The following is a 111,773-nucleotide window of genomic DNA, read 5'->3' on the forward strand; positions in this document are numbered from 1 at the left end:
ATTTTGACACATGTAAAATTAGGGGTTTGAAGTAGATAATTTCTAAACTTTTGAACTCTGAAATTTGAATTCCATCAGCTGGGTAAGTCATCATGACTACAGATAGTTTTATTTTTTAATCTGATTATTTTAACGTCATATACATACAAAAGAATATATGTAACCTACATCTAAGTCATGATGCCACATGATATAGAATCATACGAATCTATTAGCCAGTGGGAAAATTAAAGCATCACCAATAACTTCCCTTGACCTTTGTACTCCTTCCTTATCCCATTAAGCTGCTTTACTCCCCAGGGGAAACTGCTATGGGAATTTTGTGTTTATCATTCCTCTGCTTTAAAAAATATTTTTATCTCACACACATGCATGACTCCACAAGCTTTGCTTATTACTGAGCTTTATAAAAAAGGGTATCGTACCGCATGTGGTCTTTTCCAACATGTCTCTTTTCTACCTAATGTGTTTCTCAGTTCATTCATGTTGTCACAAGTAGCTGTGGTTCATTCATTTTCACTGCCGTATAATTACATAGTATGTGAAATGTGCCACACTTTGGTTATTCACATTCCTGCCAGTGGACATTTGCCTCATTCCCAGTCGTCTTCAGATGTCAAATAGTGCTGCTATGAACGTTTTTATATGTTTCCTGGGCATTGCTCCTAGATAAAATAAAAAAAATTATGTATTTGTGCATCTGTGTATCTCTCTGTGTATGTGTGTGTGTGCGCATGACTGAAAAGTTCCTATTCAACTCTTCTACCTATTTGTCCATGGCTCCTTCAGTGGGCCCACTTGTGGACACTGTTGGACCGCCTGGTGATCCACACGCTGCTGGCTGTTTAATGGAGTCCATCTCTCTAGCAGGAACACAGAGCATTTTTAAAAGGGGAATTTAAATTGAAAGCTGAAGCCTTCTTTCCTCAGGCTCACATGGTACGGCCTTTGAGTACAGCTCTGACGGTAACCAGAGAGGATCTGCTAAGTCTTTGACCTCTTCTTTAACCAACAATGCGCTAGGCCCAGCAACTCCACCCAGCAGCAGCAGGCTGTTTGCTATGATGCAAAGAGTAGTTTGACGGAAGAAGTTACAGGAAGTCACAAGAAATCTCTCCACCTACCCCAAGAACCACTAGTAGCCCCATTGGCTACACTCCCTTCCCCCCGCAGTGGAAGATTATAGAAACGTAAAGGGTAGTGTCTCTGCAAAGGAAGAGCTCTGTGGCTGCCACCTAAGGCATGAAACCTTCTGGCACCTCTACTTCCAGGCATAGTGACATAAACAGGAAGCCAGGACTCTGTACTTCAAAAAACCACAGGTGACAGAAGGTTCAGGCACCTCCAAGGAAGCTTTCATGAGGTGCTCTCCCCGCTCGTTACCTCTCAGCCCAGACAGGAAGGCATGGGTGGAGATGCCCACACAGCTGACGTGGGCCCTGCCAGAATAGAGGACTGTGGAGTCCCTGGAAAATAATACTTTCCTTCCTGGTAATTTTTTAAGTTTCGTTTATTCATCGTTCTACTGAGGCGGTGAGAGGCCATCTTTAATTCTCTTGTCATTATAAGAAAAACTGAGCCACAGAGGCTGAAATTCAGGAGTGTTAGTTGGGTCCACACTGCTTGTCCAAAAAAAGTATAAGGAGAATAAAGCCATCCAATATAAATACTGTTTTTACTCTCAAACATTTAAAAGCAATGACTTTAAATTCTTCTGAATTCCAGAGAGCAGACAAATGAAACGTTATTGCATTCCTCTAATGCACTTGATTGGGTCAGAATGAATATGAAAAACCCCAAGATCTATTTTTGTCTGTGATTTGAGGTAATCAGATTTTAGTCTTCCAAATATTGTCTGGAAAAATCTAGAGGCCTAGACTTTCCAGTGAAGGGAAAAAAAGGCAAATATATAGAGCTGCTGTTGTCTGAGGTATACTCGTTTTGTTGCATGACCTGGCTCTCCTGGAAGTCTCCAACGCCTTCTGTCACTTCTCAGATGTTTTCCAGGCCTGGATAACATACTGCTCACAGAGGGAGGGGCCATGGAATTTCCAAATTGTCTTCATCTGAGTGAAAAGTTCAGCTGGAATGCAGTATCCCCTTTCTCGTTGCTTACCCTCCTGATCCCAGACTTTCCTCTCATCTCGGTGAGGAGGATAGAGATCATTCTAGACTGTAAGACCGGAAAGGACCTCAGAGGGCAAATATTTGAAGTTTAGCCGTGCCTTTTTGCAGATGAGAAAATTGGTACCATAATTTAAAATGAATTAGAGGCAAACCAAGGTTAAATCCTGGTTCTGTATCTTTCCTAGCTATAGACCATTGGCGTGTTTACGTAGCCTCACTTTCCTCATCTGTGAAATGGGGCTAATCATGCCTATGCTATAGGGGCTTTAATAGAGAACATCCATAAAGTAGCTAGCACAGTACTTGGCACACAGTAAGTGTTCAATCAGTGATAGCTATCGTCATCATCACTACCATCGTCCTTAGCGTCATCAGTCCCAATTTCTTAGTGACTAAGCTGGAGGAAGCCTGGCTTCCTCTTTCTCAATTTGGGCTCTTTTACAGCCATATCACATGGACTCTAGTCTATAACCCAGGGCTCAGCTGGCCTTCCAAAAATCTGAGCTTTGTTGCTGGACCATGACCTCTCCTGAACCGGCCTGGGATAATCTTTTCTTTACTCCTAGAGAAGATTCATGAACGTTATAAGCCTGTACGGCTGGGTGTTCCAGGTGCCCCTCTACTCTTTCTTCTGTTACTTGCCAAAGCTCTGATCCGTGGCAGTGACGGAAGGCACTGGATTTCTTCGGGGACAGGAAGCGAATCTCAGCCTGGCCAAACTGGCCTCTCTCACTGGGATGGGAGCCTGAGCTGGCTCTTCCAACGGGAAAAGAAACAGGACATCCAGAAATGAAGCAATCCTTTTCTTCACTGGAGAAGTCCCTCGAGGAGTCCTTAGCTCAGAGTGTTGCAAGTACTAGTAGAGAGAAATGTCATGAGAAAGGCTGCTTCTATGGAATGTGGCCAACCCAACAGGGCCCTCCAGAACTCTCTTGGCTGAGTCTATTCCCAGCAGCTTCCCTTCCCATCATCGTTTTCTCCTTTGCCCTGTCTTCTCTCCTGAATGACATTCCTGTTCTCTCTCAACAGTTTCAAGAACAGAACTTGGTAGAAACGTTTTGCAGCCTTTTGGTTTGGGGAACTCATCCATTGCTATGCTAGCATCATCTCAAAATGATACAGCTTTCAGCAGCTCCAGGGCACGGCCACAATCTTAAGAGCCTGATAATTATGATTAATAGTAGCTACTGTCACAGGTAGCATCCCTAGAAGCAGAATCTTGGACAAGATTCAAGTTCACATGACTTTTTTGAGGGAGTACTCCTCAGGAAATGCAGTAAGGGCGTGAGGGTAGCAGGAGACGGAAGGGAAAGAACTGAGCAAGGAGATAGCTTCAGGGTAAGTCTAACTTTAAGTTGTCTCCCCTTGAGGAAAGGAGACTTGTCTTTGGCACCCATATCAGTCAGTCATTGACTGTGGGCCACTTAGGGGTTGCAGGCAGAACCTCCAGGGTAAGGCACATCCCATTTGCAGAGAGTCATTCTCTAGAGAAGGGGGCAGCTGTGAGCTGTTAGCTTTGACACAGCAGTTACGGAGTGGGTGCACCAACCTCAGAAGGAGAGCTGGGCAGAGTACCAATGGCATCTACTACAGCTTTCCTCCCACACGTACCTACCACGCGGCAGGCTCTTGTATACCTTAGGTCTTTTAGTTCTCACAACAATTCTGTGAGGCAGGTGCTATCACCCTCCCTATTTTACAGGTACTGAGATTCAGAAACGACCTCAGAAGAATTTGGCCTGGAGGTCTTTCCAGTTTCAATGCCTCCCACTATACTGGCTCCATTTCCTCAGACAACCCAGCAGAGTATATTGCCACAGTGTCCATTTTTAAATGGCATGTGGACCTCTGTGCAATACTCCTCAATGTCTAATCTGGAAGCCTAATTATGCATAAGACTTTCAGCCGTTCAGAGAGGATTGGTCATGCTTGTCACCCCAGGAGGTCCTGCATCACCCACTTAACAGTTCCCTGGAGTAATGAAACACATGTTTGGTAAAGAGAAGATCTCAAAGGATACCTGGAGCCCTAAGGTACACCTGTAATAGCTGGCCCAGCTCATCAGAACATATTCTCTTCCCTAAATCATTTGCTAAGTCAACAGGCCAATGAGTGTCATCTTGAGTGTCAACTCTGATCAACTCTGAGAGTGACGGGGATTCCCAGGCACTATCTGTGCTCACTAGGAAAGAATCCCATTTGATTTTCAATGACTGCAAAAGAAGAGAGAAGAGGCTGTGATTTATGTCTGTCTTATATCTGCCATCCTTAATTGTAGCAGCCAGGATTAGTTGAACTGCAGTGACAAACAACACCCAAGTCTCGGTGGCCTCAGCAAGATGAGTTTATCACTAGCTCAAACGTAGGTCTCCCACAAGTCTGCATAGGTCACCCTGCTCATTGCACCCTACTCAGGATCCCTCGATGATAAACCAGCTACTATCTTGAACAGCTGTGTTGACACGACGGGAGAAAAGAGCTCTAGGAAGGTCCTCACGTGAACAGTTAAATGTCACCTCAGCTCCCAACTCATTGGCCAGAACTAACACACAGCCCCACCCAGCTCCAAGGGAGAATGCAATGCAGTCCCCCCGTTCTCAGAATGGAGATGATCCAGAAACATTTGTTGAACAGCACTAACAAATTATTATGGTCCACTTCTCTCGTCACCTAATATTTGGTGCACTCTGTTTTCCAAACGCAAAATGTGCTCACCACTTCACCAAGGGAGACCACATCAAAGTCTCATCCAATTATGGCATCAAGCTCAAAACCCAGGATCTTGGGGTGATGCATGGAAATTCCTACATATGGTTCGGATGTGGCTCCTGTTGGCCTAGAAATCAATAAACAAAAAAATCCAAGTTTTCCGCAGCTTCTAATCTCTCCTCCACACGGCCCCCACCCCCAATATAGTCCCATAGTGAGATTGGGACAGTTTAGTCACCTTAAATACTCCCCTCTGGAAAGGGGACAAATGGAAGAATTACAAGTCACTGAGCCACAGCATTTCAGAAACCCAGGTGGGCAGACATTAGAGGGCCCGCTCAACGACGGATAAGGGAAATTTCTTGATTAGGTCTTGATCTGGCTCCCTGGGAGCCAGTCCATTCCCCTCCAACAATGACCCTGAATCCCACCTCCTAGTAAGCCCTTCTTTTTCCATTATACTTCATTGATGCACATGAAGAGAACATTCAGGAATAACCTCTCCTGTAGCAACATCTTCTGCTTTCTGTTAATAGAAAGTTAGGGTCCAGGGCTCCTTTTAAGTCTTGATCAATTACAGAGTTTTCTAGTTGAGGCCCATGGTCTCTGTGGCATCACGACTCTTAAAAGTTTTGCTGGCTTTCATCTGTTTGACTCTAACCAGCCTCATATACCAATAGCCACACCTACAGTCCTTCTAGAAACACATCCCTTTCTCTTTATTGTGGGTACCTTGAGCCAATCAGTCTTAAGGCAGAAAGCCATGTCCTTAGATTTATTTTTCCCAGAGCCTTTTTTTTTTTTTTAAATGAAAGACTATGCTGGATGCTGCCTTAGGTCCTGCAGAGGTTTTAACAATAGACATGATAACCATGTACTTGAATTGATTTTGCTTTTGAGGCTGAGCTGGCTTTTAGGGCATAAAACATCTCTCTATTTTATCTTCAATTATTTGGGGTTGAGAAGCAGTGATTTCTTCCAGCTGTACAGGTGTTCACATTTCTAGAATCTGTCCTTCCCTCTGGCAGGTAATGAAAGTATTTGAGTTAGTGACTGTGCCATCCGTCAGGGTCTCCAGGTGTCTCTGACGGCAGAGCCTGTCTGAGGCCTGTGATGAATGTATGGCATGAGTGGGCAATAAACTTTGTTATTAGGGGCCATGGAGAATTTGTATTTGTTTGTATTGCAAATGGCTGCTTGATATATCAGGCAAATTTATCTCCCACTCTGGGTTTCAGCTTAGATGTTTCCTTTCTGTTGCAGCCTCATTTGGAAACAAAATCAAACACTTAAGTTTCGGTAACTATCTGAGGATGATACATGTTTAACTGGTCTGAAGAGAAGGGAACTCAATTGTCAAAGGTTTCCAAAGGCAAGGTGAAGGAAAGGCAGTCTCGGCTGCTATAATGTAAAAGTTGTTTTTCTAAGATTGAGGCTAGAGAGTCTCAGAATCACAAAAAAATTTTTCTGCACCAATTTCAAATTAGAAATATATATATATGTATATTAAAAATAGTTATGTTATTGGAAACTAAAATGATGAATTGGTTGATTAAAAATGACCCCACACTAATGTTATACCTTTATTTCTGCCCCGATGGAATGGGTGTCTAGATATCCTCTGAATTGATGGAAGTCAGGAGGAAAGTCTTTCCTCTTTCTCCAGCTGGATTCTTGCTGTGGGGAATGCTCATGTTGCTTAGTGGAGCACACAGGCAGTTTCTTGTTTAACATGTATCAAATCTGTATTAAGTGCCAGACACTGGTCTATGGATATCTTTATTTATATCCTCACAACAACTCTATGACATACGTGCCTTCGTTAACCCCATTTAACAGATGAACAAACTGAGGCCCAAAAATGTTAAGTAAGATGCCCTCAGGCATACTGTCCTCTCAGTAAGTAATAATCAGGGAGGAGGAAAAGATACCCCTTTTCTATTCTTCTCTTGGATAGTTGGAGACTGGAAGGCAGATTAATTTTGCAAGGGTGCTGCCACCATAACTTCCATCACCAGCTCTGCCACTGGACATGTCTACCACGTTCCTACAGCTGTGGATCTCTCTTTACTTCTCGCTTGTCTGTGTGTCATTTGCTCAAGATTCAAAGTCCTGGGCAGGAGGGTCCTTTTGGCCAAGCTTGTCTAGCTCAAGCTTAAGTCATGCTTTTCTGTTTCTCACCCACTCTCTGTCCACAAGGTACCTCAAGACATAGACATCTCCTGGGCTCTGCTGGATCTCTTCTCCGAGATACTTTCTCCGCACACACTTTGGGTTAGAGCTTCCTACACCAGCTGAACCAGGAACCCCTCTACCATTTGCTTTCTGTCTTCTAAAATCTGTTGAAATCTCTTTTTCTGAAGTGACTTCTTCCATTCTTTTTTGTACAGGTTGGTCTATACTTTTGATACATTTGTTATAATTGGAGTAATTCTTAAGAAGAAAAATACATAAATGATTATATTCAAGCTGTTGACTTTAACTGACAGTCCGAGGGGGGATATCCATTCTCAAATGTGAGCAACAGTGCATGTTGCATCCTTTCCCAACCAGCAGTGCCAGGCCCATATGTCCCTCGTTTATACACACCATTGTATAAGAAGCTCTTCTATACAGTAAGTCCCCTACATATGAACCTTCAAGTTGCGAACTTTCAAAGATGCAAACATGCCCCGTATGCCAGCTGTTGTACTGCACTACTGCACTTTTCAAGATGCTGTGCTGCAAGATTAAAAATGTTTTATTTTTTGTTTGTTTGTTTTTTATGTATTATTTGTGAGAAAATTATTATAAAGCTATTACAGTACAGTACTATATAGCCGATTGTGTTAGTTGGGTACCTAGGCTAACTTTGCTGGACTTACGAACAAATTGGACTTACGGACGTGCTCTTGGAACAGAACCCGTTCGTATGTAGGAGATGAACTGTACACCATCACTCCTCCAGCTAGCTAGGTCCACTCTGACATCTTGGTGACATTCTGCTAACTCTTAAGCAGCTGTCCTGGGGAATATATTCACAGCTTAATTCTGTTATGACCTGATTGAAAATAACCAGACACCCTATCCCCATTCAAATACCCTGGGAAAAAAAATCTCCAAAATGCAACCAGTGAATTAGGTTCCTCCTTTTCTGCCACGTAAGATGTGTCTCTTGCTATGCTTCACCTGTGCATTTGTTCAGCACTTATCACTGAGCACCTGCTATGTGCCAGGCATTCTTCTAGGTGTAGAGGACACTGCAGGGAACGTGAAGCTTATTGTGAAGGCTACACCACTCCAGCTACTGGCGATTTGAAATCCTTCCTCAATTGTAAGAATGCAATGGGGAGAGGACATCCAGGCACTGTGGACCTGATTTAACTTCCTTATCCCCAGGCTATGCAAGCTGGTGTGTGTGAGTGTGATGTGTGTGTGTATCTGTGTGTGCGTGATGTTTCTTCCTGGAGTGGGCAACGTGAGATATGCCTTTCCAAGGCTTGCTCTTCATCTGCTTTTACTTCCTGTCCTTCATCATCTCTCCTCCATTAACCCCATCTATCTCTGGTGTCCCCTCCCTTTCTCCTAGTATCCACTACCCCTTCCCACAGAAATCATGACGTCTCTTCCCTTTTCAGCTCTCTCTGCTTCCCTCACTTTCCCAGCCTTTCATGTTGGATGTCAATTATTTTTCTCCTCCTCCAAGTTGCAGCTGTTCCACAGAGAATGGTGGGCTCCATCTCTGTGTCCTCTGGATTCCCCAGGGGTGAGCCCTGGTCTCTGGGAACTGGAGAGGTTGGAAGAAAAACTTGGTGAGAGATTGCCACCCTGGGTGGTGGCTGGGTTTCCCCTGGATTACCTAAAATTAAACATATCTCATCACCTCCAGGATTAATCTCTTTCAGAAACCGCCTGTCCTGACCTAAATAACAAATACCATTTTCTTCCATTCATCTTGACACTCCTTCCAGCAGAATTAGTACCTGGACTAAATATGCTACTAGAGCAATTCACACCCACCTGGCCTCTGAGGTAATTTATCAGACACCTTACTCTTATTGGACAGTAAAGAATATCTTATCCAAATCATGTTTCCCTAAACTCTGAAGGCAGGAAGAACTCTCAGTTCATACAGTCCCAGTGATATTATTTGAAATTTAACTCATTTTTGTAAGTTGTTAAACTTAGAGGATACTTTTGGGAACAGAAAACAATTCCAGCAAAAAAAAAAAACTTCTGGGAATAAAGAATTTTCCAGAAAAGATGTTTGGTTGTCTATTTACCTTTCTATAGTAATGGAGCAGACCATTAATTTTGTATTTTTAATGTTAAATTCTTTTTAAAGAATGAGACAAGCCATCAAATAAGCCAATCCCTTCTTTGAGAAGCCTAGATGCTTTTAGCAAATTCATATAGCCAAAAGAATAATTCCAAACCAAAGTTAAGAGCCACGATTTGGTATGGAATTGAACTTTTCCCCAAACACCAAACAGACAAGTAATATGTGCTACATTCAGAGCTGACTAGTAGGCATAAACTGTTTGAATCCCAGATGATGTCGAAACTCATTTACTAGCTGGTCAGTGCTGATGTCAGCACCTTAGGGGCTGTAATGAAAATCATTCCTGTTAAAAAGATGGGTAGGTGAGGGCAGAAGCAGTGTATGCAGGGGTTAGGAGAACAGGCTCTGGCTCCAGGCTGCTCACATTGACATCCTGTTTCTGCCACTTACTAGCCGAATGACTATGCTCCCCGTGGCTTAGTCTCCCCATCTGTAAAATGAGGATAATAAAGTACTTGATCTCACATGGGTGTTCTGAGTTTTGTTTCAGTTTTCTGATTTTAGCACACATTCATGTGATGCACTGTGCCAAATACTGTTCCAAGACCTTCAAGATGTTAATTTGTTTAGTTCCGATAACTCTATAAGCTATGTTCTATCACCTGCTTAACCACGAAGAGGTTGAATAACTTAATTGAATTAATACATAACCACATTTAAATTTTCTAAATTAAATCAAAATTTTAAATTGAAATATAGTTGATTTACAGTGTTATATTAGTTTCAGGTGTACAACACAGAGATTTGATATTTTTATAGGTTATACTCCATTTAAAGTTATTATAAAATATTGGCTATGTTCCTTGTGCTGTACATTATATCCTTGTATCTTATTTGTTTTATACTTAGTAGTTTGCACTTCTTAATCCCCTTCCCGTCTTGCCCCTCCTCCAACCCGTCCTCCCACTGGTAAACATTAGCTTGTTCTCTGTACCTGTGAGTCTGTTTCTGTTTTGTTATATTCATGCATTTATTTTGTTTTTTTAGAGTCCACATAAAAATGAAAGTATACAGTATTTCCCTCTGTCTGACTTACTTCACCAAGCATAATACCCTCCATGTTGTTGCTAATGGCAAAATTTCATTCTTTTTTATGGCTGAGTAATATTCACACACACACACACACACACACACACACACACACACACACCCAACATCTTCTTTATCCATTCATCTGTTGATGGATACTTAGGTTGCTTCCATCATACCACATGCTTTAAACAGTGTCTGGTGGATGGTAAACACCCAGTCAATGCCAGCCATCATAGATAGGTTCCCTCCTATATATCCCTCTGTCATGGCAGGTCCTCTGCTGAGATTGTCTGTATCCCACAGACTAGGATGTGTAGCCCAGCACACAGCACAGGCACAGCACACAGGAGGTATTCAGTATTATGATTAAATGGTAACTAATTATTTCCTTCTCCTTTAATGATCATTGAATCCTTTTCAAAACACAAGATAGTGATTTAAAAGAAAATGTGGACAATCAGTTGTACCCTGACCCTTGGTCCCATCATCCAGGCAACTCAGTTCCATTCCTACTCCTTTCAAGGACTGAAGTCAGGTGGCAGGATTCAATTTCCACGTGGACCAGAGGGATGTTCTGAAGCGTCCACTAGGAGGCGTGTTATCAACAGGCCAGAAAAGGCCAACAAGATGGTTGGACTAACAAGGAAAACAATGTATCTGAAAGGACTGAAACTAGATGGGAGAATTCCATTGGTCTCAACTTTTTTTTTTTTTTTTTTTTGCCAGATGAACACAAGACTTTTCTTATTTCGCTTTTACACAAATCTCTAAATTTTGCCAAAGGGGAGAGTGATTTAAAACAGGGGTCAGGAAGTTGGCTTGCTGAGAGAGGTCCCAGCCTTGTGCTGCCCTAAGACAGAGCACCGGGTTGCCAATGACTCTGTAGGCCCATCCAGACCTTGTGCTTCCGAAGGTGCCGGGCTCCAGATCCCAGAGAAAGTGGCTTCAGAGGGTGGAAGAGAAGAGAGGGCAAGTGTGGCCAGTCCAACCTGCCCTGGGAGTGAAGCCAGCAAACCTCACTGAGAATGAGAGGAGAGATGCTGTCCTTCTTGAGACTTTTTTGGGATCACTTACACCTATTCTGATTTCTATATCTGCTATATGTCGAAGGTCCTTAATAAATAAGTACTAACTTTTTCCTTTCACAGCAACTGTTCAAGTCTTGCTCTTCTTTGCCTTCTTCTAGCTCTATTTTTATCCTTCGGACAGCTTTTCCCAGCATTTCTTTCTTCATTTCTTAATGAGATTTAAAGAATCTTGGGAGGAGTAGAAAATGAAAAGCACAGCTCTTCCTGAACTCCAGTAACCTTGCCTGAAGTTTGAATTGCCCTTAAGCCTTTAGTGCTAAAAACCTGTCTCTCCACTTTTGCATGGAAGAGTTCCCAAGGTGTGAGCCTGGGATCTCTGGAGCTCGGTCCTTGGAATTTCAACCTGTCTCCTCTCTCTCCCCATCTAGGTAGGAGCCTGCCTGAAGCTTGGCTGTAGCAGGGCCTCTGTGTAGTAAGATTGTGTTAATAATAAGCCTAGATAATTCCACCCTTCCCTAGAAGGCAGAAGGGGAACCTCTTTTCCTTTCTGATGGCTATTTGGGCATCTCAGGGTGGGAGGTTCTTAGGACCCCAATTCTCAGACGGGTTTGGGAGGGGCTCAAAAATTCTTGGAATACCTCTGACTTCCCCTGCATCATGGTTCATATTCTATCTAGGTCCCTACTATGGATTCACACAAGAAAAACATTGAAGATGTCAGGAAGGAGGGAGGAAACCAGTGCACATCTACAATATTCCATGCATTTTATACACTTTACCTTATTTAATCCACCAGCAGTCTTTCTGGTAGTAATTACTATTCCCATTTTACAGATGAGGAAACTGAGGCACAGAGCCATTCAATAACTTGTGAAGGTCATAAAGGGAGTAAGTGGCAGGGGTTGGATTTGAACTCGGAGTCTCATTTTATTTTATTTAATTTATTTTTGGCTGTGCCACGTGTTTTGCGGGATCTTAGTTCCCCGACCAGGGATCGAACCCACATCCTCCGTAGTGAAAGCCCAGAGTCCTAACCACTGGATCATCAGGGAATTCCCAGTCTCATTTTAAAGACCACCGTTTTCTCACCAAACTTTAGCTTCCTTTCTTGAGGTTTTTGCCATTCCTCTCTAAGGAGTGAGGAAGGAGGAAGTGGTTTGGACTAGATTCCTGGAAAACAGTAGCCGTCACATGATGAAGCAAGCAGTCTGGAAACCTGAGGGGGTGGGACTGAAGAGGCGGGTGATGGGGAGTCGTGATGCGCAAACCACTGGTGATGAAGACCAGATGTCAACACAGTCAAGGGAGGGGGCTGGAGGCTGGGGTGCTAGTTATTGGGAAAGAAGGATAGCTCAGCCAGACTGGCTGCTCCCCTGACCTTTTCTCCGGGGCATGATAGCAAAACTCACATTCACACACGACTTGCTCCTTCCCTTTCCACTAAAGACAGCGATCCATGAGGTCGTTTATGGTTTCCTAAATTAATTCTATCACCACTATGGCCTAAATGGTGAGTGTATCTTCACTCACTCATCCCTAAACCCTTCCTGTGGTTTCTGAATGCCTCCTTTTGCCCCACCAGGCACAGAGACTGAGAGCGTGCTGACCTGGTTTGCATCATTTGGAGACCATCTCTTAACTTTGACGAATTCAGTTTACCAAACTGCTGCCAACAGTCAATAAAGCACGTTAAGTCAGAGACTTTGGATGGAGCTGAGCTCCATTTCACGTCCCACCACCTTCTCCTTGTGTAGCTGGGGACCATAATTAACTTCTTGGTACCCACCAGTGCCTCACCTGTTCAAATGGGATAAAAATTCCCCTTCACTGGTTGTAGGGAAGACTCACAGATGTATAAACCCAGGTATCCATAAATGCTCAGCAGATGGTAGCTTTTGAGGCTGTTACAAAGCTGGGCCCTCTGTTGTGTGTTGGAGATACAAAGCCAAAGCCTGCACTCAAGAGACTCACTGTCTCATGAAAGAGACAGGCCCACAGGCAAATTAATGAAATGGCAGAGTAAGGCCTGCTTCAGTGACACCTGGACAAGGTGAAGAGGTGTACTAAGGGGAAGAAAGAGCTCTACCTGGGTCGGGGTGGGGTGAGACTACCTCCTGGAGGTCATGATCAAAGCCGTGGGTGGGGCTCCAACTCTGGTTAATCTGCAGCCACAGCTTGAATAGCCAAGATTTCATCAAGGGACACCAGCTAACCTGCTTCCTGGACTGCTTGCTCTTCAGCCTTGCTTTAAAAGCAAAAGGCATCTCTGTTAAAATCTCTTGGGAGATTTCATTTAATCTTATCACTCTTGAGAGCCTTGGATCCTGAAATAGTCTGGCTCCAGGTACCCTAAGTTAATAGCCACACACATTTAAAAGCTGGTTAGATTTCGGAAAACTGGAGAGGGTGATGAAAAGAGAAATCAAGTACCTAGAGTGTGCATGTGGGAGATGAATTAACATTCAGATAGGAACTAAGATTTTTGAGGACCTGATATATGCCATGCATTGCCATGTATCAATAATTATTACCTCCTGTAATCCTCACAGTGACCCTGTGAAGGTTTTATTGTCCCTTATTTACAGACGAGAAAGCTAAGACTCAAGGTATTTAAGCCGTGTGAGCAGGGCTGCACAGCTAAGTGGTAGAGTCAGTATTAAAACTCAAATCTGTCTAATTCCAGAGCTCTCTCTACTGTCCCAGGCGATCTCGCAAACTATATTTACACAGCATCCTGCTTCCTTTTCCAATAAATGGCATTTATGAAGTTGTTTATGTCTTTCTAAATGAATGCTGTTGCCAACACAGCCAAAATGGTGTGTGTATCTTAAGCATAAACATGAGAGGTGCCCTTGAAAGCAAGAATCTTTCAACACATCTGTCCTAGGTTGATCGTACTAATGGCCCTGGTCATTGGCCTTCTTGTAGCTACAATTTTTGCAATAGGACTTTGCAGCAACTCCCATGAAGAGGTAGAAGCTATTTCTCAGCCTTTAAATCTGGGCTGCTCTTGTGCCTTGCTTTGGCCAATAGTAAATGGTGTTAGGATAGAGTGCCAGTTCTGGACCTCAAGAAGTGTTATGGGCATTTGCTCTCACCTGGAACCCTGCCAGGCCTATACTAGGTGGTTGGGGGCATGTGAGGGACACATAGAAAGAGACTCCAGTGGTCCCAGCCATCCCAGACGAAGCCATGGTAGACCAGCCAGTTTCTAGTTGACCTGTTCATCAACCACAGCCACGTGCAGTCCAGTCATGAACTGAGCCCCAGTCAGATCCCAGCTGAGTTCCGGTCAGATCCCAGAAGCACCCTGTCAATGGGTGGACTGGTGAGAAATAACCAATGTTTGTTATTTTAAGCTATTATGTTTTGGAGTGGTTTTAAATACATCAGTAGTTAACTGATATAACCAAAAAGTAATCTTCTTTTTAACTAGAGGTCAATGAAGCTGAGACATTTATTGTTTCCTTTATTAATCAGTACTCCAGTTTGGACTAATTGTTCCCTAGATATGCTGTACAGCTGTCATCTCAGGGTCTCCCCTTATTATCACTTTAAGAATTCCTTGTACTTTGCTTTCAGAATTTCACGTTTTCCCCTTTCTTGGTAACTCCCTTGTTTTGCTGGAGTACATCCTTCAGGAGTTGCCTGGGAATGGGTGAATAGGATTGGAGACAATGCATGTCTGAAATGTCTTCACTCTACCTTTACAGTTAATTTGTGGTTTAGCTACATTAGAATTCTAGCTTGGAAACCTTTCTCTCAGAATTTTGAAGGCACTTTTTTCACTGTCCTCGCTCTTCCAATGTGGCTGTTGAGAAGTTTAATTCTATTCTGATCCTTGATCCTCTTTATGATGTAAGCTTTCCTCCTCAGAAGCTTATAGGATAATCTCTTGACCTTGACTGTTATGAATTTTTATGATGATGTGCCTTAGTGTGGGTCTGTTTTTGTCCATTGTGCTAAGCGTTCAGTCATTTTAGTCTAAATAGTCATGTTCTTCAATTCTGGGGAATTTTCTTGATGTATTTCTTGGATGATTTCTTCTTCTTCATGTTCTCTGTTTTCTCTTTTTGTAATTGCTATTATTTGTATGTTAGAGTTCCTAGAATTTTCTCTACTTTTATCTTTTCTCCTCTGTTTCCATTGCTTTGTCTTTGCTCTGTTTTCTGGGATTTTTCTTCAACTTTATTTTGCAAAGTTTCTGCTGTGTTTATTTTTTTAGTTTGTGCTTTCATGCTTAAATTTTAAAAAGTTTTTTTTTTGAGTGTTCACTGAATGTTCCTTTTTACACTAGCATTATGTTCTTCTTTCATAGATAGATATTATCTCTTCTCTTATTGAGATTAATGATATATTTTTAAGTTTTCTTCTCCATGAATTGTCTCTGCTCATCATGTGTAAGAGGGAGTCACAGAAAGCTAAGAACCCCATGTACCTGGTAGGGTTTGAGATCTTCACTGTAGATTGCTTTGCTGGGCTATTTCCTTGGGAAACTATCTTGTTAGTATCTTTCAGGTTTGCTCTGAAGTTTATCAGATTCCCCAGAAAGACTGAGCTTTTGCTTGGAGCATATATGCTTGGCTGCCTGCATTCTGGGAGCCAAGTTGGGGAAAAAATGTCTAGGGAGACTCAACATTCCTTACGTATGGTTTCTCTTTTTGGTATGATACTTTTAATGTCAAATGTGTATGCTTTGTTGCCCCTCAGTCAGAGACTCTCTCATTTGTCCTCGTTAGAGAATCATCTTCCAGTCTTTTTCTGGGATTGGGAAAGAACCGTCATTTGGCTACTTAGAGTGGGAAAGAAGATCTGGGGTTCTGACTGCATCTTAAATAGATGCATTTAAACCCATTCCCCTAATTTGAGCCCTGCCTTCTCCACCACAGAAGACTTTGGGGGTTCTGCTACACAAATCTGGTTGCTTCTCAACTTTCCCCACTGCTGGCTTAGGGTTCAGCTTTTCCAAATTTGCTCAGTTATCAATGAACCGTCACTTTCCAGCTTCATATTTTTGTCGATATTGTCTCTTCCTCCACCCTCTTTCATCCCATTGGTTTATGCCTTTTTGCAATATTGCTTTATTGTCTTTTTAGAGGCTTGCATGAGGGAATGAAGGCAAGTATATTCTCTCTCCTTTCTTTAACTAGAAGGCCAGGGGTAGTTCTTGGCTTTTGAAGAACTAACACTTCACAGTGTCTCTTTTAATTTGAAACATGTAGGCCATACACTTTCTCCGAAAGAAGAGTCTCAAGTGATAGAAATTCATGTAATTTTTCTTCTTAGAAAAAAATAAAATGAGTATGAAGCTTCAGCCACCTCATAAACCTTTAAGCCTTTCGTGTCTAAATTACCCAGACAACCAGATAATCACAGCTCTGCAAATCCACCCCTGACCTCCCACCCCTTTAAATCAGAGACTCCTGAGTCCATTTCCTTTATCCTTTTAGTAGTAGCCTTTTAGTATGTTCCAATAAGTGCTTTCAACTGGGCAATATACATATCATGCTTTCCTCATTATTACTGGTCCATTAAAAATATATATAAAAATCAGAGGAAGGGTGTGCTGTGAAAAATCAAACAATGGTCATTGTACATGCATGAGCAATGGGTTATTCTTGGGATATTCAATACAAGTGATTTACAAAAGGCATACCTATGACACAAAGGTGAACATTATTCTTAAGTACATTTTCCTCTTCTGGAGAAATCGGAGATTCCTTTCTCCTATTCCTCTGCAGTACCAGCACTGAATAAATGTAGGCTATGAAATTTATTCTAGGTGTCAATGGTCTCAATGTAAAACTTTTGGGGAGGTTCTGCTAGAGAAATCTACTCTGTCAGGCTAGAATCTGCAAAATATGGATATGAAGTTGTCTTTTGCCTCATCTTATTTTTCACCCGGTGCTAATTTAAAGGAAGCCTTCAGGAGACACAAAAGATTTACAGTTCTAGGAAAAATTACACCTTAAGCCCTCAGGTTTGCAAAGCTCTCAGCTTCGCTCTCTTAAGCTTTGCAAAATAATAGAATGCTGGCCCCTTTCTTTTACAAACAAGGCTCAGTTTAATGACCTAGCCCAGGCCACCTGGCAAGTCACTGGTAGGAATGACGTGTAGTGAACTTGTGCTTCTGGAGTTACGCCCTTATTTCAAGTGGCATAGAATATATCCTATTCCAGGAGCACAGGCAATATTGCAGGGGTATTGCATCCAAGGATGAATGCTTTAGACCTCCCCTTTTCCTACCTTAAGAACACAGGGGTACATCCAAGTGAGAGATGACAACAATAATAAAAGGAAAGATCATATTTAATTCCAAAATTAAGTAGAAAACAATCTCCTATTTGATGGGAATGTCAAGAAGGGGTGGAAAACCATCCCTAGCTGTGAGACTTCTATGACTATCCAGGACCCCAGAGAGAATCTGGGGGACAGGTAGAGCCTGGTCTGGCCTGCCTGAACCTGACCCTGTTGTGATTTGTTGCATTTAGGTTAAAGAGCCTGCATGAGCCTGTTCGGGTCTGCAGCAGACCCAGGACAGCTCTTGGAAAGCGGGGGTACTTGGACACTAGTGGCAGTAACAACAGCATGGCTTGAGGTCCATTTTCTTTTCATTCAACTTGAAAATAAAAAGAACACCGGACAGCTGAATATGGAGCTGATTGAGGACGTCCACAAAAGAGAAAGGAAATTTTCAAAGACCATGATGCGGAGGGTGTTATGAGCAGGGTGAGCGGGGGGTATGAGGGTGAGGAGGGGAGAGCAGAGGTTGAGAATGAGCAGAAGGCCGGCATCTCTCCTTTAAGTGTATCTTTCAGAATCAATTCTTGGTGTAAGCCCAGCCCTGATCTACGTGGGACCTTTTACTTCTCTTCCTTCTTTTTCATATTTGGGCGGAGAAACACTGCCAGTTAAGCATATCAATTTAGGAAACAGATTACTTTTTATGGGTCCCATTTTATAGGAACGCTTACTTTACAGATTCAATTTCTTCTATTACAAGTAGCCTTTGGAAGTTCCAGGGCCAACGGAGCTTCCTCAATTTACAAATAAAGACCACAGAGGACTTGCCAAGCAAGGGATAAAGCCATTATTCTCTTATTTGGCCATAAAGCTGCCCATCTGGTGATAAGATTCCAATGGTGGGAAGCCCTGTAACCTTTTGAGGGATTCTCCAGGCACTTAACTTAACCCTGAGTAGCAACTGCGTTGGCGACAGACTTGGCTTGGGAGAATATAAGCAAATAGAGCCATAAAAATCCTCCAACAGGATCTGCACTGTTCCCTACCCCACTTTCCCAACCTGCGTCGATCAGTTGGGTACCCTCTAGGCTTGTTGATTTCCACTGGTTTCTCCTTTTATTGCAAAAGGTCAGAAGGCACTTCCATATTGTTTGTGGACATCATGAACAGGGTCAGCGTCTAGGACATGGGACATCACAAATGGTCGGTCATGCAAATTTGATGTGACTTTTTACAGCCTTTCAGGGGAGAGACCAGGGAGCCATTAATACATAAGAGCAGCTGAAGCTCCTCCTCTCACAATTCTGGTTCTAAGACAGGACAGAATGCTTTCAGAGCCTCAGAAATAAAACAATGCTACCTCCCTTGATCCTCTGTGAGATTTGGGTGAGTGAGCCTGACTGGGGGCTTAGCTCTGAGATGAAGAGCCGCAAGGAGGACCTTCTCATGTCTCCCTGATGAGCTGTCAGGACCCAGACTTTGCTGGTTAAGAAACTGAAGGATCACAGCACAAAGGGTTAAAGTGGAAGAAGTATAGATGTTTATTATGAATTAGCGTAAACCTTTTTATGCCTCTGACAAAGTAACAACAACAAAATAATCATTCTGATCAAAGGACCTCCAGGGTTTCATATTTCAAAAACACAGATAAATAGCTTACCACAGATAAATAGCTTCACTGTATGGGTATTTTCCAGAAGCATCTGAAAATTTTCCAGGGGGTCTGTAGAAGGGGATGTGTGACTAGTGCATCCCCTTCCCCTACCCCACTGGAAAGAAATGTCCAGGGATTGGGCTGCTGGAAGGGCAATATGGACCCATTCAAATTTCCTCCCAGGGACCAATCCCTCTTAGCCCTGGGGGATGTCCTTAGCAGGTGGCTGTTCCCTGGTTGGTGGGGTGGAGGGAAAGCTGAAGACCAGGAAGATGGATGTGTGGCTTTTGCTAGAAGCCGTCCATAGCACACCCCGGGGGGGTGAAAGGCTTCTAGGTGGGAACTGGGACAGTCAAATTCTTGCCGATTATTAACTGGGCCCTCATTTCAGAAAGCAATGCTGTTTTTATAAATTGGAACTGACTTTAAGAAACAAAACACACACACAAAAAAACCCAAAAAGGAATAGAAAATTTTATGCTGAAAAAAGATCCCCAATGAAACAATCAGTAGCACATCGCATCTGTGAAGTGTCCCAGCTCCCTGTAAAGACTGTGTCTCTGACAATGGTTTCTTTCCAAGGTCATGGAGTAGGTGTTACACCCCAATCTTCATGTCCACATTCTGCAGGTTCCGCCTCTCATCTGCGGTCATAAACTGGTCTGGGGTCTCTGACGACTCCTTGTTCACCAAATGCACCATCTCCTGAGACTTGCTAGCTTCTCCGTTGAGTCCGCTGGGCTTTCTCTCCTCCATCGTGCCATTGCCATTGTTGATCACCAGCTTTTTCTTCTGCCCACACCTAATAATTTTAAAAATCACGTGAGAAATGGGTGCAATGACCCAATTATCATCGTCACTGTCACTGCCACCATCACTACAGTTGATGACAATCTGAGTATGTTTCATCCTACTGACTCTTAACAAGTGGCACTTCTCAAAGTGAGGTCCTTGAACCAGAAGCAAAATTTAACAAATGTAAGTTTGTTAAAAATGCAAATTCTCAGCCCCACCCCAGGCATACTGAATCAGAAAACTCGAGGAGAGGGGCCCAGGGTCTGTGGTTTAGCAAACCCTCAAGGGCTTTCTGATGTGCACTTGAGTTCGAGAATCAGTGGTCACAGCTCTGGGAAGCCAGTGCTATTATTATCCCGTTATCACAGCCAAAGAAATCTTGGGGCTCAGAAAATTCCATAACTTGCCCCAGGTTACTCAACAAATACTAAAAGAATTGGGATTCAAACCCCGGTGTGTCTGACTCCCGAGTTCTAACTCTCCTTCCACCATACTAAAGAAGGGAAATGTTTGCCTCTTTCAAACTCCAGCCGTTTCTGCAGGCTCAGCTAAACCATCAACGGAATGACTGTAAGTCATTCTGATTTGCGTATTCAAGGAAGTCCCATTACTTCCTTTCCCGGTCAACACGTTGTGGGCCTTGTCAGGGTTATTACTGCAAGTACCGAGAAGAATGAGACAACTCTTTTCTAGAAGTATAAGGCCATATTGATTTTTCTCTTAACATTGGTTAACTGTCGTATAACCCTGGATATAGGAGGTTTAACTACCTCCTGGGCAAGTTGTTCACTGTTACTTTAAGATTTCTCAGTAACATTACTTAAGATCCAAATGCAGAAGGTCTTCTATGGAAGGGCATGACCTTGGCCTTGTTGCTGGGTCAGAGCATTGCCTTATCATACCCAGCCTGACGCAATGCTTCCTCTTTCCTGTAACATAATCACTGCCATACATCTAGAAGTCAGATGCTGCTTAAACAAAAGCAAAGGTGCAGACCCTCACAACTACACATGGAGTGGGGATGGGGGGAATGGGCTAGCATTTATTGGACACCTCCCGAATGCCAGGCACTTTGCATGTAATTCCATGTAATCCTTACAATAATCTCACAAAGCAGCTGTTATTCCCATCATACAGCAGTGGAAACTGAGGTTCAGGAAGGTTTAGAAACTAGCTTGAGGGATCGAGTCAATATTCAAATCTAGGCTTTTATGACCGAAAGCCTGGGCTCTGCCGCACTCAATTCAGGCTACTAACCGTCTGGAGATTTGGCAACAGTATGAAGTCGGAATTGTTCACTTTGCCACTGGATATGTGGAGTTGTACAGACAAAGCTTCTATTATTCATGATCATGGGCCGTTCCCTCTGGGACTGCCAAGGCCATAAACTTTAATCCCTTGTTTGGGGAAGTTAGACATTATACATCCTGAATAGGAGGTTGATCCTGTCTCCTCTGGCATGACGCTTGATGAGGGCTCGGGGGAAGAAGGATGCTTGACTTGTGATGGTCTGTGGGGCTGGGCATATGGATGCAGTCCATATAGACAAGAGCAGGGGCTTGGAAGGCCTGGTTTGGGGACCTGAACGCTGTGTGACCTGGGGCAACTCACTTCACTTCTCCGAACCTCAGCTTTCTTATCTGTAACACCAGGCTGTTGAGAGTACCGGTGTCAAAGGATTGTGAAAATCCCTTGAAACGGAGGTTGGCACTGGATACATAAGTCTACCACTGTTTTATTTGTTGCTCTTCTGAACAACGTGGGGTGAGGAAACCGAGGCCTTGGATAAGCACTTAGAACAGTATCTGGAACACAGTAAATGTTCAAGAAGCACTTGTTGTAATTGTTAACGTAACCAGAGCCATATGAAATGTGTTTGGTTTGTTTCTTCTGGCTACCCCCACCCACCTTGTTATATTTGCTCTGAAGATGATGGAAAAGGCCAAAGGTGGACGCTGCTTACGTCTTTTCAGATTGCCAGGGGGTATCTCATATGTTCTTTGTTTTTGATAGTTTTTTGTTTAAATTCAATTTTATTGAGTGTAGTTGATTTATACAATGTTGTGTTCATTTCTGCTGTACAGCAAAGTGATTCAGTTATACATACATATATACATATACATTCTTTTTCATATTCTTGTCCATTGTGGTTTATCACAGTATATTAAATACAATTTCCTGTGCTATGGAGTAGGACCTTGTTGTTTATCCATTCCATATATAATAGTTTGCATCAGATGTTTTTTGGAGAAAAGGTGTCTTATTAAAGTAAATCCCGTTCACCTACCTAATGTGTACTTGAGAAGTTGGATGAAATATTGTGGGGAAGTGATTTATACTCATAAAAAATGTTTGTGCAAGGGGGTGAAGTGGGGAGTAATGTTATTACCCTAAACGAAGCTGATTTTGAAAGTGGGTAACATTCAACGTGCAGGCTTAGGAATATTGGGCTTGGGTTTGGTCCTGACCCCATTTCCCTTTGGATTCATGGTCTCTGTTTTTTGTCTGAGTTCTTTCAGGAGGGCAGGGTGATGCTCATAAATAACTCAGCCCAATATTTGGTGCTCCGGGCATTTCATAAGCACTTTTAAAAAGCAAGTTCTAATTCTTTCATTCTTATTAGTTATAGGAATGTTAAAAGAAACATTAGAACTGAGGGTACTTCAGAGGTGATCCAGCTAACCTCTTTTCTGAGTCCAAGAAGTCGAGCATATCACGCGAAGCTACCCCGCTAGGTATGGCCAGGAACTACACCGGATCTGCAACTTTACGACTTTATGACTCTAAAGGTCAGAGATTTTTACTGAACTGCCTCTGGCCTGTATCTCCTTTCCCCTTCAATCTCAGGCATTAGCTGAGGATGCACTGACGACACGATGTAGAAGATGCCAGACCGAAGCCTGGCCAGGAGCGGGTGGGGTTTAGAACCCAGGTAACATATATTTAGGGAATGGGGGAGTTTATCCTGAAAGACTTGGGTGGGTGAGGAGTAACTTAACAACTGACCTTCTGTCTCTTCTACCTGACAGTCCTTAAAGATATTTAGAGGTTTATTTTGCATTGTGTTGGAGCTTTGCAATTCCACCCAGTAGCCACCAGCCAGATGTGTCTATTTAAACTTAAGCTAATTCAAATGAAATAAAATTGAAAATTCACTTCTTAAGTCGAACTAGCCACATTATGAGGGCTCAGTAGCCACAAGTGATTAGTGGTTGTGTATTAGCACAAACGTGGAACACTTCTGTCATCACAGAAAGTTATACTGGACAGCTCTGTAGAGGGCAGGAGATTGGGTTAGCAGAGATTACAGTGGGCTACACTGCTACAGCTTTATGATGGAACTCACGGATCACTTCCTCGTGGAAGCCCATGTTTAACTCTCCCACCCCCACTTCAGCAATTAATGCTTTTCCACTTTTATCTTTTAACTGTAAGTAACATAACAGGGACTGGCCCAGAGAATGTTCTCAATAGACATTAGCTGACTCAAATTCAACAGGCCAATAGTGTCACGAAAGCTCAAGATTCTTGCAGAGAAGGGATGGTACCCTTTTCGTTGTAATGTCTTCCTCTTCTCTGCAGTGTTGACTGTCGTAGCCACCCCTCAAAAGAGGTTTGCTGAATAAATGAATGGCTGCTGTAGGCTTCTTATCTTCAACCAAACTTTCTTTGATGAAAATAGGATTCTGTATCCCTCTATAATGCAACGCGCGAAGCAGAAAGGCCTCAGCCTTTTAAGAGGATTAGAAATGGGCTGGCGGCTTTAGAAACACACTGCACACTCGGGGCCTGTGCAGCTGTTAACCACCCTTTAGCTACGTGGCAAATCTGTTTTTGATTATCAAATCAGGACACAGTAATTTACAGCATCCAAGCAGCTACTTTCCCTGTGAGACACTTGCTGTGCCAGCTCCTGTGTGTCCCTGTTTGCCTGTTGCCAGGGTGACCACTGGTCTTGGCAGGAGGGGGAGGAAAGCAAGGGGGCCCGTTTTTGCTGCAGACATGATGAGAAGCGACACAGGAGCTAACCAGCTACACTGCAGGGACTCCAGCTGCTCTGGGGACAACTGAGATGCTTCTCCAAGTTCTCCCCCACGCTGCGAGCATCTGAGGCCAACGTTTCTATGGTGACGTGCACAAAGCTTATGGACTGTATATGTGAGCAGAAGTGGTGCATTCTAGGGCCTGGAACAAAAGGATTGATTTCTGACAATAAGAAATTCATATTTAATTGAGCAAAAGTCATCTAGGAGAAAACACAGAGGCCGAGGGAAAGTATAAAGACTCTTTGTAAGGGCTCCCTCAAATCGCATTATTTAAATTCAGCTAAAAATAAAAAAATCTCTTTCCATTTAGTCATGGGAGACTTCTAGGAGGTCTTTCAGATTTATTTTCCTAGTTTTTGTTCCTTATACAATTGGCTATCATGACTAATTTTTTTTTATTTTGCCCTCAAAGGTACAGATAGCAACACAGCTATTCGACTTTAAAAGCACTTTCTTTAACTTGTACCAGTGTAAAACGACATTATTTGATTTCCTCCGATAAGTATGGGCTGTAACACGGCAATGAAATGAGCTGTTTCTTGCTTTCCAAAAGCCAACAAGAAAGATTCTAGAATTTTCTCCAGGTCTTTCCCCAAATGGAGGGGCATTTTCTGGCCTGTTAGATGATCTAGTGATACAATCAATGTGGTCCCACTTGGATGTAAGATTCTTTTGCCTTATAAGAAGGAACCTCAAGGCATGTTTACCAAAGGTTAAATGTTCCCCTGCATTTGCTTGGAGAAAAATCGTGGCTCTTTAGAACATGTTGAACAAGAAATTTAGAATTACACTTCTGGAATACCCCTGTGAAAGCTCATTTCCTCTGATGCTAGAATTGCTGTTCTCCTTCACTTCATTTTAGGTAGCATTATTTCTAGAGCCTGGTCACAGCTACATCAGGTATGTGCATTGTGTACGTTCCAAAACAATAGGCCTTGGTTGAGGTCGGAGAGAGGGGACGTTTGACAGTATGAAAACAGCCCACATGCCAGTTCTAGGGAGCTGTCGTTTTTCAGACTTCCCTCAGGAAAGTTTTTTATTGTCTCATACACCTCAGTCTCAGGGAACTCTACCTAGGCCGTAACCTGAATCCTTTCAATGACAGCTTCCAGAAAGCAGAAAATACTGTCATTCCAAAAAAAAAAAACCCAGCAAATAAAAACACAAACCCGATACCTGCTTTAGGTAAGGGTTCTAGAACTTTCTAGGGGCCTCAGACAGGCTAAAGGGCCAACCCCTGAAACTCTATATAGCGTTTTTGTGCACTATGAATTCACAATAAATATGTGTTTCATGAATCAATGAATGAGTATATCTTTTATGTCTTCCTGGTGAGATATTGTACAACTTTCAGCACATAAGAGTCTCCATGGGCTCAACCCCCCCCAGAATTAAGAACCACAAAAAAGTCAACCACTATTTAAAAGCAGATGTCCAAATAATCACAGTCTCCTTTCTCTAAGGAGTATATGCCAGAGCAGAGCTTCTTCAACTGTACTGTCCACATGAATCCCTTAGCTCTTATCAAAACACAGACTCTGATACGGGAGGTCTGGGGTAGGGCATCTCATGCTGCCTTCCTAACAAGCTTCCAGGGCGTGGAGGCTGCTGGTTCCAGGGGCTACACTCTGAGTAGCAAGGACATATCACCTAAGGCTTTTCAGTTTTAGATTAAAGTATGGTTGACTTACAATATTCTATTAGTCCCAGGTATACAACCTAGTAATTCGATATTTTTATAGATTGTACTCCATATAAAGTTAATATAAAACATTGGCTATATTCCAAGTGTTGTACAATATATCCTTGTAGCTTATCTATTTTATACTTAGTAGTTATACAGCCCAAGTTTAAATGATGCCCTTTCAAAGTTGAAGGCCCTGAAGAGCATCCCCTTACCTTCTCCTACTGTTGACAGCGATGCAAACTGCAAGAATCAAAGCCAGGGCCAGGAGAGATGCCAAGATGATCAGCCATTCTGGTGGGAAGCAAAAGATATCCATGAACTTGGGAAATAAGCTTGTGAAAACAGAAATGCACTTTACAAATTGACCTGGTCCAAAAAAGAATTACAGTCAGCTCTATACATGGGCTCAAGCAAAGGTCCAGTCAACAGCCAGACAGTACTGGAAGAATTATTTTGCTGTAGGTCTTTGCCCAACAGGACTCTTGTTTTCATCCCTTATCATCAGTCAAGATTTCCAAGTCCCCCGAAGAAAAACACGTTTCCAAAAATGTGTACAATGACCTGTGGAAACCTGTAGATGCCTTTGGTGCAATGTTATTAAATAAATTAAAGGAACATTCCTTTCCTATATGAGAGCATTCACCTTACATTTTATTAAGGAACAAAAATGGAGGCCACTAGTGGGTGGGCAAAAGGACATTCCTGTGTGTATAGGGCAGGGTCATTTGGCAAAACTTGTCAAAATCCTTCAAGATATACAGCCTTTGATCCATCATTAACACTTCTAGGAATATATAGGACCTCAGACTTAGCTATAAAGATGTTTATTACTGTGCTATTTGTGATAGTAAAGTTGGAAACAACCTACTATCCAACAATTAGGGACTGGTTAAACGAATTAGGGTACATCCATTGTATTGTGTACTAGGATACAGGGGAAGAGTATTTAATGACATTGGAAAGCTGTAGCCAACTAGTTGGGAATGTAGTTTACTAAACAGTGTGTATAATTACATGTTTGTATAGAAATTAGATCGAAAAATAACAGAAAGGACATACATGAAAATGGTAACCATGGTATTCCTGGATGGTGAGGTAGATAATAAGGGATTTATATTTTTACCCTTTTGTTTAGCTGTATTTTCAAAAATGTCTCCAAAAAGTAATGTATCACTTGTAGACCAATAAAATGTTATTTATATGTTTTAAAACCAAGCTTTAGTGGGATTAAAATATGACTTGACAATTTGCAAGTCAATTGCAAAGTGGGCCGTATATCCACGCAATGAACTAAAGCTTAAGGAACAAGAAAAATGGGAAGCCATTCACTGGCCATTCTTCTTTGGGAAGCTTGATTCTCCTCTGATTTCCTGCTCAGTACTGCCTCTGTCTGACCTCTCCCTGGTTAGGTGAGTTTGGGGAGGGAGGTAGAGTTAGGAGGTGGGGAGGCTGACAGGAAGTAACCATTTCTGTTCTTTTCCCAGGGTTCTAGCCCTGAGATGCTCCATATTCACTCTCACTAGAGCTGGGGAAAATCTTGCTGCCTGATTATAGCAAACTGCATCCCACCCCCCACCCCCCAGCCCACTCCCCCTCTCCACGTGCTCTGCTCAGATAAGCCCAGGTAAGGGGACGCGGCCCACACCACGTTCTTCCCTCTCCCCAAGGGAGGCTCAGTCTAGAGACCTCTGAAGAGCAGAGTTAAAAGAGTCATTTACAACCCTAGGAAAAACCTTCCTTTATTGTAATCCCCCTTTACAAATGCCCAGTTCTGAGCCCAAGTGGAATAAAGAATTTGCCTCAAATGCCTTAAATCCTTATGCTCAAGGGAGCCAAGTGGCCCAGCCTTCTCACTGCACATCACACATTCTGAAACTTTCTTCCGTCTGGATCAGTAAAGACTGTCCCTCGAGAAAAAGTAGTTTTTCTTTTAGTTTTTATGCCAGAAGAATATTCTCACTCCTCCTAACATGACCCTTGTATCTCCCCATTGTCTGCAATGCAAGGGGAAATTCACACGCTTCACCCAAAACCCGGAAGTAAAGCGGTAACTGGACTGGGATAGGAAAAGGATCAGGGGATGACAAGGAGCCCCTGGGGTGATCACTCATTTGGGAAGGAAGCTGTAGTAACTAACATGGCGCTTCTATGGGACAGACCAGGGACAGGTCTAAATATGAGCTCAATCTATGGGACCGAGATAAAAAGGAATGTCCCATCCTTTCCCACCAAGAGGCTGTGGTGCTCTCATTCACCCTTTAGCTTGAAAAGAGGAGCCATCAGCTTCAAGGTTAGACAGGCAGGAGAATACGCTTTCTAGCTGATCTCTGCTTCCTTTCTGGGACATTCAGAGAGACCCACTTTTAGCATTATTTTTCCTTCACAGCTCAAAACTCACCTGGAATTTGAGGTTTCCGCATAGGACCTGAGGTTGTGTTTGCCCCACGTTCCTGACTCCCACTTGAGTGCCCTAAAGAGAAAAACAACATCTCTCAACCAAAGTTTGGCACGCATAACCACGAGTTCCTTACAGAGCAGCACATAGGGCCAAGCTCTATGCGCTGCATCACCGTAAAGCTATTTATAGATTCCAGCCACAGACATTTATAATGTGTTGCATGGAAAAACACCTCCCCAGAAAAACTCGGTTTGATTAAGGCTAAGGTTTGGAAATGTTATTTTTCTACAAGAGCATGAGAATTCTCAGCGGCAGTACTATGCAGTGTTTAAGAGGCTGTTAAGCAGGACAGCCCTGGGTTCAAGCCCTACTTCTGTCTCTTGCCAGCAACATCTGCTGGGTCAAGTCATCCCTCTCTAGGTCTCAGTTTTCCCACTCATAAAATGGGGTAATAATAGAATCCACTTCATCATCATTTTACAGAGGTTTAAAGAAGTGCACAAGAATGGTAATTGTGTGCAGTTCCTGTAATAGGGAACAACCTCTGTTTCTATTACAAGTCAATCACTAAAGAGATGCTACCTATAAGCTTAAATTATACATAATGGCCCATCTTTGGGAACCCTGCCTCCCAGGGAATGAGCATTATGGTAAAATATCTTTGTTTCACTCATAGGAAACATTCTGATCAGCCTCACCTGTGAATGACTGCAGGAAGGAAGAAATTAACACATCCCCTCCGGAGGCTGACGGGAAACCAGGAAAAGTTTGACTTTATTCCCTCCTCTTTTAGGATAAAAGAAGCCTGAATTCTAACGCAGGCAAGGTCATTCTTTGCGATACCAGTCCATCTTCTCGGTCTGCTGGCTTTCTGAATAAAGTCACTATTCCCTGCCCCGACACCTCATCTCTTGATTTATTGGCCTGTCACGCAGCGAGCAGTACGAGCTTGCACACAGTCACATTACAATTTTCTGTTCTTAACTTAGGACTTTGCTACCCTGGACCAGCAACCTCACACGGGAGCTTGCTGGGAATACAGAGTCTTAGGCCTCATCCCTAACCTCAGAATCCTCATGTTTAACAAGATCCCTAGGGGATTCAAATGCTCCAGGTAGTTGAAAACAAATCTAGAAACCACGTCCAATATCTTCAATAGATATAAATATAGGTATTAAAAAATAAGGATTTGGGGTGGGAGGGGCAATGGCCCCTTCTGTCTGTGAAAAATCACCTGAAGGAGTGAGTGTGCCTGTTAATGTATTCCTGAAGCATGCATTGCTTAGAAGACAACATTTTCTACTGCTACAAAACCAAATAAGAGACAAATAAAGGATCTCAAACTGGAAGGAACAGGAAGTATCACAAGATAAAGAATCCAAAAGTCAGAACGGGAGGTTCATCAAAATGATGGAGGAGGGGCTTCCCTGGTGGCGCAGTGGTTGAGAGTCCGCCTGCCAATGCAGGGGACACGGGTTCGAGCCCTGGTCTGGGAAGATCCCACATGCCGCGGAGCAACTGGGCCCGTCAGCCACAATTACTGAGCCTGCGCGTCTGGAGCCTGTGCTCCGCAGCAAGAGAGGCCACGATAGTGAGAGGGCCGCGCACTGCGATGAAGAGTGGCCCCCACTTGCCACAACTAGAAAAAGCCCTCGCACAGAAACGAAGACCCAACACAGCCAAAAATAAGTAAATAAACAAAATGACGAAGGAATTATGTTTTAAAAGAAACTTCTAAGACATCTTGTGAAGGACACTCACCCAAATGAAAGTTTTGGTTTGTGTGTGTGTGTGTGTGTGTGTTTTGTGCTTCCTCCACTGCTTCAAAGTGAAATGTGAAAAATTCCCACTAAAATCAACTCTTTTTCCCTACCCAATAGGACCCCACTGCAGAATCCTGAAGGCTTCCAAGAAAAAAACCAAGGAAGTCTGTTTGGCTAATCAATGAATGAAGACAGCCAGGCCTTAAATGGTCTTTTCTCAGAGGGTCAAACTGCAGACTGTGCATAGGGGACTCTGCAATTTTGATGGCTGTGGTTATTTTGGGTAGAATGGCTCCTGTTTATGCAATTTGATGTTCTTGTTAAACTCAAAATGGAGCAAAACAAAGTCTACCAGACATCTGGCTGTTTCAGCAGGCCATTTTGACAGTGGCCTTTTACTTTACAAATCTCAGAAGGAGTCCAAGGGGCATCCTCTAGCTGCCTCCCAGACGCCTTGGTCATTATTGGCAGGTGTTTGCCTGTACAGGTCATGGGATACTGGCCATCTAAACTAGAGATCCTTGCCTTGAAAACCACCTAAGAGATACAGCCACTCTCACTGGTCTTTCTCTGACTCGTAGCAGTCTTTGATATTTGAATGGGACGCCACTAATGGATCACAATCCCTATTTTGATTTTCAAAAAAGTGCTCCCAGCAAGGAAAGATCTGGGTGTGTGTACAACCAGATGAAACCTCCCGTTTGAACAATACACACCTGCACAGGAGGCAAACAAAAGAGACTGCTCCCGCCCACCTGATTCTCACTTCAAGCAAGAGCTGAAGAAGCTGGAGGAAGATGGACAAGACACAGCAGGCCGCCTCGCCTTGCGCCCTAGAGGCCTGCAAATCTAGCCCGGGTAGGGCTGGATGGCGAAGTTCTGCAAAGAGGGATGCTTGACAGTGCAGTTGGGAGGTGAGATCCTATCTAAGACATATGCACAGAGATCATTCAACTGGCTCTGACTGTGAGGAAAAAGTCTAAGACAGTGCTAATCAAACTTCAATATACATACAAACCACCTAGTGGGGGAGGGGTGGGGGAGGCCTAGTTAAAATGCAGCTCTTGATTCAGTTGGTCTGGGATGACCGGGGAGTCTGCATCTCCTGCCGGCTCTTAGGTGATGTCCCTGCTGCTGGTCCAGGGACCACACTTGGAGTGGCTGGGGTCTCTTGACTTTAAAGAGCACTTCCTTTTAGTCAGAGATCCATATATCATTTCCAAAGCACTTTCAAATTCCTGATACCACACGCTCTTCACAAGAACTCTAGGAGGTAACGGAGGCCAGTGTTCTGATCTCCTTTTTACCAATAAATTGAAGCTAGGAAAGGCTAACTGCCCCACCCAAGGCCCCCAGAGAGCTTGGGACTTCTGTCTTTATTTTAGGAGCACTTCTACTAGGCCCTTACATCCCTGTGCTCTTACAGTATAGGTTATTACTGAAGCCACCATGCAAATATCCATCTTCATATTTGCTGTAAGTGTGTGAATCTTCAAGCCTGGAAGTAACCCTACTCCCACTTGGGCATGAAGGGGAGGACAATAGTTCATATGGCTTACCTGGTTTGCATGGGGTCACCTGGACTGGTGACTGTCAGGGAGACCACAGTGAGACTGCACTTGCTGCCTGGAGTAATGTTTCTAGGGGTGTGATCATTACAGTAATTACGGCAGTAATGATGGTCATTACAGGGTACTCTCTCCAGATCCAGCTTCTAGAGGCAATACGAGACCTCTGGGCTTGAAACCTGGCTCCACCACTCAGCTCACTAGTCATGTTAACTCAGCCAGGTTGCTTAGCCTCTCTGAGCCTTAGTTTCCTCATCTGTAATATTGGGCTAATAATAGTACTGACATCATTAAATGAGTTAATAATAGATGAAACATATGAAATCACTGATATTTGACTGTTGACCTACAGAAATGGCAGTTTCATATGGTCCAACCTGATACATGTAAAGTGTTTAGAACAACGCCACCAGCACACAGTAAATTCTCAATAAAGGCTAGCTATTATGCCACGTTCGGGGAGGGGAGGTTATGCTAAATGCTTTACAAGGATACATCATTTAGTCTTTAAAAGAACGTCCTGTGACAATTATTATTATCCCAATTTTATTGGTTAGGAAATCGAGTCTCAGATCCTTTAAACAAGGTCTCTCGTTAGCATGTGGAGGAGTTGGAATCAAACCCAGGCCGTTCTTTCTCCAAAACCCATGTTCTTCATCGCTCTGGTGTAATGCAATGTTAAACTGAGCGCCTGCCTGAATTCTTCCTGATCCTTTCAGATGGAAGTTTTCTTGAAAGCAGTAGTTTTCAAAGTGAAGTCCCTGTCCCAGCAGAATCAGCATCACCAGAGAACTTATTAGAAATACAAATGCTTGGGCTCCACCCCAGACCTACCGAATCAGAAGCTTTAAGGATAAGACCCAGCAATGTAGTTTAATAAGCCCTCCCCGTGACTGTGATGCATGCAGGGAACGTATGAGAACCGCTCTTCAGGAGACACTGACTCATACTTCATCAATAGTCAGCAGGTTCAATGACAATGACAGTAAGTGACTAATGCAGCTCACACTCACCAGCTGATTCGGATCCATGAGTTGTATAGGACCTCTCGCTGGGGTCATGGGGTGAGTCTTGGTCTTCTGTAAGGAGCAATAAAGGGAGGTTGAGTACTGTGTGCTCAGTTACACTGCCACCTGCTTTTCCTCACGTGTGCATTTTCACACAGCCCATCACAAAGTTTAGCCTTTTAAAGGTAGCCAAAAACAATGACAAAGCAGCTTCGAATGGGTTCCACGATATGATATTCATTGCTCCATCTAATGATGAGTGGTCTAGAGCTTTAATCAAAATTTTAAAAACTGGGACAGCACAGACCTGCGAGGATGACCATAGGAAGTGTGGCTTTAGTAAAAATCCCCAAACTGTAACACTCTACCAAAAATATTATGAGGTCTTAGCAAGTGTGAGGTGAGGATTTGATGCTGTGTCTTTGAAATAAGGACTATATGCTTTGGATCATGACAAATGTGATCACTGGGAATGCGTGTACTCTGTGGCTTAGGGCATGAGACATTTAAAGAGATTTCTCTGAGGCAGGAAATAGAAAAAGGTTTTGGTGTGCAATAAAGGATCTTGGCGTTGAATCATGTAAGGATTCAAAGAGAAAAGTTAACTGTTTATCTAGAGGAAAAGTCTGAAAATAAGTGAGAAAGAAATGGACAGATGGTAACTGACACGTGGCTAAGGTGCGCCTGGTTATTAGACTATGTTCCAAATAATATTTCCCAAAAACTAAATCTGTATTTTTAACACCAAGGGTTACTATAATCCCATCTTCTCAAACATCCATCACCAAAAGGCTTTAGATGAGGCAAGTTTATGAATTGCTAAAATCTGGATCCACAGGTCAAATCTTGGGTTCGGCATATGGCAACTCTCGATCTTCTCCCTCCTCCCCACACATTTTCCAAAACTCTAATGGAATCTTAAAGCAACAAAACACAGGACGATAGTTCATAAAATGGCAATGGTCACCCATTATGAAAGGTTCTTATAAGGAATACACAGTAATCTGATCTTCACCATGTCCTTGTTTAGACAAGGCAGGCACAGGTGACCTGTAATCGATTATGTAATTGTACGGGGGAGATAGACTGCTTTGTTCCTCGGCTGATGGTTAGAAAAACTGAAAACAGCATTTGCTGAAATGCTGAACACCAATACCCCCAATACCACCACCACCATCACCATTATCACCACCACCATCACCACCACCACAATTCCAGATGTTTTCATTTTTAACATCAAGCAAAATGATGGAGAAAAAAAATGTATGGGAGGAAATGAGCCTTATCTGAGTGCTCTGGAAGAAAACAAAGGGTGATAGATCATTTAATACATGGAGAACCATGGAAAATCTGTCTATACCACCACAGAATGTAGAAGGAATCAGGGTATGTAAATATCAATTTTGTAGAAAGTATTTTATTTACTAACAAATAGACTATGTAATCCTTCAAGGCTACTGTAACTATTAAAATTGCCATTTAAAATTTAAATTCATTTGGGTGCATAAAGGGCTCTATTTTGCCAAAAGAAACCAGGCAGTGCTCTAAGATTCATTTCTCCAGAAGAACACTGACACTGCTGCTAGGAATTTTTAATAACTGAGGGCAGACCTATGCTGAATAAAGAACCAACGAATGTAAGGGCTTTTGTCTTGCCAATACTGTCGAGGTTAGTATATTTTTTTAATTTATTGTTTTGGCTGCATTGGGTCTTCATTGCTGTGCATGGGCTTTCTCTAGTTGTTGCAAGTGGGGACTACTCTTCATTTCGGTACGCGGGCTTCTCATTGTTGTGGCTTCTCTTGCTACGGAGCACGGGCTCTATGCATGTAGACTTCAGTAGCTGTGGCTCACCAGCTCTAGAGTGCAGGCTCAGTAGTTGTGGCGCACGGGCTTAGTTGCTCTGTGGCATGTGGGATCTTCCCGGACCAGGGCTCAAACCCGTGTCCCCTGCATTGGCAGGCAGATTCTTAACCACTGCGCCACCAGGGAAGCCCGAGGTTAGTATTTTTTAAACCTGTTTTCCTTGAAGCCCTGGGATGGGCAGCCCAAGCATGTGGGCTCTAGGATAGAGGCCAAGCACGTGGCATTCTCATTCTGGGTTTTCTGTCCCACATCAAGTAACAGTATCACAGCTGTTATCTGTTTTACATGTTGGGTTCTCGTAAGATTTATTATTCTTTTGAGAGGGAGGGGGATGGGAAAACACATAGGCTACTATATATATATACACACACATGCTACCATATATATATAGATATATATTTTTTTAAAATCATGAATATCTAATATCCCTTAATGGTTGAACGGTAAGAACATCTGAACAGTTGGCACCAGGAAGAGAGAGTTCAATTTTAGTTTCTTAGCCAGGGTATTTTGCAGTTTCCTTTTCTTCAATGTTAGTTTCTTAATGAAAACAGAGAAACAAAAGTGGAAGCAGGGAGGATTGCTAGTTCCATTCCATGTGTAACTTAATTGAATAAGTCACCTTCAGTCATCTCTTTGCCATCACAACAAGAGAAAGGGTGCCTAGTCATTAACAGTAGATTGAATCATATAGTTTTAAGTGTACAACGTAGTTAGAAGAGGTTATCCATAAGCCCTTCACCAAAAGTAAAGTTCACCAATCCATCACCAATAAAAGAGAATCTCAGAGCAAAGATATTAGTATATGGAAATTATTCACAAGTTGGGTAAAACCTTACTACATAGGCAGCATATATTAGTTGAATCAAATGAAATTGATACTTGACTACTTTTACTTACAAAAATATCCACTTCATATGGTTCAACTAAATATATCCCAAGATCAGGAAGAAGACAAAGAAAGAAATTCTGCCATAACAACCAAGTCACAAAAAATAGATGGAAATTTCACAGGCAAATGAAAACATGATCTAAAATAAATCTATGGCACTAGAATGATGATCTGTGTGAAAGCCATTCCCATGTTACAAATCAGTCTAATCACAGCCTACACAGAAGACATCCCCTATAATATGAAAGGATGTGTTGTTTCTCCCTGTAGAGAAAGCAAACCAGATAACAAATGGCCAAATTACCTGATAAAGAAAGATCAACGTTAGAAGTAGAATCTCCAACAATAGTAACTTCAGGGGACCCAGTCTTAGCAGGGGTCACTGGGATGAGGGTTCTGTATTCATTTGTGTCTGGAGAATAAGGAGTATAACCTTCCACTGAAGTAGTTGAGTCTTCAGGAAGATTTTCACCTCTTCTGCCACCTGTGCCATCATTCCTATCTGTGTGGAGGTGGAATCAATGGTAAACCCACATTTGTAAGACCACCACCAATTGTGCGCTTGTCTTCTGAACGTGAAATTGCTGCAAAGCTTTCCACTTGTTATTTGTGAACATGGAGCAAAAGACAGTGTGGTTTGTTACACTATTGAACAGGATCAATATTTTGCAATCAGTACCACCTGGACATCATTCAACGGAAGAGATTTTGGTGATCCTAATATCTAGAAGAGACATTTGTTGCATCATCTACCTGGCTTATTAAAATAAGGTTTATGCCGCTAGAACTGTTACCTTGAAGTCAACTCAGGTACTAGATAATCTTGAGCTCTTGCTCAATTGGACCCACCTTTGATGAAGTGGAAGAAACAAGCTATTGAGCTGACAGGTAAAATTATGCTCCCTGCGACTGGAAGAGCAAATGCAAAGTTTCAAAGACGTTGAGGCTTTGATTATTCTTTCCTTTGCCAGAGGGCACTGCTTCTTGGTCACCAGTGCCATGGATTTATGGTCCAGAGGATAAATGGCAAAATAATATTATTAATGCAAGGAAAATAGAGATTGATATAATTCAGATCTTTCCACCAAATCATACATAAGTGATCTGTTATTTTTAAACAAAGCCACTAACTCTGGAGTTTAAGAAACCCAAACTTTAAGATTAAAAACATATAGTTTGCATTTAATATACAATGGCTTCTAAGAGATCTACAAAGCAGAAAACTCCAAGAACCATCGCCAGCCACAGCTTCTGACCAGGAGCAAGAGCACAACAGCCAACTGAGGCACCTCCACCAAAGACACTGCAAAAGCACCCATAGTTCATTGACTTGTTTGTCAATAGCCGAAGCCACCTGGGCTTTACAGTCCTTACTGCTAGATGTTGGAGTAGCAGTCACGGGATGGTCTTTGTCTTCTTCCAAGCCTCCACGTGATGTAGAGAAGCTCTGAGTATCACTCTGCTCTGTTTCAATAAGGGATGAATCCAGTATTAATTTGTAGTCATGAAACAAACCCTCTGTTATCTGCTGACAGGGAGGATCTAATAACAGTGGAGTCAGATGGATAGATGCATAGGAATACCAAGGTTTGTGCACACCATTCTCCTGTGATTGATAGAAATGCGCAACAGAATTCTGCTTTGCCGCTAGTTGGCTTTGTTTTTCAGTACAATAAACAAGGTAAAATGCCAAGGTGAAATCTGGGCTAAAACTTTGCCCACCCTGGATCATCCTGGCCCAATTATGGCATTGCTTCCTGTCACTCAGGAAAATCAGAGAACCCAGAGACAAAGAAAAAGGAATGTTTGAATCCCGGTGTTCCTATCAACCATCAAGAGCACCTTGGCTGTGTGTCAAGAAGTGTGACTATAGGGAAAATAAACACGATCATAACAGGTAGTATACATGTAACCACAAAAGAGGAAGAAGCTCATCTAGAAGAACTTGCTCAGGTAACTCAGATCAAATTTATACAAGGAAACACTTAAGTCTCTTCTAAAGAACATTAAATTAAGTTACCATTGTACTCACTTATTAGGTTTTTGATCTCATCTGTGGATGGGAATTCTCATCACTGCACTGAAATGCCGGGAAACGCTTGTCTGGGCAAACACAGGGTCCTCACTGATATACATCCATTTCAGGTTGAACCATTGCCCATATCTGAAATGGCTTTCATTGTTTTGAGTTAATTTCTTTTGTGTTCTTCTAAGAAAGGGACTGACCTCTGAGTTACAGGTGCAAGCACTCCATAAAGCACACCACTAAGCCATGTCCACCACCAAGTAAATATTACAACCAGGAGAGAGACGGTCACCAAATCGCAAACCCAACATCAGAACAAAAGTCAACAGGGACATAAAGTAGGAATATGAGACCCTCCATGGTCAAGGAGCATTTTCAGGCTTATCTGCATCTGCTGTGACGCTTAACACTGGGTTACTTACATTCTTGACAATTAACACGTCCTTGCTGATTTTTCCCTTTGCCTAAAAGGGCTCACATGAAAAGACTCTGCCCATTATGTGTAGCCAACAGTGAAATGAGGCCCTCTTAATTCTGGATTTCTTTCATATTCAGTCAAGAAATTATGAATGACTTTATGGTGATATCTAGGATAGCCCTATATCTGTGGTGGACATTAAGGCTACTAGAAGTTTAGCATTGTTTCTACCAGATGTTTAGCGATAGGAAGAGATATAGCAACTGTTCCTCTTTTGTTCCCGGGCCCTGCAACCCATGTCAATTGTCAACAACATATTTGCTCCTCCTCTGTGGGCTGATGTGACTTCCCTACTCTCTGTGATTATCTGGCCCCAAAACATGTTTTTACAACCACTGAAAAAAGGCTACCCCTCTTCTGCCCTGATTGAAAGATGGGAATCTAAAGGAGCTGGTCAGTTAAAGCATAGAGACACCACTGTCCTAGCTGTGGTCTTAAATTTCACTGACATAACTACTCAGAAAAGGAAAATCAAGTGGAATGGAGCCCCACATCCTTTTTTTTATGTTTCAACATAAAGTCATTGAATCTGGAAAGCACCACAAATGAAGGTATAATCAGATTTAAAGAACCATCAAGAAAATATAGAAAATGAAGACAGCTTTTATGTTCTGAGCTGAGCTGAGCCACGCAGCACTGAATGTGCTGTACCATCACCAAGCCCTGAATGTGCTGTCCCATCACCAAGCCCAAGCCCTGCATCGGGTCCGAGGAGAGCAAGAGCTGAAGCAGGAACACAGATCAACAGAGACCGAGTGTCATTATCCTTACGAGTTGTCACTGAAAGAGGTCCTGTCCTGTCCAAGTCTTCCACCAAACCTGTGTTTGGATCTGCAGAAGGCTGAAGCGTTGTACTATGGCTGGTGTCCACATCTGAAGGAATTAAATCAGCGTTATTGCTTGATTTCCTAACTACTATCTGAGGGTTGTTTATGGTCTAGAGACAAATTATTCTTATATTCAAACCTGTATAAGAGGAAAGAAAGCACTTACTGATTCATGTCTCCAGAACTGAAACGGATTATCATCTCTCCAAAAGAGCATCCCAAGAAGTAACTGGTTTTCATTTAAAGGCTGAGGTGTATGAAAGCTACAATTTTTGTGGTTTTTTTTGCTGAATCTGGAAGAATGCTAGATGAGCACATGACGGGTCTCCCAAGCCTTGCAGGCAGATGGAAATATAACCCACGTGTGGCTTGTCCCATTCTACACAAGTGATCTGACACATGCAGAAAAGACAAAGTGCACTGGTTCAGGCACCATTTTGTCATATCCCCTTGACGTGGCACAAAAGCTTTTGTTACAGCCCTTTCCCTCATCTGCTCCTCTTTCGCTTCACAAAGTGAATGTACAACTAAAACACAAAATCATCGTCCCATACTATCTAGTTGGCGGCTACAGGAACATTTTAGGGCAAGGAATAAGAAGCAATGGATGTCAGTGAATCATTCTTCCTATAAGCGCAAGTAGGAAATGTCTTTGGAATGTAACATGTACAATGCTGAGTGGTACAGAAATTTCACTGAAATATTTATAGAAGCTGTTTCTAATAACTATCACAAATCGATTTTGCTGAAATAAGTCCTGAGTGAAATAGAGGTCACACAAACCACAAACACCATCACTATTGCTGGCTCTTGGATTCAAAGACCACCCACACTGCTGCCTCTGGGGAGATTTAATGTGCTCCAGATGACTCCGGAGGGAAACAGTGGAATATTAGACACCCACGTCTACATTGCAGCCTTTACATATAAAAAGAAAAGAGTATCAAGATCTTTGTAGGACAAAACGTGGCTGACTCTATTATTTAATAATAATAATAGTAGTAGTAGTAGTAATAGTAACAGTAATTATTCAAAAGAGAGGAAAGGCTAACTAATCCAAATCAAAACCCCAAATGGATATTCTCCCAGAAGAAGTCCTGCCTGTTGATGGTCTCTAGACACTCTTGTTCATCTTTCCTTTAAGAGGTATCACACCATTCCATGGTTGAAGCCAATTGTAACATTCTTAACATCATCAGTTTGACGGAAACTCATTCTGTTCATCAGTATGGAGACGTAATATTGATTCTGAAGCTCTATTACTGGCTTGGTTTTCCACAATGGTTATCATCAGAGCCTCTAGCCACCATGTGCATAAAATGTGTAATGGGCCTGCAAGTGGCACTTCAGCCACACAACATAATGGCCCCAACCTCACCATTCACAGTCATCTTCCTTTGTGACATACGGATCCATTCACTCTGCCAAATTCATTCCTTGGCTTTCCTTCCTTTAAGCCTGTCCTTACATGTGTTTCTTTCCTAGAAAAACTTTCTCCAACTCCCTTTCTCTGACTAACCAGGGTTTTTTCCATTTTTCAAAAACCAGATCCAATCTACATCTCTCTGATGTTCTCCAGGGGGTCCTCTGAGTTTATTTTGTGTTTATTGCTAGCAATATTCATTTGACATCTATTACTTATTTTATTGTACTGTTAGATCTATTTTGAAGCTGACTGTTTTCTTTTCCTGGCTAACTTTTAAGTTCCTTAAGAGCATGGACCATGAATTAAGCGTACATTGTTTGTCTCCGTGAAGCATTGCACATAAAGTATTAATACTTTAGCTATTAAATACAATTCTATTAGCAGTATTTAAGACGATTGTACTTTAAGGGATACATGATCACTAATATTTGGGTACAACATAGTTAGGGTGTTCTGGAGAAATGAAACCATAGAAACTGTTGGATTGATTTTGGAGATAACTTTGTTTAACTCAATACCAAGAGACATTATCATTGCATACTGAGAACTCATTTCAGTAGTTTTGTGTCACGTATACCCTTGGGAGTTTGGACCCAAATAATATATTTAATGCTACGACTGAAAATTCATATCCCCATATTGGTTCTTTTGGTTGATCTCCCTTTTTGGAATGTTACATTTCTGTGATCAAGACATCTTGTTAAATTAAAAATAAATAAATAAAACTTGCATAATTCTATTCATGGATATAGTAAGGATTCTTCCCAAAGATAAAACATGGATTCTTCCACTTCATAAACACTGAGAAAAGTGGGGCACCACCTGCTACCAATTCTTTCAGATTCTCTCAGGAACGTTGTCATCTGGTTCTGATAAAGGAAAAATCCCTTTTAAATATAAAAATTTGTCAAATAAAATAACAATCTTCCATTCTTGCATAACTCCAGCTAGTATTTTCTTACTCTCTCTTGTTTAATTCTGTTTTTGAATTGCTTATAGGTAAATAAGAATGCTAATTAAGAAAACAAGGATTCCATCTTGTGTAAAAGTTGTCCATTCATTAAATTCATGAACATTTACTGATGGACAAGAGTGGTCTAAATCCTAAGTCACTGGGTATAGTATTTATTTCTAAGTGCGCAAGAGTAATTAATACCGTTTTCTGAGCCTTTTAGTTACTTGTGTGGAATGAGTACTCATCAGTGTTTGATCTCTAAGATTTCTCTACCAAAGACAAGTTTTATCTTTGGGTCTATAATGGAGACAGTCACTGAATCCATCACTTCACTCTTTTTAAAACCCTGCACTTAGAAGTAAATGGAAAAGAAATCTTGAAACTCCTCCTCTTCAGAGGAAATGACTTCCCCTCCCATCATTTTAGGACCAATCCTTCTTTAACCTTCCCGCCAAATTCTCCACTCTCACCTAGGATTTCAGATTCAGATGCATATCACTCTTACCAAGAAAACTAATTTTTGAAGAAACTTAAAAGTTCCTTAGGAAAGCAGACTGGTCTAAAGCCAAGGGCATATTTCTAGGAGAAGAGCCATTTGAGGGCTTTCAAAAACATAATATATAAAAAAGCTCGGAGATTATTACCCATCCTTCTTTCTGTTTGATGACCTCGTCCCATTGGATGTGAGACTGGGTCGAAGAAATAAGTCCAGGAACGGTCCTCTTGGCTCTGCACTGTCACTCTTTGATTTTGATGGCTGTCACGGGCTGAGGCTGCTGTGACAATGCAGTTCAAGCAATTGTCAAAAGTGTTAGTTGACATTTGGCCAGGGATACACTGATTTTTTAAAGACTTTATTTTCTATACAAGACAATGAAACCGTCTTCCGGATATAGAGGGCCAGGAAGTTGCAGAATGTTTTAGCAGGTATAGGTTCATTCATGCTCATTTTCCCTAGCAATCAGCATGTGAACTAGAGGTCGCAAAAGCATTAACGACTTCTCCAGTGGGTAGATGAGAAGTTATAGACATCAAGTGAAGATGGAGGAGAAATAGTTCTTTACCCACACCATGTTGCCACCATCCCCTAAGGGAGGAAGTGTAGAAGTCCAAACACATGATGTCATTCCTAGACAACCACGTCCCAGTGAAATGCACATTAGGCCAGTAGTGATTTAGAGAAGGAATCAGGTAACAGCTTCCCTTGAGATAAACATGAAAGTAAATGCCATTCATCTCAAAAGCATGAGTGGAATCTATTAGAAGCATCACCTTCTAACAATGAGATTTATGGCACAGTGGCATATAAGAATGCAGCATGTGCTTTGGCTTCACTCTGAGCCACCGAAGACGTATAGGTAGAAAAGATGACAACAGTAGCCCCTTAGCAACAACTACACCACATATCCAGTCACTGAATCCACTGCTCTGCCAGCTATGCATTCAGAAGCTGCCACATACCAGAAGAACATCATGCATTACATTCTATATTGCAAATAAAAACACAGGGATATTTCTCACTGATATTAAGTAACGATATGGAATTCACATTGTTTTGCAAGAATGCATCTTGCATGCATTTCAATATTTCTGTCACACAGACAAAAGAATCATGCACAGGACCTGGTAGAGCCAAGTTATCTGGCATCACTTAGAAATGTTCACAAGATTGGGTCTAATCTCCCCAGTCCCACAGTTCAAATATAGAGGAGAGGTGTTTTTTATAAATCTAAGAAGAAAACATTGTACATTCAAGGAGAAATCTCCAAATAAACATGACAAAGGGCCAAATGACACCAGACAGGTGTTTTTCTCAAAATGTCTGGCTCCATTTCTTTGACTACTGAGGTTCTGACCAAAAGCTTTCTAACAAGCCCAGGGTTTCACAGAACTGTGTTGTAAAGCCTGGACCCATATCATAGAGCAGATTCCTTTACAAAAGCAAAGGGAGTATTTTATAAGATCAGAGTCCCTGCATCCTCTTACTAGGGGATGCCCAAAATTAGATCTGAAAGTGACGTACGTAAGGGCATATTCTCTGTGTCTCCTTATGTGCCTGTATCCATTTCTGTTCTGGTGATTTGTTACGCGCACTTAAGGGTTGGCTCTGTGTTGACTGAATGGTAAGTGATTAAGGAACTGTAACACCTTGTGACATTTCCTTCAAACTCTTCTTGTTCACTGTCTTCAATGCCCAGTACTTAACCCCAGAGGAAGTTTTCACCCAAGTCTGCCTGTGAAACCATCCATTACCAGTTGTCCCTGCTGTTGAATGAGAGTCTTCTTTTGGCATTTGGGGATATTCCCCAGGCCATCCATTCTCAAACCACTGCTCTTTCTGGGTAGCTGTTTCTTCCGTTGTACTAGTAGGGGGTGCCCGGGCTGTGAGAAGAATGTCAATTGTGAGCTGTTATTGTTCAATTAATTTCCTTACCAACACATATCTTTCTACCTTAAGAGCATATACATGTGGGAGAGAAGGTAGAAAAGGAAAGCAGGAAGGAGAGACACCACTGATACTCTTGAAAGGGATATTAGAAATCAAATGGCCGGATACTTTAGCTTTTCAGATGGGAAAACTGGGGCTCAAAGAAGCTTTGGTTTGCTCAAAATCATATAGCCAGGTTGGTACAAAGTTAGGACCAGACCACGGTCTATGAATTCCAGTATTATTCTTATTTTACTAGAGTCTATGGCCTCATACATCTTGTCTGAGAGAACTGTTCGTTGAAAAAACTTAACCTGTCTTCAGTGATTTTGGAGGGAGGAGTATATTATATAACAGTCCATGACACGATCAGCCTAGTAGGAAGCCTTCTCAAAAGGTGGTCACATGACTCATAATCACACACACTGGAAATACACCAGAAGTGCATTTGCCCAGCATGAAAGATGCTGGGAATGTGAGACGCTACCCCGCTGACATGTTACAAAGTTATGTCTATGGAGCATCTAAAATTGCCAAAATGACTTTTTAAGAAAATTAATTCAGTGGAGAAAAACTTTTCTAGCCAGTGTTTGGCATTATATAAATAGTAGGAGTGTGTGACAGGCTTAAAATTTCAAACGCTCAGTGTTGTAATTGTCCAGTTTTAAAAAGGGCATAATGAATGAAATGAAATTGTAATGGGGTGCCTTTGGTAAAGATCAGAAAGCCACTGACATTTTCATCTGTAGCGACTAATACTAAAGTTTTAGTTCATCAAGTAAGTGAGAGTGTTATAATACTGTATATCAACTATACCTCAATTAAAAAAAGAAAAAAAATGAGAGTGTATAAACTTGCCAAGCTGAAGTATATTTTGCAACTTGTAAAACTGGTTTATTTCATTATTTTAGAAATTAATATGCATGATTTGATAATTGCGAAGACATTTAAAAAATAAAACTTACTGTCCTTGTTTCACCCTTGCATTGGCCAAAACATCCCTGGGGTTAACTGGTTATCCAGAGGGAGGGAAAAAAACCCCCCAAATCTTAAGTTTTACCTCCCCCTGACTAAATCACTACCTCCTGACAAATAATAAAGTTAGAGAAAACACTGGGTGTAATTACAAAAAAAGAAAAATTAACCCAACACATAGACTGCATACTTAAAGTTTAAAAAAAAGAAAGGGAAAATAAAATGTGCACACACACACACACACACACACACACACACTATTCTATACTACTTCTACCTCTCTCTTTATAAAACACAATGATCCTTTAAATATCCAGTAACCCCTTGTTGTCTTCAATATATGGGTTAGCAGAGTAACGGATTTCCATTGCAAACGACTCTCTTCTGGAAGTTGTAAATGTTCTTTCGATAACGCCCAGAACCACTTATGTTTTGCAAGTCCTGACAGAGGAGCTGCTGTAGCAGCTGTTACGTTCTGTTATGTCCTGTTCTGCAACTAGTAACCATGGCCCTCCCCCCCCCACCTTTAGACAATAGGATCATTAATTCCAAGCCTCTTAGTTTTCCACTTTTTAAGTACTAACCGTCTTAAATAATTTCTAAAATACACTGCTAGGACCCGAAGGGACTGGTACAGAATCCCATTCTGAAGAGACTTCTGTTTCTTCTGTCCTTCCTCTATCAGAAGACTCTTTTGTGAACTCAGCCTATAATCCACATGCGTATATCGAATCTGTTGGGGTCAATAATGAGATATAGGCCTGATGGGTGTATTCAGTCCAAGGCCCAGGAGGTAGTAACCTATTCAGTCCTAGCTGATGTCTGAAACTTTTCTTTTGTTGTCTGAAGACCTCCTCAAACCATGGATTCCCAAACTTCTTTGGCTTCTAAGTGATTGTTTCTTACATTTTTGCTTTAGGAGTATTCAAGGCTATGAGAATCATGGTTGAACCATAATTTCTAAAATGCTACAAGCTGTTATCCTAAATTAAAGCTTCTTTTATTCCAAACATCATAGGCATCTCTCTGAGAGATAGATAAAAAAAGAAGAGTATACACTTCTTACTTCTTTTTTTGTCCTATCCTCATAGGCCAGTAGTGAGACCTGAAATTGTTTTAGGAAACCTGAGATGTTTGCACATAAGTAAAAATAACAGCGTCAAAGCCTTCCCCAAGTTACCCTGGGCTTAAAAACAAAAAAAAGAACAGTCAAGGAATTCATATATAGACCATCTGAGCGATTGACTTTCTTCCAAAGAGTACAAGGGATGCCTTTCTACAATGCAGCGAGGAACAGAATGTGAAAAAGAAACTGAATTCATCAAAGATCTTTATAGAAAACAAGAATTCCAAAGATCCTTGCACTTGTCATGCTTTCTTTCCAGATCCCACTACTAAGCATCGAAAGAACACACTCTTCTTCATACATTTCCATAAAAACACACAAATTACCCAAATGGAACCTCTGGGAAACTTTAACACAAAAACTGTATGTCAGATCTTTTTAAACATTTTGGCCTTTTGGGCCACCTGACAAGTTAGTATTTTATTCCAATTTCTAAGAAACTGTGTGCAGATCTGGCAGCTTTTCATGCTCTGGGGAGAAAAGAAATTACTGTGTGGAAATAGAAGATGTAGCCAATGTCTGCAAAAAAGTCTTCCCCATTCTCTGGAGTGACTTCACTAACTCAACTAAACCAGAACTGATGACTGCCATCCTTCTTACTTGTGCTTGTAGGATGCTGGGTCTCCTCTTCATCATGATATCCACGGTGACTGAGAGAAGAGTGTGTTTCCTGGGTCCATTTTTCTCCATAAGCACTGGTGCTACTTCTGTCCACATCTGTCGTGATGATGGTTATATACACTGTGACTTTTTATCAACCAACTTTTGACTGTTCTGTTTTTTCATTAAAGTACATGCCATCTAATGGTCAATGCCTAAATAGTACCTCTGAGTATCTCCTCTTAATACTTGGGAGTGAATCCACTAATATCTCCCAAGAGAAAACCAACGGGCATGGACATTTCTTAATGATTACCTGTTATTGTACTACAACCACTTTATCAAGAGCAGCACCACAAACCATTTTAATGTATTCATTTTTATTTATTTATTTATTTATTTTTTTGCGGTACGCGGGCCTCTCACTGTTGTGGCCTCTCCCGTTGCGGAGCACAGGCTCCGGACGCGCAGGCTCAGTGGCCATGGCTCACAGGTCCAGCTGCTCTGCGGCATGTGGGATCTTCCCGGACCGGAGCACGAACCCGTGTCCCCTGCATCGGTAGGCGGACTCTCAACCACTGCGCCACCGGGGAAGCCCCGTATTCATTTTTATAATGAAGCAACATAAAATGTCTTGTGCCCAGATGATATAATTGACAAATGACTCCTAAGCTGAACTGAGTATCCTCATGAAAGTTCACTAAGAATCTGTGATGAGATATTAACTGGATTTCCCACTGTGTCCCGATGATTGACCTCTGCAGCATCAAAGACTTTGAGGGAAAAAAAAAGTCTTTAATTAAGTATGTGTAACCCATTACCAGTCATCCTTGTGGTTGTCTGAAGTGATACTTCTGGATTCGAATGGCCTGGGCTCGGTTGCGTCCAATCCTCGTTCTGTTGTGGGTGGTTAAAAACCCGTGGTGTGGTTGAAACTGTGATAATGATGATTGAAGTAATTAGGAGAATGTTATTTCTTGAGCCTTCACCACTTGTTCTGCATATGTCTCCCTTCTTTAGTCTATAGAGTAAGTCATCTATACCAGGCTGTATAGATGGTTGAGTGGAAATGAAGGGAAAGCAGAGAATGCCTTCAGCTTGCTTCAGCCATACTGTTAAGCATCTCAGTGTCCTTTGCATTCTGTCAGAGAACACGTAGGGGTCAGAACATGAGATCTTCTGGAGAAAGCAGCCAAAGAAGCTGCAGCAGGAGGAAGAACAGCTTTGAAAACACCAGCCCTACACCAAGGAGAACCAAAGACGTCAGCGCTTTGCCTGTCCATGCAGTCTCTAAGGACCCTCTGCAATGGAAAGCCCAAGGAATCTGTAACACTGCCAAGTGTGCTACATGTAGATCCTCAGGCTGAAGAGTAGATACCTGAAAAGTTATACCATGATGACCAGTTTACATTATTAGTTTTGGTGGGGAAAGAAACACCCTGCGCAGCCAGAGCTTTCCTATAGATGATTCTAACAAAGAATATCTACCTAGAACAGCCATGTGATTTAGCTGTACATTTCTGAATATTTATATTTATCAAACACCTACGGTATTCTCATCAAACACAAAGCATTTCATGAGCAAGCCATTCATAGCCAATGAAAGAAAACCAAGATGCACACATTCAGTAGAAAACACCATAGGTAACCAACCACCATCACAGCAGCTCCCCAAAGATAAAAAGGGGCATACATCCACCAGTGCCCTGATACTGTCACCCAAAATGATAGGGCTGGAAGAGGAGATGCACCTGACAGAAGAACCAGGACAAAATCAGAATCAATGTCTTTTGTGAAAGGTTATTTGCAAATACATCCTAATTCTTTCAAACTTTATTTTGATACCCAAATAATACAAAACTCTTTTCAGAACTATAATACTATCAGCTCTATTTCACAAGTTAATAAAATCAGGTTTAGAATCATTAACTACATTTTCAGTAAGCATGAAAAACTGGCAGTTATCATACCCCTATGGAAGAGAGAGGGCATCATGCTGGATTACGTGCACAGGTGCCAAGAAGAAAAGTGAGCTGAAATCGGAAAATATGCCACAGAGATGAAATAATATCAAGGGAAGTTTTCCCCTGGAGCTTGATGATACGATTCATTTTCAGGTTGATCTGTTTGGCTTGCCACTCAAGAGGGTTTAGTTTCTCAAGTGTCAAGACCACATCTTTCCTGATGCCCGACTTAGAAGATGTGGCCACATCCTGAACCCAGCAGACAGTATAATAGTAAAGCTCCAGTGTCTTGGGGTATTTGGTTTTCTTTTTGAAGTGACTAAAGAGAGTTTCTTTGTTAGGTCTCTGAGCTCTGCAGGGGTGTCCAACTAAGGAATACACTACTTGAAAGCTTAGATATAAAGCATATAGTTCATCTCGAGTATTTGTTGTATCGATGTCATATACTCAGATGCCTCAGGCCTAAGCTATGCTTTTGGACCCCTCCCTCCTGGGGTGCTGTCCTTTTGGGGATGAAACCCTCAGGTTCCAATTGGATGGACAGGACTTCTGTGACCTGAGAGAGCTCATGTAGCACCTCAAAGGCACATCTTCTCTAAAAAACAAGGCAGAGCTGTGATAGAGTCAGGTTCAGGATCTCATCTCGGTTCAGCAATATCGCAGATCATGACAGGTATGTATAGGAAACTCAGTCATTTGGCAGACTATTAGACCAACCTTTGAATTTTTTTAAAGGACCTTTCAGCTCAATTTCCATCTCTGTTCTCAAAAAGGTTTATAATTGTCACGAATTTGGATACTATTATGCAATGGTTTCACTATTTGTTTTTAATAATTGGCACTGTTTTGTTATCTAGCTCAGCTTTAACACATAAATAAACAAAACAGGAAGTACCTGAGGCATTAGAAATTTTATAAAAGATATTTTTTCCATTTCTCCTCCAAATATATTTTGGCTTCCATTAAAAAAAAATCAGTTTTTTCCTTCATAATCTCATCAAGGTATAATTAACCTGGGATCATAGGCTTATGCTCAATTTTCATATTAACTATTTCCTAAGATCGACACTCTTGGGCATCACTCAGATTAATCGATAAGCCTGGCATAGATGGTTCTACAGGAATTGGTTATTCTTACTGGTGCTGGAGATAAAATCTTCATCATCATCAATGTCTGATCCAGAGTAACTGGGGTGTCTGTCACTTTCATCTTCATTTTCTTCAGTTGCCTCCCAGCCTGCTGAGATGATATTTGAATCCGTACCTGTTGTGGTGACTTGCATTAGTGGCTGAGCTGGATGCCGAGCAACCCATTTGACAAAGGAAGAAAATCAGGCACAGAATGTATAAAAGGATGCCCGAGATCATAAGAAGAAAGTGAGAGATTTGACTTCTATACCCCAAATTCTTATATTCTGGTCTCTGAAGCTAATGTATAGATCCAAAAACAGCTGGCTATGATCTTTACAACTGAACACTCTTTTTAAGGAAGTTAAAAGAATAAATATGGACATAACCCCACCAAACAAGTAAAAGAAAAAGAAGGCCAATAAACACAGCCCCATGCTTTCAGATGCATTTATTATTAACCATATGCCATGAAAGCTAGGGTGTCAAGAATAGAACGAAAAGGTTTCACACATGTGCCTATTTGTTTTATCAAGCCACCGTCAGTAAAACCTTGGAATCTAAACACGTCAGTCATTTCTAAAAATCCCTTAGTTGTATTCACTATTTGCTATTCACCCAGCTATGAGGTTTGATCTTCTCTAGCATTTGATTACTGTAGCTCTGAACGCAAATGAAAGCTATACTGCAGTTCCCATCAATACTTTAGCACGTAGCCAAAAAAAAAAACAAAACAAAATTAAGTCAATTAACAGAGAAATTTTGCGGGGCATTTATTAGTCAACCAAAAGGGTTGACTAGAATGGACTGTAGCCAATATTTGGGAAAATTCTCACTTTTTCCCTTTTGGATGCAATCCTAGGAAAGGAGATGGAAAGCCTCCACCTCTTCGCAGTGGTTACTATAGATGTCTCTTTACTAGAAAGGGGTTTCCTATATTTTGAATGAGATTCATGCTATCTTTTAGAATGACCATTTATCTTTGCATCCTACGAGTATCTATCCCAAAAACAGTTCCATTGATGGAGATTTTTGTTAGCTCTCCCTATGCTATTTTATTTTCTCATGAAAAGTCAAGAACTTTTTTATCACTTCAGTCATTTTAGAACATCTTTCAGAGTCAAAGTTTTGTTCTGTCATTGAGAAAGACCTAGCCCCCTTCTCCAGCTCCCATATTAGCCTCCTCCTGGGCTACATTAATTCTATAGGATAGAAAGAAGAAATCTGCTTATTAGTACTAAGAAGTCAAACATATAGATCTCAGGGTCATGAAAAACATTTGTGAAACCAGCATGAACTTTAGACTTTGACAATATCCCCGAGGTTAATGAAAATTACTGAAGACTGCCAAGAAAACATAAGAAATGAGATAATAATAACTCGTTACCAGCCATTATTGTTGTGGTGTGAAGATGAATCCTGGATGCTGATGGCTGAAACCACCAAGAAAACCAATCCTGGGCTTCTTGCCTCTTGGTTGCTGTTTTGGAAGTTGTACCACTAGTGCTCATCAAAGCTGTTGTAACCATAATTGAATTGATTGTTGAAAGGTTAATTATCAGTGCCTAAGAAATAGCATTGTATGTGCTTTCATTCTTTTACCACTCAAGAGTCATCTATACATGATACAGATGGCGGAAAGAAAGAGAAAAAGCACAGAAGTTCCATTTCTTTCCAAGGCCCAAACCAGGGTTCATAGAATGTCAGAGATGGAAGGATCTTAAACAGCATCTGGTTCGTGCTCCTCAACTTGAAGATGAAAAAGCTGTGCTGGACAGACCTTGACTTGTCTGAAGTTAGGATGATTAAACAAGAGAGAAGTCTTGAGGAGAGCGTGAGAGCTGTCTTTGAATTTTGAAAGGCTATAACATAAACAAGGGATTAAAGTTTTGTTTGTGTTCCTAAAAGGTCAAACTAGGACCTGTGGTGAGAATTTCAGGAGATCAATATTCTTCCAGATGTTAGATTTGAAAAGGTAATAATCTGAACTCTCCAACAATGACAGTATTATACAGAAAGTATTATAACCCCCACCATCAGAAAGAGCACTTAGCAGGAAAATTGTGTCAAGGATTAAACGACTGGAAATGTTGATGGAACGAGACTGTTTAAGATCCTCTCCACATCTGAGAGTCTCTGATGCTAAAGGATGATGAGTCCTCGCGCATCATCTTCTACACATTCTATCTTGGTCAACCAACATCATCCTCCAAGAATTTAGGGTACGACACTTCTGCCAGCAGTCCCACACACATAGCCCCAGCAACCCCTGATACGTGGAAGAAGGACACATGAGGTGGAAGCCTGAAAGAGATGCCATTCCACTTTAGTTGGCATCCAAATTCCCTAGCAGCCTTGCCCACGGTCGCTTTTATATCAACACTAGATTTTGCAAAGCAGAACAGAACATTTTGAGACCCAGTTTTTGAAAATAGGATAATCAATCAGGAAAGACAAACGAAGATGAAGTGACCCAATGATCTCACTAACAAGACCAGAAGCAAGAGTCTTGACTTGAAAACTTCCAAAGACTGCCATTTCTGCAACCATGATGTGCATCAGAAGAACAGTACAGAATAGTAGACAAAAAACTGAAAAAAGTTCAAGCAGAGAGGCTGAAACCATCATTAAATCGCCAAGTACAAAAGTAAAGTGAATTAGATTTCTTTCTTCCAGTTATCAAGAAAGCCCAGAAGTGTCACAAGATGAAGTACTGACAAGACCTTTTCCTTCACAGTGTTTGTACTATGAAGATGAACATTGTCAACATTTTAAAAATACCATTTTTTAAATTCTGCAGTCAGTCTCTCTCTCTCTCTCTCTCTCTCTCTCTCTCTCCAGCATTATCTTAATCAGTATGATATGCAATCATAACATAACATCAGTACTATTTTCCTCACAGGAGTATTTGTGAAAATAAAAAATACAGTTTATTCAATGTATTATAAACTAAGCAAATGTAAAGGACCATTTTTATAACTCTTTTCCTGCATAAAAAATGCTTAATTATTTTGAAATGTGGCCATATCCTCCATCAACGAAAGTTAGTAAGTGAAGGTATGCTTATAATATCCCATTGTTATAGACTTTGAATGTTTTTTCCGCAAAAGCTCTCAAACTCTCAAAAACACTTTATAGTGATTTAGAATTAACAGTCATACATCCAGGGAGCTTTTTAGAGGCCTAGATTTTGATATAAAGCAACAGGTCACTTCCCACACTTTATAGTTGAGGTATCAGATGTCCAAACAATTGTTCAGGGCCTAGTACTTTCCATCTGTAAATCAGTATTTTCCTCTATTATTATTACTGGCTGTGATAATTAGATCAGTGGAAAGTAGGAGTATGCATTTTCTAATAGACTTCTTTCAAGAGGACATGTTCTGAATTAATCTCTTAATTGAAGCTCTGAAGGAAAAATAATTCTGATTCTACGTGCATGTTGCCAAAGGAAAACAAGTAGGACATTGGGCAGAATCCAGTCATGTCCCCAGATCTGTGGGCCTCTCTGTTAAATGAAACGGTACCAAGATCCTGTTCTAAGGGATGGTGACAGAACATCAGTAGGGAACTTCAGCATGATAATGGTGTCCCTTCCGTTAACACTGAAAGGCTTGGCATTTAGAACAACAGATAAGCAAAAGACGTAACAGTTTACCTGCCATTGCTGTTGTTGTCTGATCCTGAGTCTTAGGCTGTGAATTACCAAATGGGGGCCATATCCAATTATTTTGCTCCTGAGCTGCTGCATGGCTGTTTGAGGGCACCGTTGAAGTAACTGGATCAATTATGAAAATATCATTTTGTGAGGTCTTTCTAGAAAACCTTTACTCTCAGTCCTGTCTATATAAAATGTATGCATATACTATAGAGTGAAGATTAGAGAAGAGTGAGGCCTGATTTTATCTTTCCAGTCTCCTAAAGTCTCTTAGAATCTTAGGACAACATCAGAAATGCAAATTCTGTATGGATAACCACAGAGTGCTACCCGTTCTTCAAACGGAGACCCCTGAATACAGGCTCAGAACAAACCCAAGTAGCAACTGAATAACCCGTGATGGAAAAGAGATTTTATAGCTACCTGATTGGGTGACCCAGCCATGAAATGGATCATTCATTTATTTTCGGAATATCTTTAGAGGTGCTTGCTTGTATCTTTTGGATCTGTCTATCATTTTACCCAGGAAGCTTGTGATGACAAACTGGCATTTCAAAGTTCCACCCACACTCATTAATCTCAAGTCAAGCTTTATACTTGAGCAGGAACTTTGCAAAGGGTGTGTATTCAAAGTGTTGAAATCAGATAAAGCTTTGTCAAGTATCCATCTAACACTTTCTGTCACTTTTAATTCTAATTCAGAATGTGTTTCCAGAAAAGAAACACAACCGCCCAAGTTAGAGAAATTCTGGACTCTATGCAAATTAGAGAAAGGATAATCGGTGCTATTTTGCAATTTGAAATCTCGCACTTGACTCTCAAGCTAGACTTGAGTCGAGAATGTTTCCCTGTAGAAGAAGAATGGCAAAGATCATCAGGATAAACATCTAAACCAGGTGAGATTTTTAAAAACCAGTTTGAGTCATATGCGCCCTTGAAAATCTGATATAAGTTATTGCTTCTCTCCTCGAAAAACAGATCCTACACATACGTATTCTCAAAGTTTTGCATATTTTTGGTGGCTCTTAAATAGCTTATGGCCTATCATTGAACCTACTGGATGTCCATGAACTCCAGGTTAAAAGCTTTGACTCTATACACACCCAATGTCAACTACCTACACAACATGCTCTATGCTACAAAGGACGCATTTACACAGAATAGACTAGAGAGATTGGGACCAATTTCACCACTGATGCCCCCAGATAAACCTGGGCATCCCCTTGGAAAATCTGCAGATTTTCCACTTTCCACCACTTTCTTACCTCAGTAACTTTATTAAAGATGCAGAACTCTGGACACCCTCACCCTATAGTACATCAGATAGAGACCAACAGGAAGCAAACATACAAAAGCAAGACAGAAATAGGCATTATTTCTGTCTTCCGAAAAAGAGGTGTATGAGATTTGGGGAAAAGGAAAAAAGCTACTGCCAAGACAGCAGAGTTTTCAATTTTCCCCACCCAAGTAAATCATGCCAGACCAAAAAATAATAATAATGATAAAAATTTTAAATATATATATTTATATATATATATATACACACACATATATATTTTTCTTTTACACCCAGAAGACAAGGAACTAAAGAGTTCCAAGGCAGGAGTCTGCTTCCTGAATTAGTTTAAGTTTTTGGATTCCAAAGAATTCCTGATCACCAGTAGAAAAAAGGCTTATGACATGCCTCCAGGAAAGCACTTCCAAAAACAACATTTATAATAGAGAGCCTGCTGGAAGTCAAAACCTACCCAGATGGTCGTTCTCACTGGCTCTCCCTATTGCCACCCACTAAGGACACTTAAGGATGGAATCAGCCACACAAGCCAAAGATACTCTTCTCTGTGCTCAGCCAGCCCTCCTCTTGACTTCTGCCCTCCTGTACGCATTAGAGGGGATTTGCAATCACTCCCTCCTGGTAAGTCCCAACTCTGAGTCCAACACTCATGAGGTTTTGCGATTCTCCTCACTGGGCTTAGAAACTATGGTCTATTCATGAACCAGCGCTACCTTGTTTGAGTACACCATACGCTATGTTCAAGTTTCTACCTGATTCTTTTCTTTGACACCTTTCTTCCCATGAGCTGATTTATTTGGCACTGCCGTAGTGGGTTCTGTGGCACTTCCATGGCTCTCAGGTTGGCTCTGGACTCACTCTGCTGGGCATACAAGTCTCTCTCTTCCTAAACTACTGAAACTTAACTAAGTGCTCTGGAAAGAGGAAAACACCATTCTTTTCTCAACCCAAATCCTGAACTATTTGTATTTAAGTAAACATACTTTTAACTAAATCATTTCCTTGATTTCTGAACAGTATATAGGCTCCATGAAGGTAGGTCCAACTCTGAGTCCCTGGTAACTAGAGCAATGTCTTGCACAGAGAAGACCTCAAATAGCAGTTGAATGAATGACTAGGTTACTAACCCTTACTTCTCCTCAATATTACTTTCTAAGGGTGTTTACCAATAGGTCCCAGGCATTAGAATAGCTTGGTACGTAGTAGGTCTTCAAAATATGTTTGCTGACTAAGGCAGGAGAGGCGCGGTCCTTTAAAAGATGTGCTATGAATGTTTATAAAATGTCCTCATTGCATTTTTTAAAGGACATGTGAAATACTATTTCTCTATAGGCTGTCAGCAGCTTGAATGTTAATTTCATCTGGTTCCCACAAGATGTCTTCTGTCACTATTTTCTTCTTTGGCGGGAAACGGGACTTTAGGATAGACCCGATCTGCTTCCTGCTGAGACCATTAGTTGTTGCGTTTGCCAACATCTGACAAAATTGCATGTCCTGATGATAAACCCCTTCAATGTGGCTACTTTATGAAGGCAGGGAACTCAAGAAGCAGCAAGTAACTAGCAGCCCACCTGCCTGGTTTGCAGAAGCTTCTCTCAAGAAGAGTTGTCCATGGAATTACAGACAACACAGTGACACAATCTTTGGAGAGCTAATAATCTGGGAAATCATGGGAAGTTTGAAAATATGTGCTTTTTGAAATGTTTCAAAGAATATGAGGAGAATGATCACAACCCAACTCTATTTGTATCACCCTTCTCAGCAAGATGCTAACAGAAATTTAAGACACTGTTGAGAAAGTAACCTTACATTAAAACCTAAGTGTCCATCGACAGATGAATGGATAAAAAAGATGTGGCACCTATATACAATGGAATATTAGCCAGCCATAAAAAGAAACGAAATTGAGTTAGTTGTAGAGAGGTGGATGGACCTAGAGACTGTCATACAGAGTGAAGTAAGTCAGAAAGAGAAAAACAAATACCGTATGCTAACACATATATATGGAATCTAAAAAAAAAAAAAAAAAAAAAAAAAATGGTTCTGAAGAACCTAGGGGCAGGACAGGAATAAAGACGCAGACGTAGAGAATGGACTTGAGGACATGGGGAGGGGGAAGGGTAAGCTGAGACGGAGTGGCATGGACATATATACACTACCAAAGGTAAAATAGATAGCTAGTGGGAAGCAGCCACATAGCACAGGGAGATCAGCTCGGTGCTTTGTGACCACCTAGAGGGGTGGGATAGGGAGGGTGGGAGGGAGATGCAAGAGGGAGGGGATATGGGGATATATGTATATGTATAGCTGATTCACTTTGTTGTAAAGCAGAAACTAACCCACCATTGTAAAGCAATTATACTCCAATAAAGATGTTAAAAAAAAAAAAAAAAATCCTAGTGCTCTGGTGATTTCCCTGGCTTCTGGGTGATGAGGAATAGAAAAGGGCCCTGTCTGGAGCATTTGCAAACTAGTAAATTTCTGCCACACTCTTTGAAGACCCGAGTTCCACCCCTCAGGAGCCGTAGCCAGGAAAAGAGAAAACCCACACCATAGTAGGAAAGCTGCTGAAGAAGCAGCTGCCCTATTTGAGCGTGAATAATCCTCCACAGAAGGGACGCAGCCCATCTGGGAAACAAACAAACCATAGGGGAAAAGCAAAGAAGGAAGCAGAGAAGGAGACAAGGGGAAAATGTAAACACCTTCCAATGAAAGTGAAGCCCCGGGGCCAAAAACCCAAAGAAATCTAACGCAATGTTTACATATTTGCACTCTAGCTGTCCCAAAGTAATGATACCCACATAACCAAGCAAGAATTAAGAACCTTCCCCTACCAGCTGGGATAGCAAACTTTTAAGCAGATTACTTTGATCAGATAACTCCTTCAGGTATGCTTCCTTAGACCAAAAACAAAGGAATTGCTTAGCAAATCATGGGTGGTGAATATGACTAATTATTACTCAATTAATAATATGAAAATACATCAGGTTAAAACCTAAAAATATAAAATTAAACTGAGAAAAGTAGCAGATGAAATGGCATGCATATGCTATGATCACAACTTTATGAAAACAACCACAGATGGATAAGAACAAGAAGGAAACATGCAAAAATGAAAAGAGCTTCTGCATCAGGCTTGAATTGTCACCGTATCTCTGGGACAAGAGAACAAGGGAAGCTCTTCTGAAAAACTTCCAATATGGTACTTCTTGTAGATGAAAAACAAAAGGTAGGCAGTAGCAGTCAATGCATACGGCGCACTGGTGCACTGACGACCACAGCAGCCCGCCTCCCCAGATGGTGTCACCACCTTCTAGAGGCGGAGGCAATCAACAGGTGAGTGGGGATCGCTCAGGAAGAGCAGAGACGCTTTTTGCAAACGAATCGCTATTGGAAAGCACAGTGATTCATTCTCCTTACTGGTAGCTGAGGTAGTCTCTGGGCTGCTGGGGACCCAGGGACTATCTTGGTCCAGGGTCGGGTACACGGTTGGAAGATGGGTGTGGAAGATGTTGTAGCCCCCTGAAGTGCTTCTCTCACTGGAGGATCCACTGCTCATGTCCTCCTCGGGAGTGGTGCTGGGGTTGATGTCATCGGGGTTAGTTCTGTATTCCCCTTTCTTGGTGTACCGGGTGCCATCACGGTTAACAATAGCTGGGAGACAGAGAAGGCACTTTCAGAGCTGGACAGCTGACGTTTTCCGACTGCAGGAAAGCTGTGGCTTATCTTAGAAGACTTCAAAGCTATTTTTCTTTTTTATGAAGTAAACCAACACCTAACTACCTCTCTAGTTGGGGGGATAGAGTGACCGATGCACTAAGAAAGTGAACTCTCCCTGCCCACCCACACACCCTGGAAATGCGGTGGGGGAAAAAGGGTGTGTTTGGGAATCCCCAGGTTCGAATCCCAGCTTCGTGTGGCTCTAGACAAGGTAGGTAACCCTCTGAGCTCCAGTTTCATCATTTGTAAAATAGGGATGATACTACCTTCTGCTATGAGCACTATATGATATGTTGTATGGAAAGTGCCTAGCGTAGTATTCAAGACAGAGTTGGTGCTCAATAAGTGATAATTCTCCTGCCTGGTCCCTACCCTCCCTTCTCAAGTGCATGTGATATTTGTTGCTATTAATTCCACCTATTTCGAGAAAGGATTTGAAATAGGAGACAAAGAAGTGATCGGTCTCAGCAGGGAATATACAAGCATAACTCATTTATTTGTGCTTCACTTTATAGCTTCACAGATACTGTGTTTTACACCTTGAAGGCTTGTGGAAACTCTGCGTTGTTAGATAATGGTTAGCATTTTTTAGCAATAAAATATTTTTAATTAAGGCATGTTTTTTTAAAACGTAATGCTATTACACACTTGGACTACAGTATAGTATAAATGTAATTTCTCTATGTGCTGGGAAACCAAAACAATTTATTGCAATATTCACTTTATTGCGGTGGTCTGAAACCTAACCCGCAATACCTCTGAGGTATGCCTATAAATTTAAAAATCCACAAAGAATTAAATTTTCTTTCTAAGCAGCAAATGTCAGTTTAAATGAACTTCCAGTCCTGGCTAAGAAATCAGTATGCTTAAATATCGACAGAGCCTCTGCCATCTTCTGTGAAATTCAACCTAAAATGAAGAAGCACAGATGTATACAAAGGTCAAAGTCTTTGGTTTAAACAAGCAGATGACTAGAATGACAGGAGGAGAAAGAGCAAGGAGGACTTCTTTCATCGTTCTCCTCTAAATGTGTTTGTTGCCTTCAAGCGTGGGTCACTCACTTCACAAGTGTGCATTTAGCGGAAATGATTTTCTGCTGTATGGCATTGGTAGGACTAAAGAGTCTGTCTGTCTGCCTATCTAGATTGCCCAAGTAGAACTATTAATAAAACATAAATTTGAAAACATTCCAAAGTCTCAATCACCCTAATTATCTCTGCAGATAAAGCTCTGACGAGAAAATATGACTAAACTTGAACAGGTCTAGACTTTGAGAGAGATCTGTGGGGACCAAGGAAATGGGGCATTTATTGAGCATCTACTATGGGCCAGGCGTGCATCAGACACATTATCTTTCTTAATTTTCATGACAAATTTCAAATGTTGTTTCATTACTCGGATGAGAAAACTGAGGCTCAGATCACCCGGGTGGTAAAGAACTAGGATTTCAAACCAGGCCTGATGTAGACAGCACACCTCACAGTGCAGGCCTCCCCTTCCTTTTCCAAGGTATAGGCCAGGGGCAATCTCTTTCCTAACTGTGGGGGGCTGGAACTGTGTGGTCCAGGACGATTCTGGTCCCCCTGCCACCATCACCACTGTCCCCATGCACACGGAGGGGTCTGGCTCTTAGGAGGCAGAAATCCAGCCTCCTCATCACTGTGATACTTCTCAAAAAATGAGGCTCAGAGTCGATCAGGTCAAGGTTAACAGGTTGACCTATTTGAAACTTCTGGCTGAAATATTCCATTTTCCACAGTGCCAACTGCCTACTTCTGAGGATAATCAAGATGGTTTTAGGTCGACATGTTGTAAATCATGCTGAAACGCATATCAGGAAGTTTGTATCCTTTATTATCATTTTTCAATACTCCAGTTAAATCAAACAGAAAATTTGGGGGGCCAGAATGTCCCTACCCCTGACACTTATCAATCCCTGTCTCTGAGAGAGAGAACATAGCTCAGACTCAGAGCCTTCAGCAGCTAGAATTTAAGAACATCATTTAATTTTTCTTACATTTACATTTATTTTTAAGGTTACATTTTATTTATAGCCAGAGATGTTGGCTTTCCATTTGCAGTTTTTTTAAATGTATTTTAAGTAGAAAAGAATGGGTCAATTAAATGAAAAATATCAAGTAAAAGATAGTTCTGTGTCCACAGAGATGCCAAAAAAATCTGAAAGTAGTTTTCAGACGACTGATGTTTGAGGAACAATGTATTGGGGTAAACCAGAGAGCAGTTTTAAGTCATCGAAGGAAAAGGGGAAGGGATGGTAAATCATAGCCACTGTCCCTAACCTTAGGGAAATAAGTGCTATTTTATAAAACATAGAAAATGCACCTCATCCTTTCTCCAAGAATAGGACAACTCAATCAAGGTTAAAAGAGATACGTACTTATGGTAATTGGTCCTTCAAAGGCATTGGGCAGGTCTGTGACTGATGTGCAGTCTTCTTCAGGTGGAGCTATGAAGTAGAAAAGAAAACAAAGGCATGAGAACTTGAAAAAAATAGGAGCCTAATTGATGTCCATTTCTACTAGTTAGGATGGTATTTTATTATAACTTATCCCAAATCATTCTCTTTTTCTGAAACTTAAGTTTCCTAGGAACTTCTCTGACCTTGGTGACGAATTTCCCACTTTTATTTTGCTGCACACATTTTTGGAAGCTTACTTGTTCCCCTCCCCATGCCAACAAATTCATTCATTAACAAATGTATATGTTCTATATCAAGCACTGTGGAAAGCTGGGGATACAATGGTAATACGATAGACATGGTCCTTCTCTAATGAGGTATACATTAGAAGTTATTTTTAATTTATTATTATAAAATTAATATGGGAATAACTGTAAAACTGTTAAAATAAAGAAATGTATGAACTATAATGAGGAAATCACATGTATCCCAATAATTTACAGAAATGATGGAAAAACACAGCCGACAAATGCAATCAAATGCCTGTCAACATGAACAGCATGAGAATCTGAAGATTAAAATAATCAACAAAGAATTTACTTAGTAGAAATATTTTTTTAAAAAACTAATCTTTCATCTTTTAATTAATGTATAAATTAATTGATTTAACAAATCTCCTAAATGCCTACCGTATATAGACTGCTTCTCCCCATATAGTTTCTGAGGTTGTCCGCCTTTGGTCCGGGTGCCCAGAGTAGTATTTCCTGAGGCTTCTGTTTTGGCTTATCTCATCACAGGCGCCTCTGACTTCTTTTTCTTTTGTCCTCCATTTACCTTCTACTCCCCCCCCCCCTTCTTCAGGGATAAAATTTCTGACTGTATGTTGGGCCTGCCTGATCACACACAAATGTTACAAGAGCAGCCCTTTGAGAAGCACAGTCTAAAGCTCTCTGAAAGCAGACCCTGAAAGTTCCACCCTGCCTGCCATCCCATGAGTCCTAAAGGAAGCCTGTAGAATGCTTTAACCAGTGGTTCCATTCCTGCCCAAATGCTCTATTCCATAACTGGACCTTGTGTTGAGCTCTAAAAACTCAGAGAGTTTTAAACTGGCTTTGCTGTTACAGGAAGATTGGATTAATTTGTGTATTACAGCTTTTATACTCCGTGTGTGTGTGTGTGTGTATATGTGTCTGTGTGTATGTATGTGTGTGTGTGTGCTTTAATGTAAAATGGAAACTTATTTGTTAGGTTGGTTTTTTCCAGAGTTGCTTCTTGGCAAAGAGGAAAGAACAAAGAGATGGATGGATGGATGGGTGGATGGATGGATGCATGGATGCATGGATGCATGGATGGATGGGTGGATAAATGGGTGGATGGATGGATGGATGGGTGGATGGATGGATGGTTGGATGGGTAGATGGATGGATGGACGGATGGATGGTTGGGTGGGTGTATGGATGGATGGATGGGTGGGTGGGTGTATGCATGGATGGAAGGATGGGTGGGTGGGTGGGTGGGTGGGTGGATGGATGGATGGATGGATGAATGGATGGATGGATGGATGGGTGGGTGGATGGATGGATAAATGGATGGATGGATGGATGGATGGATGAGTGGATGGATGGATGGATGGGTGGGTGGGTGGATGGATAGATAGATGGATGGATGGATGGATGGACAGGTGGGTGGATGGATGCATGCATGCATGCATGCATGGATGGATGGATAAATGGTTGGATGGATGGATGAGTGGATGGATGGATGGATAGATGGACAGGTGGGTGGATGGATGCATGCATGCATGCATGGATGGATGGATGGACAAATGGTTGGATGGATGGATCAGTGGATGGATGGATGGATGGATGGACAGGTGGGTGGATGGATGCATGCATGCATGGATGGATGGATGGACAAATGGTTGGATGGATGGATGGATGGATGGATGAGTGGATGGATGGATGGATGGATGGGCAGGTGGATGGATGGATAAATGGATGGATGGATAGAGGGAGGCAGGCAGGCAGACTGCTATCACAAGGAAGTCTGTTATCACAAGTATTTTAAGTGTCCTGCCATAAATTGCTGGGTACCCATGACACTGGACAAAAACACAAGTTAAATGAAACAGGGTTTGATTGCTTCCCAGTTTCTAGGAGCATCTTTTCCCACAGATAAAGGGGATGCCCTTTACCTGCCTATTCTTTGGCCTCATAGTGAAACTAACTGGCAGCTTTATATATTCAACTGCAGAAGACCAGGTTTTAGAAATAGCTGTTCTTGCAAGCGTTGATCAAAAGATTTCTCCGAAGAGAGACTCTTCAAAGAGAAAGTCACCTCCTTGGTAAGGCCATTCCTCACCATCCAATCTAAACCAGCCTCTCACCACTCTCCCACATCCATCACCATTGCATATTTGTTCTCATTTCTTCTTCAGGTTTCCTGGTAGCTAAAATTATCTTTACTTGATGGCTGTTCATGTCACATCTCACATCCCCTACCCTCTGCCACCCACCCACCTCCACAGAAATATGGAAACTCCACAAGATGAGTAGTAACTTCATCTTTCTTGGCTAGTTCTAGCCATTTATTTGTGATGGGGACAGAGAAGCACTCAAATATTTGTTGAATGAATGAAAAAAAAAACACACCAATATAATTTCCCAACAGTCCATTCTTCCAGTAAACATACCTAAGATATTAATCCCCAAAATGGTCTGCAAATACAAACAGGTCAAGAAACATCCAGATGAACCCTGAATGACAATGCCATAAGAAATAATTAAAGGAAGTTTCAGATCTATCAGTTCTTTTACTCATTTTAAGCATTTACTCAACACATATGACAGATCCCATTATAAACAAGGAGAAAAAAGATAAACATTTCTGTGTCTGCTTTTGAGGAATTCACAGGTCATGGGAGACAATAATAATACTTCTTTAGATTTTTACAGTTTTCAAAAAATTTTCTCAATGATTCCCTCACTTGAAATTCAGGGCAAATAGCCAACCTGGGAGATCTTGCAGAGTATCTACACAGTCTGTTCTGGGGACACCACCAGAAACTGTCCTGACCTATGAGATGTTTCTGATATTATTATATTGCTCAGACCCAGAAACAGGCCTTGGATTATGGCTTCTTAGTGGCAGGGATGGAATAACCTCCCCCAATTTCAAACACAATTGCAGGTAACAGTCGTACACTGGGGATTTCCAGGAGTAAAGTTGTAACAGAATGAAGCATGATGTCAAGAACACTAAGACAGTTTTGCAAATGGTGAGAGCATTGGTTCGAATGGAGTCCCTTCATGCTCCAATTCACCCTAACTTTTATAAAGAACATCAAGTCTGGCAAACATACTAAGATGGATGCTGACCCAAATGCGCGGTTAATACATTCACGCTCCCATGTCAGATACAGGGTGTCACTGGACAGCCTTTCACTGTGTTTAATGAGCATCGCACTGCTGGGAGAATCAAGCCTGGTGAGGTTTCCCTGAACCAAAGGATTTGTTAGAAAGACTCTGAGATGAGCTTCCTGATAGGCTGCATCTCAGAAACCTTGCACCCACCACACCAAAATGGCCAAGAGAAATGTTAATTATTCAGTCTAGCCAATCACTCAGTGACATAGAAAGACAGCTTCCTCAATGCCCAATACATACTTGTTGAATAAATGAGTGAATGAATAAAGAGATGAACGTAGAATCTTCCCCTAAAATCCTCCTTGAAAAGAGAACGAGGTATTTTACTGAAAGCAAACTTCAAAAACGAACTAATTCAGGTCAGTTCTCTGTGTTAACACAGAAGTCATCAAGCTTGTGCTGGGCCTGACCCCTGAGAAAAGAGGCAGTAAAAATTATGAAGCCTTATTTTCATTTGTAAACCGTAGGCCGTGTTTTACAAAAACACTGCTGAAATTGTAAGCTTATGGAAAGTATCTGCTAAGATGGAGCTGGCTTTGGTCCCTGTAGCCAATTTGTGTCGGGATCACATCACCAAGTCCTGACCACTTGCTTGTAGGTCTCAGGCTAAGATAGATTCAAAGATATTTCCAATGGAATCCTTGGCATAGAGCACAAGGTTATCAAGATCTGTCTCTCACTCAACACTCCCATCATCGTTCAACTCTAACCCAAGACATTTAGAATGTATTTATCCTTAGATAAACATTCTTCCCCAGCTCCTTTACTTTTCATCTCATGACTTCAACAAGATTAAATCCCAAGACAAGAAATATGCCCTCTGGTTCCTTCTAATTCCACTCTGCCCAACACACTACTGAATGCATGTCATTGATCAATAAATACTCTTTTTAAAACATATAGAAAATTGATAAAAGCGCTCTAACCATATTGAGTAAATTTAGATACGAGCAAAGGAAAACCATCGCTTTGAACTTTACTACTTTGCTACAGCTGCTTTGCCACGCACTACCCCCCAGGACATCTCAAGCTTTTTAACAGAACTAACCTCCCCAAAGAAGAGGAAAGTTCATCAGTACCGTTCACTCCCTTCTTTGAAAATGGGCCCAACCCTATGGGCAAAAAGGACAGGGAGAAAAGTCTCAGTAGTAACTGGCCTAGACAGCTTCAACTCCAGGTGATAAAACAGTGGGAGCTTCTACCTTTTTGAATGAAGGTTCTTTCCAGCAAGGGATACCAACTTGTAAAACAGGCGAGACAATGTGCATATACTACAACATAATTTATTGCATACATTCACCCGAAAAGATTCAGTGGGAGAAGCAACAGGCAGTGCCTCTCCAGAGGCTGGAGAGTATGTGGCCTTGAATTTGCCCTTCCCACGTGACCAACCCCTTCACCTAAAGCAGGAAGCCTTCCCAAAGCCTTCCTCCGACCTCTGACATTAAGCTAACCTAGTTAGACCACGTGTTGCTCTGTGTCTCTTTCCTACTGAATTGCATGTGGTTTTTCTCATCATGTTATTAGAATAGACTTTCTGGTATAGGTATGGGGACTGGATAGCGATCACGTATTGTTTAGCCTCAGTTGGACTCTCCTCCTTGGGTCAAACTCCACTTGTGCTCTTTGCGTATATAACAGGGAAGAGTAAACACTGTAGTTTTCCTCGTTTTAAGTGCCCCTCCATCGGTTCAGTGACCTGTATAAATTTGACATAATTTACTGGCCTCATGCACTCCATTTCAACTAACCAGCCCTGATATTTTCTCTTTCTCCTAAGCGCTAGAATTCCCACTCTCATCCCTGCTGCTCACACAACAGTGGATGGGTGGGGAAGCCAAAAGCTACTGAAGTAATCTCACAATTTCTTTGATGCCCCTATTTAAGCTTAAAAATCCATGTAGATTTTATATTCTACTATCATATGTAATATCTGTGTTTGATTTATAAAAACAATGTCTTAAGTCATCATGTAATAATATCTGTCTCATATAGGTAATATCTCAAGTCATCTTCCAGCTAATTTAACATCCCCTTCCTACCTTTAAGGAAACTGATATGTCAACAAGATGTACCACATTTGCCTTGTGACTCCGTCTTCCCCTTCACACACTCTTAAACCTTCAGGGGGGAACAGAAGGCCCCATTTGAGGAGTAAGACATTTGATGGTTGGCATTCAAAAATTTGACATTGCTGGGTTTGACTCTCTTCAAAAGACCCTGAAGATCCACAGTGCACAGAATTTCAAGATGTTGCTAGGGCCTGAATTAGACTTGTAAGCACGAGTCTCCAGGCTGGCGGTTGGAAGTAAGTCCCTTACACAGGGAGGGGGGCCTGGCCAGCAGCCCAGCACGCATATCCTAACTTGGCTTTCTTATTCTCTAGCTGTTGGGTTTTCAGTTGTTGGGTAAGGACTCAAGAAGGTCAAAGGCCTACCATATATCCTCCCAGCCTTCTCTCCAGCCCCAACATGTAACAAACACCTCCAAGCGAAGCCATTTGGCTTATGCCCCAATGCTACCATTAGATTCGATTCATGTCACTCCCTTATTCAAAACCCTGCCATAACTTCCCATCACGCTGAGAATAAAGTCCAAACTCTCTACCATAGCTTACAAAGCCCTATGCGACCTGGCACCTGCCTACCTCTCTGACTTCATTCCCTGGCTTTCTCCCCTCTGATCACCGGGTTTTATCCACCATGGCCTCCCTGCTACTCTCAGCACAGGCCATGATGCTCCCACAGGCCTGGCTTTGCACTGCTATCCACGGTGCCATGGCTTCCCTCCCTCGCTTCGCTCAGGGCTCTCCCTATACCCAGCTCCTCAGAGGCACTTTCCCTGACTATCTTCTCAGGAAAACAAAGCATCCCCAGCACTCTGTAGCCCGTTGCTCTGCTTTGTTTTTTGTAACGCTTGTTACGCTCTGACTTTATGTTAAGTTATTTAATATGTATTTGTTTACTGTTGGCCTTTCCAACTTAGTAGGTAAGCACCCTGGAGACAGGAATCCTTCTTCTCCTGGAGAGATACTCAGTGAACATCTGTTATGTGAATGGAGGCTACACGAATCCCCACTTAAGCCAAGATTGTCAGCCATGTTGCCGAAGGCTGGCAGGCCAAAAGCAACCCAGAACACAAAGCCAATCCACTTGGAACCAACCTGAAGCATTGAAGCAATACGTGTCATACTGGGAGGTATTGGATGTAAGGATGTACACTCCCGTGTTGTTTGCAGCACAGATGGAATTGGGGTGGATCCGGGGGATCACCACGTGCCCATCTATGAACCCGTACCTGCAAAAGAAACACCAGAGGTCATCCACCCGCAAGGCTATAAGCAGGGATTTCATAATATCCCATCGAATGACATTTCATGCAGTGCAATACTTCCTTCAGTTCACCCCAGGGATGCTACAAGGTTTCGACAACTGAGTTATGGGAAAGCCAAAAATAACAGCAGAGGGACAGTGAAAGGGACCAGCAAGGCTGATGAAGACAAAGTGATTTTTTTGGAGCTCTATAAAAAGTGTTTGAAAAAATCGATTCATGAAAGAAAAAAAAATTAGTTTCAAATAAAATCTATGGTCAGCAGTCAGGCCAGTTTGAACAAGCAGAGGCACGCCCAAGTCACAGAATGACCCCTTGACGATGTGAGACCCACTCTGGCCCGCCATTACCTTCCTATTTGCCAGAAAATACAGAAAATGACTGCCTCGCCTCAGACAGAACTAGGTGGCTCTTCGTTTCAGTCCACGAATGGCAAACCTGCCTTATTCCCCATACCCCCTCCTCTTCTTTCCTGGCCTCACCTCTTCCTGTGATGCCCTCACGCCAGACCTCATTGTTCTAAACACAAAGCCTTGTTTATATGCCAGATACAATGCATCTTGTCCCGTGAGCATCTCAGGCATAATTCCATTGCCAGTGGAAGTAAATCGACCGTCATTAAAATGGGAGTCAGAGTGATTAAGTAGATAGCAGTGCCTCATTAGCTCAGGAATTTTCCAGAAGCAGCAGAGAAGTGCTTAAGCCCCTTTGCCCCACCATGGTGTTTCTGGGAGCGGTTTGGAGCCGGTGGCTCTTTCAGATACAACATACAGCACCCAGCCTCTTCGATCAGCATCGTGGTGGCTGAATACTTACTGCACGATTTCTCTCCAATATAAAATGCCTCAGAAAATGAGATGTGGGCTGAGAAAATACCATTTACAAGGGAAGGGGCAGAGGCAAGGGAAGAGCAGAGAGGGAGAAGCTGAAGCGAACAGGTTTTTGAAAATGCAGTGCTGGCTAAAATGCACAGCCCAAATCCTTTTAATCTTTCCTGCCGGGAGTGACAGTACGTACTGCATCACCCTGCGAGACCTATGGGAATGGTTGTGAGTCTGAAATTTCTAAGCGCATCGAACTCATTACGTCTAAGTTGCAAAAGCTGACATGACTAATTCCTCATCTGAATGGCCAGACTGGTTTCTCCAAAGACTCCTGAGCTTGGTGCGGGGAGCGGCCGCAATTAAATGTTAGTAAGTTTCCATGTATCTGAGAATTGCTACTAATCAGGGTGGGGCAGACAGAAGAGAGGAGATGCTAAGGTTCTTCCATCACCCGTGAGACTCTCGCATCTGTCCTGTGGCAGGTATCTGATTCATAGCTACCTGAGTGAAATTATGGAAATAAGTTTTGCAACACTTAAAACCAGCCATGGGTAGAATGATAGCTGTCTTTGGCACAGTTTTTCTAAAATAATAACACTCCTTGGTGAGCCTCCTGCGCACCCCATTCCCATCACATTCTGCTAGCCTGTATCACACCAACATTCTAGAATTTAACTTATTCCTGAGTTTTTATCACATCGTGTCGACCGCTGGTTTTATGTGTCATCCTGTCTCTAAGTTGGAGATATTAAAATTTATATATGTGTATACTTCATGAGTAGGTTGTTGTTCCCAGGGAGGAAAGAAATACTCAGCAAATCCATCCATGCACCAGACTTTCATCTCCCTTTCGCTCTCAGTCCTTAGGGAGGGTGGGGTCATTAAATCTTGCCCTGGCCCCGGAAGCTGGTCTGGTATCCGAACTCCTCCCCATGAAAATGATGTGGCCCAGGGTGGGCTGCAACTAAGCCTCAGCTGCTTCCTCTGCAAAGTGGGGTCATATAACCGACCCCTGGTGCAGTCTGAGGATTAAGAGAGGGATATGGGCAGGTGGGCTGGGCTCACCCAGCATCTAAAGGCTGGATGATTGGCCAGTGGGTACAGTAAGAACTTCCCCTGTTTTCAAAATATGAGAACTTTTCTCATATATAGCAAGTTTGCCTTGTCTGCATTTCACAATCAAAATTCAGCTTACTAAATCCACTTTCTTAGGCCACTGACCTAGTCAGGGCCATATTTAAACAATTAGCCTTAGGAATAGAATAAGTGGACCTGCTAATTAGCTTTCCTTCATTGCAGCCTACAGCTCAGGTTCAGAAGCTACCAGAGCTATCTGCTCCTTTTATATTCTCCCAAGACCCTGCTCTGAACACACACAGATGCCTGCGCACATCTGCTCTTTGTTTTAGAGCAGTGCTGCTCATTAGGACTTTCTGCAAAACAGAAATGTTCTATAATCTACGTTGCCCGATAAAGTAGCCACTAGTCATTTGTGGCTAATCGAGCACTTGAAACGCAGCTAGTGCCAATGAAGAGCTAAAGTTTTGATTTTATTTAATTTTAATTAAGTGTAAATAGCCATCTGTGGCTGGTGGCTACCATATTAGTGCACTCGTGAAGATGCGCTTTTTCCTCAACAGCAGAAGTATCTCAGTTCCCACCCATACTATGGGTGCCTTACTCTGTAACCAAGGACAGGGGATAGACGTATTTAACTTACATTTAATGGTTTCCATAAGAGTTCTGCAGCTTGACTTTTTAAAAAGCAGCCTGTGTTTGCGTGTTGAAGAGAAAAGGGAACCACGTTACCTAACGCTATCACATTGCAAAAGTGCAGAGGGATAGCTGCGGGCTGGGGTGGAAACTTCAGAGAGCAGTTGTCCAGATTCCCCAGAGCTCTGCTAAAGAAAACAAACCAAACCGAAACACTTCACCACGGTGGTCACCACTGCTCGCTCTTAATGTGCACCACTTTCCACAGGGCCATGAGAAATTCAGAAAAATAAGGGCTATGCCTGCTGTGAATATCCTGGAGCAGATATCCTGGGCCTGAGGACAGCTCCCTGAGCACTGTGATGTCTGGTAGAAGGCCTCTCTTGGTCCCTCTCATCGCTTTCGCATCACTTGTAATAATACATCTCAATAATTTTCATGCCCTTTTCTCTCAAATCAGAGCAACAGAGAAGAGAAACAAAATCAAAAGAGAGAGAGTTGTTTGAAAAACCTGCTTTAGCCAAGTCTGCAGGGTGAAGACTCCACCAGGCACAAATTTTTTTCAAGCACTGTTATTTGGTTCCCTTTCTCTTGTGGTTCTGACAAGGATATTGCACGCTTCTTCAAAGCCTGGAGAGCATGTTGTGGAAGCACCTCAGGCAAGTGGCTTCCAACACATGACCCTTAAGGGCCTCCTCTAGGCAACCCCTCCCTCTGTGATTCACAAACGTGTCTTCAGCCGGCCCTCAATTTCAGCTGGTCATACTGGTTCCAGATGGACTTGGCCAGATTAATGGGTGGTGCCAACTCTTCGGGCAAGCAGCCGTTCAGCTGTCACGGAGGAGCCTTCCTGGGCCTAAGCCCCACCCCCTGGACCCAGGCAGCCTACTTTCCCGCAGCAGGTGGGGGCTGGTCCCTTACCTGCAGGTCTCAAACCCTGCGCGCAGGGCTGCCTCCATCTGGGCCATGGTGGGCAGTGTACAATTGAAGGCCTTGCAGAGGTCAGCAGCCTCAGTCTTCGAGATGCTGTAGCGACCATTCTTCTCCACGTGGAATACACCTTTGTATCGGCAGGTTATATTTAGATCTATGGGATGAAAAGAAAAGGTTAGATTCTTCTGCATCAATAATTTGGAAAGGATAAGAAGTCTGTTTTAGAGCAGCCTCATTAAAAAGACAAATAATCTTCCCTACTGGCCAGAGCCTCCAACATTCACTGTAGCATTTCAAAGCATCACTACTTCACTCTCAAATCTGAGGTAAGAGGCAGAGAGTAGCATCACTTTTACATTCTCTCCGCCGACTGCCCTACAACAAAGTTTTTACAAAGCATGTGATTTATTTCTGATTAGGAAAGTAGCACAAACTTGGGGAAAACTTACAAAATTCAGGGAAGTAATGAAGGAAAAGCAAGTCCACCTCTAAGAAAACTACTGCAAACATTTTAAACATTTTGCTATATCTTGTTTCAGTTTGTTTTCTGAATGTGTGTGTTATGTATATACTTGCGTAGTTTAAATGGTACTAAATATACAATTTTAGGTGTAGGAATCTTTTTTTCCACTTAATGAGTATTTTTCCACAATCACGTGGTACGGCTCCCCAGCTGATAACCTCCAGTGACTTCTAGTCACACCCAGAATAAATTTCCTTATCATGGCTGATAAGACCCACATGACCTGGCTCCTAACCTTTAAGTAGCTCACTCTCTTCCAGGCACAAAGCTTTCCTTCAGTTCCTTTGGACATTCTGAGCCGTTTCCCACCTTAAACATTTAGGTCTGACTTTACCATTTCTTTTTTGTTTTTAAGATTTTGCAAAAACTATATTGATAGGCTATATGTGTGGAAGTCAGTTCTAAGGGGGAGTTAGAACAAGATGGGATAGATGGGATACAAAACAATATTGGACCTAACTTACTGATATGAGTGCATTTTACATGTTTAGGTTTTTTAAAAATTTTTTTATACAATTTTTAAAGGTTACACTCCATTCAGTTATTACAAAATATTGGCTACATTCCCTGTGTTGCACAATACATCCCTGTAGCTTATCTTACACCCAGTGGTTTGTACCTCTTACTCCCCTACCTCTATATTGTCCCCCGGCCCCTCCCAACTGTTAACCACTAGTTTGTTCTCTACATCTGTGGGTCTGCTTTTCTGTTATATTCACTAGTTTGTTTTATCTTTTAGGTTCCACATATAAGTGATAGCATACAGTATTTGTCTTTCTCTGACTTATTTCACTTAGCATAATGTCCTCTAAGTCCATCCATGTTGCTGCAAATGGCAAAATTTAGTCCTTTTTTATGGCTGGGTAGTATTCCATTGTATATATAGACCACATCTTTTTATCCATTCCTCTGTTGATGGCCATTTCTGTCTAGAATGTACTGTCCTCTGATCATCCCATTTTGTTTTTCAACTTGAAATCACCTCAACTTAGGGTCCTTCCCTGAACATTCTTATCCAACCCTCAGCGTCTCCCTCAACTTACTATGCTTTTGTGTCTTCACAGCAACTTGTCTATTTGTGCATTTGGTTTTTTCTGTCTGCCCTTTCTTTTGATGGAAACTCCAAGAAAGCAAAGGCCTTTTGCCTGTTTACAGCTGTTTCTCTAACACTCACATCAGCGGCAGATAGAGAGCAGATGCTCCATAAATATTTGTTGAATAAATGAACAACTCATTGGAATTTCTTCAAAAACACACTTTGAACATATTGCCAGATAGATCCAAGACCTGTTCTTTACTCGCAAGAGTTAATGCATCCAAAATGAAACCTAACTGCTACCAACCAGTTTAAAAATGATTTAGTCCTAGGACTTCTGTGAGTTTGCAGACATGAATCTGAAATCTCAATAAGGAGCTGAAAAAAAAAAAAAATCACCTGGTGTTCCCTGATCCTCTGTAACAATCTCAAAAGACTTCGAAGCCCTTAACTGAAAACTCAGTATTCTTCTGTATGATGCCCAGTTTGCACTTGAGTAAACGCCAACACAGAAAGGTTCTGTCCTTGAAGCTGTCCTGGTGAAGCAGAGCACTTCCTTGAGCCTCAGCCAGACATTGACTCTGCCAGTGCCAGACACCACTCTGTCAGTCCCAATTCAGACAGAATTGGCTTTAACTCAGAATCTCTCTCTCACGTGGGTGGGTCCACAGGTCATCAGGAAGATTCTGCTTACTTATCAATGAGAAAACTGGGGCTCAGAAAAGTGAGCTGCCCAAGGAAGTGAGAATTGCTGTCCAGAGCCTGTAGTTGCCTTCCTGAATCCCAGTTGCTTTGTTTTACATTTCTGAGCTGATAGCCAGGGCGGAGAAGCCTGCAACTGCAGCGTCCCTGGTTACCCAGCAACTTTGGGGTTCCGTGTGGCATCACCTTTCAAAGACCCTGAGAGGTGACTTGTATGTATGTATGTATTATTTATAGGTGGAGAAACTGAAGCTCAGAAAAATGGAATGACTTTGCAAAGTCACCCAGCCATTAAGTGGCAGAGCTGGAATTCCACCTCAGGTCTGTTCAATGCCAAAACCCACGCTCCAATCCACTTTGCTATGTGCCCAAGAATCCTTTCATATCATTAGAGCAAGTTTTCGCTCTGGAGGGGAGAGATACACCTAAACAACTGTTACATAATGACAAAGATAGGGTCAGTGTTAATGGGATTGTACAGCCAACAACTGCTTTCTCCTCTCTGAGCAGGAAGCAGCTTCCAATCACTAGAAAACAGAGTCTGATGAATGCAAATCGAGATGATAAGAAAACTGTTAAACTTCTCTACAACCTTTCTCAACTCTGAAAATAGTAAAAGAAGACATAAAAAATAGAGCTTTTGCAAAGACATAAGCCAATATCAAGTGATTCTCTTTTCTTTGTATCATTAGCATGGAGGTGCTTTAAAAACATTAGAACTAGGTGAAATGGAGAAAACGTGTTTTGGGGAGACGAATTCCTTTTTGGAGTGGTGTCCTTGGGAAGCCACTCACACAATACTTGGATGATGAGGCCAGGGGAGCACAGAGGGGGGAATGTACAAGGCCCTTTTGAAACGCTGTTTGTTTTTACTGACATTTTCAGCTTTGGCCTCGGTCGGCCAATCTTTGCCAAAGGAGACTGTCACGCTGGGTGACCGTCCTTCCGGGGGTCCTCCGCGTGTAGCTTACAAAAGAGCAGCAAAGCCTCCCAATCAGTTTCTTGGAGGTGAGGGAGACAGAGGACACTTCAGCAGATGCCAGGAGAGGCAGACCGCCCATCAGCGTGTGGCCAGGTGGCTGCTGTCACTCCTAGGTTAAAAATAAAGTCTGAGGCATGGACGGTGGTTTGGAGCTGAATGGCAGTTTCTGTCTTATTAAAATAAATTAGAGTTTGCCACTTGGCACACAGAATATGCAAATGCGAAAGGAACCGATTCACACTGAGACGTTTGAATAAAATCCCTTGAGTTCCACGGGCGGCAGCCAACATCACTTGATAGGTGATACACACAGGAATGTGTAAGTGTGTTTCTAGGTGTGCATGTGAGCAGTGAATGTGTGATGTGTGTGCTTGAGGTCAGCCAAGACAGGAAGGGACAGATAAAATCAAGCTTCAGCCTTCCTAGAAATGCGAGGCTTACCCAGCGTGTGTAGTAGGTTTCAGAAAAGGGCTGCTGAATGAATGAAGAAATTCTATGCAATGTGAGAATTCCACGGCTTACATTTATCTTAATCTCACACATAGAAAAGGTCCAACTCCTAATCTTGATGGCATTCAGCCATCTGGGAATTCCAAAGACGGTGCCAAAACCTTCACTTCAGGTCAACAGTATTCACAGTTCCTCCCCTCTGGGTCCCTCGTGTCTTAATAAGGACCAAGCCTTCAGGGCTGTGTATCCGTTAAGCCCTGATAATTTATGAAGACTTTCCAACAGGCTTTCTTAACACTTACGCAAGCAGAAATTATCACCCCGAAGGGTATTGATAATACTAACAGCAATAATAGTAGCTAACACATATTGTGCGCTAATTATGTATATGCCAGGCAATCTTCTAAGCATTTGACAAGCATTAACTCATTTTATCCATAAAACAACCCTATGAAGTAGGTAATATTATTATCCCCACCTTTCCCGATACAGAAACTGAGGCACAGAGAGGGGAAGAAACATGCCCAGGTTCACAGAGCTCGTAATGACGGAGCCAGGATTCAAACCCAGCCAGTCTGGGCACCGAGAGTCCACAGGCTTAACCACCAGGGCACACTATACTCCTCACCCCGATTTACATAACTTGTTTTGCCCTCTCAACCTCCCCCATGTATAGCTGAGAATATCCCCAAGGTTCAAGTAAGGTTAGGGTAAGGCCGAGGCGTGAGTAGCCAAGGACCACAGACCACTGGACAGGCACCCGTGTCCATGGCAATGGCACTGGCCACACTGCAAACCCCTGTAGAGAGGCTGGACTCCGGAGATATCTGTGCATCTCTCGTGAGAAACGGAGATCCCTGTGATGCGGGAGCTGCCGTGACTCAAGAACCTAATATTAAATGGCCGATTGCATCTCTCAAACAAGCCTGTCCAACTGGACATGAATCAAGAATGTTTTCCGTTAAGCCCTCTGGTCTCCAATAAATCTCCTGTATCATGTAATGAAGGAAAGATTCCAAGTTCCTCCCTCCAAGAGACCCAATGGGCAACATTAGCGTTTGGAGGCCACTTTCAGATTCAGGGTGGAGCCTTTCTGGAGGGTGTTCGTTATGATGGGGTTGCCAGGAGGACAGAGGGGTCATCGGCCCGGCACCCAAGGATCTCATTGCCCACGTGGGAAGAGGTCTATCAGTAACCTGTCAGGAAGACCACAAAAAGGGAGCTCTGCCAGAGAACCGTTTAACCAACTCTCTGGCACCAACTCACGTGAAGGCTGGTAGTTCAACTTAGAAGAGATCCGCCCCAAACAGGGTTCAAATCCTGACACTGCCACTCACTCCAGGTTACACAGCTAGTTAGTTTCTTACCCTCTCTGACACTCAGCCTTCTCCTTGATGGGATGACAGTAACATCAGGGTTTGTGGGACCGTGAAATGAGACAAGATATGTCAAACACTTAATACGGTGTTTGGCACTTAATCAGAGCCAATGAGTATTGCATACTTATTAGGTGGCTGATCTACTTCAGCTAAATTAATTCTCACAAAGGTGCTATGGAGTGGGCACTATTGCCAAACCCGCTTTAGAGACAAGGAAACTGAGGCACAAAGAGGTTAAACAGTGTATCTAAAGTCACCCAAGTGGGAGAGTCAGGGTTCTAACATCCATGCTACGCTGCCAATTATGTGGGGTTCTGGGTAAATTCATTCTTATTTGGATAAACCAAAGCTGACCCATAACACCATTAATTTTACCTATATTTTTCACTAAGCCTCACATCAAGGAAAACAGATCTTTCTAGTAAAATCGCCCTGGGCCTGAGACAAATAGCTTCTTGGTTTGCTCCAGTCACGTCGAGAGGGATAGAAAAGCACGGCGTCCGCTGAGAGTACAGCACTGTGTAATCTTTACCCAACTCACCATTATGTGCACGTGTCCAAATTTTCCTAAGAGGGGAGTGAGGGTGGGGATATTACACAGCCGACTAGCAATGGAGCTGAGTGACAAGACGTGTTCAACCTGGAATCCACAAGTTGGTCTTCAGGGGTCTATAAACCTGGGAAATTATACGCAAGACTGTGTGTGTGTACGTATATATGTGTCTACATGCTTGTGCGCACGTGTGTGTGTGTTGGTGTTTGGCTAGAGACAGCATCCCTCAGTTTCCATTAGCTCCTCAAAGATGTCTGTGACAGAAACACGTAAAGAATTACAAGAAATTATTATCTTTAAGGTCTCTTCAGTAAGTAGAAATTCCAGGACTCTGGAATTTTGGAACTTCCTTGTGGGCTTCATGACAGCAGGGACTGCGTCTCTCCTTCAGCATGTGTCCCCAGGACCCTGTGCAGCACCACACAGAGTAGGCACATGTGGGACAAATGAATGAATGAATGAATGAATGAATGAATATTCTCCCCCACACACAGGACAAGCAGATGTGTAGGATGCAAACAGAACACGCCTCGGGTCCACTCCCCACGTCACGTCTAATAGAATCACCAGCTGGGCCTGGTTGAGAATTCCCTAGCGGACACTTCAAATGTTTAAATGTTTTTAATCCGAAGCATTTGCTTCTGAGAACCTCTGCTGTTTTCCCTGAAAGCAAATGTTTCAGAGACCAACTTTCAGCTTGGCAACTGGCGTTGTCTGCCTGGACTTTGCGCTGTCATCTCAGAGACGAGCACAGCCTTTTCACATCCTGTCATAGGGCCCCTTCTGAGGCCGGATCTCCTGAGACAGGAATGACAGACACAGTGCGTCCCATGTGAAGACCACAGGAGATGATCTACCATCACGCTGTGCCCAGAGACACTCAATTCTCTGAACCAGACTTCTCCAGACGGTCCAAAATGAATTAATGTATTTTCCAACAGGCACCACCTAGATGTGTCTGGCTCCTTTTGTCATCTCCTCAGGAAGGATGAGGCAGAATTAGATTTTTTTCTGATTTGGTCCCAGAGTAGCTATGTGTCTGGGGAAGTTGGTTTTCTTGAAGATGGGGATAAGGCCAGTTCCTGAGACCCAATGACTTGTGCAATTCCCACGGCCATGAGAACAACTGCAAACATTCACCTAATCAGGCCCATATGAGGTTTCCAACATTTTACACCTAAAAATTCATTTAATTCTCACAACAGTGGTATGTGGTAGGCACTTTTGTTATCCCCATCTGATGCAGGAGGTAACTGATTCTTTGAGAAGACATGAATGACCTGAGCTAGGGGCTAGTGGACCTGGTTTCAGACTGGGCAGTCCAGCTGATCGTACTGCAGTGTTAAGTGGCACCTCGTGGGTGGGACAGATGCTAAACTACAGGAAACCCTCTTCTCCACGTGGTTTCTAAAGTGCAGAGAGGTGAGCGTTAAAAGAGAACTCTGCAGAGAGGAATTTGAGCTTATTCAATATTATTAAATATTAATAAGCTCAAATATTATTTTAAGATCACAGGTCTCTTGATTCTGGACCAAAGGCTTAACAGGGCAGGGCCCTTTGCTCAAAGGCTTGGAAAACTTAGATGGGAAAACCTGCCCTAATGGAACTTCCACCCTCTCCCCAAGGCAAAGATTCCGAGGTCTCTGTGTTCGCTGGCTTTCCCCCAACAGAGGTCTGGCTTCCTCTCTCTCATTCTACCTGTGCTCTTCCCGAGATCCCCCTGGGGATCAGAGACCCCCCCCCAACCCCAGCTTCAGCCTCAGGCTTCTTCTGTCCTTTACAGCTTGAGGGCTCTGGCCAAGGCCAGACAGAACAGAATGAAGAGAGGTTGGCCCAGGGCTGGGATGCCAGACCACAGGCTGTCCTTGTGACATTTTGAGATGTCTGTTGCCCAGCCCCCAAACCTCAACAGACCAGGCCCTTCTAGCTGGAGCATGGCACTCCAGGCTCACTGCATCCGACTCCGTCGAGCCCCTGGAGTCAGTCACATGCAAGCCTCCTGGGCAGAGGTGGCCAGAAGCACCAGCGAGCTCTCCACATTTTTCATCTTTATAGTGTTTATCATGAAGCAGCCGGGATTCGCTTTCTGTCCTCTGATTTGCTGAGCTCATGTCTGAAAGAGATTACGCAACATCACAAATCTAACCGAAGTGATCCTCATCAGAACTAGGGAGAGATAGATAAGGCCAACTGTTGTTTAAAGCATTATTGCTAATTGGATCTTCTGTGTTTAAAGTGAGGAGGAACAATGGCCAGCCAGCATCAAAAATTCTCTTGAGACGCAAGAGAGAAAACAAAAATCCACAATGACTGAGCATGGTCCCCCAGCCAGCTGGGAGGAAAGCAGGACCTCCGGGGTCCATAACTGCTAGTTTTCTGACTACTAAACTGCTTTTATAAGAGGCCTGAGCAAGCCGTTCCAATAAAGCCACAGTCCACTGTCTTAATGGGACATGAAGAAGCCATTCTCTTCTTCATTGTGATTGTTTGATGTCTTCAAAGCCCAGAAGTTTCCATCTGGGAGTCTTCCTAGCTATTATAGCCCCTGCTGCCACCCAGGCCTGCCAGTTCAGAAGGCTGGCAGCCTTCCTGGTGCCCCACATCTCTCGCCCCCATCCCCTGATGCCCATGTGATGAGCGCCTGGTGAAAGGGTCTATTGTTCAGCATCCCATTCTGAACGAGGCCAAAATCACACTCAGTGGCCGAATCGCCTCTGGCTGCCCTGGGCAGACCATAAATCTTGAAGGACTCAGTCTCTCCCCGAATTGCCCTGGAGGCGGGTGAGGGTTTAATGAGCAGAGAAAATAGTCATACAGCATCATACCGAGAGAATTTCCTCCAGAATGTGTCCTGGGTTGTTTTCAACTGAGCGATTCATCCCTTGGCACTTAGAAGGGAAATGCACCTCAACTTCTTGGTGCTGGCTATATCCCCTGACCTCTCAGCCTTTGTGTCCAAGGAGCCTGTCATGGCAGCCAGCAAGGGCCCATCACATCCACTCTGTCAGAGAAGAGTCCAAGGGTTCTCTCAGCCACTACACTGGCCCTTCAGTCTAGGCCTCCAAAGAACCAATCCAGTGAAGCTCTTGGATTGTTTGTACAGAGCCTGAAGAAAGACCCCCACCCCTGCCTCCTGGTGGAGTAATGGGAACTGGGGGAGGGGAGAGGGTGGGAAGGTCTGGTTAGGCCCCCATTCCCGATCCTGGATCCAACAGTCTTTCTGGTAAAGGAGAGTGTGTCCCAGAACTGTTACCTCAGTACCCAACTCTGTGAGGCCATTGGTCTTTGGTGAGCGAGTCTCCGGGAAGACAGCTGAGGGAGAGAAACCACAGTGTGTGCCCCTGCGTGTTGCCATGGCGACCGGGAAATGTTTGGCTTTGGGCCTGAGACCTTGTTTTCTTCTTTTTTGGACCATATCTGTTTAGCAGACTGGCTAGCACAAACCCAGGATGTGGTAAATGAAATGAAAAAGCATCTCAGGGGCCCACATGGGGTTTTTCCTGTTGCAAGCAGAAAAGAAAAGGTCCTACTTTTTGTTTCATCGTTAGATTTTTTGCGGGGGGAGCTAATGACAGTTATAACACCTCGTTCAGGTACAGCTTTGGCCCAGGCCTGTGGCTGGATCTTGGAGGAACTGGCTGATTTTAACCTGAGGGAAGTATGTCATGAGAGCTGAGGTGGGCTGAGGCTGTCATTCACAAGTAATAGCTGCATCTCGCGGTGGTTAGTGAGTCACTGACACGCTGATGAGCCATGGGCCCCCATCTGGGAGAAGGACAAACGGTTCTAGCCTGACTCCTGTTCATTATATGCTGTGTGACGTTGAATAAGTCACTCTAGGTCTCTGGTTCACACCTAGCCTTCCTGCCTCCCAGGATGAAGCAGGAAGTTAGGAAATGCTTGAAGCTAGTGGGATAAAGCGGAGAGGAGTTATATGCACACCTGGGACAGTATGAACATCTCAGAAAGCTTCCCAAAAATCTAGTATTCTCCAACCCCAGCAGAACAGGTGGATCAAAGTACAAGCGTCAGTAATAGTGCCATGGGGGAACTTTCCATCTCCAATTATGAAGCATTTCCACATCCAAAAGCAGCCCCATGAGGCCCATCAGGTAGGTACTATGGCCCCATTTTACAGATGAAGAAACAAAGGAGCAAGAGATTCAGAGACTCCAAAGTCTTACAGAGTTTGAATAAAACCCAGACCTCAACTCAGATTTTCAAGGTCTTCTGAGTTTCCCCATTACCCGTGGTGCTGCCCTTTCCATCTTGGGTGTCAGCATGCAAAGGGGAAAAGTGACAGCACTCAGACAGAAGAGCAGTGCTTTTCATACTTTTCCTCCCCTCCCCCTCCCAATGATGTCTTAGGCAGAACCACAATATTTAGGATAGGAGAAAGCAGAGCTGCTCCTGTGGGAGTAGGAGCGAGGGTGGAGACCCCAGAGCCTCGATCCTCCAGCTGCTCATTCTTGCCTAGCCTCCACCCCACCCCACCAATGGTCCTGACACCCTCCACAATGCTTTAGGAGGCTGCGTGGAACACTCTGGAAACCACCGCAGTAGGGGCCAATCATAACAATGATAACCACCCCTTGGCAAGGCTTGCGATGTGCCAGGGGCTCCAAAGCATCCTAACACGTTTAGCTGCCCCATGTGACAGCTGTGGAAGCAGAGGGTCAGAGCGCTAAGTAATTAGCAGCTCAAAGGCTGCAGCCCAAATGAAATGCATTGTATAAAAATGCTTTACAAGTGATACAGGCTTAGCATGTTTTTTTTTTTTCCTGTCAGTCTCAAGAATAAAAATACCTTGCAATGTAAAGTTCCCCTTAAAGGTTGTCCCTGGCTCACCCTGTGGAGAGGACATAGCGAAGTCTGCTTTTCCAATCCTAACCTACAGGGATGGGGGCTGGAGAGCAGTGGACTCGAGAGGATTTATAGATCCAGAAACTGAGGTGAGGCTGTTGTCCTTCAAGGTAGAGCCATCTAGATGGAGGGGAACAAAAGGCCACCACCAACTCCCACAGAGTCCAGCATCACCACACAGTCCAGGGTATCTCCAGCTCGGATTTGATTTTCTCTTCCCTATCTCTTTTAGCATCCTTTCAAGTGATAAAGACAAGATTCTGGAATTCACGGAGTTGCTATCGTGTCAGACATTAGTCTAGATGTGGTAACAGGTGTCGTACTGCGTGATCTCCAGAGCAGCTTTGAGAGGTCAAATCATCAATCCCATTTTGCAGATGAAACAAGTGAGGTCCAGAGCACAACTGACTCAACATTTGCTGTGAAAGTGGCAGGGCCATGAGTCAAACGGTGGGGTGATATCTGGTCTCCGACGTGAGTTAGCCCAGATGTTTACCAAAGCCACCCCCCTCTGCTTGGGGCACACAGATTCTCACACTGGAGGCTAGAAATGAAAGGACCCTGTGGGGTGTGGTTGAGACAGGTCCTACTGCTGAGCCTATGGCTGGGCTCCCCAGAAATATTACCATGGATAGAGCACCTACTGTGTGCTAAGTGCTTCACACTGATTATCTCATTTAATCCCCACAATAAATGTATGAGATAAGGACTATTATTGACATCAGACCTTACTACAGATAAGAAAACTACAGTTTAGAGAGGTTAAGAAACTTGGTCTTTTCCTATTCATTTATTTATATAATTAAATGTAAGTTGCCTTTATAAGTTATTTTAACTACGTCATAAATATGTAATTGTTGGCATTTTACTTGTTTTCCTTATTTCTGAATTTTAGTACTTGGAATAAAGACTCTTATTATAATGTCAAAAAAAAGGAAAGGAACTTGTCCAAGTTTGCACCGTTAGGGGGTCAGGCAGCCTGGCCCCTCTCTCTTAAATGCCACACGAATGCCCCTCTCATCACTTAATTTCAGGAGATCCCAGGTGAATTGCAGGATAATGCCTCTTGCCAGATAGTTTGAGCATCTACCGGCTTTGTATTTGCTAGTGTCATGCCAACAGAGTTGGTGGATGGTGACTGCTGTCTCCTCCAATGGGGTAACTAACAGACCCAAGGAGATGGGGACATTTTCATAGAGAAATGAGTCCTGCACTGGGACTTAACAGCCCTGTGCCCTAGGCAGGGGTGACTGTCTCAGGATCACAGTGAGAGGAAAAGGTTGAGGAATGGCTTGGATTTCCACCTGGCTTCGATAGTAACTCGCTACCTCTTCTCTTTCCATGACAGACGGTACCTAGTTCAGACACCCCTTAGATTGATGGTTTTTATCCTCTTTCCCCCATGGCACCACTTCAAATTCACAGGACGGACCATGTCAGTCACACTCCGATGGGCACCAGGTACCTTGCCATCCCTAGTGGCCTCTTTCCCTGTCACTCAAAAAATCTTACCCAAATGCAGATGAGTGAGCATGCAAAGTCTTCTAGGAATAGCCATGAGTTTGCTGCAGTTTATAAGAGAAGAAAGTCATTCATAAGCCTTGGCACCTGGTTGCCAGTAGCCCTGTACTTACAATTTACCTACTACCAATCCTGACCTTCACGTGGATTGAGATAGAACAAGAACCATGCCTTTAGGTCACCCCTTTCCTCTTCAAATGCATCAGCAGTGAAGTGATGCAGCTGCAAAAGCATTTGTTTACAACAACAAGTATTATAAGTGACCAAGGAGAGATCTAGATTTTCACTGATTCCGAATTAGGAGGGCTCAGAAATCATCAGGTCGTATTTTAATGACTCAATCGCTCTCTTCTCTCATAGACTCTCTCTCTCTCTCTCTCTCTCTCTCTCTCTCTCTCTCTCCATCAGATGCTAAAGTGAAGAGGGGTGTGAGTGCTCATGTGAGTAACAGGCCCCTTCCCAGTCCAAGAACCCTACCCTTATTTATTCTCCAGATGCTTTTAAGAGTAATACAAATGTTTCAAAGCAGAAACCCTATCGAGGGAGAGGCTGGATTGAGGGGAGAGTTTTTAAAAATCTGGGCCAAAAGATTTCCAGGATCAGTACAGTTCCAATTGCCCTGTGAGCTAAGAGCTTGTAATTCACACCTCTTCCTGAGCTTTCAATCTCTGAAATCTCATCTGTAACCACAGATGCCAGTTGCAAACGCCAGGCTCCAGAGAACACACTTCTGACAAGCTTTTAAATCTGACTCAAGCCACAGGGTTTGGACCAAAACCTTTACCATTTCATGTGTAGCCAGAGTGGGCCAAGCATAACTTCCTGCTTTTAAGGAACATGGCTCACGCAAAAAGCCAGGAGGCTTGGAAATGGAGGAAGCTACAAATGATCCTTCTGTGAAGTTGTCAAAAGAAAATAAGATTTTGATTTTCCTTCAACTAAATAGCCATCGAACATGGCAAGAGACCACACCTGGGTGAAGGCCTAAGCTACTTTCAGCCCGGACACTTGAGAGGCATTCTAGAAGCAGCAGGATAGGCACAACAGGGCAGGGCCTCCTCCTGTGCCTCCCAAATTGGTCTTCTTAGGGCGTGGCGCAAGGCATCCGTTCAAAGCACCCTCTGGAAGATGTGAGTGTTATGTACTAGATATGAACCTGGGTGCTGAGGAGACATACGAGGTCCCTGCACTGAAAGAGCTTATGCTCTAGTGTGGGGAAACAGACGATATACAGGGAAACGATTAGCATATAAATAAGGCAATTTCGGGAGCGATAGCGCTACACAAAAATAAAAGGGGAACAGGCTGCCTTTTCGGGCAGTCTGTGTGGTCTGAGGCACACTCTTCTATGAACTTATGGGCATATTTTCCCTATTTATTATGGCGCTCTTGGTGAGATCAGATACATGGCGAAAGGAAATACCTACACACACACACACACACACACACACACACGCACACACACAGATTAAATCAGATTTGGAATTCATTGCCTTCCAGGGTCCATGACGAGATGTCCTTAGCATGTGGACTTAGTAGGGTAAACAAGGGAGACTTGGAAGGCAAAGGTATGGCAACCGAACGACCCGGCTTTGTGGATAAGAGTTCCATTTGAGTCATAGGTTGGGTACAGAGTTGATGGAAGATGGCTCTGTCTGCCCCCTCTGGGTCTTGGCCTGAACTTCAAGGAGGCAAACCAAACAGCGTGACAGAGCAGCCCATCAGAGTGCAACTGTGATGTGTCCACTCACCAGCCCTCTGAAGGCTTACAAGGATTTCCTGGCATCTTCAGCCTCCCTTAGTTTATAGTTACTAAGGTGACAGAGCAATTACCCCTATGCTATTGTAAGATGGCACAGCGGCCAAGGTCATACTCTTTCATATCAGAAAGACTTGGGTCCAAGCCCCAGCTTGGGCTCCTGTGGAATGTTGGGCACACCATGTTTTCTTAACCTTTCAGCCTCATTAGTAAAGTGAAGGCAATACCTACGTCACGGGGTGCTTTTAAGGTGTCAGTGGGGAAATGCACCTGAAACACGTAGCAAAGTACCTGACGCTTAGCCAAGTGGCTGGGACTTGATCAATAGTGGGCAATCATCTCAAAGATTAAGTGGATGTAAGGCTACTTAATCATAAAGAGCCCCCCACTCTGACAATTCTTGATTAACTGGTCAGCCATTCACTGTATCACTGGTAATAGCCACTCAAGACCTCCAGTTAGGAGTCAGAAGCCTAATTATACGATACATGAGCTCCTACTCTATATAATACATATGATAGATATATAGATAGGTAGATAGATGATAGATAGGTAGGTAGATAGGAAGGAAGGAAGGAAGAAAGAAAAAAAGAAAGAAAGAAAGAGAGGAAGGAAGAAGGAAAGAGACAGATGAATGGGTGGATGGATAGACAGATGGATAGACAGACACTATCTATAAAACTTTATTCTAGGAAGAAGTATGCCTCAAGTGATACTAACCCACATAATCAAAATGGGTTCCACTGGGATTATGCCTTGTTCGTCCTTATATCCACGATGTCTGATACATAGTATGGTGCCCAATAGATGTCTCTTTAGTTTTGTGGGAAACGCATTAGAGTCCAGTGACCTGGGCTCTAGAGTTGGACTTCTTACTGATAAGATGTCAGTACTTATCAGTACGGCTTCAGTTTCTTTATCAGAGCAGGAAGAAGTTGGCTTTGGTGGTGTCTAGGTCCCTGGCCAACCTAACGCTCTGCCTCTAGAAGTCTACGTTTCTTTTAAACTTGTTCTCTAAACACTCCAGGAACCCGAGTGGCTCCCTCTTGCCTGCAGGGTTGTGGCATATCCCTCTGGAATCAAGGCGGTGGTGGTGTGATGGATGCGTCAAGCAGGCTGGAGTGGCCAGCAAAAAGAAACATAGACAAGAGTGTTACCAGCATCCTTCTCTCCAGTTACAACAGCTAAATGCCTTCCAGCACACAGAGACTACAACCTGCCCCATCCAAGCTGGAGGGAGAGAATGGTTTCAATTAAGGGAAGCATAGCAGGATGGCTGATCTCCTTAGAGAGACTACTCCTGAATTACCACAAACAGCCCCAGCGCTCCCTGCAGTGAATTTCAGCATCACGGGCCAACGCAAACCATTCTTTACTTGTGAGACAATCCTCAAGTGAGGTGCTTCTCAGCAGCTCCCACCTGCACAACTGGAAGTGGAGACGCCCACCCCCGATTGGCTCCCTGATCTTTGGTGGTCTCGGAGGTCCCACTGCCAATGGGAAGAGCAAAGAGGGAAGTTCCCTTCACCTGTTTTCCCGAAGATAACTCTCGGTAGTACTAAATTGTTTCAAGGTCCTTCATTGTCAAGGAGCCAGAAAAATCCAGATTCTCAGGAAAAGGAGATGCCTTGAATTTTCAAGGCCTCCAGTTCTGGAGATGGAAGGACAGGATGGGTCCCATAAAGCTGAATGGAACGCTGGTGTGATGTGAGAGGGAGAGGATTGAATTCCAGCCCCACCACGTGAGAGCGGAGCCTTCTTGGACAAGTTACTTCATCTTTACGAGCCTCAGTTTCTCAGCCTGTAAAATGACTCTAAGGAAATTCAGTCATTTATTTATTCAGTGGATATTTGATATTTGCTGCGTACCGCCAAGAGAGGTTTATGGGAGTTAGATAATAAACTCAAGGGAAACACCAGCGTTGCATCTGGTTCATAATAGGTGCTTAATTTTCCTTCTCCCATGGGAAGATAAAACCCTGGACGACGAGTCACAGCTCTCCCAGATACCAGGGGGACCCCTCGGTTCTAATTTATAAAGTATTTACACCACGAACCATCATCTGTGTTTCGATAATCTTCTGTTTCAGCCCAAACAACAGTCTGCAACCACACTCCTATGAAATTAAAAGCAAAATGAGAACCTGACACGAAGGCAAACACTCCTACTAAAAGGTGCAAAAGTTTTAGCCACTTCTGAGGTGTGGCTGGGAGAGGCCAGATGTTCCTTTCTTTAGAGGTGAAAAGAACTGAGCAGTTAGAGACAATTCAAGGTATTTTGGGAGATAAGAGGATTGAACACCCCAATGATTGATGGGTGGGCACTTCATGTACTCGAAAGCTAGTCCCCTCCACACCTCCACAACCAGGAAATTCTAAGCCCGGGCTTCTGGGGAGGAAGTGGGCTTTGGGAAACTTCAAAATTTCCAGAATGAGAAGAAAGCTACTGCATTAACTTGCCCCTAAGGGTCTTTCTATACTCTGAGACCAGGGAACAGTACTGTAAAGAAATATTCTACCCAAGAGGGAGGAAAATACCATTTCCTCCTCCAGCCTCACTGCCGACTGCCAGCACCGAGGGCAGGAAGAGGCAGATCCTGCTGAGACAAGCAGCCCAGGAGACCGCCTGTCATCGTGCAAGTAAAGACAGGACCTGGAGCGTGGTTCCCCACTCGCTTCCACCAGCTTCTGCAATTGCCAAGCTTCCCGGAACATCCTATGCCACCTTACGCCTGGCAACAGTTGTGCCAGTAAGCACGGGGGTGCCAGCGCTTCGGTGTCCCTCCCCCCAAATTAAATGAGATCTTATTGGCTAATGTTTTGCCCAGAAATGGAATGAAAATCTTCCAAAGGCAGCTGGAAGCATGTCTCAAGTGCAGCAGGAGCAGAGTTTGGGCTGAGGGGAAGGGAGAGGTCCCAGGCCTGATACTTACAGTGGATCTCGATGATTACTCAGGACGCTTTTTGCTCCCTGTCAGTCATTCCGCACACGATCACAGTTGGTCCTGACACAACCCTGCACGTAGGTATTATTACTCCATTTTAAAGATGAGGAAATTGAGGCTCAGGGTGTTAAGTCAATTGCTTAAGGACACAGAACTGATGAGGGACAGGACTCGAACCCAGGTTTAACTCCAGGACCCAGACTGCTTGCTGAGAGCCGGAGATGCCAGACTTCGATCCCCCTCATGCATCCCCGACCCCTGTGCTTAGCCCAGAGGCTCAACCGTGTAGGATGACGAGTAAACACACACTCTCTGATCTGGCCTTTGGAGGAAGGTAGAAAACCTGACTTTGACAGAAACCATTCCCTGGTGGCCTATTTCTAAATGTCTTCCAGGGGGTCTGGGAAGCTCATTTGGAGAAGAAACTTGAATGCGTCTTCCAAAGGTTTTAACAACGCAAACAATGCAGAATACAGAAGTAGCTGCTGACTTTAGCCTTCCAAACAATTCAAAGAGCGGGAAGCTCAAAGAGATAATAGGGTACCTTTCCTCTACCCTGAGAAACAGTCCTTAAGGAAGGCTGGAGATTATCTGATGATACTTATTTGAAAGGAAAGAGAGCTGCCCCAAACATGTTCCAGAAGTGAGCCACAGGGAGCCCCTCCCTCTGCCCCCGGGAAGAAGAGTCTAGAATATCCAAGGCTTGCCTTCCCAAACCTTGCCCCATCTCTTCTAGCCCTCAGCAGAACATGTTTCCTCCTTGTCTTTCACATCCATGAAATATTGCACATATTCAGCCTCTGTTTGGTACCTTTGCAGGAAACCATGGAAGAGACTGTTTCTTAGGTGACGCCAGCCAAGGAAGAGGAATGGAAATTGGGGTGGTGCATGGCCATAAAGGGAGGAGAAAAGATGTGGTCTGCTTGCTGACCCTCATTTGCTTTTTAAGCACTTGCCTCTTTTTCCAATAGACAGATATAGATAGAGAGATAGATAGATAGATAGATAGATAGATAGATGATAGATGAAAGATACACGGATACATACACATATAAAGTTGTTTTTTTTAATTGAATTTGGACATCACGGCCTGAATCCACCATGGTAAGCCACAATCCCAGAAATCCAACCAAACATTAAAGTGGACACCAGCCTTCAGAAAAGAGAAGACCGATCCCAAGTGTATTCATTCAACAAGGTTTCATTCAGTGCCCCCACGGGCACTGTGCTAGGCACTGGGACCAGGGCATTGAAAAAGGTCGGCAAGGTCACTGTGCCAAAGGAGATTATGGTCCAGAGGAGAAGACAGACACTCAACAAGTCAACAACACAGCACAGTAAATGTTGTAACAGAAGTGCAAGGTGCTGAGCACTTAGTCTAAAGGGAAGCCTTTCCTCCTCAAGGCCTTTGATGTCCCCAAGAGATGCCTCCCCAAGGCAATGACATTTCAGCTGAGAACTGAAGGATGGACTGGGAACTAGCAGACCAGGCTCAGCGGGCCTCACAGTCAGGAAATTCACCCTCAAAATAAAGCATAAATCATTTCAGTTTGATAGAATCCATTTCCTCAAGCTCTTTCATCATTAGATTTTGAGAAGGAGAGGCCCCCTTCCCATGTAAGAAAAAATCACATTCTTGAGGTCCACATTAAACATCCCCTGGCTTTCTCTTCCCTGGATTCAGTCATTATAAATCCTTTAATGATATTTAAGTGATAAAAAGGAATGGAAAAAAAATTTAAATCCTGAGTTTCCCTCGGTGTTGTTAGATTCATGAGCTAACTGCATATGGAGGCAGGGGACTGGCCCAGAAAACCAACCTGTCCACCTTTGGGCTTATTAAATGTTAAGATGTTGGGCCCTTGAACTTTAGACTCAAAGAAACTATTAGGAAAGAGTTTTCCTGCTTATGAAAGAGCAATTATTAATATAAAATTCAATAGCCAATCCTAGACTCCCTGAAAGCAAGTCAGATCCATTGGGAGCCAACATAGTGTGGTGGACATGGACATCAACTCTGTGGGTGGACAGCTAGGGTTCAAATCCTGAATCTGTACTAATTAGCTCTATGACCCTGGGAAAGTCGTTAAACTTCCCTCCTCTACAGGAGTGTAATAATGCTAGCCACGAAGTTAATATGAGGGCTGGATTAGATAATGGAGCTGAAAGCACTTCACACACATTAAAACACTCCAGGAGTGTAGTTTTTGAAAAGGGAAGCAGGCTCTCTCCTTTGGGGGTCATCATCTCATAATTTACAGGAAGAGATGCTCTTCCAAGGTCACAGTGATTCTTTTTAAATGGATCACTACAGACTAGTGGTCCTCAGGCATAATGTAGCTCCAGCAGTGCTGAGATGGGCTGCAATAATGAGTTCCTAATAATAAAGTGCTCAAGTGTGCAAAGATGGACTGTTTCTTATAAATTTTAACAGATTTAAGGTTACTCCCTGATATGCTTTTTTTGGAGAGAGAAAAGGATAAAGTTATAGCTATTGTGACTGAGTATAAACCCAGATCATCTAAGCCTCAAACTGCAGTGTGTCCCCCATGTGAACTTCGTCTGTGAGGCGTGTCTTCTTAGGATAAGGTTGAGGGTGTGGCTGAGAAACACAAGAACTTAGCTTTGCCTTTTTTCTTTTGCCTACAACTCTACCAGTTGCATAGACTCCCTTTAGGGCCTTACTCATTATAACAGACATCGTTACCAATGCAATAAAATTCTTCTAATTGCAACCCGATTTTGTTCCAAATCTCAAACTTGTGCTTCAGGGGAGGCGAGGCCCCAACTCCTAGCTCAATTGGGTAGATCATGACTGGTCTAAGTCAAGCACTGTGGTCAGAGTTCTCCTTGCCAGCGATTGGTTCAGTGTGGGCATTCCAGGCAATGGGACCCCATTCTTCCAAAGGGAAGTCAATTAAGAACTTCTAGAAAAGCCATTCCTCCATTTTTCTAGAAGAGATGTTTATGAATAAGCATCCTTCTGGTGCTGGATAATGATTTTGTTTTTCCATTGGATGCCTGGAACTGTAGGAGTCAATTTGGGACCATGAAGGGGGCTAAACTAAAGAAAGACACTGCGAGGGGCAGAGTGGGAAGCTGGAAGAAAACTGGGTCTTTGATAACAACGTTGAGCTTCTGGAATCATCCTACTTCCATACTTCTTGTTATGGGAGATAATGTTTTATGAGGGTTGATTATTCTTTACTTACAGAGATACCCAGCTGACATGAACTGATGTGGGTATACCAAGAAATATGTGACAGATAACAATTACATGGGGGGCTACACATCATGGTTTGATGCCTAGATGGGGTGTGGCTTATGTTCAATCATGATAGCTATAACTCCACCCTTATCTCTCCAACCCAAGAAAGCACATCTGAATAAAAGGGAAAGGATGTTATCATCATCACTGGTTGGGGGGGGGGGGAATAAACTTGAACCTGTTCTTGTTTATAAGACACAGTTGTTTATAACTGACCACTTGGATTGCCGGTGCCTATATTCTACCAATTGATAAATAAGTGATGTTTTGTGTTTTTGTTTTTTTCTCACCACATCTATCTCACTCTCCTGATAGAGTCCACTCTGGTCACCTCCAAGTAGTTAACCACCAACAAAGGAAATAAAAGAGTGAGGCCCTTGTAGTCAAATGGTTGGACATCTGAATCCCAGGGCTCTTGCCTGATCCTCCTGCCTGGACCCAGGAGATGCACCTGTATGGCTGCTGGAAGTCATCCTATAAACCTCCCACTTCCTACACATCAATAGACCCTGGGCCCGAGCTCTAGCCACCAAAGTGCTTAAAACAAGACCAAGAAACTTCCAATAAAATGGGCCAATAAATTTGACCCTAAACCGAGGCTTAATGCTCAAGATTCCTAAGTAAATTATGAATTTTTCCCCATGGAAAAATGACACTTTTTGTTTCCCAGAGTTTGGGTTCTTTTTCTCCCCCAACATGTGCTTCTAAAAGCTTGAGTCAGCTTGGAGTTTCCCATGGTTCTCTTCCCACCACTGTCTTTTGCAGGGCAGGTAGGATAAACTGGTTGCCTTCAGAATCTTGAGGAATAAAACTTGCTTTTCTGGCTCTCTTACTCAGATGACCCACGTGAGAGGCAGCTAGACTAGGAGCTGCCTTGGCTAGAGTTGCTATGAGGAGCTTTGACCCCACCCACCAAACCGTCCCCCGGTCCTGAGAGCTGGTGGGGTTGAGAAGTCCAACAGGTAGGCCTCCCAAGGAACTGTGGGGATCCTGCAAACATAGTCACTGCTATCCACTGAGAAGTCTTGAGAAGTCTTCCTTGATGCTCTAGATCAGCTGAGGACTCCCTGTTACCAGCTCTCACGAGCTCTGGCTTCTCCTTCCTAGCTCTGATCACAAGTATAATTAAATAAGGGCATAATTAGTTGTTTACTATGTCTTCCCGGATAGCTGGTAAGTTCCATCAGAGCAGAAACTGTGCCTCTCATTTAAAGTTGTATCCCCAGCCCCTGGCAGAGTGCCTGGCACATACTGGTATTCCATAAATATGTGTTGAGTGAACACATGGATCATTTGGAAACCAATGATTGATCAGAGAGGCTGGGCAAGAGCAATGCCAGGTTATGCGGGGCCTTCCGGTTTCCAAAGGCTCATTGAGTCAAAAAGGATCAAAACGAACACCAAATATGGATGTACAAGATACTACACAGGAAACCAGATTCAGGTACAATGAAGACCCCAGCAAGTGTAAACACCTACACTGTTTCCCATTGGGTCCCAAAAACCCAGGACCATTTTATCTTCCTCTCTGTCACTCCAAGTCTTCTTGCCCTGGTCAGCCACTGTCCTCCTGTTTAGTGCCCTTTCCTCTATCATCTGAAAGTATGAAATGGAAAGAGTACTGGATTGAGGTTCAGAAACCAGAGTTTTGACTCGAACTGGTTGTATGACCTTGGGCAAGTCACGTGCAGTCTTTGAGACATCCTTCCCTTGTTTGTCCAATAAAACTAGCGAGCTATACAATTTCTAGCACTTTCTCCCATCCTGACACGCCATCATCATGGGCTTTGTGTCACCAGCTCATGAAAACGTCTCACTTAGGGCCCTTTCTCCCTTTCTCCTTTTTTCCCTCTTTGGATCCATACTTCGACTCAGCTCAGTCTTGCACCTAAGCCCTAGCAAAGCATCTGAAAGCCCTCCTGCCCCTGCCTCCAGCACTCTTATTGAGTTACCCCAGTAAGGGGATTGTGACTCAACTTGGCAGGGTACCCCAGTCCCCTGCAGGCTGGCTGCCTCCGCCTGTCTCTGGAAACGGCAGGACCAAGAACCTGAGCACATAGCAGGGCCCCCTAGATAAGCACTGCCCAGGAGGGGATGGCAGCTCGCAGGAGATGGGTGAGCATTCTGAAGAATACAGTTTCAATGACTGGGGTCAACTAGCAACAGGAGACAGAGATAAAGGTGAAAGTGACTTCAGGTAATAATAGAACCTTGTAGTTCTACATCACGTGCTTCTGCCTACCAGTACAAAACACTTTCACACCAGCAGGCAAAGGTGGAGAGGTCTAGGGGAAGCAGACAGATTATTATCCCTGGGTGGGTCACACACTGTATTGAAACATTAGACAGATAAAGCCAGTAGCCCAAGGTCACACAATTAGGCTTTGACACAGTGGGAATTAGAGCAGAGTGTCCTAATCTCACCCAGGGGCTATTTCTAGTAGACTCTTGATGGAGCCTTTTGTTTATACCTTGGTTCTACCTTATCTTACCTGCCCAGGTAGTGAGCTTGCTTTTTCCCTTGGGGATGAACAGTGGGAAACTTGAGCAGCCCAGAGTGGGTTGACCAGCCTGAGTTTAGAATCCAGCCTTCTTGACTTGGATTCTACCAGCAGGACCCAGGAAGGCCAGCCTGTGGAATGCTGCTACTGTTTGCATTTGGGAAGCACAGAAGAGCCCCAGTGGCAGCTGAGAATGCAGAGGCTCCAGGGCCCGCTAAAAGTTGTAATTAACGTGCATATACGATATTTTCATCTTCAAAGGCTTTAACTCACATGAGCTAGTTATGCCTCCTATCACCCCCATGGCTGAGGAATCATTTTTGTCGTCTCAGTTTGCCGATGGAGAAGCCGATGCATGAAGGAGCTCTTTGCCAGGAAGTCTGGCCCTGATTCAAAGAGAGGAAATTCCTTGCTCCCAGCATCTTACCTCACTTGGGGTAATGGTAAAACAGAGTGTGAATTAATCATAAGAGAAGGCTCAAGGGACCAAACTCCTCTGGGTGAGAGACTGCATTTATACTGTTCTGGAAGGAGGTGGAGTTTATGGTATGGCTAGCTGACTAGATTCAACTCCCAGAGTTACACACAACTATCAGAAATGTAGACTAGAAAAGCCTACTGCTCTACTGTGGGGATGTCCATGTGATACAGCGGGGTCAAATCCTCCATATTGTGCCCATGGCAGACATCACTAATGGATCACAGCACTCTCTGTGACTGAGCCAAGGTTTGGCTTCTCAGCACAGCCCCACAGGCAGCCTCTAGCAATCAATGGGAAATGGTACAGGAGCTGAAATCTGTTTGTTATTGCTGCCCTGCCATACAGTCTGTTTGGGATTCTCTTAAATTGCCAAAAGTTGCCAAAGTTTTATCTCAACCAATGTTGGAGCTGGCCTTTTTCTGAACTCTGTCTAGCACAGTCTAAAGAGGGTATCATGAGAACTTCTAAGTCTCTGGGGCAGCATAACTGGATTTCATAGATGTTGCCACTGTTACATGATCACCTGGAATCTGTCCAACCTCATCCTTCACTGTTCTTCAACATGGCATCTCTTATTCAGGTAGATGGAGCCCCCTCCTTACCCCAATCAAGCCGTACTTATTTCTCTGACTTTAAACTTTCAGCTGATCCTTTACACTTCTCTGGGTTGCTCTCCTCTCTCTGTCCATCTTCTTTCCCACGCTCAGTTCATCCTCAAACTTTACTCCTTCCATGAAGCCATCCTATACAACTACCGCTCAGAGAGGTCTGCTTTCTGGTATAATTAATTACTTCACTTGTTTACTTTTTCTTTCGCCAAACGGTAAACTCTCTGAGGACAGAAACTAGATCTTCTCCATCCCTCACTTCTTTCCACAAAGGATTCTTTCCAATCACGTGACAGTTTTTAGTGCATTGATTGGTGAGTGTATCCCCATTTTACAACTGGGGAAACAGAGGCAACCAATAAAGGAAGAACCTTGCCCACAGCATCCTGTGAGTAAAACAGAGAAATGTTGAGCCTCTGCTGGCCACATGTGGTTCTCACTTCTCCTAGAATGCAGTGTCTGGGGGACCGGCTGGAGACACAGATGACTGAATGGTACCCAGTAATCACCGAGGGCATTGCCTACTACAGGAGAACTAAATCCAGCCTGGTGTTGTATTTCAACTTCTGGTTAGTGGATTCCAGATGGATATGGGCATACCCAGGATGGACCGTGATCTCACAAGGATTTTCAGTGACTGATAGAAGGTCAGACCCCAACAGGGCATTTAGTCTCAGACCCACCACTCTGACAAACTCCTAAGTAACACAGTCTTTATAACTTCCTTTTTCTTTTCTTTCTTTTCTTTTTTTTTCCCCACTGAGCAGGAAGAGTTTCTCTGGTCTCGTGAAAAAGAAAGAAATATCTTAGTAGGAGTCTGGAAGTTTCTCTGTAGAAGAAGCAACTCACCATCTCAAAGGTCTGCCTTGCCCTGTGCCTTGGTATCTAGATGTTTGTTTGCTTTTGTTTGCCTTTTTTATTTTTTTCAGATTCCCATGGCTGTCCTAGTTACTTTCCCTAGGATACTAGAGCTTGCCCTCTAAGCACTGCTTTGGCTGAATATTAGGGTTCATTTTGCACCAACATGTTGCAGGGTTCCCTTGAGGGAAGCTGAGAAATCCAATGTGTTCATGGAGCTTTGAGAGTGAAGGACACAGTCTTTTCTCTTCTTCAGGGGTTTACTGCTCTGACCTCTAGAAGCAATGTTTTTTCAAAGAATATTGCATCCAGATCCTGTGGCTAATCCCAGGGCTAACTTCCTGCAGTTTTAGCTGTGTGACTGACGCCTGTTGCTAACTTCTCTGGCTTAAACTTCATCTGCTCACCCGCAGGTGGTCGGGAGGATTCGGGGGAGTCCTCTGAGCAAAGCACCTTGGCCTAGGAGTCCTTCTTGCCCATTGGAGTTTAGAGTGTAACTGGGTCCGTATGCTTGTTGTTTCTGGTGTGGATTAATAATTCACTTCTGACATTTAATACAAACCAGGCATCGCTTTTGTGTGCTGGGGGCACTGCGGGGGACTGCATTATAGTTGTGTTATTCTTTCCATTAAGTTTTATGAGGCTTAGGTGTTTGTGGGCCCACAGAACGGTGGGTTTATAGAACACGAGGCCTGGAAAGGACTGCACAGATCAACTAGAATCCTGCTGTCTCATCTCACACATGGAAAATTGGAGGCAAATAGGAAGCAAAATGATTGGTTTGGCATCACATAGTGAATCAGTAACAGAGAGGAACTAAAATATCAGAGTCATTCTATTCTTGAGGCACCTTCGGTGTACTAGACACTTAGCTCTAAACACTATGAGCTAAACATTGTTATAGACACTTAATGTGTGCAGTGCTGGAGCTCACGCTGCTCTTAAGGGGCGGCAAGGAGAATCAACCTGTTTTACAGCCCTTCTTCCTTCCACATGGCCCTCCTCCAAAGCCAACCTCCTAACTCCCATACCACCATACGAAATAGCTGGTTTGGTATGGAAGGTCTTTAAACCATTGAAAGAAAGAACTCCTCCCGCTGTTCCCTTTTAACTTAGTGACCGAAAAGCCAAATGCTTTTCTCTCAGTGTTCTTGAGAACATGATTTTGAAGCTTGGGGTTCTTTCTACATGAGGCCGGATTTGGAGGGCAGTGCTGGGGCTGAGAGGCAGACAGACTTCTAAGAAATCAAGATCCCTTGGGCTTCCCTGGTGGCGCAGTGGTTGAGAGTCCGCCTGCTGATGCAGGGGACACGGGTTCGTGCCCCGGTCCGGGAGGATCCCACATGCCGCAGAGCAGCTGGGCCCGTGAGCCATGGCCACTGAGCCTGTGCGTCCGGAGCCTGTGCTCCGCAAGGGGAGAGGCCACAACAGTGAGAGGCCCGCATACCGCAAAAAAGGAAAGAAATCAAGATCCCTGGTTTACTGGACAAAACCCAGTGAGCTCTAAACTTCCTCTGCCTTGCCTGACATGTCAAACTCGAAGAAGGATACGCTCAAATTAGAGAGCATGCAGAGAAAAGTGATTTCAAGGAGATGTGAGTACATGAGCCATTAGGAAAAAAATAATAAAAAGATTTCTATAGATCAGAAAGATAAAAAAGGATGAAAAAAAATTAGCCAGAACCTATAAAAAATCACGCAGGGAAATGATAAAGATGGCTTTGCTAGCCAAATCTAGAAATTTCACTCATTCAGTCAGCCATCCAATATTTATTGAACGTCTACTGTAATTGAGGAACTGACAGCTGCGGACTACATCAATACAAAATTGTACATAATGTACATAAATGTACATAATGCATAAGCTTTCCCCTAAGAAGCTTATAGGATCACCTGTGAAGGAGAACAGAGCATCGTAATGCAGCTCAAAGGCATCCCTTGAACTTCTTTTTAGTTGGAAATATGCTTGTGGGGTTTTTATGAATTATCAGGGAGAAACAGTTAGTAGACAACAGGAGAAGGTAAAAGTCACTTTGGGAAGTCTAGAGGGATGCACCTGACCTCTAAGGTTGACCTTGGGAAGATAACTAGTGCCATCACAGAGGATCTACTGCAAAGACGAACTTCTGGGCAGGAGATTTCTACAGCAGTATTACTTCTCTCTCCAAACTCTGATTTGCGTCTATGTGACCGACATGCTGGTGCGTACGTGAACCCTTGTCCACCCCTTGCAGGGAAGTGTGGCCCTGAAACTCACTGGTGGCTGCGGGGCTGACTCAGTGACGTCAACTGGTCTCCTGCAGACTGTAAGATGGTACTTGGCTCTGCTGGAATCTGCTTCGCGGACTGGACACATTCAACAATGGCAACATTTGTGACTGGTGTATAGTATTTACGCCATTTAATACTTTTGGAGCCAGGGGCCTGGGCAGAAATGACCTTCTAGGTCAGAGGCAGGAGACCAGGTCTGAGCTGCGTGGAATTGTTAATTTCTCCCTAGCATCTCAATTTCCATAATGATGAACACTTGTGAAGAGGTCTTACCATCCTCACTCTAATATCTTGGTGGGTTCTCTTTGAGAGAAGATGTAGAAAAAGACGCTGCCTAGATCCACTACTGGTATGTGGTTTCTTCTGGAAGGCACTACAGACCCGCTCAAGTGCAAAAAGATGTACTGAAATTGAAACGGATGGGGATCTGTGATGAGTTTCTGCCCCCAGGCCAAAGGCGCAGGTCCCTGCCTGCAGATTGAGTCAGACATTTCCAGGGGGCTTTGCCTCCTTCCTTCCCGGATGGCTTGTTTCTCAGACAGGGCACCCAGAGGCAACGCTACCCTCCCCGCCCCACCCCCCTGCAAAGGCCACCTGCTGGGCCAAACAGAAGCCAGACCACTGGTTTGCACTGGAGCTGGGAAGAAGGGTGGCAGCACACTTCTAGCTTTTGCTCGATTCCTGGTGTCCACGGTGAGCGTAGGCTGATTCCTGACAGCCTTCGCTCTCAGAGGACCCCTTTCTGTCACCAGTTCTAGCTGGTAGAGAGAAGGTCCTGGCATCACGGACCCATAAGCTGAGGGCAAACATTTTTGCTGCTGTCTGATTGGCTCCTTTCCCAACTTTATCCTGTCATGAGCCAAAGTCCTAGATGATGGAGCAACGCGTCAGCAACCTCATCGTCCATCAGGTGACAAGTACCGAAGTGATCATGAACAAACAACTCAATTCACCATCCCTTTGAATCCGAGCCTCTCCCCAACTCCCCCCGCCTCCACCCCATATAGAAGAAAACAGAACTTGTATCCAGGAATTGGAATGAATGAGCTGCTCAGAGCATGAATGCGAAGACACTTCCATTACTTCTTTCTCCTTCATGTTTGCAATTCCAGCCCCCTCCTCTGACATCACATGTATAAAGGGAGAGCAAAACCAGCTCTGTGGACATTAAGATCCTGCCCACCTCGGATTCCTAAACGGGATTTAGGAAGACAGCCAGCATACTAGCAGGTATCATCGTTCGGGTTTCTGGGGCACCCTGACATCTTGATATACGAAGGGAGGCACAGCGATGCAGTGACCAAGAACACGAACCCAGCAGCTAGACAACGTGGGTTTCAATCCTAGCTCCATCACTTACCAGCTCTGTGGCCTTGAGCAAGTTACTTAAATTCTCTATGCCTCAGTTTCCTCATTGGTACAAGAGGGATAATAATAACACTTCTTCCTAAGGTTAGTGCATGGATTAAACAAGTTAGTATAGAGGAAAAATTAGGATGGTGTCGGCATGCGGTCAGCAGTCTGTGTTTGCTATTATTAGCAGTAGCGGTGACGGTATCTCAAATACATACAACTAGCTGCAAAGAAACAACCATAAAAGGCACAAGAGCTCTAACTCAAGAAAGGTTGAGGGTTAGGAAGACGAACGTTCAGGCACAGCTCAAGGAGACTCGCCATGACACCAGGGCAAAGGCTCAAAATGACGGGTCTACGTGAATTCTCTCTTTCCCTGGAGTTTTGCAATTAATGTTTACTCTCAAAAGCTGAAGACTCGAGAAAGATTTTTTGGGCCTGAGTTTTGCAAATCACCTTCTTGGTGACTCAGCCCTTCCCCACCCACCTGGGGCCTGTCTGTGTACACTTGTTCTTAGGAGGGACACTGGCCTCAGGACACACCCAGGCAGGTGGTGCACCCCAAACTCAGGGAGATCTGGCTTTATCAGGTTCTGTGCCCCCATGACACCAACCCCCTCGTCCTGTCTTTGACTCCCTGCCCCTACGTTTCACAGGGTGGATGACCCATGGGAAGGCAGGTCCTGCCCTGGTTGTGGGCGACTTCCCATGTGGCAAGCTCCGTGGAAAGGAGGCACGGTTTGCCTCCGCAGCAGATGTCAGGCTTCCCGGGAGACCTGTAGCTGCTGCAGGAGACCCACACAGAAGGCAAGGACCTCTGGGAAGTACTTCTGCTTCTCTCCCAGCTGCCACCACCTTCCAGAAGCAGGTGTGGCGTTGGACGGGAGGGTGTGGGCCTCTCACGCAAAGAGTCCAAACTCAGATCAGCATCTCCAAAATAACTAGAGCTCCAAGTGGGCCATTGCACGGGAGTGTTTTATTTTGAGGCTTCAATTTGGGGATTGGTGTCACCATCCTGCCTGGCTCTCACTCTCTTCTTGGCCCAAGAAGTAAGTCACCCTGTCCTTAGACGGACGTCCCCAGACACAGCAAGCAGCCACCAAAGCCACAAACAGACGGGCGATCTCCCTCCTTGGGCAGACCAAACATGAGCCCTGCGGTGGGCAGCTGGCCGGCCAAACGCCCGTCTCAGCCCTGTCCTGGGGAAGGCAGCCATCACCACTGCTGTCATATACAGACAAATACATCTGTACCTCAGGTAGACCGTCAGGCATGCTTTCATATATAGCGTGGATGTAGTAATTTCTATATTCTAGACATTCATTTCAGTTCAACAGATCCCTGATGTCAGGGGGCCCGCACAGCACTGCAGAAGAGATATAAGAGAAGATCTGTCTGGTTTGGGGTTTTCCTCCAATGAGAAGCATGAAAGTCATTAGCGCCCGTTCGTCCCAAATACGCTTATTTATCTTGATTTGCCTGTGCAGCTTTTAGGCTAATTAACTGGGGACCTATGGGAACCAGATACCTCCTTGTCAGAGGTGAAGTTGGCCACCATCCAGTGACACCAGGGATTCTCAACCGGGGGGTGACTTTAACCAACCCCCCCCATTTGGCCATGTCTGGAGGCAATATTGGTTGTCACACGGGATTGGCGAGGGGGAGGTTTGCACTACCAGAATCTAGTGTGTGGAAGCCAGAGATGCACAGTCAGCCGTTATCCAGGAAACCCTACACTAGACCATGAACTACTCAGGAGTGAGGAGTGTGTCCTCTGACCATGAGCTCTCAGGACCTATCCGCTGGGTGCACCAAATAGGCAGTGAGTGTGTGAATGTTCGTTGGATATATTGTCCAGTTAATGAACTTACTCGAGAGGAGGTAAATTAATAGCAGGGTAACAGAAATATACACACCCCTATCTCACTCCCTCTTCTTCAGATATTAAAATCCTCTCTTGTCCACACTGCCCCCACCCATCACTGATTCCCCGGCCCTCCTAGCTGTGCTTCAGCTTGGCAAGGCTGTTGGCTTTACAACCTAAAATGGCCAGGCTGTCACTTGATGGCACTGTCTTACATGTGTAGAACCATAAGGTTCTTGGATAGAAGTCCCACATCTCACACACTTAATCCCCCTGTAGTACCCCACACAGCATGGGACCCACAGAGGACACATTATAAATGCTTAAGGATTGACCAGCAATACCCACATTATGTGTAGACACATGTGTTCAGATGCATATATACCTATGGGCACACCCACACCTTGTGTGTGTCCACACCTAGCAAGCAAAAACCCTATATGTAGCTTTTCTTGGTACTTCACATATTGGGGTGATCAAAAAATGGAGAGCAGAGGAATACAAATGTTCCTCTCCAAAAGTACACATTTTCTGAACCAAATATCAATTTAATCGGACGCTAGACTGATTCACGAGTTGTATAAATGTGATATTCATTTATGCAAAAATCCATGCAAGTTTCTGACTTCTAATCACACAAAGCCATGTACTTATTTGTAGAAAAATATATAAATAGTTAGTCAAAATATACACTAGGTTTCAATTGGCAGAGTATTTGCATATTTGAAATCCTGACACTCCTGGAAAATCTGGAGTGCCCAACAACCGCGTCCATGCCAAGCCAGACCCCACAGCCACAAACTTCCCAAACCCTTGCTGCCCAGCTTTGGGGGAGGGCCCTTTTGAAGAAAAATATCAACTTGCTAAGGGAGTGAAAAGTGGGGTTCCAATTTAAGGTTGGAGGCACCAGCCTCCCCTGGTGATTCTAAAGAACACTTGTGTGCTTCCCATTCAAGAGGGGACACAAAGGAACTTGAGTCAGCTTCTGGCTGTGCAAACCCCCAGAATTTCTCTCTGAGGCAGAAAAGATCCCCTTTGAGAACTGCACTTTGTGTGGTGGCGTGTGCCACCTGCTTCAGTTCATTCTTTCACAAGACCCACTTCCCTTTCAGGCTCTGGGTAGAGTCAGCTAAAAAGGAGGTGCAGGGGAAACACAATGGCAGCCGGTATCTCAGCCCCCATCCCAGCCAGGATGGATGGCTGGGGAGGCCTGCTTTGCTCCCACCACCTCCTCTCCATCAGGGAACCCCCGCCTGGAACCATCTGACACCCAAGGCCAAACTGAAATCTCACTTGAGTGACCACGTTTCACCTAGAGCCCCACAATGACTTTCCATTCAAGACCCCTGAGTTTTCTAGAGAACCGTGTCAGCCCATGACCGGGGTCCTCAAGACTCTCCCTCACTGGGCACGTATGACCTGCTAAATGCTGAGGGTTTCCATTGAGCATGGGATGAGGGGGCTTCCTGGGTCATTGTACCCAGAATGCTTGCAGGGTCAGGGCCTCTGCAGGGCCCCTTTCTTAATTTCCAGGCAAAAGGCCTTGCCCTGACTTGTCTCTTAGACAAGGAACAGCCTCTCCCTTTTTTCCAAGCCTGCAAGTGAGAGCATGTCTAGAAGGGCAGCTGGACTCTGATAAGGGAATTGACTTATTTTAGAAACAAATAACTAGGTTGGCATCTCTTGACAGCTGTGGCCAGGGCTGGGGAGAGACAGGGCAGAGCAGGGAAGCTAACAGTCCTCGGCCTGCCAGCGGGAGAGGAAAGCCACTCATACCAGGCTTCATGTTCACTGGCCTCACACAATTTCCAAAGTCCTCCAGAGGCAAGGTAATGAGTCAAAGGAACACAGGCATGGGAGTCTGCCATGGGGGATGTTAGAAAACTCCATCACTCACTAGCTGTGTGTCCTTGAGGAAGTCACGTCAACTCCCTGAGCCTCAGTTTCTTTATCTAGAAAATGGAATGAAGAGAGTGCTAAATGTACATAGAGCTGTCATGAGGCTTATATAGGATAACCTATTCAAAGCCCCTGGCTGAATGCCTAGCACAGAGTCAGTGCTCAGTAAATGGTATTTCCTGGGGACTTAGGACCCTACTTCACAGAGGATCAGAGCATCAGGCTTTTAAAGCTGGGGTGCTCCTAACTGGGAGGGATCCAGCAACACTCCAGGAGACCCCAGACAGTATAGAGACTCTTCCCCAAGCAGCAACTTTGCTTGATTATAAGAAATATATCATTATTCTTATATTAAACTGGGTATATTGTGGAGGAAAATGCAAAATTGTAATGAGTATTTAAGACAGTATTTCAGGCATGAAACAAATGTTGCTACGTCAGTAGATCACACTCTCCCCACCCCCTGCAGGGAGTAGAGGTGGAGCTGTTACAATCCTTGAGGATCAAGGTGTTTCAGAGACCTGAGGTTTGGAAAGCATCCTGCACTAACACTTGGCCTGAGAGAGGGGAAATCACCTTTCTCTCCCTTTTGGGATCTGTTTTCTCCTTGGGAAAAAGAAAGGGTTTTTCTAAATGATCTTTGGAGTCACCATCTCTGGGTCTACGACAGTGAGTCAGGAAATATTTCTTGAATGAATGGAAGGGGATCTGTCATGAACTAAGAATTTCACGCTGCCCAGCATCCTTTCCTGCGTGGGGCAATTTGGAAAAAGAATGGAAACTTTTCCTACTGGCTGCTAGCCTCAAACACACCTACTTAGCACTGTGCCTTCACAGGAAGTAAGATGTCCATTGTGTTTTGGGGGGCACAACTGAATTAATTGATGCTAACTGACCTCAGCAGAGCTGGAGGTTTGCTTCCTTTCTTCTTCACCTGGGAAAACACAGCCAAAGCTCTAACTCCCAGAAAGAGGGGTCTTTAATGCTCAGAGGGATCAGAAGGGTGCCGGCCACCCACAAGCCCCAAAGGTCTCAGATGCACCCCACTTTCTAAACACCAGGGGCACAATTCCCTAGCAGCGACCTCTCACCCACAGAGAAAAGGAGGCGGAGGGGTATGGAGGGCTCATCGCACTGCCCTCTACCCAGTCCTTCCTCTCTCTTCCTGCCCAGCCCGAGCCCGCTGTTAGGTCACATCTCCTTTCCAAGTCTCAGTTCCTTCCAAACAGCTTTACAAGCACACGAGAGCCCGGGTCCAGGCAGTTATGGCTACTGGCACTTTTCTGTGCTTCCTCCAAGTGACGCTGCCCAAAGGGACCATGGAAACGCAGGGCGGGAATGAGCCCACTGGTCTTGGGGAGAACTTCAAGGGTAGGACAGTGCCAAATATTGGGGGATGGGGCCCTTTAGAAGAATCAGGGCTAAGGATGGAAGGAGTGGGGAGTCAGAATCTTCAGAATCAAAGCAGAAGATGTCACAGGAAGTAACATACAAATAAACTTCCCTAGAGGCCATGGAGACGCCAGCATGGTCTGTCTTCCCTGAGGCCAAGCTCACGGCTCTCCCTGAAATCTTTCCCTCTTCTCTGCCTTTCAAGGACTCCTTGGAGCTCCAGTTCCCTTTGGAAGCCTCCTCTAAGGCCTCTGGTCCACCACGACCTGACCCTTCCTTCCATAAAATCCTTTCCGAGTTTGTCCATGCCATACATACAGCCTGCTGGATTCTGACTAAGCAACAGGTTAAGGGGCCTGGTTCACATGAGCACCTATCCTCTTGGCCGTGTGAACACCAGCAAGTCGCTTAACCTCTCTGAGCTTCAGTTTGTTTCCCTCCTATAAAACAGGACTAACGACACAACACGTCTCACTTAGCCATTGTGAGGGTAAAATGCGAGAACGCATGTAAAGAATTTAGCACAGTGCCTGGCACAGTCCAACTGTATAATAAATGATGGCTACTGCTGTCATTCCTCTCACTACTAATTATTATTATTAATTATTACTCTTTCTGTTTCAGGAATCTGAATCCTGGATCCCCACTTATCCTCAGTCTAAAGCACCCAGGTAGGACTGTGTCTTTTACTTTCTTGGTACCCCCAGAGCTGGGTTTAATAAATACTTGTTGAATGGAATTACCCATAGGTTGAGCTGTCTTAATGACCCAGCTGGCACGTCTTAAAAGAAAAGTTAATTTTGCCGGTGATAAGCAAATCAGCCATGTGATTATCTGTAGATATACAGACAACGGAATGCTTGGAGTTCAGCCTCACCAGAACCTCTCACACACAGCCACTCCGTCCACAGCCACCGAAAGGCACAGATCCTGCTGGGATGGGATATTGGCAGCCCGGCTCCAGGATCCCTGATGCCCCCCCTGGAGCCCAGGTGGCCCCCCCTGCTCTGAGGCTGACAGGCAGAATATAGGAGTCACATTACTGTCTGGATTTCCCCTAACTCACTGGCAGAAGCAGGAGGCTGCAAGGATGGAGCAGCTGGCCCAGTCATTGCCTCTCCTACTCACACTCCTTGCCCCAGGCTGGCACCTCGTGGTGACCCAGAACCTCACCACAGAGCTAGTTCAAGTTCCCACAAGCATTAAGATCGTTAGTGACCGGAGCCAACTGTAAGAGCTTTGGAACCCAGGCGCAGTGGGGGAGCCACAGGAAGCCAGGGCCCCTTTCTGGAAAGCTCACTGCCACCAGCTCTCACGCCTGGCAACTGTGCCCACCTCTACGGTCACCTCGCTAACAGCCCTGTCCCTGCCGCAGCCCCTGCCTCTGCCCCAGTCCCTGTCCCTGTCCCTGCCCTGCCCAGTTCTTCGCTGCCCGGCCACTGCCCAGCCAGGCTTCAAGCGCCCTTGGACACAGGAGTTAGGCCAGACACGGGCTGCGCGCACCCAGGAATACAGTTACTTTCTGCCCTGTGCTTCTCCGTCTGCAAAGACCTCACCCACGACCGCGCGCCGGCAGCCTGCCCAGACAACTTTTCTTCGCTCTTTCTCTTTCCCTTTCAACAAAACGGTGCTTCCCACCGACAGGCTCTCCAAGAGCTTAGCGCAAATCCTCGCCCCGCTCTCCACCAAATCCCAGCCGCTCGCCGCCCATTTGACTCCGGCCCCCCAGGGCCAACTCAGCCCGCGCGGCTGCCGGCTGGGTCCCGGCCACTCGGGCCACTCCCTCCCGCCGCCCCCGCGGGCACTCACCGATCTGCGCCAAACTCAGCTGCACGAGGCAGAGTCCCCAGGCTGCGCGCCACCAGAACGTGTCCATGGCGTCGGAGCGGCCGAGAAAGCAAGCGAGTGGGGCCGAAGGGGCCGGGCGCTGGGCGGGGGGCAGCGGAGCACGGGGCGAGCAGGGCGCCCAAACCTGTCGGAGGCTGGGGGCCGGCTGGCAATGAGGGCGCCTCGGAAGTTGGGTGCAGTTTTTATTCCAGGGCTGAGAGAGTGACCTAAGAGGGAGGGAGCGAGGAAGGACACACCCAAGCGAGGGGGCTGTGACTAAGCCGCCGGCAGAAGTTTAAAGACATACCAGCTCTCCTTGGCGCTGCTCCCTCCGCCCCCGCCCCGTTCTCCTCGGAGCTGGTAAAGCGGGGAGGTGCCTGGGCGGGCGCCCGGAGTGCCGCGGGGTCCCCGTGCACCCGGGGCGCACCGGCTTTCCTCTCCCTGCGTCTGGGAGCGCAGCCTCTGGACGCAGGAGGGAATGACTGAGTCCTAAAACCTCGCGCCGTTGGGTTCAGCCTCTGGCCTCTCCTCGCCGCTAGGTTTCTCTTTGACTCTGGCTGGGGAACTCTTCTTTCTGGGTTTCACAGGCAGCTGGATATTCTGGGAGAGGAGCTGGGACAGTGGGAGAGTGGTTTTTCCCCGCCCTTGGTGGGGAGCTTGCGATTCTTCCCAGGGGAGAGAGGAAGAGCTCATTCTTCTTCCCTTGAAAGAGAAGGAACTCCACATACCTCACGTGAATTTTTGATTCTTATCAGGACTGCTTGGAGAAAGCTAATGATAGCCAGCCATGGGGCTGGTATTTGGCTCCACTGACCTATGTGTCATCTTCCAGTCCCAGGCTGGCATCTGGATCCATCCACCCATTTTTCCACCCTCTCACGCACACCCTCATTCATCCTCCCAAACATCCTTCCATCCACGCACTCGTCTATCTGCCCATCTTACCTTACATCCCTCCGGGGCTCACACATCTATCCATCCTCCTGTCCATCCAGTATGCACTCACATCCATCCAGCCTCTTGTCCATCCATTTATCCAACCACACATCCTTTCATCTGTCCATCCATCCAACCACATATTCTTCCAACGCCCCTCCCATACAGCTTCTCATCCATCTTTCTTAAGCTTTTCACATCTCTTTGTAAATCCACATCCATCTATACACTATTCTCTTCTCCATCCATCCACCTACATATCTGTTCATACATGTATTCATCCATCATTCAACCATCTATCATCCACATATCCTTTCATCATTTTATCTGTCTCTTCTTTCTTGCTTCCATGTTACTCCTATCTATGCAAACGTTAATCCACTTTTCCCCCATCTATCCTACTTGGCAAATCTCAAAAAAGGGAGGAGATTGTCATATTCTTCAGCAGAGGCATTTTGAGTTTGAAAAACAATACTTTGCATCATAATTTCGTATCTATCTATAACATTGTGGTTTAATATTTGAAAAGCAAAAACGGTATTTATTGTTAATGTGGACGGCTGAAACTAAATCTGAATGGAATTCTTGCCTGGTGAGACACACAGAAAATGATAATGGTTACCAGTAACTGTGACAAGACCCTGAAGGAGCCTTGCCAGAATTTCCAAGGGAAAGTAATCCCCTTTTGACTTTGGAGAGCAGTTGGAACATTTGATCAGATGAAAAGGTTGAAGGGGGACAGCAAGGCATGAGGCTGGCGGGGGGGGGGGGGGGGGAAGCAGGGCCCAGTTTGTAAATTACACTAGGAAGTCTGATCCTTAAGAAGTAGGGAGCCAGTGTAAGTTTATTATTGTTGTTGTACTCAAATACACCTAACATAAATTTAACATTTTAGCCATTAGGTAGCATTTCATACAGTCACGAAATGGTGCAGCCATCGCCATTATTTTAGTTCGAGCTGCTGTAACAAAATACTACATACTGGGTGGCTGACATCACAGGAATTTATTTCTCACAGTTCTGGAGGCTGAGAAGTCCGAGATCAGGGTGCCAATATGGTCTGGTTCTGGTGAGAACACTCTTCTGGTTTGCAGATAGCCATCTTCTCTGTCTTCTCCTATCCTCACAAGAGGGAGAGAGGGGGATGGAGGGAGAGAGAGAGAGAGGGAGAGAGAGAGAGAGAGAGAGAGAGAGAGAGAGAGAGAGAGAGAGAGAGAGAGGGAGAGAAGGACAAGCTCTCTTGTGTGTCTCTTCTTATAAAGGCACTAATCCCATTCAGGAGAGCTCCATTCACATGATGTAATTACCTCTCAAAGGCCCCACCTCCTAATACCCTCACACTGGGGGTTAAGATTTCAACATATGAACTGGCAGGGGAGACAAACATTTAGCCAATAACAAACACTATCTAGTTCAGTGTAAGTGTTTGAGTTGGGGAGAGGCTGCTTGACTACAGGCTACTCTTCTTGCATTTTCAGGGACAGCGTTTGAGGCTAAAAAATCACTGGGCCCACTACTCCGCAAATGCTCAGGGGCTGGCATTCCACGACTCTCTCATGGGGTGGCCTGTGTGAAACAAAGACAATGCCTCTGAGCCCCAGCTGACGACCAGGCGCGTTGATAATGATACCAGTAGCAGCAGAGTTGACCCTGCTGCTCTCTGTGATGAAGAGGACACTTTCCTGCAGCAACTGGGGGCACACTGGCTTCCAAGCAGATCCTCAGGCTCTAACCACCAAAGAAACAAGCCCTAGTGGGTCCCATGGAAAGAACACTGGACAAGGAATGGCCTTGGCCAGCTCATGTCACTTCCAGGGCTTTCAGCTTTCTTTTTTTGGAGGAGGGGGGAAAATGTGGGATGGGTATTTATATTCACTAGAAATACTAGAAACAATGTTTGTCTTTCTGTTTCATGGAACTAGGCGGTTCTTTGGAGACCCTTCAGAAACACAGAGGTCAAAGCAAAGGCTTAGGCATGGGTTGTTCCTCCCCCATCCCAGCCACAGAAGTCCCACTCGCATCAATGTTATACACTAGACTACTGTGTGAGATTTCATTTTGACAAAGGATTTTACTTCAATCAAAAGTTGTGTATAAAAACCACTAGACTAGGCCATCTTGAACCCTGGTCCTTTCTGCACTTGTGCAGTAAACATTCAGCAAACGAAGAGACGGGTGTGAAAGTGTTTTGCAAACTGTAGAGGGGCATGCAAATTCTCAGTATTGTAATTAGGATTCTTCTCCCAGGGGAAATCTTTTGCCTGCCTTCTTCCCGATAGTTTAGTGAGGGACAGAGGTTGTTTGCCCCCATGCCACAAATGACTCATTTCAAACTGACCTGGTGACTTACTGAGTCAGTGTCAGCCTTTGGGAATTCCTGGATCACCTCTCAGAGCTAACCCCCGTCTCCTTTCCATTCCAGACGCCCCTCTCCCACTCTGCCCACACCACTGGTCTCAAGATCATCCTTATTATTGTTATTTTATAGTTTCATAGTATTCCACTGTATGGATAATACCATCCTTCAATTACTTCCGTTTGGACATTTAGAATGCAATTACAAACAATGTTGCAATGAACAATCCAAAAAAAAAGACTTTCCCGTGCTCTTCTCTGAGCCTCTATAAAGGTTAGATCCTCAAAATCACTAATTTTAGATGCTCAGTATCTATTGCAACAGATACTTTTTTAAGCCTAACTATGAGATGTGGGAAAGTGAAAAAGAGAGCTTGAATTGATCTGGGTTGACATGAGATTACACTGTTTGGGAAGAATCCAGGACTCAATCAGCAGCCTTGGATGAGGAAGCCCCAGTCTGAGCCTTGACTCTCCCGCTTAGCAGCCCGTGACTTTACTCAGGTCACTTAACCTCTGGGAGTTTGGGTTATCCCATCCACAGAATGAGATTAATAAGAACGTTCTCACAGTCTGTTATGAGTAGTAAGTGAAAGCAGGCATCAAGACTCTTTACTGGGCCCTCTGCCTCATGGTGGGAGACCATGACCCACCAGCCTCTAAGCTACCTAAGGACAGGGCCATGTCTGCCTTGGGCCTTAGTATATCCTCAGTTCTGGGTGCCTGGCAATGCCCCGTCTCTAGTGTTTGCACTGCTCTTAGTAAATAAACATGACATAAATGCATGAATGACTGTTATTCTTTTTCCTCCCAACACACTTTATAGGGTGACTTTGGGAATCACAGGAGCGAATATGTAGAAGCATTTAGACATCTTAACACCTTCGAGACAAACGCAAGCAGCAGTGTCATAACTGGGTGACCACTTTCAGAAGATGCAGGGGAGCCGGAGCATGGATCCTGCTGGCAGACTAGACTTTGTTTATTTTTCCTCCTAAAATATTGGGATCTGCTGTCTTCTGACTAGTAATAAATCTTGTTCTTCTTGAGCAAAGAAAAGTCAGATCTAAACCAATGTTAGCAGGCGTGTGTGGAGCAAAGCTGGGAGATGGGAGACCAAATCATGGGATCTGAGGATTATAAACACAGCAGCTCACCGGGCTCTTTTAAAGGGATAACATCCAATTCTTCTCTCCCAGAGAAGGAGCAAGCTGGCAAAGTAAAGAAAAAGTGCCATTCCGTTCATGTTTCTCCCAAAAAATAAATCCATTCTTAGATCACCCTCACAGTGTGAATTCCACACATGCACGTGAGCAGCGCTGAAAAAGCTCTTGTGAAATAATTATTAATGAAGACCAAATAAACCGGTCATTTGGGAAGCAATCTTCACGATAAATAAATGACATTGCATGACTAATTGGTCCCGAGTTAACCAAGTGTGACTACCAAGCTGAGCCTTTAGGATTACTAAGGCTTTCAAAGTAAGGCAACTGAAGTAGTTGGTGCATTCTGGAAATGCCAAAGGGACAGGGTGCCTCTGGAGTCTAGGTATGTCCATGTCAGTTGCCAAAGGGGCTTTACACAGACCTTTGGAAGTTAAAATGGTGTGCCTTTAGGACCAAATCCCACAACTGGAGAGTAACTAATTTAAAAATGTGAATTTTTGAAGTTGAGATTTGAATTAATGGTGTTTGACCGTATGTAGTAACCTAATTAGGAGGAAGACAAGTGAGAGTCTGTATCGTTTGCACAATTATTTAAAAGAAATTTAATTGTATTTCTTTTAAGCACATGTAGTAACTAAAATTCTTATTTATTCATCTTCTCTCCACGTCATACAAATTGTTGGTTAAACATCTCTTGGAAGTCTTTAAGGGATCTGCGTTAATGAACACTGAAGTATGATTTGTGTTGGTCATATCCATGATCGATATATAATGGTGGCTGATATCCTTGGGGTTGTCTGAAAATTGTTTGCCTCTTCATCAATTCACTATGTGACTATTAGATGCTGAGCAAAATTTAAATATTCTTGATTCTATCATAAGTAATCATCACCACCATCACCACCATTGTCACTACCAACCCCACCACCATCACTTCACCACCACCACCACCACCACTATTACTACCATCACCACCATCACTTCACCACCACCACCACCATTATTACTACCATCACCATCACCACCACCACCACCACCATTATTACTACCATCACCATCACCACCACCACCACCACCATTATTACTACCATCACCAGCATCACTTCACCACCACCACCATTATTACTACCATCACCACCACCACTTCACCACCACCACCACCATTATTACTACCATCACCATCACCACCACCACCACCATTATTATTACCATCACCACCATTACCACCACCACCACCACCACCATTATTACTACCATCACCATCACCACCACCACCACCACCACCATTATTACTATCATCACCATCACCACCACCACCACCACCACCACCATTATTATTACCATCACCACCATTACCACCACCACCACCACCACCACCATTATTACTACCATCACCACCACCACCACCACCACCATCATTATTACTACCATCACCACCACCACCACCACCACCACCACCCCATTATTACTACCATCACCATCACCACCACCACCACCACCATTATTACTACCACCACCACCACCACCACCACCACCATTATTACTACCATCACCACCACCACCACCACCACCACCATTATTACTACCATCACCACCACCACTTCACCACCACCATTATTACTACCATCACCACCACCACTTCACCACCACCATTATTACTACCATCACCATCACCACCACCACCACCATTATTATTACCATCACCACCATTACCACCACCACCACCACCACCATTATTACTACCATCACCACCACCACCACCACCATTATTACTACCACCACCACCACCACCCCAACCCCATTATTACTACCATCACCATCACCATCACCACCACCACCACCATTATTACTACCACCACCACCACCACCACCACCACCACCATTATTACTACCACC

The 111,773-nt window shown here is 43.8% G+C and overlaps 1 protein-coding gene across 18 annotated transcripts; it reads right to left on the reverse strand.

Annotated features, from left to right (window-relative positions):
- Positions 1 to 18,977: 18,977 nt before the first annotated feature.
- Positions 18,978 to 105,645, reverse strand: CD44 (CD44 molecule (IN blood group)). 18 transcript variants are annotated; one of them, XM_089914932.1, is made up of 19 exons: positions 105,403 to 105,645; positions 70,374 to 70,539; positions 66,749 to 66,882; positions 60,140 to 60,208; positions 57,442 to 57,675; positions 52,728 to 52,847; positions 50,457 to 50,585; positions 49,080 to 49,205; positions 46,799 to 46,912; positions 45,978 to 46,094; positions 43,102 to 43,230; positions 41,493 to 41,624; positions 38,412 to 38,513; positions 36,511 to 36,600; positions 35,441 to 35,638; positions 32,385 to 32,450; positions 28,041 to 28,112; positions 25,855 to 25,933; positions 18,978 to 19,916 (listed from the first exon to the last, which is right to left on the reverse strand). In XM_089914932.1, exons 1-19 carry the CDS (start codon positions 105,467 to 105,469, stop codon positions 19,712 to 19,714), a joined length of 2,349 nt encoding a protein of 782 aa, XP_089771058.1. In that variant the 5' UTR covers positions 105,470 to 105,645; the 3' UTR covers positions 18,978 to 19,711. The 18 variants fall into 18 exon arrangements, with proteins under 18 accessions (XP_089771058.1, XP_089771057.1, XP_089771051.1 ...); XM_089914931.1 differs by having other exon boundaries at positions 49,080 to 49,235; XM_089914925.1 differs by having other exon boundaries at positions 49,080 to 49,181; positions 105,403 to 105,580.
- Positions 105,646 to 111,773: the final 6,128 nt, after the last annotated feature.

The sequence above is a fragment of the Delphinapterus leucas genome, chromosome 7 (assembly GCF_059928025.1).
Source record: "Delphinapterus leucas isolate spDelLeu-1000000601 "Yukka" chromosome 7, BTC_Dleu_Yukka2, whole genome shotgun sequence".
Lineage (NCBI taxonomy): Eukaryota > Metazoa > Chordata > Mammalia > Artiodactyla > Monodontidae > Delphinapterus > Delphinapterus leucas.

What these genes read in the sequence shown, in the direction of transcription:
- CD44 (XM_089914931.1), bottom strand. Translation starts at nt 105,469, where the DNA reads ATGGACACGTTCTGGTGGCGCGCAGCCTGGGGACTCTGCCTCGTGCAG. An exon ending in AGATTTTATCTCCAGCACCA is followed by an intron (nt 46,913 to 49,079) that starts GTAAGAATAACC and finishes TCATTATCACAG; the next exon opens with TTTCAACCACACCACGGGTT. An exon ending in GACAACCACAAGGATGACTG is followed by an intron (nt 46,095 to 46,798) that starts GTAATGGGTTAC and finishes TCATCACGACAG; the next exon opens with ATGTGGACAGAAGTAGCACC.